Source organism: Sciurus carolinensis, chromosome 15 (assembly GCF_902686445.1).
Source record: "Sciurus carolinensis chromosome 15, mSciCar1.2, whole genome shotgun sequence".
NCBI lineage: Eukaryota > Metazoa > Chordata > Mammalia > Rodentia > Sciuridae > Sciurus > Sciurus carolinensis.
The window spans coordinates 53,989,062-54,132,645 of NC_062227.1; the positions used below are offsets into that span (position 1 = coordinate 53,989,062).

A 143,584-nucleotide genomic window follows, 5' to 3' on the forward strand; every position below is an offset into this window, starting at 1 on the left:
CTCTTTGTAGTGACAAACCTTAACAACATACTGATAAGCAATAGCACTGTTTTCATTTGTCATTAACTAAAATGCACCATTTTCTCATTACTCAAAAGTTGTACAAAAGTTACATAACCTCCCCATAATTTATAGGTGACAAAGGAAGACCCAAATATTATAAAAGGGTTAGACTGACTCTTGAAAGATTCCAGGGTCTAGCAAGGTTTCAAAAGATTGTAAAGACCCAGGATTGAAGATATTTAAAATGCTGTATGTCATTGAATTTTTTTGGTCACACTTCACTGTCTCAAATTCAAATGGGTTTGGCTGTCAACGGGCTGTCACAAATTAATTGGCACCTCCACCACCCCACCTTCTGAGTGGTACGTGAAATAGTGGCATAATTTACAATCCACAGCTTCTCAGATTATGTTAAATATGCTGCTCTGTAATTCAGTACACAGTGATTCATCCTTTCTAAAAATGTTTAACATTTAAATCCTAGTAATTTTCCCAACTGAAAAAAAATGCTGGCAAAACTATTTGGCATTTTAAATTTTAGCTTGAGCATCACAGCCTCACAAAGGGTTAGAATAAGTGATGTGGAATGAGCTTTTGGGTCCAGTTCCATCTCTCATCCACTGGCAGAACTGTAAGGAAACTGAATTCACACTTCTGGGCCTTGTTTCCTCATCTGTAAAATGAGAACATGCAATCAGATGGCTTCTAAGTCTTCCAGTCAAAAACAAGGGTGACTTACACCACTGAGAGGGTATGTCACTGCAGAGATTCCAAAGCCATGCTGCTCTGTGTTCAGGACACAGCCAAAGCCAAAGCCCAAAGTCAGAGGAGCATCTTCTGCAGTTGACAGCTCAGACTCCACTGCAGCCACCTCTGCCCCATCAAGAGCTAAACTCCGAATTCCAAGCAGGAAACAGTTTTTTTACAACTTTAGTGAGTGACTAGGAGAGAATAATGCTTCAGTCTGGGGTGATTTGTAAACTTTGTCAAAAAAAAAAAAAAGGTAGCACTCTACTAGCTTGAGTTGATGTCTACTATAAATTTTAAATATTCAAGAATTGCAACAAGGGTTCACTTCAAAGTCTTCATGATTGACAAAGCTCTGGATTCTGGATTCTGGTGCTCTGGGTGCCTCTTTTCATGCCACAGAAGCACTAGCTGGAGAAAGTTTTCTTCTCTGAAAGAAAATTACAAAGAAATTTCACTTGAATGACCCATTTGTGTCCCCACCCACTTTTACATTCAGAGTGTGTTCAACCAGAATGAGTGTGCTTAGCCAAGGAAAAGAAAGGGTGAGGAATGGAAACTCCAAGCAATGAAAAATAGAAGGCGATGATAATGGAAATGCTTTATGGTAGTTAACACATGTGTTTATATTTTTGGGAGGGGTACCAGGGATTGAACTCAGGGACACTGAGTCACATTCCCGGACCTATTTTGTAGTTTATTTAGAGACAGGGTCTCACGGAGTTGCTTAGGGCCTCCCTTTGCTGAGACTGGCTTTGAACTCTCAATCCTCCTGCCTCAGTCTCCGGAGCTGTTGGGGTGTTTATATTTTTGATACATGTTCTTTAAATTCAAAGATTATAATGTCTTTACCTCAACATGTTAGAATTAAAATCAGGAAGAGCAGGTTAAAATACAACACACACACACACACACACACACACACACACACACACAAACAGAAAAATAGCTAAATAGTAGCTAAACTCAACAACCATCGAACAAATCATAAATTCCTAAATCTTTCTGTTTAAATCTTTACTCCCAAGGTTCATTCAAACTATTTTAAATATTATAATAAGTTTCATAAGTTGTTTAACTGGATTATTAACAAACCAGGCTCACTTCTTTAAGATTCTCTGTAATTTGGCCAACTGCACAGGTAGATGTTGAGTCTCTACCCATTGAGCTGGTGCAAACATTAAAATTATATAACTTGAAAGAGAAAGAATTCAAGTAAATGTGTCGCATTAGCATTCCTGCACTCATACATCAGATGCTTGGACTCTGGGGAGCCAGAGTTTGGGGTCAATGCAATTATTATTCTACTAGAATATAAGCTTTACCCAAACAGGTAAGGGCAGAAAAGAAAGGTTAAAAAATTAAAAAGTAAATAAAAATAACTAGAGACTGCCAAAGCCCTGCCCCGTAGCCATCATCTGCTGTGTTCTGAAGAACAGGTTTCCCCTCTGAATTCCAAGTCTTTGACTGATTTACCATGTTCTTGCTCTGCCTCTAATCAGGGCTTTGCACCTCTTAGAGAGAAAAAGTAGGCTTATGAAACAAAGAAGAAATGACAGGTTGTAAAGAGTACAATTTATTTGTAGGTCAGAAAATTATACCTAGTTAGAGAATGGAATCTTTCATGTCTTCAATTTTCATATCTTTTACAGCCAAGTTGCTTAAATATGAACTTGTATTTAAATATAAACAGATACTAGTTAATTATTTCTATTTAATTAAGACAATTTGGCTTATATCCTATACAGCAAAGTGACTGTAAGTCACAAAGTAGGTATTTTTAGAGGATTGAAGCAATATATGATCTGCTAACTTCCAAAAACTTTTCAGTGGCTAGAATACCATGGGAAATTCCTTTAGAGCACTGTTGTAAATCCTGTTTTGTGTCAGATCGGGTGCACTCCTGTACTCCCAGCTGCCCGGGATACTCAAGCAAGAGAACCACAAGTTGAAGGCCGATCTGGGCCTTTTAGAAAGAAACTGTCTCAAAATTAAAAAATAATTTTTTTAAGGGTTGGGGATATAACTCAATGGTAGAGTGCTTGCCTAGTATGTGTGAGGCCCTGGGTTCAATTCCCAGTATCACAAACAAAACAACCTGTTTTGTTTCATAACTGACAGAAACTGTTACTAATACCAAGCCAGTAAGGGCAGGAGGGAGGCTGGTCCAGTTCTCTTATGATTTTCTGTATCCCACTGATCTACTTCCTGTGATTCCCAAGAACAAACAAGATCAGGAAAATGCAAATAGACCAACTCTTAAAATAGTCTTTCATCAAAAAAGTAATACATTTTTTTTTTGTAGTTAAATTATAAAACAGGATAAACAAAAAGGAAAACTACTATCTGTTTAGGTATATAGCCTTTCAGACTTTTTCTTTGCTTGTATATGCCCATAGAGTTGTACCCCAGGATAAGCCCATTTGGGTAAAAAAAAAAAAAAAAAAAAAAAAAAAAACTTTATGAGGAGTTTCATTGAGTGTTTTGTTTATTTGTTTGTTTGTTTTGCAGTACTGGGATTGAACCCAAGAATGCTCTACCACTGAGCTATATCCCCAACCCTTTTATTTTTTATTTTCACATTGTACAGACTGATTTTGAGTTGGGGCATGTTCCAAGCACCTGAGTGCCAAGGAGAACCAGCCACCACGAAGCAGTTGGCTTACTAGTGTTCCGCACTCTGCCAAGAATCCTTGCAGTTTGCGGGTTCAGAGCAGTGGCATTCCGGTGGGGGATGGCTCCTGTGACTCTGGGGTGCATGTAACGAGTGTGACATCATTTGCATTGTTTTCAATGACTTCTTTTTACTTGACTCTTCCCCCTTTTAGGGGGAGGGAGAATACACCAACAGCTGAATGACTTAAAACACTGGGGTCCACGCGTGTGTTTGTGAACATGCCTAAATGTTGATGTGTAATAGCTACAAAAGAGCTTAACCAGAGCAGAAGGAATCACAGGATGATTCATTAAGGGGAAATGCCCTCCTTCAAATACATGAGGAGTGTTGCCAGTCACCTTCTGCTTGTAGGATCCAGAGAGACCAGGCGGAAACGACACCACACCTGTCACTGGGCTGGCCTGACGCCAGGCCTGGCTTGTTTGTGGCGGTGTCATAAACAGGAGTCAAAGCCTTCGGAAACACAATAGCCAATCTCAGTGCAACTCGACTATGTGAAAATTAAAGATTCTTACCTTTATGTTACTGATAGAGCAAACTGTAGTCATCGACCAAAGAATAAGCAGGGTCATCTGCAGAGGACAGAACATAAAACAGCATTCTAAATTTTTTTCATGGTAAGATCTTAGCCCTTTTCTGAAAGCTTTGGAAAATGACAACCCCCAAGACAGTGTGGCCCAGAAGGAGGGAGGGAGAAAGAAGGCAAAACATTGATCCTTCCCCAGTGAATCTTTCCCACTGACAAGACAATCCCTGGAAAGGAGTCACACATCAATCCTAAAATGGCAGTCCCTGGGAAGAGGATAATCATTGATCCTTTCCCAATAAATTCTTTCCCAGTGACAAATAAAGCTACACATTAATCCTGCCCCAGTGACAATACAATGACCCCCAGAGGACAAGATAAGCACTGGGCTCTGAGAGCTGAACCTCTCCATCCTTGTTCAGTAAAAACAAGTCTCAAATTTTCACAAACTCTTTCCTGAATGCCCAAACTGACAAGTCATCTTTCAGTGTGACCTATAAAACCCCAACCCTTTCTGTAACTGGTGGCCGTTTTCTACCCAGAAAGTGAGCCCATCCAATGCCTGACTCTGCTGCTGAATAAAAGACAGTGCTGATCCATGAGGTTTGTTCCTGTCTCCGTCATTTGTGCTTACATTTTTCAAACCAAGGTACTCTAAAGCTTTGGGTGACTACCCTTTTGTAAGCAGAAAATGTATCTGGCAACAAAACCTACAAACCAGAGAACATTCTAGAAGTCCCTATTATGACTTCTTGATCCTTCCAGTATCCACAGTAAAGTCATCTTCAAAAATGTACAAAATAATACTCTACTGTCATGTATAACTAAAAATAACAAAAAAATGTTCAAAATGAAGTCCCACATAATCAACTGGTAATTATAAGACAACAAGAAACAAAATAACTCAAATCAATACATTATTCAAAGATATAATTTCAGCACCATATTTTTATCAGTCATTACATTTTTACTGAGCCATCAAACACAGTGTAAGTTGCTTTCTTCCCTCATTCTCTTGAATGCAGGTGGATAACACTTTTTTCCTTTAAATGGTAAATATTCTTGAGCACCTGCTATGTACCTAGGATTATCTTTATCTTTATCTTCAAGAGAAGATAAAGTGCCTATCCTCAGGGATCTTGTAATTATCCAGGGAAAAAAAAACTAACAAAAAATTCTAAGATGTATAATTCTCCCAGAGGAATCCTAGAAATTCAGAGAAAAAAGAGGCCAACCAGTGTGATCAGTGAAAAATCCCATTATAGGCAGTGCACAAAATAAATGTTAAGTTGCATGCTTTCAGATGTCTGTACCTTCCATAAATCACATGTCTGTGTAATTCAAAAGGAATTGTATCTCATGATCCAAGTTGAAATAATCTCTGTTAAGACTATCTTATAATAAGTTTCTATTGGTACTTTAGTAGTTACATTCTCTTAGATAAGCCATAAAACAAACCACCAATTATCAAATTTCACTCTGTGACAAACAGTATTACCATGAGATTCTAATACATGTTCATCCTCTTGGGAATTTAATCCTATTTAATCCTGTCTTTCCCCTCATTTCAAATTTTTTTTTCCATCTTAATGAAAACCTGGACTAAGAATTTCCAAAGGCCTTTCTTGATGTCTTACCTGGTACACTTTTAGGAACTGGAAGAGGTCCTCTCCTGTAAGAAATGAAATCCAAAGTCTTTCACATAAGTTTATGTTATTTTTATAATTTTCTACTTCATACTACAAGCACATTATACTTTTATCAACTCTGGTTTCTGCACTCAAGGGCCAAGAAAGCTCAAACAATCTGCAGCCCTAACCTATTGAAATCTAAGGTGCAAACTCGATATGGGGCCAAGGGGCAGATGCATAGTGGGTTGGAGAGCAGGGTCCTGCCCCTGCAACCCAGTCTGGCAGGCTTAAAACCCCAGCTACGTGGGCAACATCTACTGGTCTCCCTGTGCATCAGTATCTTCTTATATAGACTGAGAAATACAAACAGCTCCTACCTCGTCATAAGAATAAAAATTTCTAATCCACATTAACTATTGTGAACAGTGCCTGGCAATCTTAAATATTGATGGCGAACATGCAATCCCTCCCCAACACTCCCCATCCTTCCTACGACTGGACAGAAAATTCAATAGCTTTGACTTCTAACTGACTTTATGTGAAACAGAAGTTTCTCTTCCCTCAGGATCTGTAATAAGAGAGGCAGCAAACTTTTCCCGTTAAGGGCCCCAAAATGATTTACTTTCTGTCACAACTCTACTCAGCTGTAGTGGAAAGACATACACAATACATAACCCACGAAGAGTGGCTGTGTCCCAATATGTGTCTCTATATGAACACTAAAATTTGAACTTCATATGATTTTCCCACATCGTGAAATAGTATCCTTTTGATTTTTTTCAGTTATTTTAAAATGTAAACACTTAATTCACAGGTCCTACGAAAACAGGTAGATCTGATTTAGTTCACAGGGATCACAATTTGCTGACTCCTGCTGTAAGTAAGGTCTAAGATTCATAAAGGAATAATAATGATCACATTCAAGCAAGACATAGTCCTCCTTGAACTATGGTTAATAAAATCCACTTTGCACTTGTGCAGAAAGCGTTATTTCTAAAAAACTAGCAACCTTGCTAGGCAATGGCAATGGTAGATGTGTTCCAACTGTAAAGTCTTTACATGATAAATATGCACAGTTTAGCTTGTCAATTAAAAGCAAACTTTAAAAAAGGACTATGTTTTGAACATTAACAGTGAAAACATTTATTAGAAGTAATTTCTTCGCGTGAAAGGCAGCTGGTTGTTACCTTGCCAAGTTAGGCCCTGCCGTCTTTCCTGATGGGACTGCGTTCCGCTGGGGGCAGTAGAAGTTCTCATACATGATGGGTGCTAGGAGAGTCATCAAGGAACGAAATGTTAGGACACTGTGTGCCGGATATGGAATGGCCCCCCAAGGCTCATACATTAGAGGTTTGGTCCCCATCTTGGCATTATTGGGAGAAGTGGGGCCCAGGAGGAGATCTGGAGGTCATTGAGAGTGTACCCTCAGAGGAGACTGTGGCCCCTGGTCTCCCTTCCTTCTCTTTTTCATACCCCGGCTGTGAGGAGAACCATTTGTTCTATCATATGCTCCCCATCATGATGTGCTGCCTTACCACAGGCCCAAAAGCAACAGGTCAACCAGCCTCAGACTGGAACCTCAAAACTGTGATCCAAAATAAGCCCTTTCTCTTATAAGTTCCTTTATTTCAGTCAGGAAGCTAACACAGCAAGTGTCTTACATCCTCAATGACATGTGGTAAGAACGACTAATAGAATGACTTAAAGAGTTCTCCCCACCCCAGCTGCCCAGTCACCTGGTGGAACCTGTCCGGTTTTGCGTTGATTGACAAAGTACTCGATGTCCTTCTTGATGCTGCACATTTCTAAAGTTTTACGAACTTGTTCATACATCTAACAAAAAGAAGATAAGTCATTAGGTCAAAGTATGTCAGTGATAATTGTGGCACAGCTCCTTTAAGAAGGAGGTTTGAGCCAGGCACAGTGGGGGGTGGATTTGCATATCTATAATACCAGTGCCTTGGGAGGCTGAGGCAGGAGGATCACAAGTTCAAAGTCAGCCTCAGCAATTTAGTAAGGTCCTCAGCTACTTAGAACCTGTCTCAAAATAAAAAAATGCTGACAATGTGGCTCAGCAGTTAAGAGTTCCTGGAGTCAATCTGTGGTAGCAAAAAAAAATTGAGCTGGGCATGGTTGCACATACCTGAAATCCCAGCCACTCCAGAGACTGAAGCAGGAGTTTCACAATTTAGAGGCCAATCTGGGCAATTTAGCAAGGCCTTGTCTCAAAAATAAAAAGGCCTGGTGGGCATAGTTTAGTGATCAAGGGCCCCGGGTTCAATGCCCAGTACCACACACAAAAACAGAGGTTTGATGAATGGCTGACTCCCAAATTTTGTTCTGAAAAGAAACAAAAAACATGCCCAAGTCCCAAACTAACATAAAGGTTTTGGGGCATTTGTGCTATTAAATTTTTTTAAATGCCAGGAAATAAATGTGTCTTTGCATCAAGACAAAGACTTCAGCTATAAAATGTTTAAAAAAAAAAAAACTGTATTACCAAAAACTAGATACCAAGTCCCATGACACAAGACCAATGCCACATACAAATACAAAGACAACTGCTTAACTTGAAGATAAATTTTTCATTCAATTCTAAGGTTTTCTGGGTGTTGAGTCATTCTCTTAAAAGTGAGTGTCCCATCTAAGTGAGAATGAAATGACTATTTCTCAGCAAAGAAGCTAATGATAAGCTGAGGAGGTGCTCTGGAGTCTGGGGACCTGATGTGGCTCTGCACAAGTAAATCCTAGACAATGGCCATGGAAATATTGCTGAAGAACATCTTCAGCCCAGCAGGGACCATCAGCTTGGGTGTGGGTCAGTCTGCAGAACTTAGTGCTATTCTGAGTGACCTTATTTCCAACTAGAGCAGTTTCTGGGACTCACATTCAAGCTGTGACATCTGTCTTCCATCTGTTAAACTGCCCTTCTCTGCTCTCCGGCCTTAACTCTGAATGTCTTAATTAGAAAGTCATGGTGGAAAAATGGACCAGGAGTCAGGCAGGTTGCATGTATCTGGGCCCTTGTATCAAGTCACTGTGTGGCCTTGGGCAAGTCACTTTACCTCTCTCCATGGGAGCAGGGAGAGAGGATGAACTAATAAGCACTTGTGGTTCTTTCCATCTAATGAGTTCAGTAGGCAGAGCCACAGTCCTCTGTGGAGCCTCTGACTTACTTCATCACTTTTGACACATTGTTGTGACAGCTGATTCATATGTACCCACAGTGCATTCCGGAAGAAGTTTATTCGTTCACATTCTTGAGCCTCCAACACCTACAAAAAGACAGCTATTTGTACATACATATGCAAAGAAAGGAATCATCCTTTAGACTGGCTGTGACTTAAACAGTGTCAACCTTCAATTGTCTGTAAGCTTCTTGTCCCATGGGATAGTACCCCACCACCACCATTGAAGAAGCTCATAAACTCTCAGCACAGAATCATAAATGGATCCTACTGAGCATATTTACATAAATAGAAATGGATAGAGTTCTGAAGGTAAAAAGGAATGATGATCACAGACACCAGTGTTCTAATCTGAGTTCCAGCGGACATTTCCAAATGCCTCATGGACAGATCCCCACGCTCAAAACACTCCCCTCCTACTCTGGGATGAACTAATTCGACAAGCAAGATTGTCATAATTGTTGAAGCTGCTTCATGAAGACAAGGGGGTCCTCCTGCTTATCTTTTGTCTTTGGGTATGTTTAAATTTTTCCTTAATAAAAAAAGTTAAAATAAAAGTCACTGCCTGAACAATACTTTTTTTCATATAAGCAAATGCCAACTTTTAAAAAATCAAGCTATTCAGCCAGGTGCTGGCACCTGGAGAATAAGGCAGTAGGATCTGGAGTTCAAAGCCAGCCTCACACTTAGTGAGGTCCTAGGCAACTTAGTGAGACCCTGTCTCTAAATAAAGTATAAAAGGGGCTGGGGATGTGGCTCAAAAAAAAAAAAAAAAAACAAGCTATTCAACAAAGCGGATGATGTTCTATTCAACAGTTGATATCATACACATTATATGGTTTTCTTAAAAATGTGGAATGCTACAGCTATTGCATTTTTAAACTTTATATAATATAAAACTTGTGCCAGATACAGTGGCACGCACCTGTAATTCCACTACTTGGGAGGCTGAGGCAGATGGATCTCACCTTCCAGGCCAGTATCAGCAACTTAGCAAGACCCTGGCTCAAATTTTAACAAAGGACATGGGAGGATAAAAAGGACTGGAGATCTAACTCAGTGGTAAAGCACCCTTAGTTTCAATGCCTACTACAAAAAAAATTATTATAATATAAAATTTGAAACATCTACAAGAGTAGAAGAACAGTGTAATGAATCCCTGTGCATCTATCACCAAACATTTATCAACACAAGACTCATTCTGTTTTACTGGTATCACTACCAACTACCCTACTGCCTGGATATTTTGAAATAAATGCATTATTTCACCTGTATTTTTATTACAGAATATTCACATAGAATCAGAGAGAGCAACATCGTCAATACCCACCCAGCTCAGTCAGAATGTTGGGCCATGATTGCATCAGATTTTGGTAAACTCCCTGTGGGACCTCCCCACCTTCTTCCCTTCCTCAGAGATAACCTAAATATTATCATTTCCATGCAGGTTTTAATAGTACGTATGCATCTATGAAATGCATATGATATTACTTTGCAACTTTTAAAATCTTATAAAAATGGGCTCATTCCAGGCCTTTCATGAGGCTGTGGAGTTAGGAAAGTAAAGTAGATAAAAGTGCTTTAGTGGTGACATAGTTACCAACAGTATCAACTGGTAGAGAGAGATCAAAAAACAAAGATTAGAAACCACCAAGACCAGGCTGGGGTGTAGTCCAGTGGTAGAGCGCTTGCCTAGTATGCACAAGGCTCTGCCCAGTACCACAAAAAGTAAAATAAAAAAGTAAAGCAGAACTGTACAAAGGTCCACTGGACCTCACACCAAGGGGACACTTAGTGACCTCTGAGAGAGGAGGGAACAGCTACAGGGAAGCAGACCTTAGGCTGGGACAAGGACTGAAATACAATCCTTCAAAAATCATGGTCAGGGCTCAGCAGTGGTAAGAACACAGCAAGGTCCTAAGTTCAATTTCCAGCACCACACACACACACACACACACACACACACATACACGCGCGCGCGCGTGCGCACAGACACGCGGCCATGAAGAAGGCAGCAAGAGCTGGTGGAGTTTAAAGCTAGGAATGAGCTGTGTCTGCATACAAGACAACAGCAGTTCTTGTTAAAAAGAGCTGTGCCCTGGGGGGTGGGAAAAGCCAGCCTGGATGAGATCTTGACAGGGCAGGGAGCTGCCCCTTTTCCCCTCTGACAGGAGAAGGCTGGCTGTGGATCAGTGGTTCTTATATTGAATTCACAGAGGTCACTGGGCCCTAAATCCCAGAGTTTCTGACTCCAAAGGTCTGCGCTTGGTCTGAGACTCTACGTCGCTAACAATTTCCCAGGTGATCCTATACGCATGCTGGGTCCTGGAACCACACTTCGACAGCCACTGGTAAGAAAACTGCCAGACAAGGTGACAGAAACTTGAGGAAGTTTCCAGATTATGTATTTTACATTTTCTCTGGGAAATCATGAGGTCATGAAAGGGGGTAGTGGTGAAATTGAAAAATGACTTCAAAGCCTGCTCACTAGCTCTCTGCTTTCCCCCTAGAGCCCAGCAAGTACTGGCAAGGCTCTCAAAGTACACTACTATACTCAGTCAACCATTCCCTGGTTCAGCTGGTTCATGCCTGCACTGACCAGACCTTAGACTAAAGCTCTGGGCAGAGTTGGACAGCATGGTCAGGATGGGGAAGAGGCAGAGATGAGGCCTGGAAGAAAGTAGTTCAGTTCCTTCCCTTCATCACTGAAATGCCTGATTTCTAACACCCTCGAGCTCTTTAGCTGAATGAGAATTGGGGCACTATAATAAGAGGTGGGGTGCTTCTACAGAAGTAGAGTTTACAGGTTCTAGGCAGAAGCTGGTGCCCTAGGTCCTGAGCAGCTTCCGGTTCTGGTTACCTCACAGGCCTTGATGTGCTCACTCTGCCATTCTTCTCGGATCTTATCCAGCGTGTTGATATGCAGCATGTATGCTTTGTCTGCAAAAGAAGGGAGGAGTGTGGTTTCAGAAACTAGACAGGCTCATCAGAGTTGAGTTCACAAGTCCCCAGGAGCTCAGAACACTGGAAGACCATAATTACATCTTTCACCCTCACATCTTTGTGAAATGAACGAAGGTGGGTGTCACTTTCTTTGAAATATTGAACCAAACGTTGAGCAAGAAATGCCTCAAGAAAGAAGTGAAAGCTGAAGAGGAACCTCAACCAGGGTTTTCTTTGTCTAATACTATTTCTTTCGTTCCCATTGCTTTTCACTTCCAGGAAAACCATCGGACAGGGGATGCAAAAAGGAACTACCCTGAGCCCCAAAGGGGTACTAAGGCACTTCAGTTTGGATTTAGAGACTTCCTAAGGGACCATCCTCACGGCAGGCTGTCTCTTGCAGGATATTCTGGGAAGTAGAAACCTTCACAAGCACCTGGTTAGATTTCTGTGATCGACTGATTCGTGCAAAGCAGATAAGGGCTACCAGCGTTGAAATGGACTTTTAGAAAGAAGTTCCCAAAAGTCAATGTGCACCTGATTACAGAGCAGCTACCCCATGACCCCATACCACCTTTCACTCAGGCCTAACTCAGCAAGACCTCAGTGGTCAGTGGCCAGAATCTGTGCCTAACCTGCTTCCTCCCACTACCTGGGGTCTGCCATTGCTTCCTTCCTCCCCCGTCAATGTCCCTACACTCCTTTCCTTACTTCCTTCTTCCCTTCTGACATCTTGCTAATCCTACTTTACATACATATGTTCTTGTCTGTAAAACTACTTTTCTCAGAGGTTAGGATAACACAAACCCTACCACCAACCCCCCATCCCCAGAGGCAGCCCCCTTACCAGAGTCCTCTACCGCAGTCTTGGAAGTTGCTAGTTTCACAAAAAGCTGTGAGGACAGAAAAGAACAAGAGGTCAGGAATGCTGGACCTGGCAAAACAAAGGTAAAAGCAAAGACTGCCACAAGGTGAGGACAAGTCCGACCAGTCCCTCGTGAGCAAATCATTCAACCTGCCCTTTCATCTTCTCACTCTTAGAAAAGAGTCCTAAAGTATCTTGCCCCTGCCTTCCTGAAGACACACTCCTGCCCTGCAGCTGACCATCTTATACTGATATTTTATAAAATTACATTTCTTCTTTTTTGTTTACATTATTATTATTATTATTATTATTATTTGATTCATTATACACAAATGGGGTACAACTTTCATTTCTCTGTTGTACACGAAGTAGAGTCACACCATTTGTGTAACCATACATGTACATAGGGTGATGATGTTTGTCTCTATTATCTTTCCTTCCCCCTGCCCCTCCCCACCCCTCATTTCCCTCTACACCATCCTTCCTCCCTCCATTCTTCTCTGACCTGCTTCCCATCCCCCCCCACCCCCGTTATATGTCATCATCCATTTATCAGAGAAAACATTCGGCCTTTGGTTTTTGGGGATTGGCTTATTTCACTTAGCATAAACTTACATTTCTAATCCACCCAAGCAAGAGGTGACACAACAAAGAATACAAGAGTTGAGTTTTTAAAAAGTGAACAAAATCAGATCTCTAATGCCACCTCTTGCTCCCCCATGTCCATAATTTGCTAGTGCTTTTCTGCAATTCCAAAAATGTGACAAGGTTTTTTCTGGGTCAGAGGATCATAATAAATTAAAGGAAGACATTGCCAGGGCCTTAGGGTACCAGTCCATTTTTTTAAATTAAGATTCTTAGCTCAAGAGCAGTAGCACACATCTGTAATCCCAGCTACTTGGGAGGTTGAGTCAGGAAAGATCACAAGTTCAAGGCCAGCCCAGGCAACTTAGCAAGACCCTGTCTCAAAATAAAAAAAAATAAAAAAGGGGCTCAGTGGTCCAGCATTTTCCTAGCACATGTAAGGGACTAGGTTCAATGTCCAGGACCACCAAAAAAATATTTTTTTAGTTGACTTTAAACTGATAGATGTGAATCTCAGATTTATCATGTTGTAGGCCCTCCTAGGTACCTTTTCTTGTTGCTTCTGGTTTGCCATGTTGGCACTCCGGTGGACAGCCTGTTCTGCCTCGTCTTTGTCCCGGCATTTCTGCTCATAGTTCTTCTTTGCCTTTATTACAAACGAAGAGAGCAGTGAAACAGGTAAGCAGACTGTAACCCTGAAAAGCAGCCGCCCCGCCTACCATGCCCAGCACAGAGCACCCTAGTTAGTACTGTGATCACCACCAGACCACGGCTCTCAGGGGACAGATGCTCTTTCTTGTCAGTTTTTGAAAGGTCTCTCTAGCTCTAGCCCTCTTCCAAATTGTGGATGGAATGGAAGTTCCATCAAGGAAATAATAATTCCTATTTGGTAACACAAAGTACATGAGCTCTAAAAATTGACAGAAACAAAAGATGGAATTTGAAATAGGCAAAATTAAAATATTTATGTAACTCTGAGATGTGTAACCCAACATTTATATGACATTCATAATCAGAATTTATGTGCAATCCATTTGGTCATTGGTATCAATTCCTTTAAATTATGCCTGTGTATTCTAATGTGATGTACAACCTGGACGGAGGGAAGGGTACCAATGCCTTCATTTCTTTCACTTTGGTATAGTCATGTTCCTTTCTAATTTAAAGAAATTTTGCTTTACACAGTTTACAAGTAGGCCATATTCTATGCCATCCTTACTATCAGTATTACAAAAACTTTACAAAGAAAAATCATTAGTCAATCCAGGAAGTAACTGTCTGTTTCAGCTATGGAAACAGAGCCTTAACTTGCTTAGACAAAGCAAAGCTGTGAATTGAGCAATTAGCAATTTTCTTCATCCTCTTATTTTTTAATATAGCAAGTTAAACAGTGTTTCTCTGTTGTAGCATAGTCTTTTTAATTGTATTTTAAAAGTGTATTTAAAAGTTTTAAAAATATTATATTTAACCCTTCTCCAATTGTTGGTCATTAACTCATTTATAATTTTATTTATTAGTGGAAATCATAGTGAACATGTTCATGCCTTTGCTTATTTGGGGCAATTCCTGAAGAGAGAATCTTAGATTCTTGGGCATAAGATTTATGAGGTATGATCATATATATAGCTCCAAAAACATGTTGCAAAAACACCTTTCTAAAATGATTCCCTAGCTTTTGAGAGATGGAGCAAATGTGCCTTTCCCCGTTCCTCCACATTAGCATAACTAAAATCCCTAAAGGTTACATATGAAACAAATGTCAGAAGACTGAAAGGTAAGAGAAGAAGGCAGACTGACTAGTGACCCTGGCTTCAAAGATCAACCCAACTGAGAATTCCCTGAGTGTCTTTTTGCCCCATTTATCATAGACTACATGCCAAAGAAGCAGATACCCAGAAATGCCAGTACACAAAGGCAAAATAAGCCCAACAAAAGCCCATTCTCTCTAGCCAAAAACACCAGAAAAGGGGCAGCCTGGTGGAACATAAATCTTTAGAAAATAACCACTCTACTGCAGTTAAACACCAAAGAAAACACGGAAGCCCCCACCTGCCCACACGCCAGCAAAGGCCAGTGGTGGCTGCAGAGAGGCGCTACTCCCCTACCCAGGCAGCGTCAGTGAAGGACAAATGAGATCTGAAGCTTTCATTCACATCAGGAAGTAACAAAACCACACAAACAGAGTGCCAGTGGCAGCTAGGTGGGAAACTGGGACTTCCACCCCGACCAAGAAATACCGAGATGGCCCCGACCCCAAGTGGTGGCAGAGGAGGTCTAATGAAGAATCAGGACTTCAACCACCCTTCTGTCCTAAAAGGGCCACACCCACTCTGTGGGGTCAGCAGAGACCAAGGGGGGACCTGAACTTTTACCCCCATACAGCAATGAAAAGACAGTGTCTTATATACCCCTGCTGGAGAGGTGTCAAAGGAAGCCAGCTAACACAGAAGGTTGAAATAAGGGAGGTTTCAAGATGGTGGACTAGAGGGCGGCTGCATTTCACGTTGCTCCAGGATGCAGGATTCAAAAGAGGAGATAGTGAGAGACTTGGGACCAACTCAAAGCCGCCGGGTGAGTCTCTCCTGTTGGGGAGGCGTCCCGGATGGGGAGTAGCCCCGGAACGCAGGGAACTTTGTGAAGTAGAGTTGCTTGGCGAGATGCCCCTCCCCACCGCTGGAGCGGTAAACATGGACAACTGGGAACATCGTAGAGGAGGCGGCTCAGCACAGCGCTTGGACTCGGAGCAACCACTGGGGCTCTGGGCAGCTGCCTGAGGAGGAGCTGCGTGGCGAGCTGTTTGGACTCAGAACGACCGCTTCTGAACACCGGGGGGGCTACCCGGAGGAAGAGGAGGATGTGGCGGGTCACTTGGTCTAGGAGTGACTGCATCAGAGCCACAGGTGGTTGCCAGAGGAGGAGGCGAGTGGTGAGTTGTTTGGACTCAAAGCGACCGCTCCTGAACACCCGGGGGGCTACCCCGAGGAGGAGGAGGAACAAGGTGGGTCACTTGGACTCGGAGTGACTTCCTAGGGCTACGGGTGATTGGCGGGAGGAGGAGACCCGAAGTGAATTGCTTGAACTCCTAGTGACTGCGTCGGAAATCGGCGGCTGTCCGGAGGAGGAGGTGTGTGGTGGGTCTCTGGGTCTCGGAGCTATTGTACGGGGCTCCAGGTGGTGGCTCAGAGGAGGGGCCGCATAGCCAGGCGATTAGGTGCAGAGCAGGGTCCCAGGAGCTAGGCGGCTTCTTGCTGGAAGAGCCGCACAGAGACACGCCTAGGGGCGGAGCGAAGTTTCCAGGACTGCGGGCAGATTCTCTGAGGAGAGGCAGCCTAAGGAGACTCGTCTGCGAAGGGTGAGGCTCCCAGGCCCAGGAGGTAGGTCCGGGCCCCTGGGAACGTTGCAGAGGAAGACAGCCCAACCCAGGCAGTAGTTGTAGATTGAGGGGAACCTCTAGGAAGGGAACTGACCAGCGAGACCTCCCCACCGGGTGAGTCTTCCCTGCCGGGTGAGGTTTTCCCACAAGGACGGTAAAACCAGAGACACAGGCACAAACAGGCCTTGCCTCAGCCTGCAGCCTAGTTCCCCTTTGGATGACCATTGGTCAACAAGTGGAGGCACCTCTGCCCACTATCAGGGAATATACCCCACCTGAGGGTCACCATCCCTAGAGAGGAAGCTTCCTTGTGGAGCACCGCATTATCAACTTCCTCCAAGACTGCAGGCTACTGAAGGATAAGAGGGGATATACTAGCAATCTTCAGGGACATTATAAGTCAATAGAGGAAATCTGCAATATCTTAATGACCCACTGATTCCTGAACAATATGAGAAAACAAGGGAAGAAAATGCCCCAAACAAATCTAGATGTTACATCAATAAAATCCAACGACAGCATAGCAGAAGAAATGACAGAAAGGGAGTTCAGAATGTACATAATTAAAATGATCAGGGAAGCAAACGATGAGATGAAAGAGCAAATGCAGGCATTGAATGATGAGATGAAAGAGCAAATGCAGGCATTGAATGATGAGATGAAAGAGCAAATGCAGGCATTGAATGATAGCACCAATCGACAGTTAAAAGAGCAAATACAGGAAGCAAAAGATCATTTCAATAAAGAGTTAGAGATATTGAAAAAAAAACAAACAGAAATCCTTGAAATGAAAGAAACAATAAACCAAATTAAGAACTCCATAGAAAGCACAACCAATAGGATAGAACACCTGGAAGACAGAACCTCAGATATTGAAGACAAAATATTTAACCTTGAAAACAAAGTTGAACAAACAGAGAAGATGGTAAGAAATCATGAACAGAATCTCCAAGAACTATGGGATATCATGAAAAGGCCAAATTTGAGAATTATTGGGATTGAGGAAGGCTTAGAGAAACAAACCAAAGGAATGAACAATCTATTCAATGAAATAATATCAGAAAATTTCCCAAATCTGAAGAATGAAATGGAAAATCAAGTTCAAGAGGCTTATAGGACTCCAAATACACAAAATTACAACAGACCCACACCAAGGCACATTATAATGAAAATACCTAACATACAAAATAAAGACAGAATTTTAAAGGCTGTGAGAGAAAAGAACCAAATTACATTCAGGGGGAAACCAATACGGATATCAGCAGATTTTTCAATCCAGACCCTAAAAGCTAGAAGGGCCTGGAACAACATTTTTCAAGCTCTGAAAGAAAATGGATGCCAACCAAGAATCTTATACCCAGCAAAACTTACCTTCAAATTTGATGATGAAATAAAATCATTCCATGATAAACAAAAGCTAAAAGAATTTACAAAAAGAAAGCCAGCATTACAGAACATTCTCAGCAAAATATTCCATGAGGAAGAGATGAAAAACAAAGAAGCAAATCAGCAAAGGGAGGAATTATCCTAAAGGAACTGTCAAATAAAGGAGGAACCAAGTTGTGTCAAAAAAATAAATAAATAAATAAAATTTTAAAAATGAACCAAATGACCGGGAATACAAATCATATCTCAATAATAACCCTGAATGTTAATGGCCTGAATTCATCAATCAAAAGACATAGACTGGCAGATTGGATTAAAAAGAAAGATCCAACAATATGTTGCCTGCAAGAGACTCACCTCATAGAAAGAGATACCCATAGACTAAAGGTGAAAGGATGGGGAAAAACATACCATGCACATGGACTCAGCAAAAAAGCTGGAGTATCCACACTCATTTCAGATAATGTGGACTTCAAGCCAAAGTTAGTCACAAGGGATAAAGAAGGACATTTCATACTGCTTAAGGGAAGCATGAATCAGCAAGATATAACAATCATAAACATCTATGCCCCAAACAGTGGCTCATCCATGTATGTCAAACAAATCCTTCTCAATTTTAGAAACCAAATAGATCGTAACACAATAATACTAGGTGATTTTAACATGCCTCTCTCACCACTGGACAGATCTTCCAAACAAAAATTGAACAAAGAAACCATAGAATATATAGAATTTATAGAATATACCATCCAACCAAGAGCGAATACACTTTCTTCTCAGCAGCATATGGATCCTTCTCTAAAATAGACCATATATTATGCCACAAAGCTAATGTTAGCAAATACAAGAAGATAGAGACACTACCTTATATTCTATCAGATCATAATGGATTGAAGATAGAAATAAATGAAAGAGTAAAAAACAGAAACTACTCCAACACCTGGAGATTAAACAATATGCTATTATATGATGAATGGATAACAGAAGATATTAGGAAGGAGATTAAAAAATTCTTAGGGGTAAATGAGAACAAAGAAACATCATATCAAAATCTCTGGGACACTATGAAAGCAGTACTTAGAGGAAAATTTATTTCATGGAGCGCATTTAATAAAAGAAGTAAAACTCAACAAATAAATAACCTAACACTACAGCTCAAAGCCCTAGAAAAAGAAGAACAGACCAACACCAAAAGTAGTAGAAGACAGGAAATAGTTTAACTCAGAGCTGAAATCAATGAAATTGAAACAAAAGAAACAATACAAAAAATTGACAAAATAAATAGTTGGTTCTTCAAAAAAATAAACAAAATTGATAAACCTTTAGCCACACTAACAAAGAGAAGACGAGAGAAAACCCAAATTACTAAAATTCGGAATGAACAAGGAAATATCACAACAGACACGACTGAAATACAAAACATAATTAGAAGCTATTTTGAAAATCTATACTCCAACAAAATAGAAAATTTCGAAGACATCAACAGATTTCTAGAGACATATGAATTGCCTAAACTGAACGAGGAGGACATACACAATTTAAATAGACCAATTTCAAGTAATGAAATAGATGAAGTCATCAAAAGCCTACCAACAAAGAAAAGTCCAGGACCAGATGGGTTTTCAGCCGAGTTCTACAAAACCTTTAAAGAAGAGCTCATTCCAATACTTCTCAAAGTATTCCATAAAATAGAAGAGGAGGGAACCCTCCCAAACTCGTTCTATGAAGTCAATATCACCCTGATACCTAAACCAGACAGAGACACATCGAGGAAAGAAAATTTCAGACCAATATCCTTAATGAACATCGACACAAAAATTCTCAACAAAATTTTAGCAAATCGCATACAAAAACATATTAAAAAGATAGTGCACCATGATCAAGTGGGTTTCATCCCAGGGATGCAAGGTTGGTTCAACATCAGGAAATCAATAAATGTAATTCACCATATCAATAGACTTAAAGTCAAGAATCACATGATTATTTCGATAGATGCAGAAAAAGCATTTGATAAAATACAGCACCCCTTCATGCTCAAAACACTAGAAAAAATAGGGATAGTGGGAACATTCCTTAACATTGTAAAGGCCATCTATGCTAAGCCCATGGCTAATATCATTCTAAATGGTGAAAAACTGAAAGCATTCTCCCTTAAAACTGGAACAAGGCAGGGATGCCCTCTTTCACCACTTCTTTTCAATATCGTCCTTGAAACTCTAGCCAGAGCAATTAGACAGACCAAAGAAATTAAAGGGATACGAATAGGAAAAGAAGAACTCAAACTATCTCTGTTTGCTGATGATATGATTATATACTTAGAGGAACCAGGAAATTCCACCAGAAAACTTTTAGATCTCATAAGTGAATTCAGTAAAGTAGCGGGATATAAGATCAATGCACATAAATCTAAGGCATTTTTATACACAAGTGATGAATCTTCAGAAAGAGAAATTAGGAAAACTACCCCATTCACAATAGCATCGAAAAAAATAAAATACTTGGGAATCAATCTCACAAAAGAGGTGAAAGACCTCTACAGTGAGAACTACAGAACACTAAAGAAAGAAATTAAAGAAAACCTCAGAAGATGGAAAGGTCTCCCATGTTCTTGGATAGGAAGAATTAATATTGTCAAAATGGCCATACTACCAAAAGTGTTATACAGATTCAATGCAATTCCAATTAAAATCCCAATGATGTACCTTACAGAAATAGAGCAAGAAATTATGAAATTCATCTGGAGGAATAAAAAACCCAGAATATCTAAAGCAATCCTCAGTAGAAAAAGTGAAGCAGGGGGTATCGCAATACCAGATCTTCAATTCTACTACAAAGTAATAGTAACAAAAATGGCATGGTATTGGTACCAAAATAGAAAGGTGGATCAATGGTACAGAATAGAGGACACGGACACAAACCCAAATAAATACAATTTTCTCATACTAGACAAAGGGGCCAAAAATATGCAATGGAGAAAAGATAGCCTCTTCAACAAATGGTGCTGGGAGAATTGGAAATCCATATGCAACAGAATGAAACTAAACCCATATCTCTCACCATGTACAAAACTAAACTCAAAATGGATTAAGGACCTTAGAATCAGACCAGAGACTCTGCATCTTATAGAAGAAAAAGTAGGTCCAGAGCTTCAACATGTCGGCTTAGGACCAGACTTCCTCAACAGGACTCCCATAGCACAAGAAATAAAAGCAAGAATCAATAACTGGGATAGATTCAAACTAAAAAGCTTTCTCTCAGCAAAAGAAACTATCAGCAATACAAAGAAAGAGCCTACAGAGTGGGAGAAAATCTTTGCCAATCATACTTCAGATAGAGCACTAATCTCCAGAATCTATAAAGAACTCAAAAAATTCTACACCAAGAATGCAAATAATCCAGTCGACAAATGGGCTAAGGAAATGAATAGATACTTCACAGAAGAAGATCTACAAGCAATCAGCAAACATATGGAAAAATGTTCAACATCTCTAGTAATAAGAGAAATGCAAATCAAAACTACACTAAGATTCCATCTCACCCCAATTAGAATGGCAATCATCAAGAATACAAGCAACAATAGGTGCTGGAGAGGATGTGGGGAAAAAGGTACACTCATACATTGCTGGTGGGGCTGAAAATTAGTGCAGCCACTCTGGAAAGCAGTGTGGAGATTCCTTAGAAAACTTGGAATGGACCCACCATTTGACCCAGTTATCCCACTCCTCGGTCTATACCCAAAGGACTTAAAATCAGCATACTACAGAAACACAGCCACATCAATGTTCATAGCTGCTCAATTCACAATAGCCAGATTGTGGAACCAACCTAGATGTCCTTCAATTAATAAATGGCTAATGAAACTGTGGTATATATATATACAATGGAATATTACTCAGCCATAAAGAATGATAAAATTATGGCATTTGCAGGCAAATGGATGAAATTGGAGAATATCATGCTAAGTGAGATAAGCCAATCTCAAAAAACCAAAGGACGAATGATATCGCTAAGTGGATGATGACACATAATGGGGATGGGAGGGGTTAGTGTTAGGGTTAGAGTTAGGGTTAGGGAGTGGGGCAAGAATGGAGGAAGGAAGGACTGTATAGAGGGAAAAGAGGGGTGGGAGGGGTGGGGGGGAAGGGAAAAAAATAACAAAATGAATCAAACAGCATTACCCTATGTAAATTTATGATTACACAAATTGTATGCCTTTACGCCATGTACAAACAGAGAAACAACATGTATCCCATTTGTTTACAATAAAATAATAAAAATAAATAAATAAATAAATAAAATAAAATCTAACATACACGCTAAAGCAGGTGAATCATGCCTCTTACTGGCAAAATTTTGTTAATTAGGGGTGACAATGGATTTAAGACTATTTTTCATTCAGGATTTAACCATCATAGGTGTTTAAATACTTCCTAAATGAGCAAATAAATCATTGAACAAGTAAAAAAAAAAAAAAAAAGAAGGTTGAAATAAGATCCAGAGTCTTGTAATGTAACACCAGAATTTCCAAAAGCAATCCAGTGTCACTCATACCAAGAACCAGAAAGATACCAAACTGAACAACAACAAGAACAAAAGGTCATCCACAGATGTTAACATCAAGTTGACAAAAATGTCAGGATTATCTGACAAAAAGCAGCTATTATAAAAGTATTCAGTAAGCAATTGTACAGTTGAAACAAATGAAAAAAATACATAGTATTGGCAAAGAAATAGAAAATCCAAGAAATAGGTGAGACAAAGAAGAACAAGATGGAAATTTTAGAACAGGAAAATATAACCAAAAAACAAAAACTTCATGGATGGGCTTAACAAGGAAAAGACAGAAGAATCAGTGATCTGAAAGATGAATAGTAGAAATTATCCAGTATAAACAGAGAAGAAATAGCATGAAAAAAAAAAAAGAAAAGAACCTCAAGGACCTTTGGCATAAAAAGAAAAGATCTAACACTCTTGGATCTAGAAGGAGAGAAAGAAGATGGGTTGAAAACTTGAAGAAATAATGACTGAAAACTTCCCAAATTTGGCAAAAGACAACCTACAGAGAAGCTGATTAAACTCCAAACAAGATGAACCTAAATTCACTCCAAGCCACAAAGTTGAACTTCTGAAAACTAAAAACATAGAAAACATCTTAAAACAGAGAGAGTAGGGCAGGGAGTATAGCTCTGTCATATGTTCAATTTCCACCACCACCACCACAAAATAAAAAAAATAAAGAAAAACACCAGAATTATGACATCTTATGCCTCATCTAAAAGAAAAAAAAAAAAAAGAACTTGAATGACAGCAGATTAGAAACCACCAGGACCTGAGGAAGTGACACAATGTATTTCAAATGCTGGAAGAAAAGAACTGTCTACACGCAATCCCATACCCAGTGAAACTCTCCTTTGAGAATAAAAAGGAGACTGAAAGTAGAATGGGGGGTGCTAGGATCTGGGGAGTGGAGAATGGTGAGTTATCATCTAATGGATCCAGAGTTTCAGTTTCACAAGATGGGAATGGTGCTGGAGATGGGTGGTGATGATGGTTGCCCAACACGATGAATGTATTTAATAGCACAGAACCGTACATTTAAAATGGTTAAGAGGGACTCAGTGGCGCATGTCTGTAAGCCCAGTGACTTGGGAGGCTGAGACAGAAGGTTCACAAGTTCAAAGATAGCCTTAGCAACTTAGCGAGGTCCTAAGCAATTTAGTGAGACCCTACCTCAAAATAAAAAATACAAATGGCTGGGGATGTAGCTCAGTGATTAAGTGCCCCTGGGTTCAATCCCTGGTACCCAAAATAAATAAATAAATAATTAAGAAGGTACATTTTCTGTTACATGTATTTTACCCCGAGTTGGAGCTGGGCATGGTGGGGCACACCTGTAATCTCAGCAACTTCAGAGACTAAGGCAAAAGGATAGTAAGATCATGATAAGCCTCAGCAATTTAGCAAGACCCTGTCTCAAAATAAGAAATAAAAAGGAATGGGGATGCAGCTCATTGGTAAGCACAGGCCCCAGACTCAAACCCCAGCAAAAAGAAAAAGGAAAATGGGAAATAAAATAATTATGGAGAAATCAAGAATAAAGAAAACTAAGAGTATTCGTCACTAGCAGACCTATCTAAAGCTAAAAAAAAAAAAAAAAACTTAACCATTCAGGAAGAAACCTTGGAACATTAGAAGGAAAAAAAGAACATGGTAAGCAAATAGATAACTGCCATAGTCTTCTTTCTTTTTTTTTTTTAGAGGCAGGACCTTGCTAAGTTGCCTAAGGTCTCACCAAATCACTGAGGCTGGTTTTGAACTCGAGATCCTCTCGCCTCAGCCTCCTAAGCTGCTGGGATTATAGGCTTGTGCCACTGTGCCTAGCTAGACACCAGCTCTTGTTTAAGAAATGTATTTCATATTTAAGCAACTTGGCTAGAAAATATATGAAAATCGAAGATATAAAAGACTCCATTCTCTTACTAGATATAATTTTCTGGCCTACAAATAAATTGTACTCTACAACCTGTCGTCATTTCTTCTTCGTTTCATAAGCCTCCCTTTTTCTCACCAAAAGGTGCAAAGCCCTGGTTAGAGGCAGAGCAAGAACATGGTAAATGAATCAATGACTTGGAATTTGGAGGGGAAATCTGTTCCATGGAATATTGCAGGTGATGGCTATGGGTCAGGGCATTGGCAAAAACTGTTGACACTGATATGGCTCTATGTGTAGGTAGAGGAAATAATGAAGAAAATTATATTTTGATAAAGCTGTTCTTTAATTGGGAGAATACTTGCCCCAGATTACTCAAAACATAGAAGGTCTTGGGAGAAGTCATATATTCACCAACACTAGTTCTGCACTATATTGACATTATTCCCCATTTATCCATTGCTTCTAAGGAGCTCTCCATCAAAAAAAAAAAGCAATGCAGCAGAACAGACTCCTGCCATCAGCATTAGTGACACTTTCATGCCATTTCAGAATATCATGAAGTTACATTTGTACAAAGACGCAGCCATATGTATGTTCTCACAGTAGCATTCATTGTATTCAGAGTTAACAGATTTGTGTAAAGCTAGAATGAGATCTCTAGCATCCATCTTACCTCTATCTTGCCTAGAATTTTTGTAAATTACTTAAAGGAAAGAAGGCTTTCACAATTTCCACGTATCTTAAAAGAGGAAAGTGTCACTCAGTGAAACAGGCAAACAATCAGGATTCAAAATAAGCACATAGTAAAACTCCAGTACCACCATTTAAATGGCATCGTACAGTATACATGTGTTTGTGTCTTAACCTAAAATATTTAATATGACTTGCTTTATTTTTCCAAGGTTTCCAGAATGATAACACCATTGTATTTCTACCATTTTGTTTCATTTTCAAGCTTTCCAAGACCTTAAAAAGAAGGAAAGCCAAACCAGTAAAGATTATTTCCCTTAAAACACCACAACAATAAATAATAACATTGAAATTTTATTTGAATTAGGAATATGCTCATACAAAGCACAGTATTTCAGAAAATATCACCACTACAAAAAAAAAAAACAAGAAGAAGCAAAAGAGCGGAACTCACATCCATGGTTTTCTTGAACTGTAAATTCCTTTGCTTATGGGCAGCATCCATGACAATCTCTGTCTGTGAAAAAGTACAAGCACTATTAATAAAAACACATTATTATTAATACCAGCTGGTCTTCAGAGCTAAGCGTTCAACATGGATCATCTTAGTCTTCACACCACCCAGAAAGGTGATGAATTTATTACTCCCATTTCACAAGTGAGGAAACCGCACAACAGAAGGACTAAACAATTAGTCCACGCTCCTGTGGCTAGTTAGTAATAGTACCCTTCTTTGAACTCTGGCAGACACCAGAGCCTGAACACTCAGGGACCACAGAGACTCACTGATCACCTTAGAGTACTTTCTTTAGTAAAGTTCCTGAAATCAAGGAACTTTGTATTCAAAAATGAATTTTAAAATTTTTGTTAAAGTGTGATTTATGTTTTAAAGGGAGTCTTTAAGTCAGGCATGGTGACACCTATGTCCCAAGATAGTTCTCCTTATCTCCGGAGGCTGCAGCAGGAGGATCACAAGTTCAAGGTTGTCCTGGGAAACTAAGCAAGACCCTGTCACAAAATAAAAAATAAAAAGGGCTGAGGATATGGCTCTAGGTTAGAGTGCTCCTGGGTTCAATTTCTAGTATTAAAAAAAAAAAAGTCTTAATTCTGCAAGCTTATATCTTCACAATTAAATTGGGGACTTATAAACATTCACTTCTATGGCCTGTCAATGACATATCCTTTACCAGCAAGGTGCCCAGACAATATGAAGGGAAGAAGAGTTCGTAGGATAGCTAAGAAAAGCTGTTCATCCCATCTCACCCAGCAAAGGAAAACCCCTCCATCAAGTTTATTGGAAGCAATTTCTTCATTGTAGTGATGATGTTAATACTTTAATCAATCACAAGAATGGTTCTAGCAATAAAGATGTACCTCTTGGACATAATCATAGTAGCTCCCATTTATCAAGTACTTATGTGCTAAGCAGTTTTCATGCATCACAGCTGTACGTACTACCATCTCCATTTCCCTGAAGATACTGAACTTAGTTAACTTACCCAAAGTAACACAATCAGCAAGTGACAGAGCTGAAATCTGAACCCAGAAGCCTGACTCCGGTGCCCTTGTTCCTTCTCATTACCCTAATCTACCATTATCCTTGTGATAGCTCCATAAAACCAAGGAGTGTAAAAAACTGAGAGATGGAACAACTCAAAAATGAGCAATGACTCTGATTTTGTGCAAAATGAAAAATAATATTGAAAATGAAATTCAAATGTGGTTCCTGTGGATATATAAAAATTACGTTTTCATCCATTCACCATAATACACAACATGGATGGAGTTTCAAGATATTTGGATGCAACAATTTAGATGGTCTCACTTCAAATATGAATTTTGTGGAGTACATGAGATTTCTTTGGGAGAGTCCCAAGGGGCCCTCAGAGAACCTATGGGTCCTCTTCCAGACCAGGTAAAAGAGAGGTGTCAGGAGGTGGCCATTTACCTACTAATGGGGAAGACAGCATAGACACAGAGAGAAGGTCTCCAATGGGAGCCCCACATTGAAAGACACATTGCAGATCCTTGCATGGCCGGCAAGGAGTTGTGGTTCACATAAGTGACTATGTCCCTCTACCAGGAAAAGGATGCGGGCTGACTTTTTTAATAATGATTCCTAATTTTTCCACACTACATGAGCTGATCAGTTAGTGATGTCAGCCCATGCCACTCTTCCGGTTGGAAGTTGCTACTGTTTTATAGCTGGCGAGCAAAGATAGATCTCCTTATCTCCAAATTCTACACAGCGCCTATTTTAAGCACCTTCTGAGTGTTGCAAGTTCCAAATTTTTTCACTTCCTATGATTCCTCCCTCTGGCTTCAGGAATTCCTGGCATATGAAAGTGGACAGGATCCTAGAAGGCAGCAATCCAACTCTAACCTGACAAGCAGGATCCAAGAGATGAAATGCTTTGCTGAGGGCCACTCATTGAGTTAGTGGCAGGACTTCAGATGCCACCTCTGCTTGCTACACTGCCTTGATTTAAGTCTCCTCCAGTCCATATTCACTTATAAGTGACCTGCTCATAGTGACTCCAGGAAATCAAACATCTTCTTCCAGATCTTTTGGAAAAGTGTCTCTTCTAGGACTCAGACTTTCTGTTTAGATTAAATCCAGTGGGAATTCGGTCGTGTTATGTGATTGATAACACAGAGGAGTGCAAAACCACCAGCATCCCTGCTGTAGGGTGGGAGAAGCCAGAGGAAGGGGAAAAGGAGGAAAAGATTTGCAAATGATCCCAATAACCCTGCAGTAAATTACCGAAGTGGCGGCTTTGCGATCTGTTTTCAGGCCTACCCACACTCGGTCGGTATTCTACAAGCTGCAAGCATCACTCTTCGTAACCAAGGAGCCTCCTTGCTTTGGAGATAGCTCTTCCACATAGGCAAAACAAAGTCCTCCTGTGGCCACCTCAATCTTAGCTGAGATACTAAAACACTGTCGGCACCAGAGCACAGGGTGACTGACAAGGTGCTCTCCTTGTCAGGCTAAGGACCTTCTGGGCTGGAGAAGAAACCTTAGCACTCTCAAATGTCAAAACTCCTGAGAATGAGACCCAAAGAGCCCTCCAACCCAGCCAGCCCCCCAGGATAACAGCCCCCCTGCTAATTACTTCACCCAATGGCCTTTCACTCTGCTGACTTTAGCTTCTGTGTTATTTTCTCCAGGATCTTTCCCCAGCCCCATATATACAGTTGTGTGTCCCCAGTTGTTCAGATGGTACTTTCCTTTCTGCTACAATCATATAAGGCTCACCACGCTTTATTCTGATTCTAAGTCACATTAGTCTCTGTCCACATTCTCTGCTTAGCAGAAGGATAACCACATCCACCTTGGTGTCCAAACTTAGAAAATATCAGTGGTCAGAGTGAGAAGCCATCCCACCCACACCACCCCTGCCCCAGGTTTCTAAAAGAAACCAACTGATAGTTTTTTCTGATAAGTGGAAATGGCTTAATTTCCAAGAAGTGGAAGTCCCAAGCATGCAAAAAACAAGAAGTTGGTACTGACACGTTCTTCCTAAAGTTTGATTTTTTCTATCAAATATCTAAATACAGAAGTGGTTTAAGCCCAGAGTTCATTGACTTTGGATTTGTCAGAGCTCCGAAGATATTTTCCTGCTGTAGAGAGAACTTGAATGATAGCAGCTAATTGAACACACGTTACTCTATTGTCTAACAGAATTCAGAGTGTGTTTTTCTAGCTATAACAATTTGGTCTGTGCAAATGGTTAAGAGGGGAAGTTTCAGAAGCCTTGCAAAATCAACAAAACTCTCCCTAATAGGGCCAGGGCCGTCAAAGACACTTGATAACATGAGGAAATTTAACCCCTCTCTTCATAGTGGAAATCATATGTGCATGCTCTCTCAGTGTCTAAAGTTTCTTGCTTCTGAAAAATTGTAATTCCCCTAAAGAGGTGGGCAGGAGCAATGTTGGTCACAAGGGTCTGCCCATTCAATGGGCGTGTTGAATGTGCTATTTTTGCTCAGAAACAGCTTGGGCCACACACATCCCACAAGCCTGACTCATGAAAATTGAGGGAATGTATGAAAGTGATTGATATGGTGTTCCTTAAACATTCATGGTACTTCCCTAAGAAGTAAGGCATGAAATGGCAAGGGGCAGCCGTATGTTAAGAACAGTTCAGGGAACAACCATAACTGTAACTGTAAAGCAGGCAGGCCCTTAAGATAATGCTGCCTGGCCAGGCACAGTGGCACAGGCCTGTAATCCCTGTAATCTCCTGTAATCCCAGAAGGCAGGAGGATCTTGAGTTCAAAGCCAGCCTCAGCAACTTAGCGAGGCACTAAGCAGTTCAGCAAGACCCTGTCACTAAATAAAATTTTTAAAGGGCTGGGGATGTGGCTCAGTGGTTAAGGGCTCCTGGGTTCAATCCTTGGTACCAAAAACAAAAGAGAAGATACTGCTGCCCACTGAGACACCAGATACTAGAAAACCAGATCTAGACTCCAATTGCTGAGGGTGGAGTAAGGGTAGAATCCACCTTAAGAGCTGGTGTCATTTATTGGATACAAATACTACAGACAATCTCAGAGAACAGTGAAAGACCAGGATGCAGAGAGGTGCCAAAGGGATCTCCAGAAAAGGTGTAAGAGGTCACCCAAAGTTCATGCAAAGATGTCCCAGGAGACCTAGGGGATAAATCTTTGGGTGCCAGATAGGAAAGTCTTTGTTCCCCATTTGAGGTCAGGGCTCCAGTTTTGAAGCCCAGATACAGAAAGAAATTCTGGAAGGGCCATACTTGACTGTAGGGTCAACCTGAATATACAAGTCTTTCAGGAACACAATACAAAGAAGTCAGAAATGTGACTGGTCTAGTCTAAGTAAGACTTTAATATAAGTTTAATATAAGTTTAATATAAGTTTAAGACTTTAATATAAGGGTTTCTTTTCTTGATCCTTATAACTTCCCAAACATTTGCAGTTTTCTTTTTTTTTTTTTCTTAAGAACTTTCTTTCTTTTTTTATTTTTATTGTAAACAGATGGGATACATGTTGTTTCTCTGTTTGTACATGGAGCCAAGGCATACCATTTGTGTAATCACAAATTTACACAGGGTAATGTTGTTTGATTCATTCTGTTATTTTTTTCCTTCCCCCCCACCCCTCCCATCCCTCTTTTCCCTCTATACAGTCCTTCCTTCCTCCATTCTTGCCCCCCTCCTTAACCCTAACCCTAAACCTAACCCTAACCCTAACGTTAATCCCTTGCTTCCATCTCCTTCCATGTAAATCCTGGCAATGGAAAAGGGCTTAGGCATGTGCCTCAAAGACAAAAACAACTTGGATTTCCCAGGGCCTCAGTTTCTCTATCTGTAAAACAGGATCATTCAACTACATAATGAACTTCAGAGAGAGCATGAGCTTCCTTCACCTCTTCACCCTCCCCTTGATGCTTTCCCCTGAAGTGTGTCTACAAACCCTCTGGCTGGGATGTGTCAGAAGCTCCCTCTCCAGTCATGGTTTTAATATGACAGCAGATACAGAAGAAGAGAAATGCAGGCTAGACTCCCGAGTCCCGCAAGAATTTCAAAAAAAAGGACTAGCCTGGAGTGCAGAAATAGTGCCGAGGCATAACCACCTAGATTGAGTCCAAGTCCCCCATGAGGACTCCGATAAAGAATTGCTCAGGTTAGAAAGGACACAACTACGTGGAGTAGAACAAAGCTGAGAATTTAATGACGGACAAGTCCAGGGGTTTCTGTGGATCAAGGGCAGCATTTTAACACATGCACAAATCCAACCTTTTTCCGTTGTTGCTTTTGCTTTTCCCTGAACTCTTCCATCTTTCTGGCTTCGTCTCTTAAAGTCTGTGCAAGCTGAATGTGACATTGGGCCACATTGTCTACTTCTGCAAAAAGAAATTTTAATAAAATAATAATCAAGTTCTAGATCCCTCTAAATTCAAACATACAAAATTATGCACGCATACACACACATAAAATATTGGAGCAAGTAGTAGAGTCAAGAACACTTCATTTAGTCACCAATGTGTATTGAGTTCCTTCATGTGCCTAGCACTGCCCAGGTCACCAACAGCAAGACTAGAAAATCTCTAGCTTAGCCTCCTGTCCCCAACAGTCAGTAATCTAGTGTGTGCCCAGGGCTGGGGAGAAAGACTCAGCCAAGTTACAGCTCATGAAACTAGCATCCCAAGAGACATTATCTCAGTCAACAGTTTCAAATCTGATTTTTCATCCTGTTTATATGACCTCTGGGTTCTTTCTGTCCATAATCTCATACAAGCCTGAACATTTATAAGAAAGATTATACAACAAAATTTTGGCTTTCAGTAGTTATATCTGGGTAGAAAGATAGTTGATGACCATTTCCCCCTTATTTCTGGAGATCTTTACAATGACCATGATTTGCCATTTTAATAGAAAAAAAATTAAGTTTTTATTTTACTTGTTCTAAGAAAACAAAGCATGGCATTAAATCTAGAAACACTGACAAATCTGATTTAAAACATAATTTTTAAACTTGTGTCAAAATAACCTCAAAGAAGGTTAGAAAACACATACACACAAAAAAACTGCAATTTATATAACAAGGAATAGCTATATTAAAAGACCTTGTACAAATAAAAATGACTTTTTGTATTAAAAGATCAGTCAAAGAACATGAAATTTAAAAAGGAGTGGTTAAATGTGCAAAATACATTTTTAAATATGTTCAGCCTTAAAACAATTGAAAAAATGCAGAACTTAAAAGACTCAGAATATGTCATTTTTTTACCTTTCAGTTTTTAAAAATTTTTAAAGCAAGAAAATTCTGGGTATTGGCGAGTATAGGGGGAAATAGCAGTGTTGGTGGGGAAGAATCAGTACTACATTTTTGGAGGAAATCTGGCATTTTATAGAGTCAAAATATTTTAAATGTGAAAGAATGAGGTAGAGATGTAGGAACTGAAATGGAAAGCTGTTCATCATATAATGTTAAGTAAAAAAAGAAAATTATAGAGGAATATGTATAGAATGATTTTGTATAGAAACTTCCTTACTCATGTCCATATGTGTATGTGTATCTACAATTAAAAGACAGAGGGAACCATGAGACACAGCTTAGCAGTAGAGCCCTTGCCTAACATGCACCAGGCCCCAGGTTCAGACTACGATACCACAAAACAAAACAAAAAAAAAGAAAAGAAAAGAAAAGAGAAAGGGAGCTGTAAATGCATAGAAAAAGGTTTGGAAAGTTATATGTCAACTTGTTACCATAATTTAAATGGATGTTTTTATTTTAAAATTAATTTAAAAACACATGCTCTGGTCTCAGAGAGTCTGAACCACTGCCATGGTATTATAATTATTATGTATGTAAAGAAATACATATATTATACATATATATTGTAATTACATTAAAACATCCCGCGGCATATTCATCAATAACTGTATAGGTCTGAGAGTTGAAAATTCTACCGTAGACTATCTTCTTTATAGTTAGTTGTCTCACTTGAATTTTAAATACAAATATGTTATCTTTTTTAAAATTTTTTTTAGTTGTCAATGGATCTTTTATTTTATTTATTTTATGTGGGGCTGAGGATTGAACCCAGGGCCTCACATATGCCAGGCAAGCGCTCTACCACTGAGCCATGACTCCAGCCCCCAAATATGTTATCTTAACAAGAAGAAAATAAAACTTTTGTGAGAAAATAATAAAAGTAAGCACAAAAACATATTTATTTAGGAAAATATACTGTGCTGAATTTTTTTAGGCTATGTCATCCTTGTGCATCCTTACAGTGCACATAAAGAACATGAAGAGGTGTCAGACATGGTGGGCACACACCTATAAACCCAGCAACTTAAGAGGCTGAGGCAGGAAGATCACAAGTTCTGGGTCAGCCTCAGCAACTTAGTGAGGCTCTGTCTCAAAATTAAAAATTAAATAAAATAAAAGGCTGAGGATGTGGTTCAGTGATTAAGCACCCCCAGGTTTAATCCCCAGTACCAAAAACAACATGAAAAGATACTGTCTGTACCTTGAGAAATGGATTCATTGATGAGTTTAAGAGGGAAGAAGGTACCTTCTATGGAAAAGTTAAGAGAAGTATTTATTTAGTTAATATTTCACCTGTGACATTTGGGTTTTTCCATGGTTCCTTGGCTCATAACTCCCTCCCCAAGGAGGACCATGGAAACTCTAATATTCCCCTGCCTTTAGCTGGTCATAAAGAAATTCTCCAACCTACCTTGCTGGATAGTTGGTACAGGACCAGTCTATTCCAGAGGGGTCCTGCCCTATACTCTGGTGGAGTGATACTACACAGAAGGGACCAGAAGATCTGAATAGATGGACCTTGCTCGGCTCCCCACTCACCTACTAGCAAGCATGTCTATGCAGTGGAATTCCCACAAAATCCAAAAGCATGGGGACGATGAGGTTCTGCATAGCTGAGCCCATGGAGGTTCCTGGAGAGTGGCATGCTCGGAGAGGACATGGAGCACATCCCCTCTCCAATAATTCACCTCATTCATCTCCTCGTCTGTATCCTTTGTAATACCCTTTATTATGAAGCATCAAATGCAAATAAGTATCTGTCTTCTGTGAGTTGCTTGAGCAAATTAATCAAACTTACAACTGGTGTCTAAAGTGGAGGGTGGGAGCAGCTCTGAGACTAAGCCCTCAACCCATAGCATCTGACTCACTATCTTCAAGCTGATAGAGTAGGAACTAAATTGGATTCAAAGACACCTGGCTGGTGTCCACTGCAGAAGAGAGTTCTTACTTGTTGGGGGAAGAAATCCTCTGACATCTGGCATCCAGAGTCTTCTGTGTTGGTTGTTGTGGTGTGAGAGTAGAGGAAACATGTTGTGTTTGTTCTGACAGAACACCACTCAGCTAGCTACAGAAATCCTTGAAGCACGTGTCACGCATACTGTGCCTGTTAAAGTCCTTAGCTTGGAAGCCCCAAGCATTCTTCTGAAGCAACCTCTGAGCACCAGGCCTAGGGAACACTACAGCTAGACAGGACCCCTCAAAGAGCAAAGTGCCAGGCCTCGCCCGGTTTCCCAGATCCTGACTGTCACCATATTAGAGTAATCAGAATTAAATAAAAATCTGCTGGGTGAATTCTAAGTTAGATTTGCAACCAACGGTCACAATACTGAAACAAGAACTGGGAGACACAGGGCATCATGACTGGTGTCTATTTGACTCCAGCAGAGATAAACCCTGACACTGACATTGGTATTTCCAAAGACTTGCTGTTTCTGAATCAGCCTTTACCACTAAAACAGAAACAGAAAGCCTGTGCAAAGCAAGACACTGGGGGTCTCTTCCTAAGAGGCTGAAGGAGAAAAATGGGGAAGGAGCCTTGTCATTTCTAGGATAGAGCAGCCTGACTTTGGGAAGAGATGAAAAAATAAATAAGAACTAAGGAGACAGCAGGACAAGATGCAAAAAGAAGAGTTCAACCTAAGACAGTCAGCCTAGAAGATTGGCAGTTCCATTGCAAAGTTTGACTTTAAGGCTTTTCAAACACACAAGAAGAAACATGAAGTAGGCAGTGAATATAAGGACTGGTGCGCAGAGAGTTCTAGAGTGAAGATACCCATTAGTGCATTCTCCCAGCAAAACTGTAGGGGATGCTAGAGACAGGGACATGCTTACCTAGGCAGACTGAGGTGAGAAAGGCTTGGACCACACACTGAGGACCTGCAACACTGAAGAGATGGACAGAGGAGGGCTAAGAAAGGGGCAGTAGAATAGCCAGAGAAGCAGGAAGAACCAAGGGAGTCAGAAGGGAGGAGCGTTTTGAGATGGCAAGAGAGCTCAACAGTGCTGAAAGCTACTGAAGAGTCCAGAAGAGAAGCGCAATTGTCCACTGGACTTAGTGAAAAGAATGTTGGTGTCCTTGGAGAGAAAAGTTCCAGGAGTGGGGTAGGGTCATGCACCAGATTAGAGTAGCAGGTAAGGAAACCAAGATACCGTTTCCTTTGAGGCTTGCTGGAATTAAAGACTTCTGGATAAATGTGTCTGGGGATCTGGGAGAAATCTGAGCAAGACACTCACAACGCTGTCTCAGCCTTGAAGCCCTACATCAGAGGCTCTGGGAGGAGAAACCAGACCACACAAGGGCTTAGGTCAATAGACAAGTCTGGATGAGGACCATGGGGTGTGGATGAGCACCTAGGTGACTGTGTCTTTGAGTTAGAATGGAGCAGTGTAGACAATCCTGTAAGGGTGTTATTCCCAGTGTGGTCCCTGGACCAGAAGCCTCAGCATCATCACTTGGGAATTTGTAAGACAAGCAGAATCCCAGACCCCCCTCCAGATTTCAAATATGATATCCAGGATGGGCTCAGGAATCTGTTAAGAACAAGCCCTCCAGGCGATTCTAACACTCACTGGAGCATGAAAGGCACTACTCTACAAGAAGCAGAGATACATCATGACGCACAGGCTTGGGGGGTCCTCCGAAGGGCGATTTCTTACCTTAGAAGTTGCTTTAACTTTTTTTCACCCAACATGAAATTACTGTTCAAATTACAACTTGCTTTTGATGACATTCACACACAGCTGATGAAGGACAGAATATACAATTTTTACAAATAACTTACGCTGTTTGAAGACTTCCAAGGCCCGCTTCAGGGTGCTAAAAAAGAAGCACATATATAATTTCAATTCTGGAAACTGTACAATCTTCTTAGAATGCCTTTGCATGCTTCTCTCTGCCCACATCTTAGAACCTACAAATTCATCATTGTCCATGAACTTAAGAAGAGAGCAGAACAAGACTCCTTAAGTTCAATTTCCTCAATCCCAAGCATAAGCAATTCTTCACTGTCTGCCTGGGCAGGGCAAGATGCCAAAACTCTTTATACTTCATTTTCCTCAATGATAATATAGAAGTTGTGACCTCTTTCTTACAAGAATACCAGTTGTTCTTTAAAGTATGTCAATTAGAAATACGGAAACAAGGTAATAAAGTGTTCAGACTCTAGCTCCTGATTACCTCCCTTTTCATTCATTCAATTAATCATCATATACTTATTGACCATAAGCTGTGGGCCATACATTGTGTCAGATGTTGGTAATTCAATGCCATATGACAGACATCAACCCAGGTCTCAGAGTCTAATGGAGGAGATATTAAACAAATTGTACTGTATTCATTTTTTCATAGCTGCACAACAAACTTAGCAGCATAAAGTAACACGTAATTATTTATTATCCCACAGTTTGTGTGGGTTAGCAACTGGGATATGGTTTAGCTGAATTCACAGGCTGCAATCAAGGGTTGGCCAGGCTGCATTCTCATCTGCAGGCTTGACTGGGGAAGCACCTACTCACAAATTCACAGTTTAAAGTTAATATTTTATTCTTACCTAAACAATAAAATACCTAAGAATGCTTTAATTCTAGTTATCCTTCCTATCAAGTTATATATTATTACTGTCCAAAGTTTTTGTTCCAACTTGTTTTTTAAATCCCCCCAAATTGAAATTGATGTGAATGCCATTTCTTCAAAGACTCATGTTTGACATATTATTTGCTCATTATTCCTTCTTGCACTTCAGACCTTTCTTGGATTAATTTCCTTCTTCTTCAGGAATATCCCTTAAAAGTTCTTTTATTGAAGATTTATTCCTAATAGTTAACTTTTTGTTTGTCTGAACAATACTTTGTTTCAAAACTTTTGCTTTTCTAAAAATACTTCTATCACTTCTTGAAAAATAATTTCTCTGGACATACAAATCCAGGTTGATAGTTTTCCTCTAAGTACTCTGAAGATATAATTCTACAGTCTCCGACTTCAGTGCTGCCTTTGAAAAATCAGATTTCACTCTAATAAATGTTCATTAGTGCATAATCATTCCCTTGGGAAAAATTATGACTTTTTCATTATCTTGGCTCTTTCTCAGTTTGACTATCCTTGTGTATTTGTTAATTTATGGTTCTTGGGATTTGTTTTGCTTTCTGAAACATGCCAGGACTCATGGCGCCCATCTGTTCTAGAAAATTCTCGACCTCTGTTGCTTAAAAATAATTCTTCTCATTCCTTCTATTATTTCTTCTGGAATTGTGATTAAATGTGCGTGAAACCTCCTCCTTCAATTCTCCATGTCCCTTAATTTTCCTTTCTTTCTTCCTTTCTTCTTTTCCCTTCTTTCTTCCTTTTCAGTGCTAAGGATCATCTACGTTAGGCTAGTGCCCTACTACTGAGCTATACCCCTACAGCCCTCATTACTTTTTAGTAACTGCATTTTTTTTCCTGTGATGGATTCTGGGTGATTTCCTTTTAAAAAATGTTTTTGATTAACAAATAAAAATATATGCATTTATCATGTGCAACATGATGTTTTGATATACATGTTTACACTGTGGAATGACTCAAGAGAGTTATTTAACATGTACATTACCTCACATAACTTAGCCACATTTTGTGGTGACTACTTAAAATATATTCTCTTAGTGATTTTCAAAATATAATCGTTAACTACAGTCACAATATTGTATGATAAATCTCTTGAATTTGCTTGCAAATTCTACATCTCCCCAACCCTGACCTCAGTCCCTGGAGATTTCTTTATTTTTATCTGATGTTCTTTCAAAAATTTCTTGGACACTTCTCAAACTTTGTATTTTGTTTTATGCTTTTATTTTTAGTTTTTATTTTATTTGTTTATTTTATGCCACACACCATGCCAGGCAAGTGCTCAACCACTGAGCCACATCCCCAGCCCTTCTTGGAAATTTCTGAAAGGCACCTTGCTTACACTTTCAATTAACTGTTTTATTTTCTTTAAATGAATTACAGAGCTGCTGGGTATGGTGGTGCATGCCCTAATCCCAGTGGACAGGGAGGCTGAGGCAGGAAGATCACAAGTTCAAGGCCAACCTGGTCAACTTAACAAGACTCTGTCTCAAAATAAAATAAAATGGGCTATGGATATAGTTCACTGATAGAACACCTCTGGATCCAATCTTCAGTACTGCAAAGAAAAACAACATATATTATGTATACTATTAGGGGGATCTGTTCGTCTAGTATCTAAAATCTATGCATGTCTATTTCTGCAATTTATTGCTTCCACTGACTCATATTAATGGCAATGTATCTTTGTGCTTGTGTGTGCACGTGTGTGTGTGTGTGTGCGTATGCACAGTATGAGCTCAATGTTCATTGTGCTTCTTTAGAAAGATCTCCTAGGTAAGTAGAGACCTGGTGACCCAGAACAACTTTAAACTAAATTTAAGTTTAAGATTCTTCAGACCACTCTGATGACATCTGGTAATTTGAAGCTTCAAAAAGTCCTGTCAGCCCCATTAGGACGTAGACCTCTGGGCATCTCTACAAGTGTCGATAGCACAGCCAAAGCAGCATACAGGTGAGTATGTCACCTGATTAGGTCTGCAGAAAGAGGGCCTGACCTACGTCTCCCAAGCCCCCCTCACCATGCTTATGTTGGGGAAATAATTGGGAAATTTCCATATGAGTAGAACCAGCTACATAATTTGTGAGGGCCAAATGAAATGTGGAAGCCCTCATTTATAAACTACCAAGAATTTCAGAACGGTGCCAGCAGAGCATTGAGCAGATTATGAAGCCCTTCTAAGTGTGAATTCCTGTGTGATGCCCATGAAACCAGCCCTATATATGAGGGAGGGCTTTCCTTAAGCAGGAACTACATCCTGGTCATTTCAGCATTCCTCAGAGTATTCAATGGAGGACTGAAGAGTAAAGCATTGTGGTGTGGGAACCTCACACTGGAGGTAAGAACTCTAACAAGGTGCAAAGGCACTCATAACTATCACAAACCATGAAATACTCATGTATATGATTGTACACTTTGTATATCATTTTACAATTATTTTATTTAAAATATATTATTACTGTAAAAGTATATATAAAATGAAGCCCCTCTACTAAATTTATAGTACAAAATTATACACAATATAATCCTATCTATGAAAAAGTGTGGAATATAGAAATGTAGAATAGTTACCATAGTCTTCTTTCTACTTGTCTAGTTTTTTCAGAATTGGAAATATGAAGAAAAAACATGAAAGTTTTTCCCACACAGCGCATTGCAACCTACTGACCATCTGGATCTGCAGAAGCCATGGGCGCTCCAAGCCTCTTAGCCATCCCAGAACCAGCGTCATGCGGTACCTACTTGATCTCAGACTGTCCACATGGCTTCTTCCTGGAGAGGCTGAGCAGATCTTTGCCATATTTCTCTTCAATCGCTGCCCTGAGGATACAGAAGAGAAAGGGTCACAGGTCCCGCTCAGGGTTCTTAGTACACACACGTACTGCCTTTGAAAGCAAGCTGTCCCTCTAACGCAGATATACGCCATTCTCCGAAACGCAAATCTCCCTGTGTAAAGTGGGGAGGAATTACAAGATCACCAGAGGTTTTCATCTCCAAGCTGGTATTCTCCACCTCGCATGAACATCACAACCAAGTTCAGGGTATGGGGGGCAGTGCTTTTTGCTTTAAGATGTCTCACAGGGTCTCACTGGGTGGCCGAGGTTGGCCTCAAACTCCTGAGTTCAAGTAATCCTCCTGTCTCAGCCTCCCAACTTGCTGGGACTACAGGCTTGAGCATTTTGTTTTTAATGGAGTAAGAGGTACATCCATCTAATGCTGCGCTCCTCAGGCCCAGCCCTCCTTCACCTTCTTAGGAGAGCCTTTTCCGGTCCTACACAGCTCTCACTTACTGTCACTGCAAATACACAACCAAACTGGACCAAAGAAAAGGGAATTTCAGAGTATAAACTCTGCAGTTGGCCTGTCTCACAAAAAGTCTTAGTACTCAGCAGTGCAGGGTCTGTCTAAAGTGCTAAGCATCCCCTTCTTCTCCTCCCCCTCCTCCCCACTGCTCTCTGCCACATCTCCACTTTTTGTCTCAGCTCCGGCCCTATCCAGACCACGTATCAGGTAAAGGCGATTGAGGCTTCACTACCCTCTTTTATTTCTTCAGATTTTGCAGGGTGGGTACTGGGGATTGAACCCAGGGGCACTTTACCTTTGAGCTACAACTCTATCCTTTTTAATTTTTTATTTTGAGACAGGATCTCACTAAATTGCTGAGGCTAGCCTCCAACTTATGATCCTTCTGCCTCAGCCTCCTGAGTCGATGGGATTACAATGTGTGTAATCCCAGTGTAATCAGTGTATGTGATTACGGTGTGAGATTACAGGGTGTGCCGCCACACCAAGCCTCTTCCTTCAGGTTTTAAAAAATTCTCTGAGTCATAAATGAATACATTCTCACTGCCAAAGATTCAAACAACGCAGAGGTATAAAGTGGAAAGTATGAAAGTCCTCTCCAGCCCTGCTTCTCTCCCTAGGGGCAGTCACGGTTGAGTTTGGAACATGTCTTTTCCAGGCTTCTGTGATACCTGTCTACACTCATACAAGACTTCTTGTGTTGAGATCATTCTATGATTTGTTCTGGTTTTCACTGGTAATACATTATATCGAATTTTCCCTCTCAGATACACCATACTATAGAGCATAATATGAAGTTTTCTACAGCAAATACACTGTCCCCTGATTTGTTGCTACTTTTTCATTATGACCAAAAAGTAAAAATAAAAATTATAAGATTTCATCTAACTTCAATTAGAATGGCTATTATCAAGAACACAAGCAATAATAGGTATTGGCGTGGATGTGGGGGAAAAGGCACACTTTTACATTGCTGGTGGAGTTGCAACTGATGCAGCCACTTGAAAGCAGTGCAGAGAATCCTCAGAAAACTTGGCATGGGCCCACCTTTTCACCCAGCTATCCCACTCCTCAGTTTATACCCAAAGGACAGCATACTACAATGACGCAGGCACATCAATGTTTATAGCAGCTCAATTCACAATAGTTAGATTATGGAACCAACTTAGATACTCTTCAACAGATGAATGGATAAAGAAACTGTTGCATGTATACACAATGGAATATTACTCAGCCATAAAGAAGAATAAAATTATGGCATTTGCACGTAAATGGATGAAATTGGAGAATATCATGCTAAGTGAAATAAGTCAATCCCAAAAAACCAAAGGCTGAATGTTTTCCCTGATAAGTGGATGATGATACATAATGGGGGTAGAGGGGTGGCAGGTAAGAGAAGAATGGAGGAACTTCAGATTACATAGAGGAAAATGAGAGGGGGAAGGGGGCAGGGGTATGAAAGATGGTGGACTGAGACAGACATTATCACCCTATGAACATGTATGATTACATGAATGGTATGAACCTACATTGTGTACAACCATAGAAGCAATTAATCAAAATGCAATCTGTAAAAATAAAAAATAAAAATAAATTAATGGATATATACGTGTGAGTATACACACACACACACACACATGCACACACACACACATATCTATGGGTATACTGAAAATGTTTGTTTGTTTGGCTTCCAAAGAAGCCTTGTCAATTTATACTTGCCTCAGAAGCCCTCACCCACATTGGACATCAACCTTTTTTTTAAATTGTTATCACTCTGTGGAGGACAGTTTCAAAAATAGGATCTCTAATTTTAATTTACATTTTCCTTATTTCTAGTATGAGTGAACATCTTTTTATGTGCTTACTGGGCATTTGTTATTTGTTCTATAAGTTAGCCAATTTTTTAACTGAGTGGTTTGACTATGTATATCATATGTATACATATATATCTTCATGTACTATGAATATAATACTTTTTCTCATGTATGTTACAAAGTTTTTCCTATTCTATTATTTTTCTTTTTTAAATAACTTATTTTATTAAAATGATACATATTCATTATTTCTAAAAAAAATAAGCAGAAATGACGAAAAACTATCCAAAATTCCACCAATCAAAAGTAATTAGTGTTAACATTAGGTGATGATTGTAATGGACATTTCTTTATGGAGGTATGCAGATAAAATGAATGGGCAGATATATACAAAAAATTTTTAAAGAATGAGACTATACTCTAAACTTTAAAAAAAAATTTTAGTTATAGATGGACATAAAACCTTTATTTATTTTTATGTGGTGCTGAGGATCAAACCCAGTGCCCCACACATGTGAGGCAAGAACTCTACCCCTGAGCCACAACCCCAGCCCCTAAACTTTTAAAATCTAGAGTCAATCTGAATTTATTTGAATTTCACAGAAGAAAAGGAAACTGAAGAGAAGGTGAAGGAATCTCTGAATTTAAATAATTGTTTCTTTGCCATAGGGGGAAAAATGGTTTCTAAAAGGTCTTTCTCAGATTAAAAGAGAAAGTTAGCTGGGCATAGTGGTGCGTGTCTGTAACTCCAGCTACTTGGGAGGCTAAGGCAGGAGGATTGTAAATTCAAGGCCAGCCTGTGAAATTTAGTGAGACCCTGTCTCAAAATAAGGCTGGGATGTAACGCAATTGTAAAGCACCCGGGGTGAAAATAATCAGGAAGATCAAGGTGTTAAAATATTTCTTCTTTCCTTCTTTCCTCCTTTCCACCAAGTGCATTTGCTTGGTTGTGGGTCATTTGTCATCGTGCTACTGATACGGTGGACAGCCCTGTCCATTTGCTCTGAGACTGCAAATGAAGGCTGCTCTGTGTCCTTCTGATTTTACATGTGCTCAGTTTGAGCATAACCTGGTTTCTTGTCGGGCCTCTACTCTTGGACGTTGTTTCTAAAGTTTTTGCCAGCACCTGATAATTTAAAATGAAGCACACTTCAAACTGACTCTAGTTACAGGGAAAGATGCAATTGATCTTCTTCCTTTTGGAATCCTTTTTTGCTATATCTATGTAGTGTCTGAATGATGACATTCTACAAAGAACATTAAATATGTTTACATGTAAAAAGATGTTAAAGTCATTTTCATTTAAAAAAATACATAATGTACATGTATTTTATCTTTTCACAATTATTTATGTATTTATTTATTTATTTTTGTACTGGGGATTAAACTCAGGGGTGCTTTACCACTGAGCTAGAGCCTCAACCCTTATTTTTTATTTTGAGACAGGGTCTTACTAAATCCCATAGTGCCTTCAACGTTGCTGAGGCTGGTTCTGGACTTGTGATCCTCCTGCCTCAGCCTCCTGAGCTGCTGGGATTACAGATGTAAACCACTGCACCCAGCTTCATTCATAAACCTTTTCTCTCAAGCTAGAGCCTAAGAAGTTTGGGACAGAGATACCATTTAGTTCTTGGGTATCATTTCAAAACGTATAGCAGAGGGTCTTCAGAACTGCTAAGCACCACCAAAACCAGCCTGTGGTTGCTTGCTTGTGTGGGAACACTTCGGCTCACCATCTCTGGCGAGGACAGAGCGACGTACCTTTCTTTTAGAAACTCTTCGAACTCCTTGCAGTTCTTGCGGCCATTGTTCAGGTGCTGGATGATGCTGTCGTAGCCCACGGTGCTGAGGATGTCCGTGCTCTGGTGGGAAAGAACATGATGGCATCAGACCAGGAACGGCAGGGATGGCAGCCCCGAGGCCTGGAGAGGGAAGGGGCAGATGGGGTGGGAAGCTAGCAATGGGACCTTCCTGAATTGCTTTACCTTCAAGACATGTGACCCAAAGAATGACTAGAAGCTGCAGAAGGGTTTTTCAAATGATGAAATTGAAGGGTCACAAAACAGGAAGAAAGTGACAGAGGACTGAGGCACATGGATGAGAGAGGAGGCTGGCTGGAGGCTTTCTCTGGTCCTCTACTCCTGCCCTGGGGTCAGGCCAGGTGCCTACTCCAGCCTCCCAGGGTGTACATCTTCATACTCCTGCTGCGGATCCATTCCAACCAGGAGCTGTGCGGTTTTCAGTTTGTCCTTCAACTTGCCACTAAGCTTGTCCCTGACAACTCTTCCCATAACCTGTTAGCCCTACAGAGAGTCCGGAGTATCTGCAAAAGGCAGGCAGCTCTGAGCCAGGAGCCAAGAACTAGGCCTCAGAGTGGGAGAAACTGACCATGTGCCCACTGGAAAGGATGGAGGGGGAGTCTGGTGGTCAGTGTGCTCCATGTCATCACGGGCCTCAATCTGGAGAAAAGGATTGTTTACTTTCTTTCTTTATTTTTTTTGAGGGGGGAGATTACCAGGGATTGAACTCAGGGGCCCTCGACCACTGAGCCACATCCCCAGCCCTATTTTGTATTTTAGTTAGAGACAGGTCTCACTGAGTTGCTTAGCACCTCTCAATGGCTGAGGCTGGCTTTGAACTTGGATCCTCCTGCCTTAGCCTCCCAAGTAGCTGGGATTACAGGCCGTGCCACCACACCTGGGTTGTTTACATTTCTTAAGTTAGCAGTTTGTCCATATTTTATTCTACTGTGTTCTCCAAGGATGGAGGAAGCTGGCTGGCTAAGTCAACCAAACCAGTAGCTCCAGGTGAAGTACATTTTAAAAAATCAAGGTTCTGGCCAGGCACAGTGGCACACACCTGTAATCCCAGCAACTCGGGAGGCTGAGGCAGGAGGATCCTGAGCTCAAAGCCAGCCTCAGCAGTTTAGCGAGGCCTTAAGCAACTCAGTGAGCCCTGTCTCTAAATAAAATATAAAAAAGGGCTGGGGATGTGGATTAGTGACTGAGTGCTTCTGGGTTCAATCCCCTGTAAAAAAATAAAATAAAATAAAAATAAAAAATAAAATATAAAAAAAAATAAAATAAAAAATCAAGGTTTCCTTAGTTACCCACATGGATAAATCAGGGACTTGTAAACAGCGTCAAAGTGTCCCCTCTGAGGCTGGTTCCCTAGTTTCTACCCCTGTTGCCGCCAGCAGCAACAATCCCGCAGGAAGGAATCCCGCAGGAAGGAGGTGGACTGGGAATGAACTACTTCTATTATCTTTCTCTTGTGAGCTGCTTTCTTGCTTGCTTGCTTTTTCACTAGTTAATAGAGGAAGAGAGGCTTGCTTAGAGGGAGAGAGGCTTGCTTAGAGGGAGAGAGGCTTACTTGCTTTTACTACGCTTTCAGAGAGGCTATGCTTATCAGAGAGGCTACACTTTCAGAGGAGCTATTTCTTAGAGGTCTGCTGCTTCTTCTTAGAGGTGCGCCCTGCATCCTGCGTCCTAGAGGTGCATGCTAGAGGCGTGTGCTAGAGGTGCATGCTATCAGAGATGCTTCTTAGTGGTGCATCCCGCGTACTGCGTCCTTCATTTTGCGATCTAGAGGTGTGTGCTTAATCCTCCATTCTGCGATCTGCGATCTGCGATCTGCGACCTGTGATCTGCGACCCCCGCCTACGTGAAGAGAATGTCTTATATACCTAAGGCAGCCAATCAGCTTAGGATTAGCATGATTGAAGCATGTGCCACGGTACCAATCAAGAAAGAATGAGGAACATCTGTTGACCACTAGCGCAGAGGAGACATTAACCAATCAGGCAAAAGGCCATAAGACATCACGCCGTGTTAACACTAATTATGTGCCACCTCTTGGCCCAATGCCAGCCGCCATCTTAGGGCTACTTAAACATGTCTCTACATACCCCAATGCATACAATAGGCTGCCTGATTGGAACTCTGAGTCCCCATACCCTAGGTTGTTTAGATCTCCTCTTGGAATGTCCTGAGAGCTCTGAACTCACCCATCCTAGTCCAGCCATGGTGAACCAGCCTAGGAGGACCTGACCTTCCCAGCCCCAGTCCTGGACATCTTCTCTTCCATTTGCTGCCACTCATGGTGGACTGACTAAGCAGACAGTGATCCCCGAGACACCTAGTATGACTAAGACCTGAGGCTGATTTCAACATGGCAGCTGGGAATTTAAGAGGCCATATCTCACGTCACATTGTTAGATGGATTTATATAACCATCATAAATTTTACAAGTGGGCATATGAATAAATCCGATTTAGAAACATGTTGAGTTCTATGCTTTGTGACTATTGTTCAAGCATGGATTCAGATTTTGGGAAGTCCAAAGAAAGCTCTTCCACCGAAGCCTCATCTTCCACCTGCTGCCTCCATGCAGACCAGACCCTCTGTCTTAGCCTGGTTGGCGCCTCCCACGCCCAGCAGGGCGACATTTACAATATCCTTCCTCCATCCAAATCTGGGCCCTCAAACCCCATTTCCTTGAAATCTTCTCTGAGTAGCACCAACTCCCTCCTCTGGGTCCTCGGGTACCCAGCATCTGAATTTGATGTTAGGAATCACCCTTTCTGTCCCAAGTCTATTTCAAGTCCCTAGGGCTTTGTTCAAGTCTTGAGACACACCTGCACCCCTCCCTCTGAAAACCTATCTTCATGCAATGCACCCCACAGGCCCACAGTGAAAATCTGTAGAATAAAATGCCTCCTCTTCTCCTAGTCAGATATTTCAGAAGGAAATAATGCATGCAAAGACTCCTGAGTGGGATGAATCAGTGGGTACAGAGGGTCAATGTCAAAGATGGTTTGTAGACAGAATTCTTCGTTCCTCCCAGAGGAACTTCTCCATCTCATGATGTGCATTTGCAAAGGTGGTTTCCCTCTTCTTAATTAAGGGTGCAGATACTCTGAGAGGGGCGGGAAGAGTAGAGCTAGACCTGTTTCCAGGAAACACAAACCAAAACACCAGACTTCTCAGCTGTCAGTTGTAAAAATAAGACAGCACTATCTCATCCAGAGGAGTGACTGGGTTTTGGAGGCAATGAGGAAAGGAAACCCCTAGAAAAAGATAAAAAAAATGTTCAAGGCTGAGCTCAAAGTGGTGGAGGATTTGGCCTGGAAACTTCTACCTCTGCCACTCAGAGAACATCACAGTAAGCTGACTGGCAGAAATCAGTCGAGAAGGGTCAAGCAAGAAAGGGATGCACACACAGTCCATGATGCACTAAGAGTAGGAGCACCAAGGAAGATCACAGATCCACCATCAGAAACAGTTTCAGGGCTAGGGATCTAGCTCAGTGGCAGAGCGTTTGCCTAGCATGTGCGAGGCACTGGGTTCAACCCCCAGCACACACACACACAAAAGTATTGCCAAATTCATAATACCAATATCCTCAGCTTAGTAAAGAGATCTTGATAAACCATATCTCTGACTTCTCTCTCCAAGCTTTCCCCACACTGGTTTTGTCCCTTCCCTTCCAAATGAATAGTGTGCATTTTACCCCAGGACCTTGGCACATGCTTTCTCCCCTTAATGGGAATGGCATCTCCTCTTCCTTCACTTAAATCCTACTTCTTTTTCAGGGTCCAGCCAAATTCCATTTCTTCTCTGAAGTCGTCCTCAAACAATTTCCTCTCTCATTCTCTCTCCCTCTAAATGCCTGAAGTGTTTATGCCTATTTTTCTCATTTGGCTTTTAGCATATCCTATCTAAAAAGTTATCATCTTTTTTAAAAATAATTAATTCCTTAAAGAGTATCTGGGTTATATGAACTTCATCATCCACAGTAGTTTTCACATTAATGATGCTTGAAATGTTGGTTAATTTTATACCAAGTACTGAAAAGTTTATCAAGCCAGCTTGAGCTAGAGTAATCCTAATTAGGGAGGCTGCCATTCAATGACCGGGTCAGTAAAAGACTTGTACATAAAATAAACATGTATGCAGAAGAACAGTTAGTGACTAAGTGGATACGACTACACAGAGGGAATGTGTAATGAACGAGATAGAGTAAGACCACAGACTAGGGAAGCCAGGCGTGGTGGGCAAGCCGGCGATCCCAGCTACCTGAGGCAGGAGGATCGCAAGTTCAAGGGCAGCCTGGGCAACATAGTGAGAACCCGTCTTAAAATAAAAAAATAAAAAGGCTGGGGATGTAGCTCAGTGGAAAGAGAGGCCCTGAATTCAACTACTGGTGCCAAAAAAAAAAAAAAAAATTTAGAGTCATCAGGGAAAAAATAAAATTTAAACTGAGCTTTTTTAAATGACTAAGAGTGATATGAGAAATTAAAAAAATATTTCAAACCAACTGGCAATGAAAATAACATCAAAATTTGTGAGATATAACAAAACAGGAAATTTATAGCTCCAAATGCTCATATTAGAAAAGAAAAATGGTTTTAAAATTAATGATCTAAACTTTAAGTATATAGGAAAAGAAGAGCAAATTAACCTTGCAGTAAATAGAAGGAAATAAAAATAGTGGACTATGATGAGATAGAAGTGGACAAAAAATAAAGAAAAGTAACTTAGTTCTTTGAAAAGTTTAATAAAATCAGTAAATTAGGTTGATCAACAAACAAAGAAAAGTCAGCTTCTGTGGTGCATGCCTGTAATTCCAGAGACTCAGGAGGCTGAGGTATGAGGACCGCAAGTTCAAGCCCAGCCTGGGAAGTTTAGCCCAGTCTTGAAATAAAAGTGGCTGAGGTGGTAGCTCACTGGAGAGCAGCCCTGGGTTCAATCCCCAGTAGCAAAAAAAAAAAAAAAAAAAAAGATGGAAAGAAAGAGAAAGCGCAAATTATCAATATCAGAATGAAAGAGGGAATATCAATACTGATTCCAATTCATACAGACAGACTATACATATGTTAAAAGAATGAAGGGTACATAGCTGATGGAGTTGCAAATTGGTGCTGCCACTCTGGAAAGCAATGTGGAGATTCCTCAGAAAACTTGGAATGGACCCACCATTGGACCCAGCTATCCCACTCCTCGGTTTATACCCAAAGGACTTAAAATCAGCATACTACAGTGATGCAGTCACATCAATGTTCATAGCTGCTCAATTCACAAGAGCTAGATTGTAGAACCAACCTAGATGCCCTTCAATTGACGAATGGATAAAGAAACTGTGGTATATATACACAATGGAATATTACACAGCCATAAAGAAGAATAAAATTATGGTATTTGCTGGTAAATGGATGAAGTTGGAAAATATCATGCTAAGTGAAATAGGCCAAGCCCCAAAAACCAAAGGCCAAATGTTTTCTCTGATAAGTGCATGATGACTTATAATGATGGGGGGGGGGGATAGAAGAATGAAGGAACTTTGGATGGTGTAGAGGAAAATGAAGTGGGAGGGGGTGGGGGACAGAAAGACAGTAGAATGAAACAGACAGTATTACTCTATGTATATGTATGATTACATGAATGGTGTGAATCCACATTATGTACAACCACAGAAATGAAAAGTTGTACCCCATTTGTGTACAATGAATCAAAATGTGTCTGTAAAAATAAAAAAGATTTTAATAAAAAAAAGAATGAAGGGATATTATGAACTCTGATTAAATGTCTGAAAAATAAATTATTAAAACTGACATAAGAAACAGATATCTGAAGAGCCATAACATCTTTAAAGAAACTGAATATACACCTTAAAGCCTTTCTCACAATGAAAGACCAGATGAATTCACTATGGAATTCTGTCAATTATTTAAGGGGGGAAATGATACCAATCTCACCCAAACTCTTTCAGAAGATAGAAAAAGAGGAAATACTTCTCATCTTATTTTATGAATCTAGCATAGCCCCATTACCAAAAAAAGACAGGGACATTACAAGAAAAGAGTATTCCAGGAAAACTTTCTCACAAGAACAGATGTAAAAACCTCTACTGAACTACTGTTATATCATCTCCAGGAATAAATAAAAGTATAATACATCATGACCCAAGTTATCTATCTCAATAATACAAGGTTAGTTTAATATTTGAAAATCAATCAATAGAATTCACTACATTAACAGAAAAAAAAGAAGACAAGTCATATAATTATCTCAATAGATGCAGAATAAGATTTGAAAAATTTCAGGACCATTTCACAATAGGAACTCAGCAAAATAGTAATGAATGATCACATCCTCAATGTGACAAAAAGAATCTCAAAGAGCTTACATTTAGCAGTCTGTTAATGGAGAAAGATTGAACACAACCATCCTAAGATCAGAAAGAAGGTAAAGCCAGGTGTGGTGGTGCACACCTGTACTCCCAGCAACTGGGGAGGCTGAGGCAGGAGGATCCTGAGTTCGAAGCCAGTCTCAGCAACTTAGCAAGGCCCTAAGAATCTTACCAAGACCCTTTTTGTGTATAAAATATGAAATGGGCTGGGGATGTGGCTCAGTAGTTAAGTACCTCTGAGTTCAATCCCCAGTACCAAAAGAAAGAGAGAGAGAGAGAAACAAGGAAGGGATTCCTGAGCTATTTTATTCAACACTGCATATCCCAGGTAACGCAATAGGGCAAGCAAAAAAACAGAGAAAAAAAAAAGTAAAACTGCCCTAATTTGCAAACAGCATGATTATACACATAGAAAATTGTGAAGAGTTTACCAAAAAATGACCAACATTAAATAAACTTAAGGTTACAGGACACAAGGAAAATACACAAAAACCAACTGCATTTCTACATAAGAGTAGCAAAGAAAGGAAAAGGCAGGAAAACTTTTAAACACCATTGATGATGGCAGATTCTGGAATACTTAAGAATTTGTTAAAAATTGTCTCACTGGAAATTACAAAAAAAAATTGCTGAATGAAATGGAAGAAGACCTAAATAAAAGTGGACATGAATAGAGTAAAGATAGTTATCATATCAATTTTCCCCAAACTGATGTATAAATTCAACACAATTACATCAAAATCCCAAAAATCTCTCCTGTAGATATTTGCAACTTGGGCCTAAAATTTGTGAAGAATTGCAAAGGACCTAGAATAGACCAAAAAAAAATTGTTTTTAAAGAATGAAGTTGGAAAACTTATACCAACTGACTTCAAAATTTTCCACAAAGCTATAGTCATCGAAACAATCTAGTACTAATCTGAAGCTGAACAAACAGACCAATGGAACAGAAGAGAATCCAGAAATAGACTCATTTGTTTATGGTCAGCTGATTTGCAACAAAGGAGTCAAAGTCAAGGCAGAAATGGTAGTCTTTGGAACAAGTGGTCCTGGAACAACTGCATAAGCCTGTTGGGAAAAAGAGCCCTTGCTCATTCCTCACACCATACACAAAATTAACTTGAGACTATCACGGTGGTGCACGCCTGTAATCCCAGCAGCTTGGGAGACTGAGGCAGGAGGATCGAGAGTTCAAAGCCAGCCTCAGCAACTTAGTGAGGGCCTAAAGCAACTCACGAGACTAAGTAAAATATTTTCAAAATATTTTCAAAATATTGGGAATGTGGCTCACTGGTTAAGCACCAATGGGTTCAATCCCTGGTACAAAAAAAAAAAAAAAAAAACCAATTAACTGGAGCCAGGCACAGTGGTGCACACCTGTGATCCCAGCTACTCAGGACAATGAGCCAGGAGAATCACAAGGTTTGGGACCAGTCTGGGCAACCTGGTGAGACTGTCTCAAAATAAAGTATAAAAGGGGATATAACTCAGTTGGTAGAGTGCCCCTAGGTTCAATACCTAGTATTGAAAAAATAATTAATTAATTTGAAAAGAATCATGGATTCAAATGTAAAGCTAAAATATAGTTTTTAAAAGAAAATGTCTTTGAAAATTTAAGATCATCCAAAAAGAACCAAGGGTATATTAGGGGACTTAACCAATCCTCAGGAAAAGATTTTTTAGAGAAGAAACAAAAAACATGAACTACAAAAAAATCTCTGAAAATTGGATTTTATCAAAATTTAAACACCTCTACTCATCAAAACAAATCGTCAAGAAAATTAAATGGCAAGCCACAGGCAGGAAGAAAATATTTGTAAAACCTATCTGTCAAAGGACTTGTAACCAGAATATATAAACAATTCCAACAAATTGACAATAAAAATGCAAGGAGCCCCCCGAAAATTCAGCATAATACTTAAACTTCATAGAAAGATATTTCATAAAAAATATTCCTTTTGGCTAAAAAGCTCATGAAAAATTCCTCAACATTATAGTTATCAGGGAAATTCAAATGGAAGTCACAGTGAGATCCAGCTTTATGCTCTCAAGCCCAGCTAAAATTAAAGAGTTGACATTGAATATAATCAAGGATGCTGAAAAACCAAATCGTTCCTGCATTGCTTATAGAAGTATAAAATGGTACAATTGTTTTGAAAAGTTTGGCAATATCTCAAAAAGCTAATGTGCACATACCCTATAATCCAAAGCTTCGCTCCTAAGCATTTACCCAAGTGAAATGAAAATATCCATCAAGAAATAGAAAGAGGGCTGGGGAGATAGCTCAGCTGCTAGAGTGCTTGCCTCACAAGCACAAGGCCCTGAGTTCGACCCCCAGTACCACAAAAAAAAAAAAAAAAGAAATAGAAAGAATATTCACAGAAACGGTATTCGCAGTTGCCAGACCCTGGAAACAACCCAAATGTCTAACTGATGAATGGATAAATAATTTGTGTTATATTCATAGAATGGAATACTGCTTATCAATAAAAAAGGTAGAACTACTGATATATGAAACAACATGGACCCAACCATTATGCTGAGTGAAAGATGCTAGACACAAACAGAATTTACTGTACAGTTCCATTTATATGACTCCTAGGACAGGCAAGATGAATCTGTGGTAAAAAGAAATAAGAGCAGTGATAGTTCAAAGCCACCCTAAGGGCTCCCGGTGCTGCTGCCAAGGATCCTCATGTTTGTTCTAGGCTGTGTCTCAAGCCCAGATCTGTCACGTTCCCTGCTACACATGAGCTCTCCTGTCACAGGCTCCAAGAACCACCTGGGCCAGGGGCTTGGGATTTACTCAGTGGTAGAGTGCTTGCCTATCATGCACAAGGTCCTGGGTTCCATCACCAGCACCATAGAAAAAGAAAAGAAAAAGAAAATATTGGGACCAGAATTGCTTAAACATGTAGATCCCTCGGTCCCGGCCCAGACCTGCTGATTCGGAACCTGGGGTGGCTCATGGGAATCTCCAAGTGACTGGAATGCAGTCTGAGAACTGCTACCATAGAAAGACCATCCTGGTTCCTGCCTCGGGGAGCTTGCAAAAAGAAACCAGAGAACACAGCAGAACGGGGAGGTAAGAATGGCGTCAGAAAAGTACACAGGAAAATAAGCCAGAGAAGACCCTCCTGGTTTGCATTTCATTTTAAAACCTCCAGTTTTGAGTAAAACATGCAAATGGGTGTGGATGCCATTTGGAGGCCCAGAAAGACTCCCTGGAAAGGGGAGAAGGTCAATTGCTTTGCATTGCTTACAAAGACTGTGTTTGTGGGAGGACAGCAGAGAGAGTTACACAAAGGTACTGTGCTTTTGCATTCAAGGACTACAACATGTTCCATAAACAAAGTGAGAGAAGCTATTTCCATGTTTTACAAGTGAAGAAAATGAGACATTCCAAATTTCTGAAATATAAAAAGCCAGTGGGTCAGGCATGGTGGCACATGTTTATAATACCAGTGACTCAGAAGGCTGAGGTAGGAGGATTGATTTGGCGGCCAGCCTCAACTTAGGGAGGCCCTGAACTTCTTAGCAAAACCCTGTCTCAAAAAATAAAAAGAGCTGGGATGTGACTCACTGGTTAAGCACCCCTAGGTTCAATCCCCAGTACAAAAAAGCTGATGAACCTAGATGGACAGAGGTCAGAAGACAGTATTTCGATCCAGGCAAAACAGAGAAGAAAGGATACCAACCTTTCCGGAGAAATCCTAGAACCAAAGGCCCAAGCTCCCAATCAGTAGGGACAGGGATTGGAGCAGCCATGGATAAATACACAGGGTGTTTCAAGGACACTGGGAAGCCCGCCAGTGCCCTGCCCCACACCAGGTGGAAGCAGAGCAACTGGTTCTGACATTTATACCAAAGCTGCAAGGGATGAGGTCTGCACCCTGCAGCAGAAGCCTAACAGACATGCAGACCAGAGCCATAGCAGAGCATGTCCGCTGCAGCCTTCAAAGCCTCCACAGAGAAAAGGAAAGAGAAAAAGGGTCAACGCAGCTCTCAGGTCCTCTAAATGCCTTCTTTTCCAGGATAATGCAAGGTCTGCTTAGAAAATCAGACATTATCAAGTAAAAAACTGGAAACAGTTAAATACGAAAAAAGTAATCTCTTTCCAATATGTCAACAATAGCCATTTTAAAATGTAATTGAAAATTCAAAAATCCTATTCACAATGCCAACAAAAATCTGTAAAATACTTTATTTTATAAAATGCAAGTCTTTTTTTTTTTTTTTTTTCATATCGGGGATTGAACTTAGGGGCACTAGACCACCCAGCCACATCCCCAGCCCTATTTTGTATTTTATTTAGAGACAGAGTCTCACTGAGTTGCTTAGTGCCTCGCTTTTGCTGAGGCTGGCTTTGAAGTCTTGATCCTCCTGCCTCAGCCTCCTGAGCTATTGGGATAACCGGTGTGCATCACTGTACCTGGCAATATAAGTCTTTTGAGGCAAAACTATAAACTATTAATATAGAACACAAAGAGCTCAATACATCCTAAAAATAAATCCTAGTCCAAGATGGAAAAAAATCCATTGTTGGAAAAGTCCAATTCTGCCCAAATAAATCTTAAATAATCTTAGTCATCACCACCACACCCAACTTAATGCTATTTCTTTTTAAGATTTGAATTCATTATAAAGTCACCTAGAAAAATAGGAGAATGAAAAAAGCCCCTCACCACGTAAGTCTTCGCTTTTTAAAATAACCAACATAATGAGTGAAGATTTACATGGTAACTATTCAAAAAGCCACCTACCGACTAGGGATATAGCTCAGTAGTAAAGGATTTGCTCAACATATACAAGGCCCTGGTTTCAATCTCAAGCACCAAAAAAAAAAAAAAAAAAAAAAAAAAAAATGTTAAAGTCAGCCAAATGAGAAGATGGAAAACTCTTGTCAGAAAGTTCATCTTGCCAACAAGAATTTAGGATTTATAGAGGCAGCTGATACACATTCCCAGACTGGAGGGTGCCTTCCCACAGTGAGTACACCAACATGCACATCTAACACTAAGTCATGAACCATGTGTTCATTCTACAAATCTCAAGAACAAAGATCATCATTTCTTTGGGATATTCTTGTCACTGATTAGTTTGCTCATGTGCTGTTCCTGACATAGTAGGCAAAGGAAAGGCTAGAGGAATAGGGGCCCTGAGGCATTCTTGCTGATTGCAAAACTCACAGTAATGGCAGACAACACCCTTAATGCTCAGCCTCAAAAGTTTTATATTACTGACATTGATTAAAAAAAAAAAAAAGTTGGTATTGGTTAAAAAAATACAAAAACAGTTCAGAAATGGACTTACATAGGAATTCGGTGTGTGATAAAGAAGGTTTTTTTAATTTTATTTTTTTCAGTATGAGGGATTAAATCCAGTGGCATTCTACTACTGAGCCCCATACCCAGTCCTTTTAATTTATTGAGACAGGGACTTGCTAAGTTATCAAGGTTGGTCTCAAATTTGCAATCCTCCTGCCTCAGCCTCCCAAGTAGATGGGATTACAGGTATATGCCATTATGCCTCACTTAAAGGAGACATATGAGTTAAGAAAACAAAGGATGACAATTCAATAATTGTTACTGTGACAAAGACTGTTCATTTTACCAAAAACTAAAAGCAGAGCCCTAACATAATATCATGAAATAAATCCCTGGTGAATTAAAGAGCTAATGATAGAAATAACAAACATATGAGAAGAAAATACAGAAATATATCCAAATATTCAAGTGACAGAGATTTATCTAAGTATAATTCCAACCATAGAAGACATAAAGGAGAATCCCAACAGATTGCCTATTCTGATTAATAAAATATAGTTTACCAAGATGGACTGTTTGAGATAAAAAAAAAAAAATGATGATGGAAGATACTACCTTTTAGGACAGGGGATACAGCTCAATTCATAGAGTGCTTGCCTGTCAAGCACAAGGCCATGGGTTCAATCCCCAGCACCACAAAAAAAAAAAAAAAAAAAAAAAAGAAAAGAAAAGAAAGAAAGAGGGGTTAGTGTTAGGGTTAGAGTTAGGGTTAGGGAGGGGGGCAAGAATGGAGGAAGGAAGGACTATATAGAGGGAAAAGAGGGGTAGGAGGGGTGGGGGGGAAGGGAAAAAATAACAGAATGAATCAAACAACACTACCCTATGTAAATTTATGATTACACAAATGGTATGCCTTTATGCCATGTACAAACAGAGAAACATGTATCCCAGTTGTTTACAATAAAAAAAAAAAAAGAAAAATTAAGGACCCAGAAAATAAATAATTCCTCCACCAAAAAAAAAAAAAAAAAGAAAAGAAAAGAAAGAAAGAAAAAAGAAAAAAGAAACTACCTTTAGATTGAAAAACAATGGGAGGAGGGTGCTGAGAATTGAACTGAGGACCTACTGCCTAAGCATGCTCTATCGTGAAACATACGCCCCCAGCTCCTAGCACAGCAATTTAATATCACTTATATCACTAAGGCAAAAGTGAACTTTCTGTTAAATGGTGCTGAGGCACCTGCTTACCCATTTAGAAAAAATGATTTTTTTAAAAAAGTTCCAAACCCGGCACCACACATAAAAATAAATTCAAAACAGATCAGAGGTCTAGTAAAAACATGAAACTCTGAGGGCAGTAGAAGTAAACATGGACAAATAGCTCTATAACTTGGGTGTTCAAAAAGACTTTCTCTCTATGAGTTAAAATTCAAATTCCAAAAAAGAAAATATTTATAAATTTGACCATATAAAAAAATGTTTGCTAACCAAAAAAGAAAATGAACAGCATAAAAAGAAAGCTAACAAAGTAAAAGGAAATACTTGCAATAAGATTATAAAGAGCAAATATTCCAAATATATAAATAATTATTTTAGCCAGGCATGGTGGCGCACACCTGTAATCCCAGCAGGTTAGGAGGCTGAGGCAGGAGGATGGCAAGTTCAAAGCCAGCCTCAGCAACTTAGGGAGTCCCTAAGCAACTCAATAAAACCCTGTCTCTAAATAAAATATTAAAAAAAGGGCTAGGGATGTGACTCGGTAGTTAAGTGATCCTGGGGGTTCAATCCCCAGTACTAAAAAAAAAAGAAGAAGAAGAAAAGGAAGAAATGGGCAAAAACGACACATCTCTGGGTATACCTTTTTAAGTAGTTACTACTTTTGAAATAATGTTAGTATTTTAAATAGTGGGGAAAACTGGAAATGAATCAGCAAGTATAGAGGAAACTCTAAAATGGAATACAAACAGAAGCGGGTGAACCTAACCACATTATAAACCAACAGAGAAAGAAGGGAAGGGAACTTTGGAGACACTATTTTGACTGTGTACTTGTAACTTTAGGCAAAAAGAAGTACAAATACAAATACTCAAGCTTGCTTTTCCCAATGTTGGGGTTAACAATCCTCAAAAAGGCTTTCTCTGAATCCTTGCACTGAGTAGACAAGTAGATACATTGTGGGTAGTGGGAGCTGGGTTTCTCAAGGACACGAGAGCAGTGCATGCTGGCATTGGCTCGCCCTGCTGGCCAGCGCCAGTTATGGACCTCTCTTCCAGATTCGATTTGTTCTATTCATTCCATAATGTCATGTTGGTAGTTTGAACTGGTCCATGGAGTTTTACCATGGATATTGGCAAACGCTGCAAATCGAGCTTCCTATGCACTGGAGAGCTTGCTGTTAAGCATTTACCAGCACACCACTGGAGAGGATATAGCAAGCAGAGAAGGCGAGAATAAACCTTCTGTGCTGGAATGGAATTGGAGGTGTCATTTTGCATATATGTATTCTCCTAGTTCTGTCTGTTAGGAGGTCCTAGAAAATATGATATCCAAATATCCCTGCACCAGAAGTCTTAGTTTCTAAATATACTATTCTCTACTTAAAGGAACCAGAGCTCTTTGGAGAAATGACAGATTCCAGACAGGACTAATCCCATAACGTCTTATGCCAGAGAGCATGGAAGGCTCAAAGAATGATGATGGGATGTCAAAAGAAGATAAGAACCAGTTTAAAGAAGCTTCTTACTGTCCAAATCTAAGACAATATGGGCATCAAGAGTCATGCTTCCAGTTTTTGGCTATTAAAACCAAGCTGCTGTGTACATTCCTATACAGTCTTTGTATGGCAAATTTCTAATTCTATGTGTATAATAAAACTGGCATTCTACTGTAATGATGGGATGGGGGAAGGAAAGATAGTAGAATGAGACAGACAATATTACACTGTGTATATGTATGATTATATGAATGGTGTGAATCTACATTGTGTACAACCATAGAAACAAAATGATGAACCCCATTTGTGTACAATGAATCAAAGTGCAGCCTGTAAAAATAAAAATTTAAATTAATAAAAAAATAAAATTTAAAAAGGAAAAAAAAGAGTAATAATGATTATAACCTATTACCACTCATTGACTAATAAAAGAATCCAAGCTAGGCATGGTGGCACATACCTGTAATCCCAATTACTCAGGAGTCTGAGGCAGGATTGCAAGTTCAAGGCCATCCTCTGTTCAAGCCCCTCTCTCAAAACAAAACGAAAAAGACTGGGACTACAGCTCAGTGAGTGGTAGAGCACTTGCCTAGCATGAGTGAGGACTTAGGTTCAATATCCAGTACTGACCCAAGAAAAAAGAAGAATCCATACTACCGTTGGAGGATTCTTCCTTACAGTAGAATGCCAGTTTTATTATACACATAGAATTAGAAAATTTGTCATGCAAAGACTATAAATGAATGTACACAGCAGCTTGATTTGTAATAGCCAAAAATTGAAAACAACCCAAATGTCCATCAACAAGTCAAGGGAAAAACAAACTATGATGTGTCCATGAAATGGAATACTACACAGTAATAAAAAGAGGTTAAATTATTCATTCAACATCATGGATGAATCTCAAAATAAGTATAAACGAAAGAAGTCAGGTAAAACCAAAAAGGAACTTATTAAGTTCTAACTATATAAATTCTAGAAAATGCATCTATAGTGACAGAAAGCAGATTGGGGTTGCCTGGGCAGGGGATTAAACGAGTGGGGAAGATTCCAAAGGGTTATGCGGAAACTGTGGGGTTAGGGATATGTTTATTATCTTGATTGTGGTGGTTTCATAAAGATGTACACATGTCTAAACCTATCAAACTGCAAATTTAAATCATAGGCTGTTTATTATATGTCAAGTATTCTTCAATAATGCTATTAAAAATTTTAACCATCAATTGGCAACCATCTTAGTAATAATTAGTTAAGGCAAGAATTATCAATGGATGTTAAAATTAATGGATTTGGCATTTGTTGGAGAAAAAAAATGGATGTTTACATGGTATCTCCCTTCAACACACTTATTAATTGCAAAGGAGAATTCAGTAATTTTACAAGGAGAAACTAGAAAACTCCACTGTGATAGGCTAAAATAATTGTCCCTTAAGGATCCACAAACCAATTCATAGAACCTAGGAATATGCTTCCATGTAGCATAAAGGACTTTGAAGATGTGATTAAGAATCCTGAGGGCTGGGGATATAGCTCAGTTGGTAGAGTGCTTGCCTTGCAAGCATAAGGCCCTGGGTTCAAATCCCCAGCACCGCAAAAAAAAAAAAAAAGAATCTTGAGATAGGAAGATGATCCTGGCTTATCCAGTCAGGCCCAGTGTGATCACAAGGGTCCTTATAAGAAGATGGTGGGAGGCCAGGCATGGTGTTGCACATCTGTGATCTCAGTGAGTCAGGAGGCCAAGGCAGGAGGATTAAAAAGTTGAGGCCAAACTTAGCAACTTAGTGAGACCCCCATCTCAAAATAAAAAATTAAAAGCACTCAGGTGTAGCTCAGTGGTAGAGTTCTCACTAAGCATGTAAGAGGCCTTGTGTTCAATCCCCAGCAACAACAACAAAAAGAATAAAAGAAAAAGAAAAGGCATATGTACATGTGTAGAAAGAGGGGAACTGAGGGAGAAAAGAAATGTCACATTTGAGGAAAACAAGTAAAGAGCACATAGTCATTCTCTGTACAATTTTTGCAATTTTTTAGAAAATCTGAAATTATTTTTTAAGTTAAAAAGATTAAAATTCTGTGTAACAAAAGATATCCTAGCTTGGTGTGGTGCCCCATGCCTATGATCCCAGTGACTTGGGAGGTTGAGGTGGGAGGATTGCAAGTTCAAAGCCAGCCTCAGCAACAGCGAAGCGCTAAGCAACTCAGTGAGACCCTGTCTCTAAATAAAATACGAAATAGGGCTGGGGATGTGGCCCAGTGGTCAAGTACCCCTGAGTTCAATCCCCAGTATCCCCCCTCAAAATAAAAGATACTCTAAACAAAGCAAAAAGCCAAATGGTAAATTAGGAACAGAGAACAGTGGCATTTATTCAAGGATTAACATATATAATAAGCACCTAAAATCAATCACGTGAAGATGAACCATTTTTTTTTTCAAGTGGGTAAGAGATATAAACAGGCAATACTCAAGAAGAAAACCAACTGGGCATGGTGGGGCACACTTGTAATCCCAGCAGCTCAGGAGGCTGAGGCAGGAGGATGACAAATTCAAAGCCAGTCTCAGAAACTTAGTGAGGTCCTGTCTCAAAATAAAAATAAAAAGGGCTGGTAGAGTACCCGTGGGTTCAATTCCCTATATCAAAAAAAAAAAGCCAAGTTGAAAATCTGGAGGACATGCCTGAGAGGAACACAATGACACCTATCTAGGGTAAAACCAGTGGTGTCTCAGCATCTGCCTCCTGGCCCATGGGATTCTCTGCAGACTCCCCCAGACATGCCCAACACTGCCTTGGACTGCAGAGGCAGGCAACTACTGAGAGTTAGCTGTCCCCCAAATTAGAACTAGGTTCCCCCAGGGGGTCAAGAGTAAGACACCAACCTCAGCAGTTCAGACACCAAGCCAAGAAAGCAAGCCAGATCAAACAATCAGTGGCTGCCACTACTATCAAAAGCAAATATAGAACTGGAAGCCAGGAATCCAAAGGAGGTCAAGCCCAAGGGGACAGCCAACCATGCTGTACCAGCTGACATGTGTCCTCTCACTCCAAGTGCAAGCTTTGTAGCCAATCCACAAAAATTTCAAGCAGCTTCTGATACCGCCATGCCACATCCCAACCACAATACAATTTTGAAGATCTTTAATTTCTGTCAATTATCTTCCTGGTTGAACTAAATGATCAAAAGGGAATAAAGTTGGAAGTCTAAAGAAACCAACTGTGAAGACAAGCTACTGCATCCCTACAGAAGTAAGGTCTGGGGAAGGGCGCAGGGGTGCATGCCTGGGATCCCAGCAGCTCTGGAGTCTGAGGCAGGAGGATCACCAGCCTCAGCAATTTAGCAAAATCCTGAGCAACTTGGTGAGCCCCTGTCTCAAAGTAAAATATAAAAAAGGGTTGGGGATGTGGCTCAGTGGTTAAGCGCCCCTGTGTTCAATCCCTGGTACCAAAAAAAAGAGTAATGTCTTGGGTGCATTGCACAGCTATAACTGGGAAACCTCAGCTTAACTCTTCATTCCAAGAAATTGCAAGTTAATAGAAAATATTTCATGTTAAGGGAAGCGGTTCTTTTCTAAGTAAAACCTGGCTTCAGCACATTCATTGCCATTCAGTTTCTTCCATCTTATCCATTTCCATTCCTGAAACCTCCACACATAATCAGAAGAATCCTCAAAAAAAAAAAAAAAAAATTCCTTATGTTCTCTAGACTTGGATGTTTCCAGGCAAAGATTCATGATTTCTAACAAGTTTTGAACCAGAAATTAATCAGGGTTAATCATCACTTAATCAGAATATCCCATTTCCTAAACATTCTAGGTATTCTAAGAATCTCTTTGCTTTCCTGCCATGTTCCATAGTACTAGGATGTTAGAGTTCGAGGGCATCTTAGAGATTAACCACAAAATTAATTTCCACCTTTTATAAATGAAGAGACTGAGACCTAGCTTATGCTTTGACTAAAGTCTTTATACTCCTAGTAGGAACAGAAATATATAAATGCAAAAGGTGTTACTCAACCAGTAATATTCAAATAAGTGCAATCATCTCCAGGTTTGCACATCAGACTAAGTAACTTTGATTCTGAGAAACAACACCAAGTAATTCCTTGTGGACTCCAGGATGTACTCACTCCCCATGTCTCAGCCAGCCAGGGTCCTCCCACCCCTCAAATATGTAGCTTTTGTTTCTACGTGTTCCTTCAAACTCTTTATAAAATTGACATCAACTTGTGTTATTCCAGAGAATTTTTTCCAAAGTTTTAAATTGAACTTAAACTTCAGATTTAGTTTTGGGGCTTTCTTGTTGCAGTTCTGGGGATAGAGCCTGGGACCTTGGTTACACTAAACAAGAACTCTACCACTGGACTGCACCCCCAGACCCTAGTTTATTCTTAGTTTCACCATTGCCATTTCACTGAGACCAGCTCAAGTTCAGTGTATTTGGGGTTTTCCGTATTTTAGGTCCACAATTGGTGGGAATGAAAAAGTTTTGTATATTCAAATTTCAGACTTTAGCATGTCTCAAATGATAGGATTTTAGAAGCAAGTTGCAGGATTTCTTCTGGTACAAGTTCATCCAAGTCCACTTCCTCTGCTCCTCTAACTGGCAGATCCAGTGAACATCTTGCATGAGTTTTCAGCAGAGTTCTCAGACATATTAGATGTGACACCCGTGTAACAATGACATTCAACTGAGCTAGACCAGTAAGGCTGACTTGTTGAAACTAAATCTCAATGAAATTGAGTGAAAAAGTATGCCCATACCAACCCACACACAAATATTTATATATAGCAGCTCTATTCATAATTGCCAAAATTTGGAAGAATCCAACATGTTCTTTTTTGTTGTTCTTTTTAGTTATACATGAGGTAAAGTGTATTTTCTACAGACATGGAGTATAGCTACCCATTCTTGTGGTTGTACCTGATGTGGAGTTTCACTGGTCATGTATTCATATATATGAACACAGGAAACTTACATCTGAGTCATTCTACTGTCATTCATATTCCCATCCCCCCTTCCCTTCTACTAAGAGATTTTCCCTTTGTCTAATCCAATAAACTTCTATTCTCATCCTCCACCTTATTGTGTGTTAACATCCATGTATAAGAAAGAACATTTGACATTTGGTTTTTTGGGACTGGCTTATTTCACTTAGCGTGATAGTCTCCAGTTCTATCCTTTTACTGGAAAATGTCATAATTTTATTTTTCTTTATGGGCTGAGTACAAGATGTTCTTCAGGCAAACAGATAAATAAATGGTGGCACATCCATACAATGGAATATTGTTCAGTGATTAGAAATGAACTATCAAGACACAAAAAGACATGGGGGAATCTTAAATGCATATTTCTAGGCAAAAAAGCCAGTCTGAAAAGGTTGCAAATTATATGATTCCAACTATATGACTTTCTGGAATAGGTAAACTACAGAAAGTAAAAAGAGCATTGGTTGCAAAGGATTCAGGAAGGGAGGAAGGGAGGAATAGGTGAAGCACAGGGAATTTGGGGGCAGTGAAAATATTCCATATGATGCAATAATGGTGAATATATTATTATTTATTTGCTAAAATCCATAGATAACAAAAAGTGAACACTAAAATAAACTATGGACCTTAGATAATAATGTACGTAAATTACTACATCAGTTGTGCCACACTAATGCTAGATGTTAGTAACAGGAGATACAGGGTAGGAAGAACCTACCTTCATGGGAAATCTTTACTTCTGTTCAGTTTTTTCATAAACCTAAAACCTCTAAATAATAAAAACCTTTTGCCGGGCATGGTGGTACAGGCCTGTAATCCCAGAAATGCAGGAAGTTGAGGTAGGAATATTGAGAGTTCAAATCCAACCTCAGCAACTTAGCAAGGCCCTAAGCAACTCAGCAAGACCCTGTCTCTAATAAATTTTTTTTTTTAAAGAGCTGGGGATGTAGCTCAGTGGTTAAGCATCCCTGGGTTCAATTCCAGGCACAAAAAAAAAAAAAAATTAAAAATAAATAAAGCCTATTAATTTTTAAAAATTATTTAAAATGAGATAATCATGTTTTAACTTTCTAGTTAATTACTAGAAATGACTTTTTTTTTAACATGTTGTTTCTCTGTTTGTACATGGAGTAAAGGCATACCATTTGTATAATCATAAATTTACATAGGGTAATGTTGGTTGATTCATTCTGTTATTTTTTCCCTTCCCCCCACCCCTCCCACCCCTCTTTCCCTCTATACAGTCCTTCCTTCCCCCATTCTTGCCCCCCTCCCTAACCCTAACTCTAACCCTTAGAAACAACCTTTAAGTGACTGGATCATTTCAGCAAATTCACTTATATCAAACCAGTTTTTAGCAATTTGGCCTGCTTCCTCTGGATGACGTGTTGTACTTTCTATTCCTCAGACACAACAGGTTCTCCTATTCCCCAAACAGTTCACAAGGCTGGCTCGACTCTGCCTTTCACATCGTAGTTCACCTGTCACCTCCTCAGAGAAGTTCCACACATCCAATCTGTCCCCCATACAAATCAGTACTTCAATCTCCCAATGTGGTAGGGAATAATAACCCTCAGAGATGTACTGGTCTGTGGAGTTAGTTAATATGTGACTTCATATGGCAAAAGAGATTTTACAACTATAATTAAATTATGGACTTTGAGATGAGGAAGATTATCCTGGATTGTTCAAGAAGGCCCAATGAAATCACATGGGTCCTTAATAGCCAGAGAAACAGAGTAATGTGATTGCTGACTTTGAAGATAAAAGAGGCCCACAAGTCAAAATATGCAGGTAAACTCTAGAAGCTTGAAAAAGCAAAGAACTAATTCTCCCCTCCATCCCCCCCAAACCCCCTCTAAGGAATGCAATCTGCTGACACCTTGATTTTAGCCCAGAGAGATTTCTGACATCAAGAACTATAAGATGGGCTAGGAATGTAGCTCAATGGTAAGGCACTTGCCTAGCATAAGTGAGACCCTGAGTTCAATCTCTAACACTGCAAAGCAAAATAGGACTGTAAGGTAAATTTCTGTTGTTTTAAGCCACTAAGTCTATGCTAATTTGTTATAGCAGCAATAGGAAGCTTACACATCCTATGTATTTCCTCTACTGCAATCAATTACCAAGATCCTTAATTGTATGATATATTTATTTGGCTACTCTGAGTTCCACAGACTAGGGTGTAAACACCTCAAATCTGGCATTGCAGCTAGCATAAAGGAGGTACTCAGTAAACTCTCGTTAAAAATGGGAATTTTCATCCCAACCCTGACAGCTATCCTTAGGAATGTTACAATGCAGATACAGAGACTCAGAGAAGTTACACCCACTATCAGCTCAAGATGGAACAGCAAGAGCAGAGCCAAGCAGGGCCAAACCCAGACCCACATGGGGCAAAAGCTTATGCCACTGAGCCTCTAGGATAACATTGCAAGTAGCATCAAGCTGAAGTACAGAAATGGGGTTGTTGGAACAGAGGATCCCAGCATTACCAGGGCTGGTGTAGAGGAGGCCTCACAGAAGAGGATTCAGGAAGCCCTGGGAAAGAATTTTCTTTTTACTTTTTCTTTTTCTTTTTCTTACCAGGGATTGAACCCAGGGGTGCTTAACCACTGAGCCACATCCCAGGCCTTTTTAAAATATTTTAAAAATAGAGACAGGGTCTTGCTGAGTTGTTCAGAGCCTCGCTAAATTGCTGAGTCTGGCTTTGAACTCACGATCCTCCTGCCTCAGGCTCTCTGGGCTTACAGGCATGAACCATTGCACCTGACTAGCAGGAAGAGTTTTTTAGGTGGAAAAGCAGGGTGGAAGTAACTGTTTTGTTTTGATAATTTGAATTGCAGGGTCTGTTATTTAAAACTAGGATCTCCGGAGATGGGAGTTTAAGAGAAGAGGAAATAATAAAATTTGAAACCATTATTGGAAGGTGGTTTTGAGTAAGAGATCCCTTCTGGACAAACTTCCTCTGGCGGGTGGGGGGCAGGCAAATGGCTCTTTATGACACTTTCTTTCTCTCTTTGTGATGTCTGATCCTGTGCCTCCAGCCGGACCCCTTGCCAAAAGTAAAATCAGTGTTGACTCTTCCAAGACTACTCCAAACTTTTAGATAGTATGAATAATGCTGTTTCTGGTAAATTGGGATTTTTTTCATATTTGGACTACTTCTTTCAGCTTGATTGCTAGAAGAGGAATTAACAAGTGCAAACATTTGAGATTATTAAGTCTCATAACACATGCAGCCAAATCCTTTCCAAAACAACTACAAAAATTTACCCTGCCTCTGGCAAAGACTTACTGCCCGCTTCCCTGTTCCTTCCCCAGTGGAACACACTGGCACTTAATACATTTTTTTTAAACTAGCTAGCTTGTTAAGTAAAAAAATATAATGCTAGTATTATTTTCATTGGAGTTTTTAATTATTAGTGAAGTCAAATCGTTTTCTGTATTTTCACAATTCATTTTTATTCTCACTTGTGAATTAGAAAGATCACTTTAAAAGCCAGATAAGAAAAGAGAGAAAACAAACATACCAGCTCCAATCTAGGGGAAAACCCAGAATCTTTACACAGCACTTTACCACTGAGCTACATCCTCACCCTTTCAATTAGAGACAGGTCAGGGTCTCACTAAGTTGCTGAGGCTGGCCTCAAACTTCTTATTCTCCTGCTGCCTACCTAGTAGCCAGGATTACACCAACATTTCCACTACCAGGGCAACTTTCTTTCTTTTTTTAATAAAGATGTCTCTATTCTCTCTTTTTTTTATTTTTAGTTACAGATGGACACAATGCATTTTTTTTTTTTTTTTTTTTTTTTTTTTTTTTAATGTGGCGCTGAGGCTTAAACCCAGTGCCTCACATGTTCTAGGCAGGTACATTACCACTGAGCCACAACCCTAGCCCCTACAGGGCCACTTTCTTATTGGGTAAGTATCTGACTGAAGTTGACATGTGCACCCTCATTCATGCAGCTCCTGGAGGGGCCCCAAACACACAGCCCCTCTTCCTTCTCTCTATGCAGCACAGATGAGCAGTTCTGATTGTTGGAAGCAAGCATAAGGTCAAATGCTTTCTTTAAAATTTTGACATTTTGTTCATCAAAAGGGATTTTTTTTTCTTTTGTTTTTTGTTTGTTTTTGCATTAACTTGATTTTCAAAAATATTGCATTATGATCTGGGAATGTCACATGCAAAATATGTATGTGTGTGTATATATGTATATATACATATTATATTACATATTTACATATGTAATATATATGTAATATAACATATACTATATATGTGTGTGTATATATATATATATTATATATATATAATATATATATATATATTCCATTAAAGAATTATTTATCTTGCTATTTGTGGAAGCTCACACCTGTGATCCCAGTGACCAGGGAGGCTGAGGCAGGAGGATAGCAAGTTTGAGGCCAGCCTCAGCAACTTAGTGAGACCCTCAGCAACTTAGTAGACCCTGTCTCAAAATAAAAAGTAAAAAGGACTGTGGATGTGGTTAAGTGTCCCAGGTTCAATCCCTGGTAACCCCCCAACCCCCTGCACTAAAAGAATTATTTAACTTGATTACTAAAGGACTTTTTTGACACCCCTTCTATTTTGGACCCACACCCAAGTACCTCACCCCAGTCCTGCCTTACATTCCCCTCGCTCAGCAGAAACCTCTACCTCTACAAGGGCTCCCCCAGAAGGTGAATCACTGTCACACAGGTAAATCACGTGCACATGATTTCATCACTACATTTCTTGGGGAGTACTTAAAAGATTTTTTAAAATTACAGAATATATGATTATTCTACAATGAACATGTTGTAGAATATATACTTAACTTCCATTTATATGCTTAAAAAAATACAACTGATTACAGTGGCACAAATCTGTAATCCTAACTCCTCAGGAGGCTGAGGCATGAGGATCCCAAGTTAATGAGACCCTTTTTCAAAATAAAAAATAAATAAGGCCTGGGCAATTGGCTCAGTGGTAGAGGACTCCTAGATTCATTTCCCCAATACCCCTCTGAAAAAAAAAATGGGCCATCCACATCTATAAAGGCAAGTCTCTGATTAAAAGCCAAGGTGGTAAGGAGGAGTCTGGCCACAGGGATAAGTATTGGGCTGGTCCTGTCACCAGCTGGATGGGATCTCCCTGTGCCTAAAGGGAAAGGTCTTGGCCTTGGTATGAACAGGTGGCCAGGCTTCTGCCTTGCAGGATGGTCCACTTCATCTGGGTTTGAAACTTTTATTCTATGATCTGAACAGGTTTACTTGTCCCATTTTCAATACTTTAAGAAAAAAGCCTTTTAACTTTGTTTGTCAGAGGACATGGATTACTGGGGATTGAGCCCAGGACCTTGCACATACTAGGTAAACACTCTACCTCTGAACCACATCCCCAGTTCTAATTCTTCATTTTAAGAGCTATACTTGGGCTGGGGAGATAGCTCAGCTGGTAGAGTGGAGTTCGATCCCCAGTACCGCTAAAAAAAAAAAAAAAAAAAAAAAGCTATACTTATTTTATTGTAGAAAACATTTCAAAGTACAGATAAGCAAAAAGAAAATAATTATTTTTTCAAATTGCCTAAAATCACAGAGAAAACAAGGATTACTATTTGTTTTACAATACCTAAATATTTTCCAAACGATACCCTACTACATCTTTGTATTTTTCTTAAATGAAAATGAGGTCTTTTTCTTACAAATTGTTAAATTACTTTGAGTTAATATGATAACTCTCTTTCCTGGTGCTTGCTTTAAATAAAAATCATTAGAGATTAAGACTAAATTTTACTTGTTCTAATAATTCCTTAAATTGTGAGTGACTTCAATCTTTGGTTTCATTCTTTCAATTTTTAAATTAATTGCAAAGACACTATGCTGTTGACATACTAGTGCATCACAACCACAATGCCACCTCCTTAGCATGACAAGGACCACATCATCCTTTGAAGCACATTGAGGCTTGCGGATCTCACTATCCTTGCTGCACAACAGGAAGCTCAGGCCCCAACTGGTTGACTGAGTGGCTTTGGGCAGGTCATCCACACACGCTGAGTAGAATAGTGTGAAGACCTCAAGTGACACCTAGCCAGGACCAGGAGGGATATGGCCACCTTTGCCTGGGGGCCTCTCCCTCCCCACATCCTGTTCTCTCTGAATCCATCACAGTTCCCTCCCAAATGGCTGCAGTCTTTGCACACTCACTTTCTCAAGGACCCTGGTCTTTCCAGGCTTCCAGCTCCCCCATCTGAAACCCTGCCACCAGGATTTTCCTGGCCCTTTGAGAGCAGAGGTTTCTGGCTTGCTGAGACCTTTGGCCCTGGGGCCCTTCACTTTCGTTCTGACAGGAAGAAGTCATGTTCTCCCAAGTAGGTGCCTTGAATCTTCCAACCCATTTGCTCCCTCTAACTTAGAGTCGAGGACACATGGGGGAACATGAAATTTCATCATCCACAGATGCCACCAATGCCAGCCTGTGTCAGCCAGGGAGAGGACCCAGCCAAGACAGTGGTCCTGAGGTCAGGCTGGTCAGGGTCAAGTCAACTGCTTTTATGAGCAGGAATCAGATGAGAATCCTGCTTGAACAGATAGACAGTAACTCCCATAGGACAGGTAGATGAGAAAGCCTGAGCAAGGGACAGACAGCCCACAGGATCAGCCCATAGTGACTAGACCTGTCTGACCATCTGCAAGAGATTGGGAAAGGCCTCATGTAAATGCTTTCTACTCCTCAGAGCTGAGGTCTTTTTGAAGATCTATTTCAGGTCCCATAGAGTGGGATCTGATTTTCTGGGGATGGAGAAAATAGAGTCTGTGTTTGATAACCAGGAATATGTCCTTGGAGCAGATTCCCAGAGGTAAGGAACAGTGAAAGGACTGATACTCCTATAAAGGTGGAAGTTCCAGTGGAAAAGGTATGAAATTATCATCATGGAAAGGGAGAGAGTGATTTATCAGAGAAACAGGTGACAGGAACACAGCTGGGTAGTGACAAGTTCTATTACATGTTTCCAGAAATAGATATTTAAAGAATCTCAAGTTTAAATGCCTTACATGAATAACGTGCATCACAATATTATTTATTACAGAAAAGTTTGGCAATTCCATATTTGCCAACCAGAAAGAGAATAGTTGTGTCCCTTGTGTTTTTAAATAGTCATTAGGAAAATAGATCACAATATATCAAATAAAATTATGATATTTTAGTTGAAACTGCAATATAAAATAATACATATACTATCATTATATTAATACAGAGAAAAATATTGGGGAAAATATCAAATTAATAATAACTTTTTTTTAGTTGTAGATGGACACAATACCTTTATTTTATTTTTTTATTAATTTTTATGCAGGGCTGAGGATCTAACTCAGTGCCTCACACATGCAAGGCAAGCACTCTACCACTGAGCCACAACCTCAGCCCCTAATGATATCCTTTTAGTTTTCTTAAAAAAAAAAAAAAAATTTTTGGCAACAGAAAGTGAACCCAGGGGTGCTTTACCACTGAACCTCAATATCCCCAGCCCTTTTTTACATTTTATTTAGAGACAGGGTCTCGTGACCCTGCCTCAGCCTCCCTAGTCACTGGGATTACAGGCATGCACCACCATTCCCAGCTAATTTTCTCAATTTTATGTTACTATTAAAAATTAGCCAGGCGTGGTGGCACACACCTGTAATCCCAGTGGCTCAGGAGACTGAGACAGGAGGATCATGAGCTCAAAGCCAGCCTCAGCAATTTAGCGAGGCCTTCAGAAACCCAGTGAGACCCTATCTTTATATAAAATATTTTTAAAAGGGCTGGGGACATATTTCAGTGGTTAAGTGCCCCTTAGTTCAATCCCTGGCACCACCCCCCCAAGAAAAAGTTAATTTTACCAGTCAAAACCCTCTGTGCTTTTCCACTTATCCAGTTTTTGTCTTGTGTATTTCAGTAAAATATTTTTGTTTTCCTTAAAAGATAGGTCGCATGCCTTATTTGTTAAATTTTTCAGGTAGAAGAAGATGTGGAATTTTGACAATTATTTTAAAGATAGCTTCCTCTGGCTGCTCTGGGAAGAAGGAGTTGGAGGGGGTAGCCGCCAATGACTTGACTTTGCCTTTTGCCACTTAAGCAAAACAATACAAAATAGTCTTCATGGTATTCAAGGGACCAGATCCAAGAGAGAGTTTTTAAAAATTAGAACAACTACCTAAACATTGTATAAAGTAGCACATGAGGTCAGCATGGAGTGGCTGTTGTGACAGTATCTTTTTTCCCCCCTCTCTCTATATTAAAATAAATAAAAGGCAGGCTTCCACCCTGACTTACTAGCACCCCATAGAGAAAAGGGATGCCTGTCATAGCATCAGCTCCAGTTCTGGAAAGGTCCCCAAAGACAAGATTCACATTTGGTCAAAGGTTTGGGAGCAAACAGACGTCCCTGGGTTAACAACAGGTTAATTGCTAGTTTGGCTGGCCCCAGGACTTCCCCAGGTCAATCCCTAGGTAGAAAAAGGGGCCCCATCTACTACAAGCTGCTGAGACAGAGACTAGGAAGCTGGAAAGGACCCAGAGCCTTGGGAATCAGGAAGACCATCCAGGGGCAGGTTGGACCTCGAGCTCAAGGGAGGCACCTGGAAATCCCCTGGGGTGGGGATGCTCTAATCTACCCCTTCTGGAACAGGTTCTACAGTCACCTGTGTGTGCCCACATTTGAAAGACACCGTGTCTGAGCACTCCCCCATCTGAAGAGCACCATGTCTGATCTTGCCAAAGACTGGAATTTCTCCTCCCATTCCCTGGCACTCTGGAAACCACATCCCTGGTCATCATCTTATTCTGATGAGGAGCCATCAAAGATAACAAAAATAAATTACACAGCTTAAACAACCAGGCACAAGGAGAGCATGTACAGGGAGGAGTGGCAGAGAAGATACACTAAGCCTTGCACTAATATCAGGCAAACTCAGCTGGGAATCATCCCAGTTGTTTGTTTTTTGTTTGTTTGATTTTTGGGTTGGGATTTTTCCTTTTTTTTTTTTTTTTTTTTTTTTTTAATTGATACCAGGGATAGAACCCAGGGGTGCTTAACTACTGAGCCATATCCCAGCCCTTTTTATTTTTTATTTTGAGAAACGGTCTCACTAAGTTGCGTAGGGCCTCCATAAATCGCTGAGGCTGGCCTTGACCTTGCAATCCTCCTGCCTTGACCTCCCGAGTCTCTGGAATTACAGGGGAGCACCACCATGCCCAGCTTCCCAATCCCAGTTTTAAAGAATACTGATTATTTCCTTTTGAAACAGATCCACCAAAAGTTTCCTTTAAATTAACATGTTTAGAGTGCCTTTAAATAAAATTATTTGTAAAGTACAAAATGACTTATACTTTTTCAGAAACATGTACTTCATTTAACAATGGGCTTCTCGACTCCTTGGAATGTTCTTCTCTTGGGCTGCGATGACTTTTCTGGTTATATCCTTTTATCCCTGCCTCTCTTTCTCTGTCCCCTTGCTCCCCCACCCTAAAAACAGGTATTTGCCATAAGTGCTTCTTTTTGGACTTTATCTCTTTATTCTTTCTCCTTGAGTAACTGTCCCCTCCCTCCTTTAATTGTCATCTGCCCTGATAATAACAATAGCTAATAATTACAGGTGCTCACTCTGGACTGGGAACTGCACTAAACCCTCTGGTTTAATCCTCACAAGAGTCCTGTGGAGTAGATGCTATTATTATAAAACCCATTTTTATTCAAAGGACAACAGAGACTTGACAGATTTAGGCAACCTCTCCAAGGATAGCCAACTGTAGTGTGTCTCAGAGCCTCTGCTGATAGCAAGTGACACTCCTGCTCTTCATGCTATTCCATGAATTCTCTCACCCAGACACCCTTTCCAAGAGCTATCTCCACCAGCTCCACGAACCCAGAATATCAACCAGCGAATATCAAGGGATACACAATGCCAAGAGCGTATTGGTTATTAAAATATTAGAACACTTCCAAACTCTGTTGCCTGGCACCCTGTCCTGTCCCCCAGACAATTCCACTTCATCAAGAGCGCCCCAAAGAAGCAACCCTGGCATGGGGCCGAGGGGCAGGAACATGTACTGGTGCAGAGGGGAGCTTTGTACTCTGCTGGCCTTGGTCTTTCCAGGTGCTAAACTTGACTAAATATTGTTAACATAACTTCTGCCGCCACCTCCTCCTCCTCCTTCTGTCTCTGAAAACCAGTTCCTCCTACTAACTTCCTTATTTGAGGGGCCCCCACCTCATTTTCCAGTTCCCCTTCTACAAAGCCCAAGCCCGCCCTCCTCTGCTCTCCTCTCCTCTTTCACCTTCATTCTGGCCTGCAGCTTTGACCTCTTGTATCTCTGCAGTTCCACCTCCCATCTCCATCCTCTTCCCACAGTCTCCACACTGGAATGGATCCCTCCACCTGAGATCCAGTTTCCCGGCCCCTGCTGGATGGTCCCCACTCCCAGTCCCTTCCTCCTCCATATTCTTTTTTTTTTTTTTTTCTTGCAGGGCCCGGGGCAGTACTGGGAATTTAACTCAGGGGCACTCGACCCCTGAGCCACATCCCCAGTCCTATTTTGTATTTTATTTAGAGACAGGGTCTCACTAAGTTGCATAACACCTCGTTTTTGCTGAGGCTGACTTTGAACTCTGGATCCTCCTGCCTCTGCCTCCTGAGCCACTGGGATTACAGCATGTGCCACTGCACCCAGCTCCTCCTCCATATTCTTCTTTTTTATTTTTTTATTTGTTTGTGTTCCAGTGGTATACTTTACTTCTTTGAATAAAATTTTTTGTTACTTTCAGAAGTGTCATTTATTATTCCCCAGTAAGCTTTATTTTTTATTTATTTATTTCTTTATTTTATTATTGTATACAAATGGGATACATGTTGCTTCCTATTTGTACATGGAGTCAAGGCATACCATTTGTGTAATCATAAATTTACATAGGGCAATGATGTTTGATTCATTATTTTTTTCCGTTCCCCCCCACCCCTCCCACCCCTTTTCCCTCTACACAGTCCTTCCTTCCTCCATTCTTACCACCCTCCTTATCCCTAACCCTAAACCTAACCCTAAACCTAACGCTAACCCCTCCCACCCCCCCATTATATGTCCTCATCCGCTTATCAGCGAGATCATTCGTCCTTTAGTTTTTTGAGATTGGCTTATCTCACTTAGCATGATATTCTCCAATTTCATCCATTTGCCTGCAAATGCCATAATTTTATCATTCTTCATTGCGGAGTAATATTCCATTGTTTATATATGCCACAGTTTCCTCCTCCATATTCTTAAGGTCAGATGTTCAAGGTCAAAACTTCCCTCCCCACCTCACTTCCTAGGCGACATCCATCTTTAAACCAAGCTTGCTACAGGTGGTGGTTTTACTCCTACGAAGGTCACCTCCATTAGAGTGCCTGATCCAGAGAAATTTACTAAATCTAGTAAATCGATGTCCATATATTTCCAGAGTTTTCTACCTTATCCAATCACTAGCTCTCATCCCTAAAACACAAACATTATTGCCATCTCCTTGGCACAGTCAACATCCCGCCTCCCCTACTCCCTGAGAACATGAAAGCCCCAGCAGGCAGCCCTTACGTCTCCAACAGCTTCTCCCTGCTCTTTTCTCCTAAGTCCTGGCTGACTGTGTCCTATCCGTCTGATTCCTGGGTATCCATATGCTAAGAACAATGGCAGGTGCTGGGCTCTGAGCCAGTGGGAACACGCATGCCTACCATCCAGGAACTCATGGTTGGAGCTGGAGGAGAAAGACAGACTCATGTGAAGAGTCAAAGACTGCTCACCTGCACCCCTGGCATGTCAAAGAGGCCATACAGAAGCTACACTGGGACACTCTCTCCCTGTGCTACCTATTTTTTTTTTTTTAAATAGCAGAGGTCTGATGTTTTATTCTTTATTTTGTTTATTTCGTTTTTGTATGTGGTGCTGGAGATCAAACCCAGCGCCTCAAGTGAGCTAGACAAGTGCTCTGCCACTGAGCCACAACCCCAGCCTCCGTGCCACCCTTTTCGAGGTACTTGCTGAGCAATTAGTCCACGCGAAGCTGTGAGTCACTATTTCTCAGCTCTAAGGTCTTGGGAATGTTGCTTAAGCTCCCTGCTCTCAGTTTCCTCATCTGTAAAATTGGCTGATAAGTAAGCTATCCCACAGGGTAGCTGTGAGGGGAGCGTTTGGAGCAGTGCTTGACAGAGTCTGTGTGTAGTACGGATAGCAATTGTTTTTATTATATGACATCAATGGTCACAGGAAACTAAAGATGGAAGATGCCTCTGCAAACTGTCACCTGGGGTCTCAGGTAACTTCTGAAAGTATAAGTCCAGAGAGTCTGTCACTTTACCCAAATTCTCTCAACCCAGACTTCATTCTCACCCTCGCCTGGCCGCTCCCCAAAGAATGCATACAGAACAGCTGAGGGGCCTGCCTTACTGTGGCCAGGGGCCCTGTGAGGAAGGAGACTTCAGCTCTCCCAACTCACATACCCCGTGGGACTTCAGACCCATTTGACTCATTCAAAAAATATTTGATGAGAACCCACTGTGTGCCTGCTCTGCAAGGGGCAGTGGTGTAGAGAGTAGGCCCGGATGTGTCCACAAGTGCTGTGTTCTGTGGACCACCGAACTCATTAGCTAGTAAATGCAAGAAGGAGCAGGTGAGGCCTGTGTGAGCAGGGCCTACTGGGGGCAGTCAAGAAAGGCTTCCAGCAGTGACATCTGCACTGAGATCTCAAGACTGGGTATCACACTTTGAGGGGGGAAAGGCAACGCTGCCCTGCTTTTTTTCACAGTGCCTGTCATGGGGACCCCAAAGCTCTATATTGTGCTTGGAGAATTCGCAGGCTTCTTGGGAGAGCCAGGTGTATGAGGCTGCCACAGCCCTTCAGCCTACTGGTGGGCAGTCCCCAGGACTCAAAAACTTCAACCTCACCAGACAGGGTCTAAACTTGGTCCCTGAGGAAGGTCCCAGCCTTCTCCACAAAGCAGCCCACAGTAGGGACAAGGACCTGCTAGGTAGTTGTGAAGCTAAATGAGGGGACAAGTAGGGTCCCAAGTAGGACCCCTTGGCTGCTGTAGGCCAACTCTCAGGTGTTGCAGCTTCCTGCTCTTTCCTAAAGGGATGAGGGTCCTTCATCTAAATGAGGGGGCCTGGACCTTTAAGAGTTACCAGGGGAGTGACAGGTTGGGGAAGAGGACTGACAGAGGGAAGGGACAGGAAGACCTGATGCCTAGGATCTGGACCGTCTCTGGCTGGCCTTAGATGCCTCCACCAGCTCTGAGGTGCTCTCACGCCTTGGCCTCTGTGGGGTGCCCCATGGGCTCGGAAGGGGTCAGAAAACAGGGATGTCAGACAGGATGAAGTCCCAGCGGGGAAACCCTCCGCACTGTACCTTTGTGGAAAAGCTGGCCCCTGGGGGTGACTGCCGCGTCTGCCTGACGAAGCTCACGCCCCCACCCCAGGTCTTCCCAAACCTGCTCAGGCTCAGCCGCCAGCGGCGACTCTGCCCAGACCGGTCGCTCCTCCCTTTGGGCTCAGTTTTCATCGGTGAGGTTAGAGGTGTAGTGTCCCGATCCAAGGTGTCTCTGGCTATGCCTGTCCTCTGCAGTACGCACTCGTGGGGGGTACAAGTGGACCCTAGGGACTGACTCCAGGGATTTGCGGACGCGGTGGTAGAGGCCTGGGGCAGCGAGAGGACAGCCACCGTGGTCCGCTCCGGGTGTGCCCCTAGAGCAGTAGGACTGGGCCTCGCCGAGCCGGGGACGCCCGGTCACTGAGTGGTGCCGGAGCTGGGGGCCCGCTCGCCGCGCCCCTCGGTCCTGTCCTCAGCCAAGGCAGACCCGCTGTGCTCCCTCCACTTACCCAAAAGTTTGCCTTGAACAGTGAGCCGGTCATGTTGGCGCGAGTCGGTGGCGCGGAGGGGAGTCGGTGCCGCAGGAGGGAACACGCCGGCAGGCCTGCCTGTCACAGCCCTCGGTCAGGCACAACTTCGGAGTTCCACAGTCGCGCAGGGAAACCGCCCCCGGGTCCTAAGCCACGCCCGATTCCGCCCGCCCGAGTCCGCACTCTGCGCTCCACCCATTCCCGCCAGCCAGCGCCCCGGAATGAGGAGGGACAGACGCACTCGCCCGGTGAAGGGTGCGCGATCTGCGCCCGGACCCGGGCCAACTTATAGCGCCTCGGTGACATGCAATCATCAATAAGTTAGCCCTGAATCCTCCCTCCTTCAGGAAGCCTTTGAGGGTTGCAAAGAACTGGTCGTGTCTCCTTCCGGAATTCGGCTCCGTTTTCTGCCCACCAGATCCCCTCAACCGAATCACTCGAGGAGAAATCCAGGCTCTTTGGTTCGGTGAAAGGAACCCTGGAGCCAGCCTGATCCCAGAGGGTGGTGGTGAAGACCCGGTGCAAGCTCCCTAAAGCCTGGGAACTGGCAAGGTAGCAGTCACTTAAGAAGTAGACGCTTTGGCCAGTCTTGTGCGTGACCCCAGGAGGCCCTATTGCAGGTCAGGCCTTGAAGTTTTAGTTTTAGTCTAAAATGTCATTATTGCAGTTTCCCCTCAACTCTATGTCCCTTAGCAGCAGCCCAGCTTTTCTCTGACCCTCGTGGGGTCCTCAGAATACAAGTCCTTTCTCCACCAATGCCACCACAGCAGTAGGAACCCCGAGCTTCCTTGTCTCACTCCACTCTGCCACCCTCTGCCTGAGCAAGTCAGATCCATCTCTAGACCTAGTGAGACCTGTTTCTAGTTCTTGACAGAACCAGAGGCAAGACAGTCATCAGTCACCCCAAGGCAAGAAGTAGATACTCAAGGAGGGGAGGATGAAGGTCAAGGGTACCGTCACTGGCTCATACACTTCCCGCAACCCAGCTTGGAAAGGCAACCATTTGCCTCCTGTACTTGTTCTAATTGGGTCCAGACACAGTGAAAAGGCAGTTGCTGGGGTGACCTTGAAAGACTAAAATCTTCTGTACCCCATAACACCACCCCAAGTCTATTGTGATGAAACCCCACCAATAAAGTCATTATGACTAAAAAGATGGAGCCATGGCCTCCAGCTCAGGGTCTTTCCAAGGACATGCACCCGTCGTTTGACCCAGTAGTTCCTACGCTTTGAACGCAGCGAGGTCAGAGGAAGGCAGGGAAGTCTGGCAGGATCAACAGGGCTCACCAGAAGGGTGGGCTAAACTGCAAGGGTGAAAACAGCACCCCTAAGAAGTTGGAGTGCCGAAGACAGTACCGGGTTTTTTTCCTGGAAATTTTTAAATATTTGGGACAAATGCCTTAGATACAATTGTCATTGTCTGTGTTTTTATTTTAACACATGTATATTATTTTTAAAGTTACTAACAAGCTCCTCTGATACATTGTGCCCAACTTTCTTGCCTCAGATCCCAAGATCCTGGAATTATAACTCTTTTCCACCATCTGGTGGTAAAATTAAAAATTGAAAATGACTGTCCAGACTGACAGAACATATTCCTCAAATTATTAAACTGGGGCATGAGTATTAAAAAGACAAGTAAATTTTCAGATAGTTCACTAACAAAGTTAGATAATATTGTGAAAGAAATTTTGCATTAATGAAATTAAGTAACCAATACATTGAAGATAACCACTGTGAATACTTTGGCATAATCTCTTCCAATGATATCCATTTGCATGGGTAAGTTCTTACTGTACACAAAATTTGGAGTTTTGCTCTTTTAACCTAACAATATTTCACCAGTATTTCCTAATACACCTTTCCTAACAAAAAATCTGATAACACACTTAAGCAAATAGACTCTTTTGCATGTAAAACTCCAAAATCTCTCTGACGAGAAATTCGGCCATGTCACCCTATTATAAAATTCATCTATCTTTTGACCCAACAATTCCATGTCAAATAACTAGCCATTTAGATATATTCTCACATATGCAAATTGAAAAATGCATGCAGTTATTCATAGCAGCATGATTATTCTGACAAACTATTTGAAACAATTACATGTTCATCTATGGGGAATTAGTTCAATATATTGTGGTTTATCTGTACAATGGAATCACATTTAAGCATAAAAAAGAATGAGGAAGCTCGTGTGATATATTACTGGGGTTGGGGAACAAGATGCAAAACAAGCTGCCATTTGAGTGGGGAGATAAAAGAATAGACATGCATGTTTCGAATGGTTCCCTCTGAAGCAGGGACTGGGCCTCAGTGACATGGAGGAAGGGAGACCTATTTTTCACTTTGTCTTTTTGAACCTTTAGTATAAAACTAAAAAATATTTTTAAAGTTTGAATATATCACAAACTGAAAAAAACACCTTTTTAAAGATATCTTTGGACACACGCAATAATAAGTTTTGGCGTGGATGTGAGGAAAAAGGCACACTCATACATTGCTGATGGAGTTGCAAATTGGTGTAGCCACTCTGGAAAGCAGTGTGGAGATTCCTCAGAAAAGTTGGAATGGAACCACCATTGGATCTGGCTATCCCACTCCTCGGTTTATACCCAAAGGACTTAAAATCAGCATACTACAGTGATGCAGCCACATCAATGTTCATAGCAGCTCAATCCACAAGAGCTGGATTGTGGAACCAACCTAGATGCCCTTCAATTGACGAATGGTTAAAGAAACTGTGGTTTACACAATATTCTAATACACAATAGAATATTACTTGGCCATAAAGAAGAATAAAATTATGGCATTTGCTGGTAAATGGATGAAGTTGGAAAATATCATGCTAAGTGAAATAGGCTAAGCCCAAAAACCAAAGGCCAAACGTTTTCTCTGATAGGTGCATGATGACATATAATGATGGGGTGGGGGGGAAGAGAAGAATGAAGGAACTTTGGATGGTGTAGAGGAAAATGGGGTGGGAGAGGGTGGGGTCCAAAAGACAGTAGAATGAAACAGACAGTATTACCGTATGTATATTTATGATTACATGAATGGTGTGAATCTACATTCTGTACAACCATAGAAATGAAAAGTCATACCCAATTTGTATACAAAAAATCACAATACAGTCTGTAAAAATAAAAAATATTTTATTAAAAATAAGATAGGGCTGGGGATATAGCTCAGTTGGTACAGTGCTTGCCTTGCTGGGTTCAATCCCCAGCACCGCAAAAAAAAAAAAAAAAAATCTTTGGGCTGGGGTTGTGGCTCAGTGGTAGAGCACCCACCCAGCATGCATGAGGCCCTGGGTTTGATCCTTAGCACCACATAAAAATAAAATAAAGGCATTGTGTCCACCTTCAACTAAAAAAAAAAATTTAAAGATAACTTCAATTTCATAGTTTTTGCATGTATTTCTAATCAAGTGGATATACCAATACTTAACATTTCCCTAATTGTGGAAATATCACTGCAACGAATACCTTTTATATAAATCTTGTTTAAAATTACTCATAACAGAATTGCATGTCAAAGAATAAAAACATTTTTAAGGTTCTTATATATTCTGCTTGGGCTGGGGATGCAGCTTAGTGGTGGAGCATTTGCCTAGAATACACAAGGTCCTGAGTTTATCCTCAGCACCACACAGACACACACAAAAGATTGAAGTTTACTGCCAAATTATGTTCCAGAAAAGTGATATCAGTTTGTACTCTCAGCAGCGTACAGCATGCTTGTGCCCCTGGCTTTTCAGAGATATTAAGTAACATCATTCATAATCTTCGTTAATTTGATTATTGAAACTATCTCATTGCGGTTTTAAGTTCCATGGTTTCGATTTTTTGTGGGGATGAGTTTTGTACTGAGGATCAAATCCAAGGCCTTGTGCATGCTAGGCAAGTGTCTACTCCTAAGCTGTACCCCCACTCTATTGTATATGGAGACAGGGTCTCACTCAGTTACCCAGGCTGGTCTCAAACTTGTGATCCACTTGTCTCAGCCTCCTGAGTAGCTGGCATTGCAAGCATGCACTGAACTTGAAATTTTCTTTTTAATCACAACTTGATCAGATTGTTTTTTCAGGCTATGCCCTCTTTAGGGAATTATCCATATCCTTTGTCTATGAAAGCCTTGTTGTTTTCTAAGCAACTTGCCATCTTTATTGTAGACATATCTTGCTATGTATTTCATGACCTAACATAGTATCCAGCACATTATACATACTCAATAAATATCGATTTAATTGCATTAAATGAGTTTTCATTTAATAGTTTTTTTGGGATCAGTTTTTATGTTTATACAACCCTGTCCATTGATGTCCCCTATAACTTTTTGGTTTTTTGCCCACAAGTTTTTTTTTTCATGGAGGATCAGTGAAATATAGACATGATTTGGGAGAACTCTGAAACAGTCCAATTGATCTCCTAGTTCCAATCATTAACTAATTTCAAAAAGTAAGAAATTAGGGCTGGGGATGTAGTGTTGGTAGAGTGCTTGCCTTCCAACACTGTGGTGCATGCCTGTAATCCCAGTTATTTGGGAGGCTGAAGCAGGAGGATAGCAAGTATGAGGCCAGCCTGGGCAACTTAGCAAGACTGGGATGTAACTCAGTGGTTAGAGCACTTGCCTAGCTTGTGTAGGCCTGGGTTCAATCCCCTGTACTGCCAAAGAAAAGAAGACCCTGGCTAGTAAGGACTCCATGCCCTGCTGGCTTCAGGGCTCACACCATGTTAGCAAGATCTGTCTATTTCCCACGGTTGGGCCCCGCCTTTGCCCTATTGGTGTCATTCTCGAGCTCCAGCTTTCTGGCAGCTTTGCACTGATCCTCCAAGAGAAAATAGAGATCCTCTCTTCCTTTAACTTCAAACATTAGTCCAGCATCTGCCTAAGACACGTTCTCATCCCTTCTGGGCCAGAAACACATGAGGTGCTAATTAATGTTGACCAGGAAAAAGCCCTGCGCTCCTGGAGTGGATGTCTGGCCTACCAGCAACACACAGACCAAGAATGGAAGAAAAACAGCTCCCCCACCCCGCTGGCCAGAGGAAATGGGACACAGTTTCACTGAAATTAGATAAAGGATGGCAGGTGGCCAAAATAAATGCCATTTTACTAGGCAGATTTCTTTAATGTCCATACTTTAAAAAATCTGGGGGTGAGTGGGACGTGGTGGTGTACACCTGTAATCCCAGCAGCTCAGGAGGCTGAGGCAGGAGGATCACAAGTTCAAGGCCAGCCTCAGCAATTTATCAAGACCCTAAGCAACTTAGTGAGACCCTGTCTCTAAATAAAAAATAAAAAGGGCTGGGGATGTGGCTCAGTGGTTAAGCACCCCTGGGTTTAATCCCTGCTATCAAAAAAAGAAAAAAGAAAAAAAAAATCTGGTAGTAGGGGTGTAACTTTGTGGTAGTTATGCTTAGCATTTGTAAGGCTCTGGGATCAATCCCAAATGCCACCAGGAAACAAACAAAACTCAGAGACAATTCCTCTCCCCTCTCCTTCCCTCCCACCATCCATCTGTGTACTGATCAGGGTACTCTTTTTAATCTATCATCCTTAAAACACTTCTTTCTTCAGGTCTACCAAAAGCTACCAGATTTTTCTGTTGCCCCTCAAAATTAAATTCTAACCAGGCACAGTATGCAAACCTGTAAGCCCAGCAACTTGGGGAGACTGAGGTAGGAGGATCACAAGTGTGAGGCTAGCCTCTGCAACCATCTGAAAATTTAAAATAAAGGAAAGGGGTGCCTGGGAATGTAGCTCAGGAGTGAAGTACCCCTGGGTTCTATCTCCAGTACCAGAAAAAAAAAAAAAAATCAAATTCCATTGCCTGGCCTGGCCTGTCAGACCTTCCTCCTGAGGCCGGCCCCACCCTGCTTTTCCCTTCATCCCCTTCGTTCCCTGAGCTTTTCATTCAGTTCAGAATCCTCACCACCCCACACTCAGGAGAGCTTTGCAGGCTACCTGGACGCCCTTCCTCCCTCATCTGCCCTCATGACCACTTCTCCAGCCCTCAACGTCTTCTCACTTCTTGAATTTCTAGAACTCGTCCCCTTGTCACACAAACCATCCCTTAATGATATATTATTTATGTCCATCCTTTCCTCTCCCCTAGTTTCTGTTCCTCTTGGAATCCTTACCGTCCCAAGACTGAAAGCCCCTCAAGATAAGGGTATTTTCTCATGTAATCACACAGATTGGACAATGTAAAGCTAGCTAAGGATTCAATAAGCTTTCTCTCGTTATCAACAGCAGCACTCATTTTATTTCAGTTCTCGTCATCTGACCTTTCCCTTCCAGGGAGGCAAGCAAACCTGGCAGGGGTCCTAGTAGCCAGGTAGCTAAAGTTAGGTGAGATCCCAGGGACCAGGACCTGGCCAAGCAGTGACTGTGGTATCAAGGTAACAAGAATAGGGTAAACTGAGCTGGGCACAGTGGCACATGCCTATAATCCCAGTGGCTTGGGAGGCTGAGGCAGGAGGATCACAAGTTCAAAGCTAGCCTCATCAACTTAGTGAGATTCTGTCTCGAAATAAAAAATAAAAAAAGGGTTGGGATGTTGCTCAGTGGTTAAGTGCCCCCAGGTTCAATTCCCAATACCAAAAAATTAAAAAATAAAAAAAAAAGGAAAAAGAAAAGTAGGGTGAAACTGGGTATTAGGTATGCTGAGTTTGTGTCAGAATTGGAAAGGCTGGATGTTGTCACTAAGCTAACTGAGGAATGGAACAGTGGGTGAGGCCAGCACAGGAATGGAATACAAGGGATAAACATCCAGAAGGAGGCTAGGAGGGTTAGAGCTAGCTGCTTGGTAGGTTTCGAGGTTTGCCAGTGTAAGAACAAGGGTTAGGGGAGACAGCATCGATTTAAAGTTTCATTGAAATGAGTGAAGCAGAGCTGAGGAGATAGAAAGAAAGTAATGAGTAGAGAAAAGAACTCAAAGGATCTATCCCTGGACAGAATATTACAGAGTGACAAACTCTGATAACTACTGACACAAAGGACAATCTACAAATGTAGGGGCTCTTTTTCATCAAAAGCCATCATTAAAAAGTCAAAGGTAGCCTGGTGGTGTGACACATGCTCTAACCCAGCAACTCAAAAAAGACTGAAGCAAAAGTTTGCAAGTTCGACAGCATAGGTAATTTAGCAAGACCCCAATTCAAAATGAAAAAATTTTTTTTAAAAGCTGGGGATGTAGCTCAGTGGTACAGTGCTTGCCTAGCATGTATGAAACTCGGGGTTCAGTTGGGCACAGTGGCACGCACCTGTAATCCCAGCGGCGTGGGAGGCTGAGGTAGGAGGATCACAAGTTCAAAGCCAGCCTCAGCAACTTAGCAAGATCCTGTCTATAAATAAAATATATAAAAGGACTGGGGATGTGACTCAGTGGTTAAGCGCCCCTGGGTTCAATCCCCGGTACCAAAAAAATAATTAATTAATTAAAAGAAAAGAAACTCTGGGTTTATCATCAGTATTGGAGTCAGGGAGAGGGAGGTAAAGGGCAAGCCACAGACTAGAAGAGGAAATTTATGATGCATTTATCCTACAAAGAACTTATATCCTGTGTGTGCATATAAAGAGCTTATAAACCCAAAGTTGGGGGCAGAGAAGACTACATATTTAAAAAAAGAATAACCACAGAAACTGTTTCTAGGTCTGGGCCAAAATATACAAGATAAGCCTGGAACAGCTTGTAGTGCCAAAAAGCACACACACACACATACACAAGGCACACACAATCAGGGGTATAGCAAAGGAACACAGCAGACAAATGAAAAAGTTCCCAATGGCCAAAGTCAAAATAACCTAAAGAACAAATAAATACAGTATTGGGTTATAATCCAAAGTATAAAATTAATGAATCCACATGATAAAAATGATTGACTATCCATGTAGACAAATTTCTCATGCAGAATTCTAAATAATTTATGTATACTTTATCCCATTTAAGGAGATTGAGCATTACTCCCTACTCCTGAAGTGGGAGCTTTGAATAGTGACTGACTTCCAAAGAATCCAGTAGGAACAGGATGGAGAAAAAGTACATTTACAGTGGAAAAGGTTGACAAACACTACCTCAGAAAGGTGATCAAGATTGAAATCAACAGTGATAATTCATATTATCCTTATATCATAGGTGAGAATGGCATGTTACCTGGTATAAAGTCCGTAATCCCTGTTCAACCAGAAGAAAACTATCAGACCAAATGATAATTCCTGATCAATATGCCTCAAGACTCTAAGTCATCACAAGCAAGAAAAAGTCTGAGCCTAGAGCAGCCTAAGGAGATGTGACCATGTTACATGGTATCCTCAATGGAATTCTGGGGAAAAGTATGGTAGGTAAAAACTAGAAATTTCTGGACCTTAGTTATTAGTAATGTATCAGTATTGGTTCTCTTGTTGCAATAAATGTACTAATGTTCTATCATGAAACTACCTCAGGCCAGAAGACATTCAGGTTAACTGACTGGTTAGGGTTATGCTGTGCCTGAGTTGATATGTCTTTGACTAGAAAGAAAAGGTTAACAGAAACTTGAGAAGCCAATTGACTTTTTAAAATCCATCTTTATAGGTTGATTTGCTCTGAGTGGCTAAATCAAGTACTCCTGGAAAGCAGAACTGAGATCAAAACTGCAGGTATATGACGTGCAACACATAGGGTCCTACGGATAATTTTGTTATGAAGATGCCTGTGCAGAATAACATTAATATTACAGGCCTGGGACTGCTATTCTGAGAAAAGCCTGCAACAAGTTAGCCCTTGGCTGTTTCTGAGAATTTGCCCAGTGTTAGGTTTGAGTTTGAGATATCCCTCCAAATCTCCAGCATGGATTCATTCATGTAGAATATTCATTTATGAGAGCTGTAACCTCATCAGTCCACCCTAGTTTGAATGGACTGATTGAGAGGTAACTAGACAGGTGGGATACAGTTGGAAGAGGTGGGTTACTGGGGGTGCACCATGATAGGTGCATCTTTCTGTGGCCCCTTCCTCTCTCCCCCTCAGCTCGCTGACCCAACCATGAGTGAAGCAGCCATCTTCCACAGGTCCTTTTCCCCATGACATGCTGCCTCATCTTGGGCCCAGGGAAGTAGAATCAGCCATCTACAGACTGAGATGTCCAAATCGTGTCTCAAACTTTTCCTCTAAATTGTTCTTGTTGGGTATATTGGTCACAGCAATGCAAAGCTGACTAAAGCACCTGGCAAACATTTCCTACAATTAATATTCCCTAAAAGATGAGTGGCTCAGTGTGCCTGAACTATTTGAACAAAAAACGTCCTGAATACCCTGCTTTCCTTCTAAAGGTCGGGAATTTTGGCACATGGTAGACAGAGGTTGTCTACATGACCAGCCCCGGTAAAACCTCTGAGCAACGAGCTTCCCTGGTAGGTTACTCTTCACATTTGTTCATTACTGGAGCTGTTAAGTGCACTATGTGACTCCACTGAGAGAACTCTTGAAAGTTTGCACCTGTCTTCTCCAGACTACCCCCACGGCATTTTCCATGACTCATGTTGCTCTGTACCCTTTCACTTTAATACATCAAACCACTGAGCACACCTAACTACACGCTGAATCCAAGGTCTAGCCAACCACCGAATCTGGGTGTGGTCTTGGGAACTCCCAACACACAGACCTAAGCGTGAAAACAAAATTTTCTAGGGAAATAAAAACAACAAAAAACCCATCAGGAAAAAAAAAAAAAAGAGTATCTTAAGCTTAGGCTAGAAAGAGCAGATGTCCCATATTGGAATACATTTCTTCAATCCCAATAATGTTAGCAAAACTTTCTTGGACCAAGTGACTTGAGAAGACACATTAGTGCTCCATTGTTGTTACTCTCAAGTGTCATCCTTGATATATGTATCTCACCTTCCTAAAATATAACCCTTTGAGGAAAAAGTCAGGATACATTCTTATTTCCCAACAGTGGTGGACAAAGCTGCCAAAATGAAGATTATCCTGCCATCCATTTTTATGGACTCAGAACAATGTTCCTTGCTGGAGTTGAGGAAATCACTTAAAGGAATTGGAAATGTGGAGTACTTAAGTGAAATCTTAATGTGTCACTCTGTACATCAAAAACTGCTTTAACAGCATTTATGGGAACTTAAGGGTCTTAGGTCAGATAAGAGACTATTTCTAGACAGTATTGGCCCCCACAAAAGAAATGATTCTGCAAAATTACATCTTGGTATAAACTATTTATTTATTTTTAAATAAAAAAACATTTATTTTTAAATAAAAAAGGGCTGGAGGATGTAGCTTAGTGGCATATAAAACATGACAGCCTCAGAAATCTTGTCATTTTCTATAAGGACCTCCAAGAGGATACTCTTGTTTCTTTTGAGGATTATCAGAAATTTCTGGCCTATGTCAAATCTATAGAGCATCTGAGATATGAACTCCAATAAATTGGTAACTTGTCCAAATAAATGAGGCTAACTTCCACCTATTTTTCCTTTTTTCTGGTCAATATCAATGTTCTCTCTTCAAAAGTCACCAATTTCTAGACTTGTACAAAATACTTCAAAATAATGTCCCTCAAATCTCCTTTTTCTTCCTCTGTACACTTTCGCCAGGAATTCTGGACTGGCTTATTTTCCTGGGTTAAAGCATGAGGGCTTTTTATTTCCTAAGGAGTAGCTCTAATCATGTCTGCACCCTACTCAAATGTCTTCAACACTTCCCATTATTGATCAAATGTTCAAAGCCCTCTCTAAAACAAGGCCCCTATGTATAAACACAATCCTAGCATGCAAACTGTGTGCTGTAAGCAGGTTGTCATTATTCCCTAAATAAGTGCTATTTTCATCCCTTTGTGTATGCAGTTAAGTCTATCCCTTATTGTCCCTTGATCTTCCATTTTCTGCTTGTCAAAATCTATAACCTATTCCACATCATACTGAGTTAAAAAAAAAAATCTGTGAGTGCAAACTAGTAAGAAAGCTTTGACAGTATGGCAGGTAATAAATATAAAGGAATTATAAAATTGTCATTTTAGCTGGATGTGGTGGCACATGCCTGTAATTCCACAACTCAGCAGGCTAAGGCAGAAGGATATAAGTTTAAGGTCAGCCTCAGCGATTCAGTGAGGCCCAAAGCAACCTGATGAAAAACTGCCTCCAAAAAAAAGGCTGGGGTTGTAGCTCATGGTAGAGCACCTGACTAGCACGTAAGGCACTGGGTTCAATTCGCGACACTACATAAAAATAAATAAAGGTCTATATCCACCTATAATTAAAAATATTTTAAAATAAATAAATAAAAATTAAAAAGGGCTGGAGGATGTAGCTTGGTAGTATGGCAAAGCACCCCTGGTACAATTCCCACTACCATGCAAAAGAAAAACAGAAAAACTACCACACAACCATGGAACTTTTATTTTTAACGTGATTTCTGTACAGCAGGAGTATTAGAGTTTCTTTCATAAATGGAAAACAATGTTACTAGAAGAAATGATGACAAAACCAAACCAGTATTTGATGTGAATCCATATTTTATGCTTCAAATCCAGCCAAGAAGTTTGTTACAATCTCTTTCAGCTTTGCATCTGACTCTTCTGAGATCTTTCCATCAGCCCTATTAGGAAATAAAAGCAGATCTTTAGTTCCAACCGGGACAAAAATTCACTGACTAAAGAACTGAAAAGGAATAAGACTTTGATATCTTAAAATTTAACTGCTTTCAAACAGACCACCATCTGTATTCATACCTGATGTTGCCCAAGAGGGCTTGGTGTTGACTGATCACATGAGACAAGAAAGCATTCTCAAACTTTGTGATCTTGCTGGGTTCCAGTTTATCAAGATACCCTCTTACACCCGCATAGATAACAGCAACTTGTTCTTCAATAGCCATGGGAGCTAAAAAGAGCCAAAAGAAAAAGTGAGTTGCTTAAATGTCATGTTACCAAGGACAGAGAAACTTTTTTTCCCAATTACTGACATATCCTATATTATCACTTTACTCTTACATTCTCATGGCCCTATAACTCCACTTGAACATTCCTTTCCACCTTCCTCCCCAGTAAACAGAAGCATCAACTTTGAGTATAACCCAAAAAAGCATTACTTATAATCTGGCAGTGTTAATACTATCTTGGGTGTAAATAATTCACTGAAAATTTTGGCAAGGTAAAAACACAGTAACATTCTTTATCTTCAGTCCTAGTGCTGGAAACCCAGAGTGCTACACACATGCTAGGCAAGCACCTTTACCACTAAACCACATCCAACCTACTGAGATTCCTTTACTATCTGCTAAATTCCATATTCATACAGCCAAGGGAACAGGGAAATCTAATAGGTATTAAATATACACATAAAAAAGGAGAACCATGCCAGGCACAATGGCGCATGCCTATAATCCCAGTGGCTTGGGAGATGGAGGCAGGAAGACTGCCAAACTCAAAGCCAGGCTCAGCAATTTAGTGAGGCCTTCAGCAACTTAGCAAGACTGTCTCAAAGGAAAAACTAAAGGGCTGGGAATGTGGCTCAATGGTTTAATCTCCACTACCCCCATCCACCCCACAAAAAAGGATAACCTAGTCTTCCTTCACTAATTTCATAGTGTTTACATCCAAATAATGATAAGGACTTTACTTAGGTAAAACAGACACTCGCTGAACTCCAAAGGCAATATCTTTCATAAAAGATAATATCCTATGACAGGTGATGCAACTCTGTAGGTCTGGAAAGACCCCAACATCTAATAGTAACAACCAAATGAAAGAAAACTCACAATACTGTCCTTGCTTCAGCAACTCAGTCAGACGCACACCACGACTCAAGAGTTGTTGAGTGGCAGCATCAAGATCAGAACCAAACTGGGCAAAAGCAGCAACCTCACGATACTGAGCCAACTCCAGCTTCATGGTACCTGCCACCTGAAACACAGAAATTACTGGTATTAACAATGACACAGAGCACTGTACAAATATAGCTGATTTTGAAATACTTCAAGATTTTAATCTAATATCCCCTCCCTGCCAAAGTGATAAAAAAATTACCTGCTTCATAGCTCTGGTTTGGGCAGCAGATCCAACACGGGACACAGATAAACCAACGTTAATAGCAGGGCGGATACCTTTATAGAACAATTCTGTTTCCAAGAAGATCTACAATGCAAAAAACATATGCTAGAAGGCTTAAAGAAATAAAGAAATTATTTTCAAATTTAAGTTATTAAAATACCAACAAACCCAAAACTTGAGAGAACGCTAAATGACTTCTCATGGTAGAGGTCCCAGTATCTTGCACAACCCAAACTGGCCTACATGACCTACTGTTGAGATCAGATGTGCTTAAGATTAGGGGAAAAGGGGCTGGGGCTGTAGCTCAGTGGAGAAGCACTTGCATAGCATGTGTGAAGCACTAGGTTCAAGCCTCAGCACCACAAATATATAAATAACAAATTTATATTGAATATAGACAAGGGAACTCAGGAGGCTGAGATGGGATGATTCCAAGTTTGAGGCCAGCCTCAATACCTTAGCAAGATCTGTCTCAAAATAGAAAGGACTGGGGGATATAGCTCAGTGGTTAAGCACCCCTGGGTTCAATCACCAGTACTAAAAGAAATAAATACAAGGAAGAGTTCTCTCTGGATATGCTTCAAAATTACGTATGGTAGAGAATAAAAGCATTCTACTCCATGAAATGATAACTGGTGACAAATATGTAAGCCTTCATTATTATTCTTTTATATACATTTACAAGTTTCATAATAAAAAAACAAAGACATTTAACAAGTCAGTTCATAGCTACTAGTTTCACCCAATGCCTTAGAATTATCCAAACCCTTTTTAGTTAATCATTAGAATAATACCTGTCCATCGGTGATGGAAATGAAGTTGTTGGAATGTAAGCAGACACATCACCAGCCTGTGTTTCTATGACTGGTAAAGCAGTCAAGGAGCCACCACCAAAGGAATCATTCATTTTGGCTGCTCTCTCTAGCAGTCGGGAGTGTAGGTAGAACACATCACCAGGATAGGCCTCACGGCCAGGGGGACGGCGCAGCAACAGAGACATCTGACGGTACGCAACAGCCTATGATATAGAAGAGGGCTGTGAGTTCTCCTATGACAAGAAATTACATTGTCAACTTCCGCTGTACTGCAAACATACAAAAAGATTAAATAGTTTCTTTGACCTGTTTGGATAAGTCATCATAGATGATCAAAGCATGTTTGCCATTATCTCTAAAATATTCTCCCATAGAACAGCCAGAGTACGGAGCCAGGTACTGAAGTGGGGCAGCATCAGAAGCAGTGGCTGACACCACAATGGTGTACTTCATAGCATCTGAGGAGAAAAAAGTTTTATCATTTCATGAGGTTATCAATACTACTTATTTAATTAATTTTACAGTAATAGGGATTGAACCCCAGAACTTGCCCATTCTAGGCAACACTCTACCACTAACCTGCACCCTCAGACCAGTTGATTATAAATCAGACATTACTATAATAAAAATTACCAAGTAGTAAAAAAGACTGACTTAAAATTAAGAACTTCCAGAGTCAAACAACATTCACTTAAAAAAAAAAAACACTAACAAAAAGTTTACATTTATTGTATTTTGTTACTTCTTATTTTTGTTTACCTGTTAATTTATATTACAAAAATTCAGTTCATTAGGGAGTAAACAAAATCAATCTTTGCTAACTAGAAGTTCTAAGATGAGCAGCAATAGATGTTAATAGCAATGGAGCCAGACATGGTGATGTGTGCCTGTAATCTCAAAGACTAGGGAAACTGAGGCAGTAGGATCACCAAGTTTGAGACCAGTCTTGACCACTTAGTAAGACCCTGCATCAAAAAAATAAAAAGGTATAAAGGGCTGGGGATGTAACATAGCTCAGTGGTAGAGCACTCCTGGATCTATCCTTAGTACCCACAAAAAAAAAAAAAAACAAAAAAAAAAACACAACAACAACAACAACAAAAAACAGCAATGGGACTTGAGTTCTTTAATACCTGCATCTGTAAGTCTCTTGACCAACTGGGCAACAGTGGACCGCTTTTGACCAATAGCAACATAGATACAATACAGCTTCTTCTTTTCATCAGATCCATCATTGAAACGTTTCTGATTAATAATTGTGTCAATAGCAATGGATGTTTTCCTTAAGAGACAGGAAACAAATGTTACTAAACACTTCAAAGAATTTACTACTACTAAAATTTACTACTAATCTTCATATCACATTCAACTGTCCCCAGTATAGCCAAAGCATTTATCATTCCAAAATGAAAAAGTAATCTTTGCATAAAGCAAATTTTAGTTAGAACTTTCAACAGGCTTAAGTCTTTACCCGGTCTGTCTGTCACCAATAATCAGTTCACGCTGACCACGTCCAATTGGCACCAAGCTATCCACAGCCTTAATGCCAGTCTGCATTGGTTCCCTCACAGAGATTCGAGGAATGATTCCAGGGGCTTTCAGGCCCACTCGCCTACGGGTCTTGGAACCAATTGGACCCTGTAAAAAAAATAAATAAATAAGCCTATAGGTCTAGCTACTGAAGGAGGCTGAAAAGCAAGAATAATGTAAGCTCAAGAGTTAAAGATCAGCCTGGCCAACATAGCAACAACACATCTCAAAAAACTGAAACAAACAAAAATAAAATATTATTTTAAAAATAAAAGGAGTCCTCAAATAATCAATTGCAATGTTGTTAGAAGATGCAACCAGATCTAATCAACATTAAACCCACCTTTCCATCATGGCATTACCAAGGGCATCTACTACACGACCCAACAGCTCCTCACCAACTGGAACATCCACAATGCTCCTGTCCTCTTTACGATATCTCCTTCTTTAATTAGTTTATCATTCCCGAACACGACAACACCAACATTGTCCGGTTCCAAGTTGAGAGACATACCCTGAACAAGTGAAAGACAAAATTGAACACCAGTAAAGGTGGAGGGACTCTCCTCCCAATACACCAATAGCATATGCAAATAGAGGGAAAATAAGTAGAATTCTCCTTTAACATTTGGTTTTGAATATTTTCCAACTAACAGTCAATCTTCTTTAGTTAAGCCTTTAAAAAAGAATAATGAGACCTTTTACCCCTCAGGACAGTAAAAAAAAAAAAAATTATTAAAAGCTACTCAATTATACCCAGTCAAGAACGAATTTTGATAACACAACACCAGTCACCTCTCATCATTACAACTGTTTCAAATTAGTTAAGACATCAGGTCCCCAAGTCATGTTTGAAGCACAAAGGCTATTCCAACAGTATGGTTAATAATGAAAGACCTGAGTAAGAACTTACACTTTACCTCTTAATACAGTATCCACGAGCCACATATGGCTATTTAAAGTCAAAATTTTAAAATTAAAATTGTTCCTCAGGCACACTAGTCACATTTTACATGCTAATAGCAACAGAGACAACACATAAAACATTTCCCTCAGTGCAGTAAAGTTCTATTGGAGAGTATTGTTATAAATCTTTGGACCTCAAAAGCTAAAAAAGGAAAAAGAAAAAAAAAAAAAGCTAAAAAGGAGGCTAGGGATACAGTTCAGCAGTAGAGTACTTGCCTGGCATGTTCAAGGTCATAGATACAATCCTCATCAGGGGGTGTGGGGGTGGGGAGCTAAGGGTGTTCATCTATTTCAATCTCATCTTTCAAATATGTATACACTGAACATAAGAGTGGTCAAAATGGGCCGGGCAAGGTGGTGCATGCCTGTAATCCCAGTGGCTCAGGAGACTGAGACAGTAGATCATGAGTTCAAAGTCAGACTCAGCAAGGAGGAGGTGCTAAACAACTCAGTGAGATCCTGCCTCTAAATAAAATACAAATAGGGCTGGGATGTGGCTCAGTAGTCGAGTGCCCAAGTTCAATCCCTGGTACCGCCCCCAACAAAAAGGAGGGGTCAAAGTGGGTAACATCACCTCTATAGTCTTCTATCTCAAGTGGTTCTTTATCCTTACATACACTTATGAAAGGATAATCATCTCTTTCCTTATCTGTGTGCTTAGTACACAGTCCTACTGCCCCTGGGCCACCTTGGATATTATCTTCTGCTTTCCCCTAGAGAATCCATGACTCCTACAACTTTTATTTCTCATTTCCACTGGCCAATTAGGTTCAACCTAATTGAAAGTTGACTTGTATCATCAAAGTTTCTGACAGCTATACCACTATCAATAATACCAAGTCACCAACTTTCAACTTTATACCAGAAATTAATTTAGTTGAAGTTATCTAATGCTTTTACATAGATGATCTTAATTAGGAAAAACAGAACCTAGCAGTAATCCCAGCAGTGTTTAAAAAAAAAGCAAAAACAAAAAAAAAGACCGCATTGAACTTATTGAAATTTGGGCAAAGGTTTACTAAAAAATTTATATTTTGGAGGCAGTGTGACTAATCTGCTTATAGTTAAAAACCCTGCAAGACTATTCTCTTGCCAGGTATAGTGGAACACACCTGTCATCACAGCTACTTGGGAGGTTAAGATAGGAGGATCACAAGTTTGAGATCAGCCTGGGCAACTTAATAACAATAACAACAAAAAACCCTGTCTCAAAAAAATAAATAAATAATAAAAAGGGCCAGGGATATAGCTCACTGGTAGAGTGCTTGCCTAGTATGAAACAGGCTCTGGGTTCCATCCAATAGTGTCACACACAAAAACTTTCTAATCCATAATAACCAGGGCAATGGGGAAGGGGGACCCTGAAGCAAATTGAGACAAGTTTTTAAAAAATATTACTCAGCCACAAAGAAGAATGAAATTATGGCATTTGCCAGTAAAAGGATAGAAATGGAGAATATAATACTAAGTGAAATAAGCCAGCTCCAAAAATCCAAAGGCTGAATGTTCTCTCTGATATGTAGATGATAACCCACAACAAGGGAGGATAGGGAAGGGGAAGTAAGAGAAGTTTACTGGATTAGACAATGGGGATGAGAATAGGAAAGACAGGAGAATCAATTGGACAAAACCTTTCCTACGCTCGTACACCTCCACATCATGTACAACCTCAAGAATGGGATCCTAATTGGAATGGGTTTGTACTCTATGTATGTATAGTATATCAAAATACACCCAACTGTCACGCATACCTAAGAATAACAAAAAGTTTTTAAAAATCTTACATGATCTCTGGAACTGAGAATAACTAGATCCTAAAATACCAAAATCTCATTTTATAATTTTACCTTTAAGCCTGAAGAAAACTCTACCATTTCTTCTGCTTGAACATTCCTCAGCCCATGAACTCGGGCAATACCATCACCAATACTTAAGACACGACCAGTTTCTTCAAGGTCAACAGAGGTATCAGCTCCAAGAATACGCTCTTCGAGAATAGAGGACATCTCAGCAGTGCCTGAGAAAGGATAATTCAATTAATATATATGTATATATTCCTAAGATCTTCTCAAAACCCATTTCCCAACAACATAAAAAGTAGTTTTGTGATCATGATAATCAAATTACAATCTAAAATGTAAGACTCTACCCCTCAAAAATAAATGTTATTATTAAATTAAATAATATTAACTATTATTTTAAAAAGATTCTACAAAAATTTGGATTGCTACCCCTATGAAAATGAGAGATTCAAATGTTTCAAAGTCATGTACTTCACAAGACAAACAGGCAAGAAATTAATAAAGCTAAACATTACCCTTAAAGTAAATGTTCTACCTCCTCCTTTGGTTTTATTTCTTTTTTCTTTTCTTTTTTGTAATACTGGGGATGGAACCCAGGGTCTCAAGCATGCTAGGCAAGTACTCTACCACTGAGCTACATCCATAAACCCTTTTAAAATTTTTAAAATTTTAAGAAGTTGCCCAAGCTGGTCTCAAACTTGTGATCCTCCTGTCTCAGCATTCTGAGTTGCTGGGATTAAAGGAATGAGCCACCACACCTGGCCCTCTGGTTTAATTTTTAAGGAATCCATACCTATGTTGAAATCTGAATTTCTGGCTAAAATCCACATAAAACATAGGTGAGTTTTATGCCTGGAAGGTGGGGTATAGTTCAGTGGTACTTGCCTAGAATGTGCAAAGAAAGCTATGTAGGGTTTGATCCCTAGCACCACAAAAAATTTAAAAATTCAAAAAAGCATGTTTAAAACACAGAGCATTTAGCCAGGTATATGACATATGACTGTAAACCCCAGCTACCCAGGAGGGTCAAGTAGGAGGATCACAAATTTAAGGCCAGCCTCAACAACTAAGAGAGACCCTATCTCAAAATAAAAGAATAGGGATTTAGCTTAGTAACAGAGTACTTGCCTAACGTGCACAGGCCAGGGTTCATATCCAGAATCAAAAAAAAAAAGACAAGACAATACAAAAGCCCCACTACACTACACATGTTCAAAAAATTCCCCAACCTACAGCATTTTCTATACTCACCTCCCCCACTTCTCTACTGCATTTCCAATTTCAAAATTCAGACTGTCAGGTATAAAGGAACAGTTACTGCCTTTGAAAATCCCTAGCAGTAAGCATTATTTCTAATGCTTATTAGATGAGAAAAAAGAAATCATTCATAGATCAGATAAGGTGCCTACTACAATGTACTTTGTTTTTGCACAGGGATTACCAGAACAAAGAAGCTGTACTAATATCAAAAGAGAATATATAACATTTCACTAGAACAACAGAACCTATATATCAAGACAAAGCTGAATGGCACACAGGTTTAAGAACAGGGATTCTGTAGTAACTAAAAATGAGAGAAGGAATAATGAAAAATAAAACACAAGTTTGCAACCTTCCTAAGTTATATTTTCATTTAATGATGAGGTAGGTAGTTAGTAAACGTATACTCAGACTTACAATCTTCTGAAGATGGGTGTTAGAAGCAGGAGGTTCCTTGCAGCAATAAAGGATGACCCCAAAGCATTTTTGGGACCTAGTACAAAAATATTCATTCATGAAACTGACCAGCTTCAACAAATGCAGGCATAATTGATCAAATTACTGGTAAAAAGGTAAAGTATATTTAAAGTATTCTGTTTAAAATTTGAAGAATATTATTCATTTGAGAAAGTACCTTTAGGTATATGTTGAATATATAATAAACTTCCTAGTATACAATTAGCACTTTATAAAGAATTTTTTAAAAATGGAGTCTATTTTAAAAAGCAGCTATTAATAAAGTACATGTATCTTTCCCTTTAAAGGCATCCAGGCACAAATTTTGACTTCAGATTTACTTGAGTTATGGAAATTCTCAGTAAAACTTCTTCCTAGTTGAGCACACAGTGTACTGCCTGCAATCCCAGTTACTCAGGAGACCAGGCTTGGCAACTCAGTAAGACCATGGCTCAAAAATTTAAAAAGGGGCTTGAAAATGTAGCTCAATGGTAGAGCATCCTATGGGACAAATCGCAATATAATCTCAATACGTTCTATATTTTACTTAAAGAAAATGACTAGCAAACAAAAACTAAGTAAATAATGCTAGAGCTACATGAAGAAACTACGAAGTAAGGCATGTAGATTTTTTTTTTAACTGTCATGAATAAATTCTGTGGTAACCTTGGATTGCTCCTTCTCTTTCCTTTGAGTTAGAATACTGACTGGTATGTATGTATTACTGGACTAGGGATTGAATATGGGGACCCTCTATTACCCAAATCACCTCCCCAACCCAGGCCTTTTATTTTGAGACAGGGTCCAGTTAAGTTGTTCAGACTGGCCTCAAACTTTGGATCATCCTGCCTCAGCCTCCTCAGCCACCTGGATCACAAACATTCACCACCACACCCTGCAGTCACCCTCGATTTGAGAGGATAGATGAAAATGGCTAAAATTGCTTTTTAGCTAACAAGACGCTAGCAGGGGTTGTGTTAGGGCAGCAAAATGGCTAGTATTTTATTTCAACTTTCAAATTCAGGTTACTTTTGAAATAAAAGAGGTAAATGTAAATATGTCTACTCTTTTTTTTTTTTTTTGCGGTGCTGTGGATCGAACCCAGGGCTTTGGGCTTGCAAGGCAACACTCTACCAACTGAGCTATCTCCCCAGCCCACTCTTTTTTATTTTTTAATTTTTTTTAAGGTTCATACTCAAACAGAGATAGGTAACAGAGGACACTGTCTCTTAGAGGCATTTTCCAACTTTATGTCCTATTTTATTTGAATTCTTATCACTGTCCAACAAGTCCTCAAACCACCAGGTGAACAACTCAAGGGCGAAATCTGTACACGTCAAGGAATCACAAGCAGTCTTCGGTGAAACCGACACAATTTGGAAACCAGCCTCAATGCTGTGACACAGTGGCACACAGGAAGGTTTTTTTTGTTGTTGTTTGTTTGTTTGTTTTTGCATCCGCACGGTGTGTCTACGACCGTTTCAGAATTCAGCACTAACAAGTCGCCTCTGGAAGAATTCAAAAAACGTTGGCTTTGCTCTGAACTGACCTCCGAGAAGTAGTATAAAGCTGGAGTCTGCTGACCTTCAAACAATGTCAGGCTCCCCTGACTCCCTTCAGCAAGAGCTGACAGCAGTTCTCTGACCTTCAGACGTGACAGATGAGGCCAACAGCCGAAACCAGCCCTAGAACAGACCTTGGAGCACCAGGACCCAACCCCTGACCTTCGCCCAAGGCCCCTGCTCCGGTCGCTCTTGGCCCAAAACCAAAATCCTAACGAGACCCCGTATCAGGGCAACATCGAGGTCCCTAACTCCCCGCACCACTCTGCACCATTTCGCATGGGTGGCGAGCGAAAGGGCCCTTCGGCTGCCCGCGCAGCCCTCCCAGCCTCCCAGCCTCCCAGCCACGGGAGCAAGATGGCGGCGTCCGCCACGGCCCTTCACTCTCGCTGCAAAGCTCCCAAGTCAGCGCACCGCCACCCGCTGCCGCCCCGCCGAGCCGCCCCGCTCCGCCCGCGGCTCTCACCAGCCCGGCCCGCCGAGGGAGGGTGCGGGCCACTGCCGCGGCGATGCGCACGGACAGCATCTTCGGTTTGTCCTCAGGTGGTTCCTCCGCAGGCCGCAGCCTCCGGACTGACTGGGACAAAATGGCCGAGCGCCGAGGAAGGTCAAGGCAGCCGGCCCACCTGACCCGGAAGTACCACCCCTCGCTTTCACCGGATGCGAACCTGCTCCTTTAGAGGAGGGGAATTCTTTATTTTTTAAGTTTTTTTTTTTTTTTCCTTTAGCTGAAACCTCAAAATGAATGATTAGCCTGTTGCCAGCTCCAGCCCCGCCTTCATCTTACATTTAGTTTGAGATTTCCAGTCGATCTTGTGGTCGCCCTGGGAGACCACGTGAGTAGCGGAACCCGCTGAGAAGCGGTTCCCAGGCCTGTCTTGGGAGCCAGCGATGTGGGCGTCACCCTGTCCAGGGATGCGCTGGCTGACCCTGAGAAGGACTGGTAGTGCCCTGCTGTGAAGCCGTGCTGCTGTAGCAATGGGGACAGTCACTCCCCAGGACATCTATCTACCTGGCATCCCCCCACCCGGTTATCCGCAGTTCCTGGCCCCACCCCAGACCCCGAGTTCAGATATGGGGGCAGCTTTTAACAAACACCTACGCTGTTCTAGGTGATCCTTAGGCTCTCAGGTTAAAGAGTTGCAGAGAAGAGTCTATCTAAAGAATCCCGTTTGAATTAGAGAACATTGTTTAAAAGTTGTAACAATTTCAAGGAGTTTGAGTAGAGCAGTTGCCAAAACCTAGAGAACAATCCAAATCAGAGGTTCACACTGTACACCCACTAGAACTCAAGTTTTCCTTTGCCAGCAACTAGTTTTATTTCATTGGGGGCTTGTTTTTTTCGGAGGGGATAAAATGAAGATGAGTAAAACACATGCACACACACCTATAAAATTACCTACCCTATAAAATTGGAAGGGGCTTCCCCCCCTCCCGAATTTTCATGATATTGAGGTTTTTGTGACATTCATATTTTTGTGTGTGTGATGCTGGGTATTATGTGATAGTGGAGACAATTAAGGTTACCTTCACTTCACTTCTCTATTCAAGGAGGCAATTAATTCAGCTCCATCGACCAAATTCTGCTTACACCTAAGACCTTATGAATAATGTGGGTTAAAGGATCATGTCCTGAAACATGGCTTACAAACGGTCAGTAATTCCTTTCTCTGCTGTTTTACTTCTTTTCAAGGTAAGCCGTGGATAAATACGGCAATCCTTTTCACTGGAATCAAGGGTGAGGAGAAATAGACCAAGAAAGAAAGAAAAAAAAAAAAAAAAAGGCAATGCGGCAAATGATCTCAAGTTCAAGGCCAGCCTCAGCAATTTAGAGAGTCCATAAGCACAAAACTATCTCAAAAAGTAAAAAGTAAAAAAGAGCTAGGGATGCAGCTCAGTGATAAAATGTCCCTAGGTTAAATCTTAAGTACCCAAAATAAAAAAAACTAAACAAACAAACAAACAAAAACTACACACACACACACACACACACACATACATACACACTGCATACAATGGGTATGGTAGGGCAAGTCTATAATCTCAGCAACTCAGGAGGTCGAGGCAGGAGGATTGTTAAATTCAAGACCAGGCTGGGCAACTTAGCAAGATTCTGTCTTGAAAGAAAAAATAAAAGGGACTGGGGATGTAGCACAATGGTAGAGTGCACCTGAGTTCAGTCCCAGTACCCTGGGGGAGGAAGGCATGTAAAACAAAATTGCAAAATTTGTTTAAAAAAAAAAAAAAATTGGACAAAGGGCTAAAGATTATTTTCTCCATACATAGTGATTGCACCAACTTATCTGAAATTTAGTTTACTGAGCAAAGTTGTATCAGAAACAAAATAAGGAAGCCATAAAATATGGCTTTGGCTAGCCAGTAAGACTCCTTTGAAAAGAAAGACTTAACATTTCAAATAGGCATATAATCGATCTAGGAGGTATTTGGTGATAAGTCTGATCCACAATTTCACACTAAATCACATATCACAAAAAGTTAAGTACATTGACCTTTGAGCACTCTGCTCTTCCTAGGAACACAGTACACACTATAGGAGGCTATTAGCAGCAGTGTGGAGATTGAAATTCCTTATTGCAACCCAAACATTTTGGAAGGTTCTAACTCTACTACCTAATCTTGGTTGTCATTTAATCCATGTAGGGATGTTTTTAACGTGAAAATAGGTAAAATAATTTGTGTCCACGTATTTTACAGGGTTCCTGTAAACAAACAAAAATATAAAAATGTATAGAAAATTAAACATCGCTATATAAAACCCTCTCATAGTGTTAAATACAGTGTGACAGATTATACCTGGAGATTAGACACAGAGGGCAAAGAGAGCAGGGAGGTGGCAAGGAGGGGAGGCTACAGAGGTAGAGTCTTGACCAGCCTTGTCCAAGGACTCTGCGGCCTGGAGTCAGAATAAAAACCACAACTCCCAGAAATCCCCGCTCCGACGAGGGCGGGGCCAATGGCGTGTGGGCGGGGCCCTCGGAGGGAGCGTTTCTCCCGCGAGGAGTGGCGCGTGAAGTGGCGGGGCTGCGGTGATGGAGGCGCGGGAGGAAAAAGAAGCGCAGGTGATGGGCGGGAGCGGGAACTTGCGTCTTCCTGGACACTTCATCTTTGGCACATCCACTCGCCGACGGATGTCCCGTGCACGCCATGTCTACTTTTTTCTCTCCCAAACTCTAAACCGCCTTCCCGATCTGCGAGCACACGTCTGTTAAGACCCCTGGAAAAGGACGTTTCCCTCCCTTCTCCGGCCTTTCCTTGCTGGGACCCAGTCACTGTCTCAAACCCCCTCCGGGAAGACTGGAGTGGGACTTCTGAATTCAAACCCACCTTCCCTCCAAGCTTGAGGTTCTTTACTGCTTCCTACTAGAGTTTTTCCACCAGAGCTGCATCCCGACGCTGCGGGGTTTATGGTGTGTGGCAAAACTCTTCCGCTTTAAGGTTTTCCAAGGAAGGCAGATTTTTAGCCTACACTACTTTTGCAACTTTGGGAAAGAATGGATTTTTATCTGGTCATTTTGACTCTCCCCTTACCCCCACTGGGGATTGAACCACTGAACATCCTAAGAATTCTATTTTTATTTTGAGACACAGCCTCGCTAAATTATTGAGGCTGACCTCAAAGTTGTGATCCACCTGTCCCAGCCTCCCTCCTCGCAGTGTTTACAGACATGCGCCACCGCACCAGGCTCATTTTGACTTTCGAACGATTTTTCATTGTGATTGCTTGCTTTTTATGTCCTGCATCTAGTATATCCCCAAAGACAAATTAGAATGTGAAGTAGGACGCCAGAATAGGCTTAGCATTTAGTTTGCTTCTTTGTCATAGTCGCATCATGCGTGCCATTACAACAAACAAGGCTTTTATTATTTGCTTCTTTTTAATGGTTAGGTCGCTGCGTGGTGAAAAAAATATTTGGAGATCATCCCATTCCACAGTATGAGGTGAACCCTCGGACCACAGAGATTTTATATCACCTTTCAGAACGCAACAGGGTCCGGGACAGGGACATCCACCTGGTAATAGAAGACTTGAAACAGAAAGCAAGTGAATATGAATCTGAAGGTGAGATTGTCTAGAATTATGAATGAGATAATAGAAGTAACCAAATTGTATATAACACCAGAGTATTCAAGATTAGTGTATACTACTTGTTTTGCTTTTTTATTTTATCCAGATTTGTCTTCTACTGTCATGATTTTACAGTAGTAATTTTCAAAATCACATATTTCATTGTAGTAAATGTTTTATTGGTACTCTGATAGAAATTAGTGAGCCCTAAAATAATGAGTCCAAAAGTATTAGCTTCATGTACAAATACCTTGTGTGTTTTTTCCTTACATATTTGTTTGGTTTGCTTCCAGCCCAATGCCTTAGTCATAAGGAGCTTTCAGGACATCTGAGGTGGCAACCATAAAGTGGGAGACTTAGACAATAACCTATGGCTATGTATCAGGGAGTTGCATTAGAATTTCTGTTGGACATGTTATGTGAAAAAGTACATTCAAGATATTCATTGTTTCATAATACAAACCATTAAACTAAAGATTGACAAAAGTCTTTAGATTTGGAAATATACCAAACAGAAAGGAAGTAAAACTTACATTTACCCTATTTTTAACAAGTAGATGGTACTACACATGTACTTTTTCCCAATTTTCTTACTAAAATTAACATATAGTTAATTTTGTAATCCCAGCAACCCCACTGAGGTGGGAGGATCACAAGTTCAAGGCCAGCCTCAGCAATTTATCAAGTCCCTAAGCAATTTAGGGAAATGCTGTCTCCAAAAATAAAAAGGGCCAGGTGTGGTGGTGCAGGCCTGTAATCCCAGCAACTTGGGAGACTGAGGCAGGTGAATTGTGAGTTCAAAGCCAGCCTCAGCAATGGCGAGACGCTAAGCAACTCAGTAAGACCCTGTCTCTAAATAAAATTCAAAAGAGGGCTGGGGATGTGGCTTAGTGGTTGAGTGCCCCTGAGTTCAATCCCCAGGACCCCAAATAATAAATAAATTAATAAATAAATAAAGGACTGGGGTTGTAGCTCAGTGATAAAAGTACCTTTGGATTCAATCCCCAGTACCAAAAATATAAAATCAAATTAAATTAACATTTAGCTGGGCTGGGGCTGTAGCTCAGTGGTAGAGCACTTGCCTCACATGCGTGAGGCACTGGGTTCGATCCTCAGCACCACACAAAAAGAAACTCATAAAAACATTTAGCAAAATTGAGTCTTTGTTTTATGTACTGTTTTAACACATGTAGAGTCTAGAGCCACCCCCACAATCAGGATGCAGAGCGGTTCCATCACTCCTGTGTGTTACTCCTTTGTAGTCAGATTCTCCTGTACATATTCTTCTAAAATTGCCCTATTTTTAAATAATCATTTTGTAGTTACTAAAATACAACATTAAAAAGGGGACTTTGAGTCCAGAATAATCTCATTTTGTAGGAGCTTTCTTTTTGTCTATATCCTGTAACTAAAATTTTAAGGATTTTCAAAGTATGGTTATTTTTCTGACCTTAAACCTTTCTGAGTGACACTTTTTTGTGGTGCTTGGGATTGAAATCAGGGCCTCACTTGCTAAGCAAGTGCTCTACCACTGAGATACAGCCCCAGCTTTTGCCTTCATTTTCATAAAGTACTTTTGCTAGATGTAGGATACTTGGTTGACGGTTTTTAATCTTTGAACATTTTGCATGTTATGCCACGTGTGGTCCCAGTTGTTGGCTGTTAGTCTGTTATAAGGTTTTCTTGTAACAAGTAGGTTTCTTTTGCTTCTTTTAAGATTCTTCTGTTTGTCTGTTATATCAACATTTTTATTCTAATGTCTATTTGTGAATCTCTTTGCATTTGTCCTACTTGGATTTGTTAGGCTTCCTGATGGTGAAAGTTATTCTTTTTCAGTAAAAGTGGTAAATTTTTAGGTATTATTTCTTGTTTATTTTTTCCTTTTTTCCTTTTCTATCTTTTTAAATTTTTTTCTAGTAATGGGATTGAACCCAGGGACATTCTACCACTAAGCTACATAGCCAGCCCTTTTTATTTATTTTTAATTTTTTTGAGATAGGATCTTACTAAGTTGCCCAGACTGTCCTCAAATTTGTGATCCTCCTACCGAAGCCTCCAGAATCCGTGGGATGATAGGCATGTGCTTGGCAAATTCATTTACTCATTCTTCTGCCATTTCAACCCAATCTCCCTGGTGATTTACTTTTTAAAATTTTTGGCGGTGTTGGGGATCAGACCCAGGGTCTCACACGTGATAAGCAAGCACCTCACCAATGACCTACATGCTCAGCCCTTTAGTGAATTTTTTGGTTCAATTATTATACTCCTTAATTCCAAGTTTCTATTTAGTTTTTTTTTTTTTTTTAAAGTTTAGCTCTCTATTGATGTTATCTATTTGATGCAGCATTGTCACCTGACCTTTTATTACTTTTAAAATTGGTGTCCTTTAGTTCTGTGAACATACTTATTTTGGAGATTTTGAGGTCTTCTGATGAGTCTAACAAACTCCCAGACAATTTCTATTGTTTGCTTTTTTTGTGTGTGCAGGAGGTTGAATCTAGATGCACTTTACCACTCAGCCATATTCCTAACCCTTTTTATTTTTTAGATTTTTGAAACAGAGTTTTGCTAAGTTGCTTAGGACCTTGCTCAGTTACTAAGGCTGGCCCCGAACTTGTGATCCTTCTGCGTCAGCCTCCCAATTCATGAGGATTACAGGCATGCACTACCATGCCCAGCTGTTGCTTGCTATTTTTTGTTTTTTTCCTTCAGCTTATGGGTCATATGTTCATGTTCTTTCTATCCCTCATTGTTTCATTTGTTTCTTTTTTTTTTTTGCAGTGCTGGGGTTTGAACCTAGGACCTCACACATGCTAGGCAAAAACTCTACCACTGAGCTACATCCCCATCCCCTACCCTCATAGTTTTTGTTGGAAACTAGACATTATAGATAATATATTATAGCAATGCTGGGTTCTGTTCTCTCTTTCCCTTCCTCTTGTTGTTATTTGCTTTTTTGTTTTTTATTTGTTTAGTGACTGGCTGGATTGTTTTTGTGAGGTCTGGTTGCCTTCCACAGTGTTAAACTTCTGATGCTGCTCCTCAGGGAGATGTGTGCTTCAATATGCCCAGTCACCCTTGGATGATGATGGTTTGGTAGGGCTCTGTTCCTGTTTCTCACTGAGCACCTACCTGTGAAATTCCACTAATCCATAGCTGACACTTGTTTTTAACAATGCCCTGAGGCATAAGTTGCTCTACAAATTAATTGAAATCTGACTCTCTTAAAGGAATAGGGTTTTTTTTTCCCTCTGTTTTGCAAATAACTGTAAGTACTTATTTTTAATTATTCAGAATGGTTTCTGTGTCTGATGCTGCTGGAAGTACATACTTTGAAAGATTCAACATTAGCTTCCACAAGAAGTATAAAAAATGTAGATAAATGCCAGTTATCCTAAAACATGAAATATTCTATAACACAGACTATCATAAAGGCAAAAAAGGAATAATCTGTTAGTCACATGAGAGATTTCACAATAGGGTAATGCATACAACAAAATCTATAAAATAATTAGGAGGTACAACCATGAGAATAATTTATAGATATTGACATCTATGATCAGCTGCCTGTATATACAGGAGTTATGTTCTTTAGTTTGATCAGACTTCATCCAATCAGTGGAAGACCTTAAGAGCAAGACAGAATTTCCTGAGGAAAACATTCTGCATTGGTATGATAACATCAGAGATCTGTGCTGGCTTTCCTGTATATTTTGGAATTGCCAGCCCACACCATCATATAAGGCAGATATAGATAAATGTGTGTGTGTGTGTGTGTGTGTGTGTGTGTGTCCATGTCCTAGTAAAGCCTGATAATTCTGTTTCTCTGGAGAAATTTTACTGGTACATCATCACTATTAAATACTTGGCATATATTAAAGGAATCGTTTTTGAGGTTCATTGAATAGTTGTTCTAACTCCAGGATGATTCCTAGATATCTTATTCCCTGGTTCTCTTCGACAAACTCACTGGCCTGACTGTGCTCCCAATTGCCTTTTACTGCAGTTTCTAACATTTTTAAACATGCACTTAGGCTTGAACTTCTCCATGCTATGTTGCAAACGAAGTTAGTTCTTTTAGGAAGAGAGGGTGAGGTATCCATTTTGACTTGCTTCTCCCCTACCATCCAGGCAAAACCTCTGAGCCTGGGCTCTGGGTCTGGGAGTAGGGCAATGGCAAGCTTCTCTGAATGGCACCTTCACTGTGGATGCTGAGCGGTGGGAAAGTGCAGCAGTTTTAGGTCATCTTGGCTTGCCTCTCCTGAAGTGGATTCTCTGCCTCACTAGATCTACAGGAGCCTCATTATACCTCATCCAAGGTTGAACTACTATGCTCAAAGCAGTGACAGGTCATCTGGGACTTGGTCTCAGCAACAGATGGCTACAGCAAGACCCAAAATGTTGTAGTCCTGCTCCTACAGGAAGAAAGCCCTCAAGCTAGGAGCTAGGAGCAGAGGGAGCCCTGTGCTCTTGACTGCAACAATCGCCAGTGGAGTCTCCACCTCACTAAGCTAGAAGGGAGGAGAGAGGGAGTAGTCGTGATTCAAATGCCACAAACTCTCACCTTCTTTACTGAATTTGCATAGATTTTATTGAGTTGCTGCTTCTTCATTTGCTATTTGCCCTTATGACTATTTTCAGAGTCTTCAAATGGTTATTTGTTTGTTTTTTATAATTTTCACTGGAAAACAGGCCCGCAACAGGTCATGATTCATGATGGAAATGGTCTCCTGGAGAACTGATTTTTGCTAAGTATGACAGTATAATTCAATAAAGGAAAGAATAGTCTTCTGCAAATGGTGCTGGGACAACTGGATGTCCACATATGTAAGAATTAAGTTGAATCTTACCTCACACCATTCGTAAGGATTAACTCAAGCTGATCAAGGGGCACATGCCAATAATCCCAGTGATTCTGAACACTGAAGCAGTAGAATTGCAAATTTAAGGCCAGCCTCAGCTACTTGAAACCCTGACCCAAAGTAAAATAAAAAAGGGTTGGTAGAGCACCCCTAGATTAAATCCCCAGTTCCACACATGAGAGAGAGAGAGAGAATATGAAAAAAAAATAATTGACAGACTGGAAGAGAATACATGTAAATCACATATGTGATAAGGGACTTACATCTGTAAAATATAAAGAACTTTTATGAATCAATAAGAAGACAAGTCAGCCATTTTTAAAATGCAAAAGGAATATGAATAAACATTTCTCCAAGAAGATTTACAAATGGCTAACAAGCAGCATCATTAGCCATCAGGGAAATGCAAGTCAAAACTATAATGCCACTTCATACCCAACAGGACAGCTATAATCAAAAAGATACAACAACCTTTGGGGAAGACGTGGAGAGATTGGAAACCTTGTTCATTTCTGGTGAGAATGTAAAAGCATAGTCATTTGGGAATGCATTTCAGTAGTTCCTCAGATGGTTAAATAGGGTTACCTTATGACCAGCTATTTAACTCCAAGGTATATACCAAGAGATGTGAAAATGTATGTTCATATCAAAACCTACACATCAATATTTATAGCAGAATTTTTTATTTTTCAAATGTCCATTAATGAATGAATGGATGAACAAAATGTGGCATACCCATACAACAGAAATTCTTTCTGTACACCAGAATATTATTCAGCCACAAAAGGGAATGAACATGCTGACACATGCTGCAGCATGAATGAACCTTGAAACTATTATGCTAAATCACTGAGGACCACATACTATATGATACATTTAAATGAAATGTTCAGAATAGACAGGTGAATAGAGACATAAGTGGCTACTAGGGCTTTGTGGGTTAGGAGATTGAAAAGTCATGACTAAGGAATATGTAGTTTATTTTAGGGGAGTGATGAAAATGTTCTAGAATAGAGTTGTTGATAGGTTTACAAATCAATATACTAAAATCCATCAAATTATATACTTTACGTGGGCAGTTTGTATGGTATAAGTTATAATTCAGTAAAGATGTTAAAAGTTTAAGAAAACAAAAAAGACAAAACATCTTAGTCATCATGAAATTCTCTTTTCAGCCAAGCATCTTCAAGACCTTCTCATGGAGAGCGTGAATTTTTCCCCTGCCAATCTGTCTAACACTGGTTCCAGGTATCTGAATGCTTTAGTTGACAGTGCAGTGGCCCTTGAAACAAAGGACACTTCACTAGCAAGGTAATTGTGACCGACGTAATTTCTGTAGTCATATATGTTGTAAAGTCTTGGCCTGTAGACTTTTTGGTTCTCAGGGTAATTTTGTATAGAAAATTAACAATAAATACAAAAGCCATTTAAACTCACTGCTTATTTTTGCTAATAAGTAAGATTAGTTCAGATGAAATTGCCATGGGTAAATTTTTAACTAATTAATTAATTTATTTTATTTTATTTTATTTATTTATTTATTTTTTATTTGTTTTGTGATGCTGGGGATTGAACCCAGGACCCAGGGCCTTGTGCAAGCACTCTACCAACTGAGCTATATTCCAAGCCCTGTCGTGGGTAAATTTTTGATGTTTTTTTCTTTTAGGATTAGGTTGCAAAGGTTGGCTCGCATGTTTATTTGGAGAAGGATTAGGTATAATTTACGCTGTTCCCTATAAACAATAAGAAAGTGTAGGCTAAATAATGTGGTCTGACAGCGTAAATTTTGTTTTATATTATGCAGCACCGAAGATTGAACCCAAAGCCTTGCACGTGCTTTGCAAGCACTTTACACTAAGCTACCTCCCCAGCCCGAGCATGGTAAATCTTGGTCTGTACCTATTATTCTATTGAGTAGACCTTCATTCTTTGTGACAGTTGCCTATACATGTATACACATGATTCAACAACCCTAAGAGGAAACTGAGGATCAGGAGGGGTAGGTAAAAGCTTCTCCAAACTAGTAAATAGCAAATTGGGATCCTAACCTAGTCTCCAAAGTTCATCTGACTCTCACTGGTGGTCATTTCTCAGCTAGGACTACCATTACAACTTATCATAATCAGTGATCTACACAGTTGTTCTGTTTAATTACCAATGTAAATGCTCAGAGCAGCATTTTAGGTGTAAGAACATGTAGGCTGATCAGCAGAGTTTTGAAAGACAAATAGAACTTTGCCAGCTGAAGAAGATCATTCCAGGCAATGGAAACAACCTGCAAAACACTCTGAGGAGTGTGTTTTAAAGAGGGCTGGGGATATAACTCAGTTGGTAGAGTGTTTGCCTCACAAGCACAATGCCCTGGATTCAATTCCCTGCACAGCAAAAAAAAAAAAAAAAAAAAAAAAAAAAAAATGCATAAAGATATGAAACAGTATGATTATATCAGAACCTACATAGAGATAAGATCATTTTTAATGATAAATATGTATCATTATTTTCTCAACTTATGTATGTAACCAGATTCTTCTTTTAGTTTTATCCCTGCAGTGAATGATTTGACCTCTGATCTTTTTCGTACCAAATCCAAAAATGAAGAGATAAAGCTTGAATTGGGAAAACTTGAAAAAAATCTAACTGCAACTTTAGTATTAGAAAAATGTCTTCAAGAGTAAGTAAATGCGTTTAAAGTGTTGACAGTTTTGATTATAAAGACAGTAATGGAATGGAACATTATGAGACTTAGTTTTGACAGTAGGTATGATTTTCAAAACTATGAGGGAAGCCAGACACTGTGGAACATGCCTATAATCTGAAACTTGGGAGGCTGGGCAGGAGGATCTCAAGTTCAAAGCCAGCCTCAGCAGTTTAGCAAAGCCCTAAGCAAATTAGTAAGACCTTGTCTCAAAGAGATAAAAAGGGCTGGGGATGTGACTCAGTGGTGAAGCACTTCTTCCCTAGGACCAAAAAAACTACATGAGAAAATGAGATCCATAAAACATTTTTCTTTTTAGTAGAAAATAACTTTAATGGAGGTGGGGAATGATCATATGCAAATTTTTACCTTCTACTTTATATAATTTATTACCTTTGTTTTTGTTTTACAAATAATGTGGGTTTTATAATTTTCAAAATGTACTTTTTTTTTTCATTTGGTACTGCATATTGAACCCTGGGGTGCTCTACCACTGAGCTATATCCACAGCCCTTTTTTTTCTTTTGGTGCTGGGGGTCAAACCCAGGGCCTTGTGCTTATAAGGCAAGCACTCTACCGACTGACCTATCTCCCGAGCCCCACACAGCCCTTTTTAAAAAATTATTTATTTTAGGGGCTGGGGATGTAGCTCGGTTGGTAGAGTACTTGCCTCGCAAGCATGAGGCCCTGGGTTCGATCCCCAGCACCGCAAAAAAAAAAAAAAAAAATTATTTATTTTGAGACAGGCTCTTGCTAAATTGCCCAGGCTGTCCTTGAACTTGGATTCTTCCTGCCTCAACCTCCTAAATCACTGGGATTACAGGCTTACACTACCACACCCAGCTGTATATATATATATATATATATATATTTTTTTTTTTTTTTTTTTTTTTTTTTTTTAATTTGCAAACTACCATACAACTTAAAATCACATTGTATTTTGTTGAACTTTTTTGCTATGGGATTGATGTCCCTCTTTGATGCTGTGGTCCTTCTTAAGGTCCTTGTTGCCCCAGAGATTTGGGCCTGTGAATAGAGATTATGTATATAAACACACAAGTAATTGGTGGTATGTGAAAATACTCAAACATTGACAATGTATATGCAAGGCACTGTGTCATAATCACATTTAGTATAAAGGCCTTTGGGACCTCATGTTTCAAATGGGCTTTAGGGCTGGGGATATAGCTCAGTTGGCAGAGGACTTGCCTCCCAAGCACAAAGCCCTGGGTTCAATCCCCAGCACCACAAAAAAAAAAAAAAAAAAAAAAAAAAAAAAAAAATGGGCTTTAGGGTGTGTGTGGTTGTGTGTGTATTTCTTTCTTTCTTTCTTTCTTTTGTAATGATCCCCTGCCCTCAGACCAACTAATAGTTAAAAGATTGAGTGATGGCCCAGGTGCAGAGAACTGAGTCCCCTGGCCCCAGTGACTGGCACCTAGGGTTAGCTTCATTGACAGGGCTCCCAGTTTGGGAATCTACATTTTTAATTTCTGGTTGGCAGTTTCCCGGGTTCAAGAGAACGTTTAGCAAGCACCTGTCATAACTGTCTAATATTAACTGTAGACAGACATTTGCTCAAGTTTAAGCAACAAGATTAAAGGAGTAGAAATGGAAATGTAACTGAGTTCATTTGATTCCAATGATTTTGATCCCCTTCCCCACAAAAAAAGTATGTGAACAAAACAGAACTGTCCAGTAGCCGTGGAAGACTGGTGAAAAGAATTTGAGTCTGAAACTGAAGGGAGGATGCCTACTTACAGGAACCAGACCAGCATTCCCTGACCAAAAAACACTCTAGAGCAGCCTGTGGGTAGTGGAGACCTGTCCCTCCCACACTGAGTCTGGGACTCCCAGAACACAACATTGACTTTAGGATTTATTGTCACTTTTTCTCTTTTTCTTTGTGTATATGCATGTTACCAGGGATTGAGCCCAGGGGCACTCTCCCACTGAAACAAATCCTTGGCCCTTTTAAAATTTTTATTTTGAGACTGGGTCTCCTTCAGTTGTTGATGTGACCCCAAACTTTGATTCCTCCTACCTCAGTCCCTTAGTAGCTGGGATTGCAGCATGCAACACCATACAAGCTATTAAGTCATGTTTTTTTTTTTTTTTTTTTTTGAGTACAGGTTTACTATATCAGTGAATAATTAGCATGTTAACCTTAAAATTATTTAGTATTTCCTGCAAAAAAAATCTTGTGGCAGTATGGTGAGGAAGGTGCCCTGAAAGAATGTGTGCTAGTCTGGGATATAAGATTTATGGTCGAGAATCCAGCAAGTAGGCTAGCTGTTATTGGCTAAGCTAGTGTTGAATCCAAAAAGTTTGGTTTTTTTTTTTTTTTTTTTTTTTAATAATTATTTCATTGAGGATGAGGAGAAATGCTTTTAATTTTGCTTTTTAAAGGGATCTCAAGAAGGCAGAACTGCATCTGTCTACTGAAAGGGCCAAAGTTGACAATCGTCTTCAGAACATGGATTTCCTAAAAGCCAAGTCAGAGGAGTTCAGATTTGGAATCAAAGCTGCAGAGGTTTGTGAAGGACCAAATATAGCTAGCTCTCTTTGAACTTCATTCTTACAACTAGGCAGTATCATTAGTCAGTTTTTTATGAATGACGGAAGTACAGAGAAGATAGGTAACTTGCCCAAGGTTGCATAATTACTTAGCAGCAGATCCAGATTCAGTCAGGCATTCAGACACTGAAGCGCAAAGGCCTTTGAACTCTGTATCCATCTTGTCACATTTATGAGTGTGGAAAGGATTCACATGTAACAGAAGGCTTAGATGCATGTGTAAATTTTCATCTGTGGTGTGTAGCTTCTCTTCACTGTATTATGTATTAAAAATACTTCATGATGGTCACTTTCAAAATTATTTTCTTACCCAAATTCCTTCTTTTGTAACTATAGGAACAACTTTCAGCTAGGGGCATGGATGCTTCTCTGTCTCATCAGTCACTGCTAGCACTGTCAGAGGTGAGCTTCTTGTCTTGGTCTGTTATCTGCTGCTGTAACAGAATGCCACAGACTGGGTAATTTATACATAATAGAAACTTATTTGGAGGCTGAGAAGTGCAAGATCAGAGAGGGCTACCTCTGGTGAGGGCCTTCTGCTGTATCATAAGATGGCAGAAGGGCAAGTAAGCAGGAGTCAGAGAAGGAAAAAGGCTGAGCTTGTCCTTTTCATTGGGAAACCACTCCCACCATAATGAGAACATGACCTAATCACTTCTAAAGTTTTCTACCACTTGATATCATTATAATGGCAGTCAGATTTCAGCTTAATTTTTGGAGGACCCATTCAAACCACAGCATTTATTTATTTATTTTATATTATTTAATTATTTCTTTTTAAGACAGGGTCTTGCCATGTTGCCCAGCCTGGTCTTGAACTCCTGGATTCCATCAATCCTCCTGCCTCAACCTTCTGAGTAGCTGGGATTGTAGATGTGTCACCATGCCCAGCTCATAGCATTTTATATATGTGTGTGGTACTGAGGATCAAACCCCAGGGCTTCCACATTTGTGGCAAGTGTTCTACCACTAAGCTACACCCCTAGCCCTTCTTAAATTTTTAAAAAATTTTGACTCAACCTTTTTCTAAAGTTGTTCAGATGATCTTTAAATTTGTGAACCTCTTACCTTAGCCTCCTAAGTAGCTGGGATTACAGGCCTATGCTACCATGCCCCGTTCCTTGGAATCTAAAGTTGACAACTCACAAATATGTATTTGAGACTCTAGTTGTTCCTTTACATTGTGATTCCTTTTAATTACACTCTTTGGTCTTTCTAGGTAGCATACTGAAGTCCTATTCTTAATAAATGGGGGTAGAGTAGAACTTTCCTATATTAAGCATCTTGTAAGTATTGTTTCCACTGGAAGTGAGTTTATCTATGTCAACCTCTTTGGTAACTTTATTTAAAATATCCTTAGACTGGGGGTGTGGCTCAGTTATAGAGCACTTGCTTAGCATGTCTAAGGTCCTGGGTTTAATGTCCATCACCACCAAATAAGTAAATAGAATATCCCGATGTTAATGCTGCATTCTATTTTATTTCAGAAAAGGACATTGTGCCAGGAGTGGTGGCACAGGCCCAATAATCCCAGGTACTCAAGAGGCTGAGACAGGAAGATGACAAATCAGATGCTAGCCTAAGCAATTTAACAAGGCCTTATCTCTATATGAAAAAGAAAAAAATACTGGGGATGTAGTTCAGTGGTAGAGTGCCTTGGGTTCAATCCCCAGTACCAGATAAATAAATACATAGAAACTGGCAGTGTTTCTTTGCAATGTGAATGCCTGTATTACACTGTGACTCTGTTATTTCACTCCCAGAAACTGGCAGAACTAAAACGACAGACTGTACCTTTGAAGAAAAAGTTGGAGTCCTATTTAGATTTAATGCCGGTAATTATTATTCATGTGTGTGTGTGTGTGTGTGTGTGTGTGTATAGTGCCCATGCTAAGTGATTGTCTTTAACCTTCTCCAAAAGCACCAGATGGGGAGTTTTGCTTCTGAGATTACCACGAGTGACGTCTGGCCAGGGGCCGGACCATGGACCTCCTGGAAACAACAGAGGAAGGACACAGGGAGAGTGGAAGGGGGGGCTGGGGAGATAGCTCAGTTGGTAGCTCAGTTGGTAGAGTGCTTGCCTTGCAAGCACAAGGCCCTGGGTTCGATCCCCAGCACCGCAAAAAAAAAAAAAAGAGAGAGTGGAAGGGGGCATGTTCTTCTGGGACTGGCAGGAATCATAGGATAGCATCCCAGCTGTGTGGAGGGTCCTAGTGAAAGGGAAGGAGCTGCGAAGAGGGTCTCCACTTAGGTCCTAGAACAGAGGGACCACAGAAAGGATGCAGATGACTACGACTGTAGAGATGAGCACAGCGTGAAGGGTGGTAGAGTGAGGAAATGGTTACAGAGAAACCATAGCAGCAAGGACCGAGTAGAGGGTCACAGAGGTGGTGGTGGAGAGAAACTGTAAAGGATACCAGAGGTAAGGGAGCCTTTATAGAGGGACATGTGTGAAAGGTCACATAGATGGGCAGAGATGTGAAGTGGCAATGCGAAAAGACTGAGGAAGATTCAGGGGAATATTTCTGACAAGTTTTAGGGGAGACAAGGCAGCTAAAGTGCACTCTGTGGAGTGCTCCCTAGGGTTGACCTAATGAAGGCACCCAAACCAGGCATTTAAGGCTTTTCAAGTAGTGACTTCCTACTCTACTAGGACTGTGGGTCCTTCTCCAAGGGTTATACCTGCTCTGGATCTTGCTGTCCCTGTGTGGGGAGTGGATGGGTCAGGGGTTTGCCCCAAAGTTTAGTCCCAGGCTCTCCTCGTTGCAAGTATAGGAAGGAAGGTCTCCCAGCCTGGGAGGTACAAGTATTGCCTAGAACTACATCCAAAATCTGGCAGTACTTGTGAGCACATGGAATCCCCTTCCAGGATGGCTACAGTTGCCTTTGAGCACCAGGCTCCTTTCTGGGGTCCTCAGAGTTCAAGGATCAGACTGGTGATGCCCTTCCCTCAGCCTCTTCACTGACAAGACCACAGGTTGCCTTCTCTGTATGACTGGAGCCTAGCAGAAGGCAGCTGGGCAGACTTCCAGGCCAGCATGGAGGGACAAAGAAATGGGGCCAAAGGGGGCCCTGCTTCGTCAGGCCCCAGAAGCTAAGGACAATGAAGAGGTATGAAGGATCTGGCCAAGCAATATTTCTCTGGGAGCTGCCTGACCCAGAAGAAGCCCAGTTGGCTTGTTTGATGTTTGGCCTTACCAAAGTGACAGATGACACACTTGTGTTTTGGTGTTTGATATCTATGACCTGCTCGCAATGTGGTCTTCCCTTGGTTCTCCCCATGGATTTAGGATTACGAGCCCTGAAGCTTCTGGGGGCTGAAGGCCAGGGAGATGGAGTGCACTACATGGAGACCACTGTTCCCCAGCCTGGTGCCTACCACAGCCTGTTTGGATTATCACTGATCAGCTGTTGAGATGTTGAGGTGGTCCTGACCAGTCATGAGCTGGACACCCTGGTCTTGAACCAGTCTGTGGAGCTGCCCACTCTTGCCCTCCCACAAACAACTGTCTGCTTACCCCCTGCTTTACTCCCTTACCTTGAACAGTTCTGACAAGTCGCCTTCTGGTTAGGGGATGACCTTCAGTCATGGGAAGCTGCTAGGTTGTTTGCCAGAAAACTGAACCCCAAGTGTTACTCCTTGGTGCGTCCTGGAAACCAACAGCCCCATCCTCTCAAGGCCATGAACCAAGGCTTAACTCTTTCTCATATTCTTCATCCTGCCCTGTCTGCCTGGCACAAATCTATTGTGTCCTTCAAGCAGCTTCGGGAAGAAGTGCTAGGAGGACTGTCAAATGTGGAGCAAGCAGCTGGGGTCCACTGGAGCCACTTCCCAGACCTCAATCATCTCTTGAAGGGGCACTGAAAGGGTGAGCTGACAGTCTTCACTGGGCCAACAGGCAGTGGAAAGGTGACATTCTTCAGTGAGTTTGCCCTGGATTTGTGTACCTAGGTGGTATACACTACGGGATAGCTTTGAGATCAGCAGTGTGAGACTAGCCCAGGTCATGCTGACCCAGTTTGCTGTGGGACAGCTGGAAGAACAACTGGACAAATGTGAAGAGTGGACTGACCGCTTTGAGGACTAGCCCCTCTATTTCCTGACTTTCCAGGGGCAGCAAAGCATCAGGTCTGTAATAGACACAATGCAGCATGTAGTCTGTGTCTATGATGTTTGTCACATGGTCATCGACAACTTGCAGTTCATGATGTGTCACAAACAGCTATCTATAGACAGGATTGCAGCTCAAAACTACATCATTGGGGCCTTTCAGAAGTTTGAAACAGACAACAACTGCCACGTTACACTGACCATTCACTCCGGGAAGGAGGGTGATGACAAGGAAGTGCAAACAGCATCCACTTTTTTTTTTTGCGGTGCTGGGAATTGAACCCAGGGCCTTGTGCTTGCAAGGCAAGCACTCTACCAACTGAGCTATATCCCCAGCCCCAATCCACTTTTGACTCAGCCAAAGCAAGCCAAGAAGCAGATAATGTTCTGATCCTGCAGGACAGGAAAGTAGTAACTGGGCCAGGGAAACGGTATCTGCAGGTGTCCAAGAACCACTCTGATAGAGACGTGGGTGTCTTCCCACTTGAGTTCAACAAGAACTCTCTCACCTTCTCCATCCCGCCAAAGAACAAAGCATGGCTCAAGAACATCAAGGATGACAGTGGACTGGTGGCCAAAAAACGCTCTCTGGCAAAAAAAGGGTCTATGCCCCAAAACTTTGAGACTTAACTTAGGCCAGGGCCCCAATCCCTACTAGCAAGACACTTCTAAGCCTTAAGTAAAGGCAGAACAGTCACTGAAATGAGCTCAGTGGGACAGGCTGGGCCATAGATGCTTTCTTGGCCCTCTGGTAGAACTTCTCTATCCTGTAGTCTCTGAGCTTTGGGCCCTTCTCAGCCTAGGGCAGGGTTTCATGGTGAGGAAATTGCTGCTGTTTCCAACAACTACTGTGTTCTAGGCTTTTCTCAAAGTCCTGAATATATAGTACTGAAAAGGAAAATAAGGTCTGTGTTTCCACAGAACCAGTATTCTAAACAAGCAATAAATAAATAAATAAAAGTTTTAGTTAGTAAAAATATTATAAAGAAAATAGTAATGCGATAGAGTGCTCATAGGCTTATATAGATGAGGTGGCCTACAAAGGTCAGCAGACTACATGTGACCTGGGGCCTCAAGAACTAGGAGTGGATCATGTGAGCATCTCGAGAGAAGGATCCAGGCAAAGAGAAAAGCACAGAACCCTGAGATGGGAATGAGCAAGTCAAATTCAAGGTAGTGAGGTCAGACCCCCTGAACCTAGAATGGGATAGGAGACTTCTTGCTGAAACTGCATCCGTTAGGCTTTCAGAGTCAAAGGGTGACATGTGGATACCAAGTCCCCCTGCTCCCTGCTTTGTACAGTCAGGCATGAGGAGGCACCTGCTAAAATTGATCCTATGTGCTTAACTGTAATATCAGGGCCTCAAATTGAAATGGGAGCTTCCTCCTGCTTGATTGCTTGGCCATGGAGCCATGATAGGAAATTGTGAGCCCAGAGTGACTGCCACCTGGACACTGTTTCCATTGTGTGCTACTTCAGATGAACAGCTGGAGTTAGGACTTTATTTAAATATAGAGACTTCTTCAAGTTTTAGTGAAAAAAATTCTTTTTCATGAAAAAAAAGGCACTGAATAGTTATGATAATAGTGGGCTTATATTTAAGGATTTAGAGTCTTTGGTGAATTTCAGGATTATATGTATGTTGGATATTTCCTCTGTAGTTTCTTTTGCTTTTTTGAAAGGGATCACTGTACGTTTCCCCCCCTCAATTGAATTGAAACATTATAACCTTTCCTTGTTTTATTTTTCTTTGAAAGAATCCATCACTTGCTCAAGTGAAAATTGAAGAAGCAAAAAGAGAATTAGTAAGTACTTCCCACTTTTTTCTTAAGATTTCTTAAGAAGAAATACATGTCAATATAGCTAGCACACCTTTCATACTCTTTTCTTGCCTCCTCCCAAAGTTGCTGTGTCATTGCCATGCATCTTTTAATATTTTTTTGGTGTGCATATGTGTGTATTTGTTTCCATAAAAAATACATAGTGGCATTTTTTGTTTTTTAAGTTTTTCCATAGATTTTCCTCGTGGAGAAGAGGGATTCAGAGATATAGAGTATTTGGTAAAAAGAACTAACAATGGCAGGCTAGGGGTGTGGCACAGTGGCAGAGTGCTTACCCAGTATATGCAGGGTCCTGGGTTGTTTGATCCCCAGCACCACCGAAAAAAAAAAAAAAAACACACACTTTTTTTGTGGCACCTGCCTATTGTTCCAGCTATAGACTTAAGAACTGAAAACAGGAAGAATTTTCCCAACTGTGGCAAGTGATGAGGTCCAACTGCTTAGGAGTATGCAACTTAAAATAGGGTTGGGAGCTGGGGATATAGCTCAGTTGATAGAGTGCTTGCCTGGCAAGCACAAGGCCCTAGGTTCAATCCCCAGCACCGCAGGGGGAAAACAAAAAACAAAAAACAAAAAACAGGGTTGGAAGCCTGGCACACTCCTGCAATCCCAGTGACTTGGGAGTAGTGAGGCAGGAGGATCAAAAATTCAAAACCAGCCTCAGCAACTTAGTGAAACCCTGTCTCAAAATCAAAAATAAAAAGGGCTAGAGATGGGCTCTCTGGTTAAGTACCTCTGAGTTCAATCCCCAGTACCCCACCCATCCCCCCAAAATTAAAGGGATCAGGAGGTAAAGGGTCCTAAATATAAAGAGGAAACTGTAGGGAGCTAATGAAGGTTACTTCTTGTTTCTTAAGTTCAAGAAAAATGTAATCAAAACTGTGATTTTTAGCCTGGTATAGTGCTGCTTGCATGTAATCACAGCTATGTTGGAGGCTGAATCAGAAGGCCAGCTGCAGCAACTTAGTAAGACCCTGTCTCAAAAAACCCAAAAAGAAAAAAAAGGACTGTGGGGACATAGCTCAGTGGTAAAGGGCCCCTGGGTTCAATCCCCAGTATCAAAAACAAAACAAAGAAACTGTGCTTTTTGATCAGGCCAATGCTTTAGGAAGATTGTTCTGTAACCAGTTATAAGATGCATTGGAGGGAGAAAGAAAATGCAGAAACCAGTTGGCCCATTTAGGCCCGATGAGAAGCAATAAGGTCGTGCAGTGAGAATGGAGAAGAGGTTATAGGAGAGACCCTGGAGGAATGCTGCTTTAGGGGGAAGGTCTGAAGAGTCTGTTCTATTCATGAACCTCTGTACTACCGCATCTCACTAGAGGCTTCTTCCTCCTTCAGGTGTATGAAATCATTAGGAATCTGAAAACTGGGCCTTGGAGCCTGGGAGGGAGAAGGGAAATGTGAAAGCAAGGGACTGGGAATGCCTCAAAGCATATTTGATATGATGGCATTTTTCAAAATCTGTTTTAATGGTTTTCTTTTTTGCTTACCTGACTTTAAATCACATTAGAAGTTATAGTATCAGTCTTATATCTTTATTTATGTGATTTCTTTCTTCCTTTAGGATACCATTGAAGCAGAACTTACAAAGAAAGTAGACATGATGGAACTGTGACCAGAGCCAAATAAACATCCTATTTCCTAACAAAGTAAATTGAGTAGGACTTTAAAAAATTTCTTCCCTCTTGTCATGCCTTAATAACATAATTTCTGTATTCTTAAATAAAATAATAATGTCCTTATTAAAAGAATAATGGCTTTGGTTATGCATAGTATTTTTGTGCCAAAACACTGTTTTATACTAAAAAGCATTTCTGTCAGCTGTTGCTTTCTGTGTGGTTGTGGTTGGCAGTTAGGAACCCTTCAGGAGCTCTGTTCCGAGAGCACTGGGAGAGCAGCCATGCATGCACTGTTTGGGTCAGCTAGAGTGAAAGGAGAAGGTTACAAAGATCCAGTTCTTCTTCGCCTCCTGTCTTCCTTCTCCAAGGGTTTGCTGCGCTTCTTGCTAATCAGCTCACCTGCCTACCTCCAAATGTTAATAATATGCAGAATTTAGTTTATGAAAAAAGTGACCTTTTGTATCAGTGCTAGAAAGATGAACAGTTCACCACATGATGCTAGAGATCTGTACTTCTTGTGTTATGTTAGGATAATCCAAAGGACCAAAAATTTAGATATAAAATAATTTTAATAATAGTACTAACCAGGCTGGGCAAAATGGCACACACCTGTGATCCCAGTGGCTCAGGAGGCTGAAGCAGAAGGATCATAAGTTCAAACCAGCCTCAGTGACTTAGCAAGGCCCTAAGCAAGACCCTGTCTCAGAGTTTTAAAAATAAAAAATAAAAAGGGCTGGGGATGTGACTAAGTGGTTAAGCGCCCCAGGTTTAATATCTGGTACCCAAAATAAGTAAGTAAATAAATGAAGGTATTAACCGGGCACGATGGCACACACCTGTCATTTCAGCTGTTTGGGAAGCTGAGGCAGGAAGATCACAAGTTTAAGGCCAACTTGGGCAATTTAGTGGTGATGTAGCTCAGAGATAGAGCGCCCCTGGGTTCAATCACCAGTGCCATAGAAAAATAAAATAACATACTAAAAGAAGTCAATATAGTTTTAATATTTTGATTTTTAAATAATCAAAGTCAGAAACATATGACCAGGGGCTGAAGTTGTGAGTTGTGGCTCAGTGGTAGAGTGCTTGCCTAGCATGTGTGGGGCACTGGGTTCGATTCTCAGCACCACATAAAAATAAAATAAAATGAAGATATTGTGTCCATCAACAACTAAAAATATTAAAAAAAAAAAAGAAACATATGACTAAAACCCAGGAGCAGTAATTGAAGCAACTGAATTATTCTATTGCTTTGTAAAATTAAAAATTCCCACATGGCGAAATCTTTCATATTTAAATCAAGGACATGACAAATGTGGTAAAGTGAAGAAGGAAAAGAGATTTTTCACTATATGCTTGTTTGTTTGATTTTAAATTTTATACTATGCAATTCAAAAAATAATTCATTTTTTAAATGATTATCTAAAAAGAGTAGGTGTGGTGGTTCATGTTTGTAACCCCAAAGACTTGGCAGACTGAGGTAGAAGGATTTCAAGTTTGAGGCCAACCTCAGCAACTTAGACCCTGTCTCAAAAAAAAAAAAAAAAAAATTATCCAAATAACATTAAAATGATCCCTCCTCCTTTCCTATACTTTCAACCAAAAAAAGACATTTTTACATCCTTTTGGAAACTGTCCATTTTCCTTAGCCAAATATGTATTAGTTGCTAAGTCAGTTTTGTTTTGGTTTGAGTCTGGGGACTTGAAATCAGGAGCTCACTCATGTTAGGCAAGTGCTATACCACTATACTTAATCCTTAGCCCCTTTTTGATTTTTTTCTGAGACAAGGTCTAAGTCACTGAAACTGGCCTTGAACTTTGTACTAGGAACTGAATCCCAGGGTACTTTACCACTTCCCTACATCCCCAGCCCTTTTTATTATTTTATTTATTTATTTATTTTTTGAGACAGGATCTCACCAAATTGCTTAGGGCCTCAGTAAATTGTTGAAGCTAGCTTCAAACCTGCAATCCTGCCTCAGCCTCTGGAGTCACTGGGATTAAAGGAGTGTGCAACCAGGATAGGGTGGACTTGAATTTTTGATCGTCCTTCTTCAGTCCCTGAGTAGCTGGAATTAAAACAGGTCTGTGCTACTGTTCTGGGCTGGCTTCTGGTCATATTTCGTTTTGTCTCATTTTTGAGTTTTGTTTTTTGGCAGTTGAACCTCAGGCCTGGTTCAGGAGTACTCTACCCAGTGAACTGAAAATGATTCCAGATAAAAAAAAAAGCTTAGAAGCCGGGCAAAGTGCACACACCTGTAATCCCAGCAGCTCAGGAGGCTGAGACAGGAGGATTGCGAATTCAAAGCTCGGCCTCAGCAAAAGCTAGGTGCTAAGCAACTCAGTGAGACCCTGTCTCTAAATAAAATACAAAATAGAACTGGGGATGTGGCTTGGTGGTCAAGTACCCCTGAGTTCAATCCCTGATACCAAATAAATAAATAAATAAATTTGCCTTTGCCTACACTAAATTAAGAACACTGACCTAGGCAGGGGCTCAGGTTACCGGCAGAATGGAACCAGCTGACAGCTTGTGCTCCGGGAAGCAAGTGAAGCTGGATATTGGGTAAGACATGCAGCATGAATGAGAAGATGTTCCACGTGAAAGTATGTCTGATGCTATTTTAAGAGTAGACCAAGGATTGTATATGGATGTCCTTGGAGCCTGTTCGGTTGCCAGGGAAATTTTTCTTGTGGGTTGTCACAGGAGCACGTGACAGATGGCTCACCCCAGGCTGACTATGGCCCTGTGCCTGGACTGCTGCTGTTGTGGGTTGCATGGGACACCGCCCAGAGAGGCCAATCTGCCAGCTTTATTTGGGATCATCACGCACACACGTCCTTCTGATCCGAGCGCGGCTTCCTCTCCCAGTGTGCAGGTGTGTATTTTTAGGCTTATCTCGCAGTGCCCAGCTCCCACGTTTACAGTTTTCTTTAAATTCTGCAGCAGCAGTTGTGGGCTGACAGCCTCCTCCACAGTGTGGGGAAGAGAGCTGCTCTCTCTACCTCTTCAGAATCCAGATATTCTGCATCGTGTTCAGACACTGAGCATGGGAGTTAGCCCTAATGCTACCTAGCAATGTGACCTTAAAGACATCAGCTAAACTGCCAGGTGTCAAATGGAAAGCACAGCTGCCCCACCCCCTCACCCCTCCCTCACTCGTTCCTTAACATTACTGAACACTACCTGTTAGCTAATGGGGTATAAGATAAATAAGAATTTCCCCTCAATCTCAGAGAGGTGCTTTGTAAGTTCACAGACTACTGGATCAGAAGGTACTGTCCAGTTCAAAATTTAGTGTCCTAGAGCAGGAAATGAAGGTTTGAAGGAGGAAAATGAGTGCCTAGACATCACACCCAACCTGGATTGCTTGTTTCCCAGCCCAAAGATCTTCCTTCTGTATTACTTGCTTTTGACTAATCTGTAATGTCTCAGTCATCCTAGTTAGCTTTAAACTATTTTAGAAACCTTGACTGGGAGCCAGGCACAGTGGTCCATGCCTGTAATCCCAGTGGCTCAGGAGGCTGAGGCAGGAGGATCGAGAGTTCAAAGCCAGCCTCAGCAATTTAATGAGACCCTAAGCAACTCGGTGAGACCCCGTCTCTAAATAAAATACAAAAAGGGCTAGGGACGTGGCTAAGTGGTTAAGTGAACCGGGGTTGTCCAAGCTCCTCAAAGTGTAAAAACAGTCAAACAAATAATACTAAAGAAAAAAATAGCAGTGGAGCTAGGGGTATAGCTCAGTGGAAGAGAACCTGCTTGGCATGTGTGAATACCCGGGTTTAATCCCCAGCGCCCAAAAAAGTAAATACATAAACTCTCAACTATTCTTTTTGCCCCCTGTGGTCCTGGGGAGTAAACCCAGAGTAACCCAGGGCCTCACAGAAAGGTAGGCAAGTGCTCTACCACTGAACTACAGCCCCAAACCCTCTGTTTTTTACTGTGAGACACAGACTCGATGAGTCACCCAGTCTAGTCTCAAATTTGCCACCTGTCATGGCATTTAGAGATTGGGTGTCCCACCACAGCCCCTGTGTTCGACAGTGCAAGAAAGTTTAGGGGTAAAACAATTAGGTTATGATAGTCTTAACTTAATCAGTGCATTGATCTAGTTGGATGGATTAACTGGGTGGTAACTTAGGTAGGTAGGGAGGATAACTGTAGGCTGGAGGAGGTAGATCACTGGGGGCATGACTTTGGAGGATGTATTTTGTCCCAGGTGAGTGGAGCAGTCTGCTTCTTGGTGGCCATGTCCTGACCTGCTTTCCTCTATTGCCCTGTTCTGCCACGTGTCCTGCCTCAGAGCAATGATCTATGCATTGAGACCTCTGAAACCACGAGCCCCCAAATATACTTTTCCTCCTCTAATTGTTCTGTCGGATCTTTTGGTCACAGCAGTAAAAATGCTGATTAAAATACTATTCAGTACTGGGCACAGTGGCACCTGACTGTAATCTCAGTCACTGGGGAGGCTGAGGCAGGAAGATTGCCAGTTCAAAGTCAGACTCAGCAACTTAGCGAGACCCTGTCTCTAAATAAAATATAAAACACGGACTGGGGATGTGGCTCAGGGGTTAAGTCCCCCTGGGTTCAATCCCTGGTACCAAAAACAAAAAACAAAAACACCATCCTCCTGCCTCAACCTTCCAAGTGACTGTGATCACAGGCTTTTACTATTTGGGTTTTTTTCCCACATTTTTTATTGGTGCATTATAGTTGTACACAATAATAGATTTTTTAAAATTTTTGATACAGAGATTGAACCCAGGAGCACTTAAGCTTTGAGCCACATCCCCAGCCCTTTTTAAAGTATGCTTGCAAGGCAAGCACTCTACCGACTGAGCTATCTCCCCAACCCCTCACTGAGTCTTTTAGTGCCTCACTAAATTGCTGAGGCTGGCTTTGAACTGAAAATCCTCCTGCCTCAGCCTTCGAGTCACTGGGATTATAGGCATGAGCCCTTATGCCCAGCCAATGGTAGAATTTGCTTTTACATATTTGTACATGCACACAATACAACAATATAATTTGGCCAATATCATGCCCCAGCATGTCCCCCCTCCCTCCATCCCTTCCACTCCTAGGTCCCTTTCCTTTACTGATCTCCCTTTGATTTTCATGAGACCTGCCCCCATCTTTCCTTTCCTTTTTCCTTTCTAGCTTCCACATATGAGAGAAAACATAAGACCCTTGATCTTCTGACTTTTAGTACTGGAGGTTGAACCCAGGGACACTTAACCACTGAGCCACATCCCCATCCCTATTTTGTATTTTATTTAGAGACAGGGTCTCATTGAGTTGCTTAAGTTCTCTCTAAGTTACTGAGGCTGGCTTTGAACTTGAGATTCTCCTGCCTCAGCCTCCCAAGCCACTGGGATTACAGGTGTTCACCACGACGCCCGGCTATTATTTGTATTTTTTTTTTTTTTTTTTTTTTTACAGTGCTGGGGATCGAACCCAGGGACTGGTGCTTGTAACTCAAGAACTCTGCCGACTGAGCTATCTCCCCAGCCCTATTTGTATTCTTGATGACCGCCATTCTAACTGATGTGAGATGAAATCTCAGTGCATTTTTTTATTAAAATCTTATTTTTACAGACTGCATTTTGATTCATTGTACACAAATGGGGTACAACTTTTCATTTCTATGGTTGTATTCAATGTAGATTCACACCATTCATGTAATCATAAATATACATAGGGTAATACTGTTTCATTCTACTATCTTCAGGGTAGTTTTGATTTGCATTTCCCTAATTGCTAATATTGCTAAAAGTTTTTTTCATATATTGTTGGTCATTTGAATTCTTCTTTTGAGAATGTCTAATTCTTTCCCCATATGTTAATTGGGTTATTTGATTTTTTGGTGTAAAGTATTTTTAAGTTCTTAATATATTTTAGCTATTAATCCTGTCAGAAAAGTAGCTAGCAGTCAGGCGCAGTGGTGCACGCCTGTAATCCCAGGGACTCAGGAGGTTGAGGCAGGAGGATTGTGATTTCAAAGTCAGCCTCAGCAAGAGCAAGGCGCTAAGCAATTCAGTGAGACCCTGTCTCTAAATAAAATACAATACAGGGCTGGGGATGTGGTTCAGTGGCTGAGTGACCCTTAGTTCAATCCCAGGACCCCCCTGAAAAAATAAAAAAGTAGCTAGCAAAGATTTTCTCCCATTCTATAGGTTCTCTCTTCACATTCCTAATGGTTTCCTTTGCTTTGCAGAAGCTTTTTAATTTGAGGCCATCCCATTTATTAACTTGTGGCATTACTTCCTGAACTTTAGGAGTCTTACTGAGAAAGTTGTTGCCTGTACTTATATATTTGAGTGTTGACCCTACTTTTCTTCTAGGAGCTGCATAGTTTCTGCTGTAATTCCTAGGTCTTTGATCCATTTTGAGTTGATTTTTGTGTAGGGTGAGAAATAATGGTCTAGTTTCATTTTTCTGTGTGGGAAGTCATCCTTATTTAGCAGAATCAGACTGGGTTGAGCCATGGGATGCAGAGGCCTGGCTTCTTAGGAATGGCCGGGAAGCACGTGGCACTGCGCGGGAGTGCCTGTCTCCTTCTGGAATATTCCCCCTTAAGAGAATGGCTCCCCTAACTCCACCCTATCCTGTCCATCACAGAAGAAGCTCCTGGTCCTTGCCCCTTTTACCTGTATATTATAAATAGAAGAGAGTTGGCGAGTTGTTGTAAGAGGCCAGAGCTGGTATGGCCAGACCCCCCAGACCCCCCTCATTTAAAAAGAGTATTGCCTTTTGTGTATTTACTGAGTAGATAAGTTTTTTGGATAATAGATAGAAAAATCGCCAACATCCTCCTCCAGCAGTTAACCCTTTTCTCACCCACGTGGGATGTGGCAGAGAAGACCCCCACACTTCCGGATAACTGGATAACGAGTTTTCCCAGCACTATGTGTTAATAAGGCTGTCATTTCTCCAATGTTTTTTATTTTTTATTTTTATTTTTTTGTCTTTTTTTTTTTTTTTTTTTGGAACTGGAGGTCAAACCCAGGGCTTTGCGAACGCAAGGCAGATGCTTTGCCACTGAGCTACATCCCAGCCCAATGTTTTTTATTTTAATTTGGGGTTCCTATGAATAAAGCTGATCTGTACAGTATTTCCATATGACCCATATACATGCTCCCATATACTTTAAATGGTCCCTAGATTACTTATAAAACTCAATACAAGTGCTATGTAAATAGCTATTATACTGTATTATATACAGAATAATGACAAAGGAAAAAGGTGTACATTTCCAATACAACAACAACTTCTTTCCACAAATATTTTCTGTGATTGGTTGAATCTGCAGATGTGAACCTGCAGATATGGAGGAGCACCTGTACTTTTATTTTTTTATGTTTTGCAGTGCTGATTGATGGAACCCAGGGCCTCGTGCATGTTACGCAAGCACTCTGCCTCTAAACTATATCCCCAGTCCCCAACTATACATTCTTACACATGTCATTAATATATATATTATATATATAATATATAATATATGCATATCATATGTATATTCATTCAAGACTAAAATTGCTGGTATAACTTTAGAAAATTCTACCAAAACATTTTCAAAAAGATTGTATTAATTTATACTCTTACCAGCTGTGTGTAAGAGTTCCAGTTGCTCCACAACCTCAAAAAATCTTTGGTATCATCCTTTTAAAAAGTTTAAACCATTCTCAGTAGGATGTGGTGGCCCATGCCTATAATTCCAAGTGACTCTAGAGAGGTTCCAGCAGGAGAATAACAATTTGGAGGCCAGCCTGGGAAAATTTAGCAAGACCCTGTCTTAAAGACAAAAAAGAAAGGAAAGAAGGAAGGAAGGAAGGAAGGATTGGGATTACAGCCCAGTGGTAAAGCACCCTGGGTTCAATTCCAAGTACAAAACAAAAAATTTTTAAAAACCATTCTGTAGATGTTGTAGTGTCCATACTCTTAATTTGAAGAGACTCCCCACCAATGGGTGATTGTCAGTGTTACATTGCAAGAGCAATGTGATCACCTTGGAAAACACAGTTTGTCAAAGGGAACAATCTATGGCACCCTGAATTGATTGGAATTCTTCTACTAAAGAAGTTTGCCTTTTATACTGGCTTCAGGTCTATTTATCCTATCAAGGAAGTTCATCTATTTTAATTTTTATCAAGTTTTATTTTGTTTTTAGCTTTCAGTGATAGAGCCAGGGCCTGGCACATACCAGGCAAGATCTCTACCAGAGCCCTTTATAAAATTTTATTTTGAGACAGGGTCTCGTTAAGTTGCTCAAGCTGCTTTGAACTTGCGATTCCCATTCTCCTCAGTAGCTGGGATTATGGGCATATGCCTGATTTCTTGTTTGTTTTTGTTTTGCTTGTTTGTTTGGTGCTGGAGGATTGAACCCAGGGCCTTGCATGGGCTAGGCATAATTTTGAGTTGAAAAAAGTTAAGTATACAGTCAGGCATGGTGCAGCGTGCCTATAATCCCAGTGATTTAGAAGACTGAGGCAGGAGGATCACAAGTTCAAAGCCAGCCTCAGCACCTTAGTGAGGTCCTAAGCAACTTAGAGAGACCTTTATCTCAAAATAAAAAATAAGAAGGACTAGGAATGTAGCTCAATAGTAAAGCACCCCTGGGTTAAATCCCCAGTACTATTTCTACTACTACTACTACTACTAATAATAATAATAATAATAAGCATACAGTGAATTTTTCAAATGTCTTTTTAGCATATATGAAGCATACATAAAGACAGCAAAATAAGGTAAAAATAAATGAATGAGGTTCCCTTTGAGGGAGTAGTTCATTCATTCATTCATTTATTTTTTGTACCAGAGAGTGAGCCCAGTTCTTCACACATGCTAGACAACCTCTCTACCACTGAGCTACTTTTGCAAATTGTTTTATTTCGAGACAGGTTCTTAGTAAATTGCTGAGACTAGCCTCAAACTTGCAATCCTCCTGCCTCAGCCTCCTGAGTCCTGGAATCACAGGCACGTGCCACCATGCCTGGCTTGGAGAAAAGTCTTACCACCCACTTTGTCACCCCAGTTCCCAAATAACTCAGTAATCTTCCCTAACAAGTCTCTCAGTCAGATGGTGATCACTCCTCCAAATCATGTTTGAAAGGTAGGGGCAACAACTTGTATAATTTTAGCCACTAGAGGGCAGTCATATCTTTAAAATACTTTCTAAGAGGGTAGCGCGAGGACAAACCCAGTGCCTTGGGGATCTGGAGTCAAAGTCAAATCAGTGAGGAGACTCACTACTAGAGGGACACAAGCCCAGTACCCAAACTGCCCTACTCAGGCCTGGGACTGTACCAATTTGTCATGAAGTTTTGCTCCCTCAAAAAATGGAGGGTGATGTAATGAAACACAATATGGACCATGAGGAACTAGATCAGAGGGTCTCCCAAACCAAACACTTCCAAGGAAGTTAACTGCACAGGAACCCCTGGAGGGGGCCGAGGACACCACAGACCTGCCACCCATCAAATACACACTCAAGCGTTGGTCAGGGAGCATGTACTGAGCAATAGCTACTCTAGTAAACAACCAACTCTGACATTGGGCTGGAGACAAATAGATTTGCTCTGGCTACAAAAAGAAGACTGGCTCGCAGAACATTATGAGAAAGTACTAAGGAGGGCCTGAGCCCTGAGCACCCAGCAGAATGTCCCTTCCCTCCATTCCAGGGTGAGCAAGTCGGGAGGCGCCCAAGACCCCAGCCGGTCCAGGCATCAGACGCAGCCCTCACCCGTGGGGTCCTGCCAGCTGAGAAGTGCTTTCCTCTCCTTCCACTTCCTTGGCTGGTGTGGAGGGATCAACTTTCAGTCTTTGGTTGGTTGGTGAGTTGGTTGATGGCTTGCTGTTTCCTTGTCCAAAGTGTTTTGTCAACCAGGCTCCGTGGAGCATGCCTGTAATCCCACCAACTCAGGAGGCTGAGGTATGAGGATCACAAGTTGGAGGCCTGGGTAACTGAGGGAGACCCTGTCTTAAAAAAGTAGGGATGGGCTGGGGATGTAACTGAGTGCTGGAGTGGCTCTGGTTACAATCTCCAGACAGGGCCTGATTGTGCATGTCTCTAATTCCAGCCCTCAGGAGGCTGAGGAAGAAGGATCAGTTGGGCTCAAGAGTTCCAGAACTGCCTTTGCAAAGTAGCAAAAGCTTATCTCAAAAAATATCTCAAAAAAAAAAAAAAAAAGCAAGCAAGAGACTCAGGCTCCACCCAGCCTCCTCTCACCTCTGTCAATGGTGCAGAGCCTACTTAGATGAGAGGGAGGGAGGGGGCGGAGATAGAGGGAGGAAAGTGGTTCATTCGTCCAAAATCTTATCCCCCACAGGGCTGTGAGTAAGCAGCTCCTTGGCCCAATTCTAGCATGTGAACTCTATGAACATCAGTTATTACAGGCTCACAGTTCCTTATTGGAATTTCCAAAGCTCCCAAAGCTCTAAAACCCAAAGGTTTTTCATAATTCAGTTGGCAAAATCTGATCTGACCTGAATTCATTTGAAACAAAACCTTACCTGAGTCACCATTTGGTCAACTCCAGAATCTAAGGCGTAGGAGGAGGACTGGTGTCCTCCCAAATGCCACAGGGTCGAGGGGTATGAGTTTCTGGTATAATCACCTAGAATCTGGAACATTCTGAGCCCCAAAACACAGCTAGCCCTGGGGACCTGCTTCTATACGAAATCTGGGTTCTCTGTCTTATTTCTGCTATTACCTAGCGTGCGACGCTAGATGTGGTGGACAGATTCCAGGGTGTCCGTAAAGTCCAGGTCCCCTGCTGCTCATGCCAGTATAACCAATCCCTTCCTTTTGAGTGTTAGTTGGTCCTTGGGGTAGTTCATTTTAGGAGTTGACTTGGCTAGATTAAGGGGCACCTAGAGAACTGGTAGAGCTTTCTTTCTGGTTGTGTCTGTGAGGACAGTCTCCCGGGAAGACTGGCATATGAGGTGGGGTTGGCCCTCGTTGTGGGTGGGATTGATCCCATTCAATCCACTGAGGATCCAGATAGAACAAAAGTTAGAGGAAGCAACTCTGACCCTCCTCTTCTCCCACCCACCCTTCCTTCCTGAGCCAGGGCACTCTTTGTCCTCTTGCCCTCGCAGGAGTCCAGGCTCTTACACCAGTGTCGTCAGACCCTAGGCCTTGAGCTGAGAGTTACACCATCAGCTACCCTGGTTCGGAGGCTTTCCAACTTGGACAAAGCTACTGGGATCTCAAGGTCTGTTGTGGGAATTCTCAGCCTCCATAATCACTTGAGTCAATTTCCCTAATAAATCCCCTCATCTACCTGGGGATGGTGGCATATTCCCCAAAACCTATAATCCCAGCTACTCAGGACTCTAACGTAATAGGATTGCTGGTTCAAGGATGGCCTCAGCAACTTAGTGAGACCCTGTCTCAAAATAAGATAAAAGGGACTGAGAATGTAATCCAATGACAGAGCGCTTGCCTAGCATGCATAAGGCCCCAGGTTTGATTCCTTAACATTGCCCCCTCCAAAAAAAAAAAAAAAAAAAAAATGTTCTTGGTGAACCTGATTTAATCAGTCAAAAACCTTCAAAAGAAGGATTAGACCCTCTCTGAGGTCAGACTTTTAGTTGTTGGCTTTGTGGAAGTTGCCATGCTGTGCAAGACCAATGGAGAGGCCATTGGCAAGGAACTGTGGGTCACCTTTAGCTGTGACTCCATCCAGTGAGCACCAGCAAGGAAACAGTCCTAGAACTGCAAGATGAATTCTGCCAACAGCCTGAGGGAGCCTGGGAGGAGATGTTCCCCCAAGTCAGCCTCCGGAGAGCCTGCAGCCCCAGCCGACACTTGGATTGCAGTCTGGTGAAACTGGGAGCAAAGTTAGCCACTGCCTCAGGCTCCCAGTTCACAACACCAAGCTAAGTGTGTGTTAGTTTTATTTATTTATTTTTTGCAGTGCTAACCATGGAGCCCAGGGTCTTGTGCATGCTAGCCATGGGTGTGTTGTTTTTATCTGCTAGATGGTGATAATTGTCAGGAACATGGAGAACTAGTACTTTAGAGATGTCCCTTAGCCTCCCTGGGCCCCAGGTGCTCCTCTGTACATCAGGGAGATGGCTGGACTAGGTCTACCTAGGAACCATTCAGGTTCTAGCTTTTGCAGACTGTATGTAGGTGGCAGATGCTGTGTGCTGTAGTGTTGGGGAAGGGAGAACAGGCCTCCCCTGGGTGGGCGAGCAGACAGGCCTTGTATTGTGGGTGCCAAGGAGGTGTGCTGTTAAGGCGGCTGGTGCACAGACAGAAAAATGCATGCAGCCAAGGACTCACTGAGTCTCCAGTGACCCATTTGCCAGGCTGGACACTGATCACAGCTGGCACCAGTCCTGGCTGCAGAGGCGATCAGCTTTCAAGAGCAGGAAAAACAAACGTTCTCTTTTCCCAGCTTGTAAGGCAAGCTCCACCATGCTGGACATTTGCCCTGCCTCTTTGAATTTAGGCATGGGGAAGAGTCCCCTTTTGGCAATCTTCATCTTCAGGCATCTGAAGCTCTTGGGCTTGTGACCTCTAGAACCTGGGGACCTCGTGGGGAGCTGAGTCAGGGAGGGCATTAGGTTTCCTTCTGGCTTTTGGCAAATTTGGAAAGCAAGAGAGGTTGTGCTTCTGTTTCTCCCACCCAGTCAGTCTGCCAAGCCTCCTTGCTTCCTGTGTCTCTTGCCATCTGCAGGGGTCCCAGACCCCCATTGCACCCCAAGCTGGAGCATCCATGTTCTGTCCTCCCTCCCCCAAATCCTCCCTCACAGCTGCCACTCTCATCTGACTGTCTAAAGGAATTGTCCCTTATTAAATTCCTTGGGGGATGATCTCATTAAGCCTTGTTATGGGTCACTTCTATTTCAGGGAGAATAAATGTGCTGCAATCTATGGGCAGCTAGTTAATTGAAACCCGAGGAAGGGGTTGGGGGGAGGGGAGCCCCAGTGAGGTGACAGAGAAAGCCTGAAAGTGTGAGGAGTGTCTGGCCCAGCCAGGAGCTGGGTGCTGGTTGGAAGGAGGAGGCTGGGGTACCTGTGAGCGGAGCTGATAAGGAAAAAGACCCAGGCCTTGGAGGGGGAGGGGGTCAAACCCAGTGTCACTTGCAGCCTGATCCACTGAGGTAGCCTTGCAGCTGCCTCCCAGGACTCTGTGCTCACCCCTGCCCAGACACATGAGTCCAGACCAGCGCCAAGTGATAAGGGCCTGGGCCAGGATGTGGCCACAGTGATGGAAAAGAAGGAGATATAAGAGAACTTGGAAACAAATTTGATATGAGGATGATGGAGAGGAAAGAGCCCAAGATGACCTTTAAAGATCCCTGGAGAAAGGAGATTGGTGCCACAATACAAGCCCAGCAGAAGCCTCAGATCAATGCCAAGTTTACTGCTCTGTTTCAAGAATTCCTCTTCATTAGTTTAAAACCAAAAATTTCCCTTTCTGCCATTTTCCAGCTCTTTCCTGATTCATTTATTCATGTGTATATTCAACCCAAAGAAACTGACCTATGGAAGGTAAGACCACCAGGCGGTCCATGAAAGGGCTGAACCCTGGCAAATACTAACAAATACATTTCTTGGGCCAAGCACCTTAGTTCGTTCAGAGTAGTTGCTGTCAGCATCTCTTACTTGTCCTCTGGTACTACCCAAAGTCACAAATTCATTTGACTTAAAGGCCCCCAACCCAAAGCTTTATTCATCTTTGTATTCTTTCCTCTACATTAGTTCTCCTGCAGTTTAGCACAACTGTTTGAAAAGAGGGTATTGAATCCAGGAACTCAGTCATGTTAGGCAAGAGCTACATCCTCAGCACTGTTTATTTTTTTATTTTTGGACAGGGTGTCATGAAGTTGCCCAGGTGGTCCTCAGACTTGGCAATTCTTCTGCCTCACCCTCCTGAGTTGCTGAGATCACAGGTCTGCGCCACTGCTCCTGGCTACCTTTTCTTTCTATGCTCTTATTCTAAGGATGTTAAAGTGCCTTATAAAGTTTGTTTTCAGGAAGTCAGATGTGGTGGTGCATGCCTATAATCCCAGAGACTTGGGAGCTGAAACAGGAGGATCAAAAGTTCAAAACCAGGGCTGGGGATATAGCTCAGTTGGTAGCATGCCTGCCTTGCATGCACAAGTCCCTGGATTCAATCCCCAGCACCACACACACATACAAAAAAAAGGTCAAAACCAGCCTCAGCAACTGGATTCAATCCCCACTACCAAAAAATTAAGAGAAAACAAATAGAGTTTGGTTTCAGGTTGGGGGTGATAGTCTAGCTCAGTGGTAGTGAGTTTAGCATGCACGAAAACCTGGGTTCAATTTCAAGTGCCAGCAAAAAAAAAAAGTTTGATTTTTTAAGTAAATGTGGGGTGATTCTCTATTTCAGGAAAACATAACAATGTGAGTTCCTGATGTGGATTGTGACATGGAACCTCCATTCCTGACTCCTTGTCTTTCCCTGTAGAGAGGGTTTTGTTTGAGTCCCACTCCTGAAATCTCTCTGGCCTCTCTTGGGAAGAAGAATGACTCTCCTAATTGGTAAGTTGCCAGGAAGGAACTGTGCTCACTTAAACTTTGCTTTACCCGTTTAGGGCTTGCTTCTAAAAGAGGGTATGTTCTCGCCAAGCAAAACACCTGCCCTTTGTGGGAGGGCTGGTGTTCAGCACTCCCAGTACCTGTGTAGTCTGTCTGCTTTAGCAATGACAGAACAGGAAGTCCCTGGGGACTGTACATCTACACTGTGTCCTCCAGTGGAACTGTATCTGCCATAAAGTTTAAATATCCACCTGTAGCCAGGCAAGGTGGCACACACCTGTAATCCCAGCAGCTGGGAAGGCTGAAGCAGGAGGATCTAGAGTCAAAGCCAACCGTAGGGGCTGGGGTTGTGGCTCAGTGGTAGAGTGCTCGCCTTGTCTGTGTGAGGCACTGGGTTTGATCCTCAGCACCACATAAAGAGAAAAAATAAAGTTATTAAAAAAAAAAAAAAAAGCCAACCTTAGCAACTTAGCAAGGCCCTAAGCCACTTAGTAAGAACCTGTCTCTGAATAAAGCATTTTCAAAAGGGCAGGGGCTAAGCGCCCCTGGGTTCAATCCCCAGCACCAATAAATAAATAAGTGAAAATTAAAAAAAATTAAAAGTCCACCTGTTTCCTCTGTCTTATTTCTCCGTTGGTTGCAAACTTGAGGAGAGGAAGAAAGAGGGTTATTTATTCCACACCCTTCCAGCCCAGCAAGGAGAAAAGAAATACAACCCATGATAGTCCACGTTGCCAGTGAGCCTTCCCTGGGGATTTCATTCTTTTTTTGAAACTCCTCTCTCACAGGTGCCTCCTACCACTCACTCCCAGAGGAAGGCGCACTCATTTCCAGAATGGCCTGACTCTCTCGTTCCTTGTGACTCTTTCCAGGTCCCCCTCTTCCGTGCTGCCAAATTCTCTTCATTCTTGGAGTCCTGGCTCAGAGCCCTCCTCCTGGGCGAGTCCTCCCTGAACGGCCCAGGCTGCATCTGCAGCTTCCTTGTCTCCGTTGCTAAGATTCTGGTTGCATATTTCTGTTGTGCTGTCATTATAGTCCTCATGTTAGGTGACTTCATGCCTGTCTTTCCCACTAGGGCAGGCCAGGTTGAGGGCTGCAGGAAGGACTTCCTTTGGTCACATGTGTGTCCCTGGTGACTAACATGGTGCTTGGCTCCAAAGCAGGTGCCCTGAAATTCCTGCTTCGATGAACGAGTGGCGGGATATAATTTTGACATATTAAACTGTGTTTTTCTCACAACATTCTGCCCCACTCCTTCTATTTCAATCGTACTCCCAGGCAGGTCATTCCTTGTGTCAGGGATTTGGGCTTGGTACAAAGCAGAAAAAACCGATGATTCTTCTTGTCCTTTAGAAAAAGAAAGAAAGAAAGAAAACAAAACACAACTAGGGCCTTGCATGGTGGCCCACACCTGTAATCCCAGAGACTCAGGAGGCTGAGGCAGAAGGATCAAGCATGAGTTCAAAGCCAGCCTTAGCAGTTTAGCAAAACCCTAAGTAACTTAAGCAAGACCTTGCCTCAAAAAATAAAAATGGCTGGGGATGTGACTCAGTGGTTAAATGTCCCTGGGTTCAATCCATGGTACAAAACAAAACAAAAACTAGGACTGAGGATGTAGCTCAGTGGGGAGTGCTTGCCTCGCACGTGCGAGGCCCTGGGTTTGATCCCCAGCACCACAAATAAATAAATGGGTAAAAATCCTCAACAGGGTTTCACGCCTTGGCAAAGAATTCTGTTCCTCATACATGGTATGAAAACAGAGCCCAGCTACAGTGCACCATTGGGTTTTGGAAAATAAGGAATCTACATGGAGAGACTAGAGACCTCATAACTTCCTGGGCACCTGGATTCTGGGGGTGCCTGGCAGGAAGAGGGGAGAGGAATAAGGCCTCAGCACTGAATGCCAGGATGGACTCTCCTGCCAAGTGGGAACTGTGACGGGTTGACATATTTGACTTCATGGAAATGTTACAGGTCACACTATATGGGCAATTATATGGGCAATGACAAAACAGACTCCATTTTACCCTGAGACTCCATGTCAGGTAGGAAATGCTTCTCCCATGGGAACACCCCGCCTCTGTACCGTCAACAGTTGCTTAGCATAGCATGTTTGGCAACACAAAATGGCAATTTTTATATAATGTAAAATTGTTCTCTTTTTGATTCCTATTTTTCTTAGACAATGTGCCATGTCAACAGTGATTGTCTAGATATTAGTAACCATTCTCTAACTTGTACTCAGCTAAGATCATTTTGACCCACTTCCCCTTCTGCTTACAATTTTAGATCTCATGATGTTAGTTTGTAGTTTTGAATCATAGCAACAGACAGTTATGATTGATGTACTGACTTATGGTATAAAAACCCTTGTATCCCTGTGATGGGGCTGTTCTCCAAATAGCCACTTTGGGCATTGTGTGAGACAGTCAGCCCGCAGGCTAATAAAGACTCTCAGATTTGGACTTCTCAGTAGTGATGGTCTGTTCTTAAAATTGTGTCCCACAACAGGAACTTAGGAGTAGAAGCTAAATTGACTTGGTTGGGGATGTAGCTCAGTGGTAGAGTGAGCACTTGCCTGGGCTTGATTTCCAGCACTGCAAAATACATAAATAAATAGAAACAGATTTATAGCAAATAAAGAAAATGCTTTCTTTTTTCTTTTTGGGTACTGGGGATTGAACTCAGGGGCACTCGATCACTGAGCCACATCCCCAGTTCTATTTGGTATTTTATTTAGAGATAGGGTCTCACCGAATTGCTTAGTGCCTTGCTGTTGCTGAGGCTGGTTTTGAACTCGCGATCCTCCTGCCTCAGCCTCTGAGCCGCTGGGATTACAGGCCCGTGCCACCATGCCCAGCCCAAGAAAGTACTATTTCTTGCATATTTGAGTTAGAGGACTAGATTATTCACTACAAATGAGTTCTGAATCCCTTGTTTAGTTCCTGAAATGCTGCCCTCACTCCCCATCTCCCCCAGTTTTGCCAAAGGGGCACTATACCACTGAGTCACACCCCCAGTCCTTTTTTAAAAATTTATTTTGAGACAGGATCTCATTAAATTGCTTAAGGTCTTGCTAAATTTGCTAAGGCTGGCCTCAAATTTGCAATCCTCCTGCCTCAGCCTCCAGAGTCACTGGGATTTACAGGTATGTACCACCATAGCTGGCTCAATTTTGCCAAATCTTGAACTGGTTCAGAACATTTTATTCCCTCACTTCTTGATTGGAATGTGGTCATTTGGGGAATGTTTTTTCATTCTGAAGATGTATCCTCATAGCAGCCCAGGGCAAGCCTGGCATTGGGGGGAACCCTTCAGTGAATGGATGCTTCCTCCCAGAGACCAAAGGTCCCAGGAAATAAAATTCTATATGAAAGCAGAGAGCGGAGGTACAGCTTAAGGTCAAGTTCTACCCCTGGAGACTGAGGAAGAAGCCCCTCACAGAAATAACGCCAGGTGGGGCTCTGCAGAGAAAGAAGGATCCCTCCAGCCGGCAGGATGATGCCACTAGTCAGGCGTGGTGGCACATGCCTATAATCCCAGCTACTTGAGATGCCGAGGCAGGAGGATCCCAAGTTCAAGGCCAGCCTGGGCAGTTTAACAACACCTTATCTCAAAACGAAAATTAAAAGGGTTGGGAGGAAGCTCAGTGGTAAAGGGCCCTTGGGTTCAATTTCCAGTACTTCAAAAAAAAAAGAAAGAAAGAAGGAAAGAAAGATTATTCTGCCAACCAGCCCCAAGCCCACCTCCGGGGAACATGTGCCAGGAAGGGCAACAGGTCAATATCTTTCTGAGGCTTGACTAATTACCTCTCTCCCAGGGAAGCCTTAGAAACAATGAGCATCCCCTTCCCTCTTCTCTTCAGCCTCACTTTGTCCTTGGTGCCCTCCGTGTTGAGACCAAAGGTCCCAGGGAACCAGATGGGGATGGAATCTCCCTCTTCTTCCCACGCGGTCCGTCTCCTAGTAGACCAAGGAGAAGAACTGCACTGAGCCGCAAAGAGAAGAGCGAAAAGCAGAGTGGAAACCAGGACAAAAGGAGAGAAGGAGATCTGTCACTTTGGGGGACAGCCGTCACTTTGGGGTCCCTCAGAAGCAGAATGTGATAAGAGTTTGCCGACTGGCTGGGGCACGTCCTTGTCACGGTGACTTTCCTGCGTCTCTGGCATATGCCCACAGGCAGGGATGGTTAACCTTGGCAGTGATGCACAGTCCCACCCCTGTGTAGCTGGGGGGCAGTCTCTCTGAGGCCTCCAGGAAGACAAACTGTTTCCTTGGCATTCCTGGCTCTTCCAGTTCAACAACATCGCTGGAGTTTTTCTGACTGAGGACACACCTCTCTGAAGGGACAGATGTGAAGACACATCATTACACAAAAGGATCAGAATCTGCCAGGACAGGAGCAGCTTCCTGCAGTCCTGCGGCAAAGGGCCCTCCAGTTTGAGTTATGGTTGCCCCTCCTGACAGTCCTCATCCTTAGGTGGACTTGAGATAGGTTCTTAAAGGTCTCTGGGGAAATTTTTGGACAAGTTAGTGTTCCAGGGAAACTTTTTCAGTACTTTTTGAAAAGGCCTAATCATTCTATACTTGGATTCTAACTATAATCTATTGTTATTTTATTTAATTTTAGCAGCACTGGGGATTAAACACAAGGGCATTCTACCACTGAGCCACAACCCAGCCCGTTTTATTTTTTTATTTTGAGACAGGGTCTCACTAATTTTCTGAGGCCGGCCTTGAACTTGCCTCGGCCTCCCAAGTATATGGGATTATAGGCAGTACCAACATGCTCACTTTATCTACACTTTCACCCTAGTCTTATTCCTTCATAGAGGGAAACTTCCCCCCACAACAGCAATCTTTTCTGTCTCTAAATTATTATGACATTAATAATTTATAGCACAGATTTAGCTGTTTTATTGTTCTTTTTTTTTTTAAGTTAGTCTTGCCTTCTTAGATTGTAAATCCTAGAGCTTCTTGTTATTTCCCAGGTTTCTGGAAATTGGCATTTCCCAGGTTTGGAAGAGTTGGGATTAAGGATCAATGTGAATGTACAGAGGACTGTGTGTTAAACTGGTCTTTCTATGCCACCAGAATGTTATGATTTGAGGGATTTTGGGGGGGCACAGGGGATTGAACCTTGGAGTGCTTAACCACTGAGCCACATCCTCAGTCCTTTTTTTGTATTTTTATTTACAGACAGGGTCTCACTAAGTTACTTAGGGTCTCCCGAAATTGATGATGCTGGCTTTGAACTTGTGATCCTCCTGCCTCAGCCTCCTGAGCTGCTGGGATTAGAGGCATGTGCCACCATGCCCAGCCTGTGATTTGAGGATTCTGTAAAACTGGCTAAGAAAAACATCTAACTCTGCCTAGCTGACCTGTCTTGTTATGTGAAATTCCTACCTTGTATGTCACTCTTTGATAGATTTCAGAGATGTGTTTGTATTAGTTGGAGAAAAGTATTCCATCATGAGAGGCTAATATATTAGTCAGTTATCATTCTAGTAAGAATTAGTTTCCATAATAAATCGATGCTAAAATATGGAGACTGGCAGGCTTAGAGATTGAGTCATAGGCCAGGAAGGTTTGGTTATTGAAAGGAGGAACGGCAAGAAGATTGAAGTTCTAGGGCCTTAAATGAGAAGATATTGGCTGGGTCTTGAGCATAGTGGGGAAACATACACCCAAGAAAAACTTTGATTTCATAGTTTTGCCTTGGATAAGGATTCCTTAAGTGAAGGCAACTCGTTTAGGAGACAGTGTCCTATTTCATTATAGTTCTCTGAGGGCAAGGACTGGCCCTTATACATTTTGAATGTCCTGTAATGTGATCCCAAGTTTTCATCAGTGTGTTTTCTTTCTGGTAGCAGGTTCAGCTTTGGAGCTCACCCACCAGTTTTTATTTTTATTTTTATTTTTATTTTGGTGGTGGTGCCAGGAATTGAACCCAGGGCCTCGTGCATGCAAAGCAAGCACTCGACCAACTGCGTATATCCCCAGCCCTCACCACCAGCTTTATGTGTATCCTGGACTGTGGTGAGGTCTCCCTGTGAGCCCAGGGAGGGATTTTTGAGATGCCTCCTTTTTGAAATGGTCTTTTGCCCTTCTGGTGACTTGACGAACTAACAGAATAAACCACAAGCAGAATTAACAGACAGGAGCAGTTACACTAAACACTTCGGGGATACATTTCTCCAAAAAGAGAAGTTAGTAAAAAGATACCATTACTTGACCTTGGTGTTCTCTTTGGCAAAGTAAGAGAGCGACTCTAAGGTCCACTTCTAGGCCTCCTGGTTACTGAGGGTCACTAGGAAAGGAGGCCTCTCAAAGTTGCCTGGTGTCCTGTGGTCCTCCAGGCCTGTCCAGCTGGCTAGGGGCCCCTTCGCCCACCCTGCTGCCTCCCCCAGCTCTGTAAATCCCTGCTTCGTCCTTCTCCTGGAGAGCCCATCCTGTTTCCCCCAGGCCTGATGCCTTTGCACCAAGTCTTCAAGAGAGGGCTCACATGAAATATTTGACTTTTTAATTTTAGGTCATTGTTGCTGTTTTCAGTTTGTTGAAGTACTTCAATGAATGCTTGAATTGTTTTCATGCCAGTTCTTTCAGATGAGCAACATATTATAAAACATAATAATGAGTTTAATTCCCAGCCTCACAACACACACATGCTATGGCATTGCTAAATCCCTCAAATGTATGTATATATAAATTATATATATATATATATATATTTTTTTTTTTTTTTTTTTTTTTTGGGTCCCAGGGATAGAACCCAGGAACCCAGGGCACTTAACCACTGAGCCACATCCCCAGCCCTTTTTACGTTTGCTTAGGGCCTCACTAAATTGCTGAGCCTGACTTTGAACTGGCAATCCTCCTGCCTTGGCCTCCCAAGTCACTGGGATTATAGCATGTGCCACTACTCCTGGCTACCCGCAGATATGTTCTGTAGCAGAAACGATTTGGAATTTGGAGGCACTAGAGAAAAGCTAACTCTTCTTTTTAGTGCTGATGGCCCTGGACAAGACAACCATTCACCCACTTGAAGCAGGATAGAAGAAAGAACAGGTAGAAGACAGCAAAAGGGAAGGAGTACTAACTGGAAATCTAAAAGCTCCATAAGCCCCATGATGAGACTCATTCTTCAAACCTGATTTTCCTCCAGGCAAGTCACTCTCAAATTTCTGGAAAATCTACAAATCTTAGAGTTACTGTGAAATCACTCATTTATGAAAATTATCCCCCCCCCCGACAATTTTTTTTTGCAGCACTGGGGATTGAGCCCAAGGATGCTCTGCCACTGCTATACTCTCAGCCCTTTTTATCATTTATTTTGAGTCAGGGTCTTGCTAAATTGCTCAGCCTGTTCTCGAACTTGCAATCCTCCTGCCTCAGCCTCCAAGTAGTTGGGATTATAGCCTGTTCCACGGCACCCAGCTAAAATTGCCTTATTTTGATTAAAGCTTATGTGTACTGTTCACTTATACAATATATCTTCAGATTAGATAAAATAAAGGAGATGTATTTTAAGAAACTTCATAATATAGGCAGATGCTAAACATTACCTAGAGGACAATGCCAACCTGAAGATCCCAGAGAGTGCCAGACCACCGTGAAAGTCTTGATCAAAAATTAAAAAATGGCTGGGGATGTGGCTTAGTGGTAAAGGTCTCCTGAATTAAATCCCTGATACAAAAAAAAAAAAAAAAAAAAAAAAAAAAAAATCGCTCTGATGCTATGACACTGTTTACTCAGAGTCAGGGCAAATTTCTCAGATCAATCCCCAAAGCTGCCCCTGCTTCCACACCTGCCACAGGCAGGGTCTCCAGATTATAATTATGTCCGGCAGACTGTAAATCTTGGGGTTTCCATGACTGTCCTCTCAAATTTGAAAATTCAACCTTTTTTTTCCCCCCAGCACTGGGAATGTAACCCAGGGCCTTGTCCATGCTAAATTCCCTACAATCACTCCCAGAACTCAGGGAAGCACTTTACTTATTCCCACCCATTTATTATACTTTTATTTATGTACTTATTTTTTGTAGTGCTGAAGATCAATCCCAGGGCTTCATGCACGCTTGGCAAGTGCGCTATCACGGGGTCACATCCTCGGGCCTACCAGTTTATTATAAAGGACACCACTCAGGAACCACACTGAAGAGATGAATGAGGTATGGGTGTGCGCTCCATCTGTAAGGAAAAAAGCAAACAACGGAAATGAGGAGAGAGGAGGCTGCCATGGGTAACGCAGGTTTATTCAAAGCTGCGGAGGGGGCCTGGAGACGCTGGACCCGTCTTCTGCTTACAATCTGAGGTAGATAAAGGGGAGTGGAGGGTGGTGGTGGGGGCGGCTAGGTCACTGCTGGGTAGTAGGCAGGAAAGGGTCCTTGTGGTGTTCCCTTCTTCATGAACTAGGTGTTTTCAGGATTTAGTCCTCCATAACAATTTCCTTTCTTATGGCGATGGACCTTTTGGGGTTTATTTACATGGTGATGGAATATTGTCTGGGGTTTAGGTCAGGTTGAGTCAGAGTACCCAAGAGGTGACTCTTGTTCTAAGACAGAGGATATATTTCAAAATGGCGTTGCCCATGTCAAGTTCTACCTGACACCACGCACACCACCCTCCCAGCACTTCAGCACGTCCTCACCACGTTCACAGCAGGAAGTTCCCCAATTCCTGTCCTTTTGGGGAGTTTATTCAAGTTTCGTGACACAGGCATGCATGGCTGAATCACTAACCTTTGGTCGTTGAATTCCATCTCCAGCCCCTTTCTCTTTCCCACCAGGCAGGTTTGGGGCTGGAGATGGGGGAGAAGGGTGGGGCTGCCAATCCCAACCCTCTAGGCAGGCTATGGGATCCTCTGGTGACCTTCCCCTCTCCTGAACTTGGTGGGAGCCCTCCAACAATCACCTCATTAGCATCAACACTGAAGTGGTTAAAAGGGGCTTCTTATGAATCACAAGACTCCCATCAAGAAACTCCTAGGGTGTGAGAAGCACGTGCCAGCAACTGGGATAAAGTTCACTTGTAAATATTTTTTAGGTTCTACCACAGAGCCTCTGGCTTCCTTATTTAAATACCATAATTGTTGGAGATGGAGGTGGGAGGTGGAGGCCAGGTTGTTTCAAGGGCTTTAAAGTGAATAGGAGCTAAAACTTGAACTAGGTGTCTCCTGCTGCTATTCA

General features: G+C 41.3%; 3 protein-coding genes and 1 pseudogene across 3 annotated transcripts; 2 read left to right on the forward strand and 2 right to left on the reverse strand.

The window, feature by feature from the left end:
- Positions 1-263: 263 nt before the first annotated feature.
- On the reverse strand, positions 264-76,813 carry Pstpip2 (proline-serine-threonine phosphatase interacting protein 2). Its single transcript, XM_047526518.1, has 15 exons — positions 76,625-76,813; positions 43,341-43,441; positions 39,202-39,279; positions 35,641-35,675; positions 30,817-30,923; positions 25,502-25,564; positions 13,713-13,811; positions 12,563-12,608; positions 11,633-11,712; positions 8,761-8,859; positions 7,321-7,417; positions 6,772-6,853; positions 5,591-5,625; positions 3,943-3,999; positions 264-1,180 (listed from the first exon to the last, which is right to left on the reverse strand). Exons 1-14 carry the CDS (start codon positions 76,655-76,657, stop codon positions 3,950-3,952), a joined length of 1,005 nt encoding a protein of 334 aa, XP_047382474.1. The 5' UTR covers positions 76,658-76,813; the 3' UTR covers positions 264-1,180; positions 3,943-3,949.
- An 11,206-nt stretch (positions 76,814-88,019) lies between these two features.
- Positions 88,020-95,023, reverse strand: Atp5f1a (ATP synthase F1 subunit alpha). The gene is given in 12 exon segments (XM_047527010.1): positions 88,020-88,241; positions 88,375-88,525; positions 89,403-89,547; positions 89,671-89,778; positions 90,489-90,517; positions 90,520-90,712; positions 90,816-90,967; positions 91,643-91,791; positions 91,981-92,147; positions 92,379-92,458; positions 92,461-92,554; positions 94,853-95,023. Coding segments are annotated over 12 exon segments (1,509 nt in total). The 5' UTR covers positions 95,012-95,023; the 3' UTR covers positions 88,020-88,159.
- A 6,112-nt stretch (positions 95,024-101,135) lies between these two features.
- Haus1 (HAUS augmin like complex subunit 1) lies at positions 101,136-120,007 on the forward strand. The gene is given in 10 exon segments (XM_047526567.1): positions 101,136-101,165; positions 101,993-102,002; positions 102,005-102,166; positions 108,210-108,345; positions 109,571-109,705; positions 112,136-112,259; positions 112,640-112,705; positions 114,067-114,138; positions 118,173-118,220; positions 119,824-120,007. Coding segments are annotated over 10 exon segments (834 nt in total). The 3' UTR covers positions 119,875-120,007.
- Positions 114,438-117,093, forward strand: LOC124965724 (twinkle mtDNA helicase-like; annotated as a pseudogene).
- Positions 120,008-143,584: the final 23,577 nt, after the last annotated feature.

Excerpts from the sequence above, each read along its gene's own strand:
- Pstpip2 (XM_047526518.1), bottom strand. The coding sequence starts at position 76,657 with ATGACCGGCTCACTGTTCAAGGCAAACTTTTGG. Across the intron at positions 43,442-76,624 it reads TGTTCAAGGCAAACTTTTGG|AGCACGGACATCCTCAGCAC; the intron begins GTAAGTGGAGGG and ends CTTTCCCACCAG. Across the intron at positions 30,924-35,640 it reads CTTGGAAGTCTTCAAACAGC|AAGTAGACAATGTGGCCCAA; the intron begins GTAAGTTATTTG and ends TTCTTTTTGCAG.